Raw genomic sequence first — 144,179 nt, forward strand, 5'->3', positions numbered from 1 at the left:
CCCTATCCGAGCCACCACATTCATCGCGGTGACGGCCTACAACAACAGAGAGGTCACCAAACTCAAGATCAACAGCAATCCATACTCAAAGGGCTTCCGTTTCCCTATGAAAAGGTACTGTTTCTAATTTTATGTACTATTATGACTGCGCCCATGCGAAAAGGCAGCTTTGCACACTGGGAATTTTACAGAATTGTATATAAAAAACACATCTTAAAGATGGTTTTGTGATCTAACTAAAATTATGGCCGTTCGCAAATTTTTAGTCTACATTTTCTCCATTACTGACCATTAGTATAGTTAAGCTATTAAGTAGCAACGCAAAATGCTATTGCAACGAGGATATAGTGAGGTCGTGTTACGTTATTCGTGTTTTCTTCTTACCTATGAATTATAGACCACTATGAATGTATGATTATAGATTAAGTTTTAAGAATAAGTTTTACATGTCATTGCCTAAACATCCTCCAATAAATAGAATTGTTTAAAATCATAAGATATATTAAACTTCATAAGTCCTTTCATTTGGGTGTGTGAAACATTAGTAGTAGTAGAAGAAGTAGTCGTAGCAGTACGTGTATTAGCAGTACGTGTAGTAGTAGTACGTGTAGTAGCAGTACGTGTAGTAGCAGTACGTGTAGTAGTAGTACGTGTAGTAGTAGTACGTGTAGTAGTAGTACGTGTAGTAGCAGTACGTGTAGTAGTAGTACGTGTATTAGTAGTACGTGTATAAGCAGTACGTGTAGTAGTAGTACGTGTATTAGTAGTACGTGTAGTAGCAGTACGTGTAGTAGCAGTACGTGTATAAGTAGTACGTGTAGTAGCAGTACGTGTAGTAGCAGTACGTGTAGTAGCAGTACGTGTATTAGCAGTACGTGTAGTAGTAGTACGTGTGGTAGTAGTACGTGTAGTAGTAGTGTAGTACGTGTAGTAGTAGTACGTGTAGTAGTAGTGTAGTACGTGTAGTAGTAGTACGTGTAGTAGTAGTGTAGTACGTGTAGTAGTAGTACGTGTAGTAGTAGTGTAGTAAGTGTAGTAGTAGTACGTGTAGTAGTAGTGTAGTACGTGTAGTAGTAGTACGTGTAGTAGTAGTGTAGTAAGTGTAGTAGTAGTACGTGTAGTAGTAGTGTAGTACGTGTAGTAGTAGTACGTGTAGTAGTAGTGTAGTACGTGTAGTAGTAGTACGTGTAGTAGTAGTGTAGTACGTGTAGTAGTAGTACGTGTAGTAGTAGTGTAGTACGTGTAGTAGTAGTACGTGTAGTAGTAGTGTAGTACGTGTAGTAGTAGTACGTGTAGTAGTAGTGTAGTAAGTGTAGTAGTTGTACGTGTAGTACGTGAAGTATTAGCAGCCTCTTAACATTTTTTCATCATTTATTTACATTGCTTTCATATCAAAATCAGAACGAGAAACCAGTCCTTTGATAGACTAGCGACTACAAGTGATGAAGACACGGGCACAGTCCAGACCCTCAGGAGTCACATAGTCAGTTACCCAAAGACTGAAGACACGGGAACAGTCCAAACCCTCAGGAGTCCCATAGTCAGTTACCCAAAGACTGAAGTCACAGCTATTTCTGAGTAGGTTGCGAACTGTACTAACTTAGCTTTACTTGGAATTCATTATCATCTTTAACTTTGTTCTTTCACTGCATAAATTTGAATTACATGTATGTTTGTTTAAATCGGTATTTTAAATAGGCAATTTAATCGGTAAAGTTTATTTCTGTAAAATGAAAAAAAACCATGGAAATATTACATGATTATATGAAACGTATTTACGTATCTGTTCTGAAATGGATATCTTAATGCATTTATTTTTTTGTTAGAATAAGCACAAAAAACAGAAGTATTCATTATTTCTTCTTTCAGAGGGCGAGAGTCTTCGGCAAGTTTATCACGGAGTTGAGATGATACCTCCTTCATGCGTAAAAGTTCTAATGAGTGTTTTTATTTCCATTTGACTTCATTTTTAGGTTTCCATTAGATTTATCCATCCAAAAAAGTTGCATATATAGAAGTAAGTCAGGTATACTGTTCATAAATACAAGAAATTTGAAAATAAGTTTAAAATAAAGAGTTGTTCCTCTTTGCTCTAGCTAATGTATTAACATTTCTGGGTTTTGAGCATATATAATTTTCATGAATTATGTACCCTTTAGATAAGAGTTCCCCTCAAACAAAGGAAATGGTAGACAAAGCAACACAGACAGATTTAAGGATGATTGAATCCGGATTCTGGAATCAGCCAAGTGCGCGTAAGAAATCTCTCTCTCGAAGGAAATACATTCTCTCTCTCTCTCTCTCTCTCTCTCTCTCTCTCTCTCTCTCTCTCTGTAAGTAATTTGTTTTATGAACAAGAAATTACATTGTTAGGAAGTTTATAAATTTTTTATCAGTTGTAAGTTTTGTAATGATTGAATTTTCAGGTCCTTACGCCAACAGTCTTTCAGAGATGACCATGCAGCGTCATACCGCTTATCCCATTATCCACAGAAGTATCAACGAGCAAGGTCAATATAAAATTCAATTCTCTGTGATAGAGTTCTGTGTACATACAATGATATACTGCGCTAAACTGTAAAGACGCTTTACTGCATTACAATAGTCATGAATATAATATAATTATTGTATTAATTAAAATAAATACAAAGGTTATGGTACGTGTAATATATTGAATATTGTGGAATCTTTTTTAGCCGTGCTCTGCTGAAAGGAGAATCCTGGCTGTATGCAGGCAAATCGCAAATGTTATTATAAATAGCACAACTTCAAAAGTAAACAAAAATCCAAACAGCGTCAAAGTAAAAGCTTCCGCTATACTAAATAGTTACACAGAGCTACGTTTTGTCAAAAGTGTTGGCATTTTGTTTCGTTTTTTTAATTTCGAGAGATTTGTCTATCTTTTTTAGTTTTCTTATCAACTAGACTTTGACCCGTGCGTGCACGGGTTGACATTGCATATTTTGTCGGGCATTTACGAAATAGATACATCAAATTTGCACACCATGTTGTCATTCAGAACTCTCGGAATGAGTTAGAGTTATCTCCTGTATTTTCTTTCATGAAATTTTTAATGAAAATTTACACGTATTTGCATTATCGTTTTTGAGTTTATCCATGCAAATGTGATATTGTGGAAACATAAACTAAAGAGCCTCCCGTGATTTAGTGTGAATGTAATGAGCATGCGCAAGATTGTAAAATCCGAAAAATTCAGACGATTTCCGGATTTTTTAAAGGAATTTACGTTGATTATTAATTAGCGAAGCCTGATTGAGAAAAAATATAAACAAATTGGTAATCACCAAGTACCAATGATGTTAAAAATATATAAAACAAAAAAGGCAGTACACTTCCGATTTCTCGGTATTAAAGCCCAAAAATTCGAGTCTATTATTTTAATATAGTAGTATAGATAAGGTGTTTTAAAAACAAGACTTTGCATTTTGGACACATACAATGCACATGAATTTCCATGAACTACTTTGCTGCGCATTGAAGAAATGGGGATTGAATATTATATAATGCTTGTTGCAAAATTCAAGGCAGCAACTGTTGAACTTTTTTCTACTAGACGGACATATTTTTGTTTATAGCCGCTTACAAAATTTGGTCGCTCTCAGACGCTTTGCCAACATTAAAAGCATGAGAGAGAGAGAGAGAGAGAGAGAGAGAGAGAGAGAGATATTTGACTACACAATATGCATAAAGACACACCAAAAGAGCCCGGCTTTCAGTACTTTGATTATTTGGGGGGGGGGGGGGGGGGGGGGTCAATGTCAATGTTCGTGGGTAGCCAAAATTTTCCTGGTTCATGGTGACATTATTTTGTTGGTCATGAGCAAGTTCGGGATAGTTTTAATAAACACCTAAGCAAATACTTTATATACGTTCGTGGGTATGTAAATTACTGGGCTAGGGCTGCCTCGAAGATTGATCCCCCACAAACAAATAATGATGTTTTCAAAGAAGATATTAGAAGTAACCACTGATCGAAAAAAACTAATAAAAATGTAACAACGCGTACGCATTGTCTTTAACTCACAAATTTACATCTTTACATCAAGAAGCCCTTTTTTAAAAATTCCTGAATTGTTTTATCTTTCCATTTCATTTCAGACACATGTGATGTCAAACTTGCGGCAAAAAAATTTCGAGAAACGACATCGTCAAGTCCACAGGCATCTCTGATACGTATGTTGACTGAAATTGACAATCGTCATAAACATAATTTCATTTTGATTTCCTCGCGATGCCAATATTTTATGGAACGTCTATTTAGAAGAGATAAATATACGTTCTCTCTCTCTCTCTCTCTCTCTCTCTCTCTCTCTCTCTCTCTCTCTCTCTCTCCAAGCACCAAATCTCTTTTCTTTAATTTCTTTATCAGTCTGCATTAAACATTTATTCATATAAATATATATGAATATACATCACTTTAGCAAACAATTGTGAGAGATCACCCATATTCCTCAGCAATTCATCTGATCATTGCAAGGACCATCGTGGAGAAAGATTAATGGAGTACAACGCCAGAATAGAAAGTACGTCAAAATACAGAAACATTATCATGAAACTGTTGTTAAAAATGATGCAAGGGTAATCTTCAGAGTAGAATAGAATTTTGCAAAAATATCGGATTAAATGTATTTAAAATAGAAGCTTCCATTTTGCAGTAGTACTGTAAAAAGGAAGAAAAACTTCCTAGGTAGAGGGGTTTTCTATAAGAATTTTTGAACGGTTTGGTTTACTTTCTCTTTATTTCAACAGTGTGGAAACGAGACGGAAAAAGATCTCGTTATGAAAAACCTGACGTTATATGAAAAACAAAAATATAAATCTGAAACAGAAAAAAAACAGATTTAAAATGTATGTATTTTATTTAAGTGTTTCTCTCGGTCTGCTTGTGAAGCAATCAATTTCTTCTTTTGCTTCTGATCAAAACAACAAAAAAGCGACAGCAAATAAAACAAAATTAATTTCGAAGACATCTTTGCACCAAGTATTCAGATTGAAGAGAAATTATCATAAAACATGAATTAATACCATGTATCATCTTCGTGTAAATTGATTCAAAGTTAGACGCTTGAAAATCACCACCAACAACAAATATATTCTCATCTTTGAAAAGAACATTCAGGGGGTCGCATCATCAATTTTAAACACATGTGTAGGTAGAGGAACGTTGCTAGAGAGTCATTGGGTAGAACGAATCCGTAATTTTGACGTTTATTATGGGTTTTTTATATATTTGTATCAATCTGTTACCTTTGAAATTATTTAGATACCAGACCATATTTCATTTACTTTAAAAACAATTCCATTGCAGTCATTTCAAGCAAGGACACCATAAAAAAAGAAAAAAGAAACTCTAAAACTTGAGTGGATATTGTTGTTATAAATCCATGTCATTAAATTGTCTGAAGAAGCTAATGTATAAGATGAGTACTTGTTTTTGAGCTTCGAACTGTGAACTGTTTTATAATTATTACGTTTCCTTTAATGCTCATTTTTTTCATAATTATGATGTTGTAGTTTATTCAACCTCATTGGCGTGAAGTCAAAAGGTTACGAACATTTGAATGATTCACTTGTATCTTATATTTTTAGTTTATCTATTTCTAAAATCATGTTCAAAATCTTGTGAAAGCATTGTCTTTCTATGGTATTACTGTGAAGTGTATCTTTTGTTGTACATGTTGGATGTTTTATTCCATCTTTTCTGATTGTCTTAGAGAGATTTGTGTCAGTAGTCGGTGTCTGCATTTTTCATTCACCCTCTTATCTTGAATTAAAAAGGATATTTGATTTGTCCAAAACTGAGTTTAAATTTCCTTATGAAGTTAATAAGATTAAAAAAAAACTCAAAATCTTGAAAAAGAACAAGGAACATAAAGTTTGTAAAGTTTATTTGACCAAGTTGGCTTACATTTTTTTTTTGCTCAATTACAAGACTTCTTCTAAAGATTAAAAAGAATCAGTAATTGAGGATATTATGTTTTACAAAGATGTCTGACGAACTTTATGAATGCTATTTGTAAAAAAAAAAAAAGGAAATCGAGTAAGTACTTTACAAATTATCTAAAATGCTCACATTTCTCTGATATAGACTATAAAAATTAAGACTTTGAGTTCAAGTTCTCTGTAAAAAGTGTATGAAGAAAATCCTCCGCGAAACATTGACTAAGTAAGTATGAAATAAATGAATATTTTTTTACATGAAAATATTCAGTTTATACGAAGACTTGTAATTTATTTTAAACGGTGTTATTTATTTTTAACATGTTTGTTTCTATTGATTTTTATACAGTATGCGTGTACTAAGTAGTTAGCAACTTTTGTGTCAAAGTTTAACATTGTTAATTCTTACGAGCGATATGGCTCATGGGACTCTTGTTTCTATTTCTGTCATATTATGTCTTTTTGTAATATATTTTGACTATATATAATGTTTGGTTGAATTCTTTTAATAAAACTTCTACGGAATCAAAATAAACAATGTACGGACATACCTGTAAAACTTCAACATGTAACGTGTCATCTGATTGGTGTATTTAGTCACGTGTCAGGGTAAACAAAATTACTTATTAGGTTTGTTACTGACAGACTACAGATATATTTAAACAATAAAATGCTTTACTATGGTGATTCTTGCGGGATACATAACCCGCTATCATATGACCTGCGTTGGTGGGCTATGTAATTTTGTCTGCAATGATTGCTGCCTTCATAACCTGTAGGAATCAACAAAGAAATCAATTTATTTTTTTTATTTACATATTTCAATTAACTAGTTAATAAATTGGTCTGAAAAAAATAAAAAAAAAAATCTACATGCGTTAGACAGAAAACACAACCAAATCGGCTTTGATGGGAACTTGAGTCTGACATCATCATGATTATTTTGAGCAGTTCGTGATTTTTCTCATAACTTTATGAAGGTTTCGACCAACCGATAAACGGGGCGCGAGGAGGTCAGTTCCGTTAGTTTCTAAAGAGCTATGAATTACAATCAATTGCAATTTCTGTAAAAAAAAATAAATAGAAAGAATATTACAAAGTGGATGTAAAAATATGGAGTTTGTCTGTCTCATAGACAGCAAAACCGTCTGTGAGACTCGATTGATCAACCCGATATATTTCTGTAGTACGTCAGTAACAAACCTAATAAATGCTTTGTTTTTCCAAGGAAAATCACTTTTACCTGGATTTTTTTATGATCACCACTTCTTGTGAAATGAGTGTCTCACTTATATACTAGTATCGTTCAATTATAAATACAATCGAACTTTAATATATTTTACTCATTTAATCGAGCACATGGCTGCTTAAAGACCAGTTTTAAAGTAGTCCGAGTATCGCAATACGTCATGATACGGATTTTACAATATTGGTTCGACTTTTACAAAGCGTTTTAGATACCCGGTATTGATTTTGCTCTACATCGCTGTTGTAAACAATGGCAATAATAAGCAATTAGAACGGTAATATATGTATTCTATGAGAGATAGAAATGATTAATGTTGAGAAACTCGATTCTGTAAAAGTAAAATGAAAAACGAAGTTTCTGATTAACCAGGATCTCAGGTACATGTATGCTTTTATCTTCTTTGTTTTGATGCCCCCCCCCCCTCCCCGAATTTTTTGTTCTTGTACTAAACCGGTTTAAACTTAGAGACAGAAGCTATTTCGAATTTAATCAATCGTCAATTAATTAATGTTTAAATGATATCTAACATTGTTGACAAATCTAGGCAGAAAACTGTAGCAAAATGTGATTTTTACGGATTTTTTCGTCAGGGTCAACTTGGTTTAGAGCTTATGGCGTGAAAAGTAATCTGTCAACATATAATTTATTTTACCAAATCTTTTTTCTAAGATGTCAATCTATAGAATAAACACCATGAATTTAAGTTTGAGTCCATTAAATAGTAAAAATATTACCAAACGCGATACTAGCATAGCATTTTTTGTATTCTATTTTGATACATCAGGTCCATAAAGGGTACTTACTTACAAAAATTTGCGCAAAATTATTGATGAGATATGGCTTAAATTAATATGTATACTCTATTTTGTATGTTCAGTTCTAATTTTCCCAAAATTGGTAATTATTTTTAGGAAAAACGGACGTCTGGCAAATTTCAGAATTGTCAATAATTTTTGCAAGGGGGTACACCCGTCTGAGAGGTGATAACAAACAAACTAGCATGTAAACATGCATATTTTCTTTTATATATGTATTGCTAGAATGTATATTTATCATTTAAAGCTAAGCTTTTAATGATTGAGCCCATTTAGTGCCGAGTATAGGACTACCTTAACTAGTATAGATGATACGCAATATATATATTTGAAAAAATAAATTAAGCAAAGTTTAATTCTATTCTTCCCAATGATGAATAGGATTTAAGAATTGAATAATTGTTCATGTTTTTAAGAAATGGCGGAAAATGGACATTTGCATGACGAATTAGAAGCACAACTAAATAACGATATAGTCGACATTGCAAAAGTTGTTTCCCTTTGCGAGGTCAACCAAAGGGTCAACAGAAAAAAAGGAAAAAGTGAAAATCCAACACTTGCAACAAAGTATTTTGGCGTCCTGTGATTAAATCTCTTTGAAATAATTTATCCCTTTGATGTAATGTAAGGGTTGTCCTATTCTGTGACAATCAAATTACGCAATAATAACAGCTTTTCTATATGAAATGACAAATTTACAAACCTCTAAGCTACAAAGACTACTAAAAGAAATATATGAGTTTTCTTCAAACATGGCGGCCAAGGGAGATACATGTACTTTTGTAAAGTGTGGATTGGTCTATTGTAAAATTGCTAAACATCTGACAGTGTAACAAACATATTAAGCTGTCTATTTTGTTCAAATATTTATTTATATATTAAATGTTTATATGATATGATGAATTAAACTTGTAAAAATAGTGATCAGAAATTAGACCATATCAAATAAAGTTCTTTCACTGTATTGTAACAAATTTTTATGCATTATGCCTATGCATAATTTAAAAGAAAATATGACTGTTCAGAAATCCAAGTTCAAATATATCTTAACAAAATATTTATTTTTAAAGTATTGAAATAATTTACCAAGAATAAAGTGGTATTTATGTGAGCAGAGAGAAATACCCCTTTTAAAGTAATTAACAATGTACGATAAATATGTAATGAACCCATGTGTTTTATGTTCTTTACGTGCCACACGACGCGCAACTATTCACCATGAAATTTTCTACCAGTAGTCTTACGCCGACATTAAAGCAGCATTATAAGAGACCAATATCATGCAATTAACTAATCTTTAGAAAAAAATCATGAATTATTTGTTTATTTGCCTTTTGAATTACTCATATGCAACATATGCAACAAGAAATTAACAAATCCAATAAAAAATCAATAATGTACGTTAACTTTAAAGAATCACCTTGGAAATCCATTTGAAAAAAATGCGTGGTTAACCAGAATATACGATATTTAAAACATGATCTTAAAGCAGATTAATACCGTTATTTAAGTATAGAATTAGGTTTTTAGAAACGTTATTTAAGTAGTTATGAAAGTAGTTATAAAAAATTATAAAGTAGACGACTCATTCATTCTATCTTTATTTCCTCCTATTGGAGATTGCATGAAGAATAACATTTTAACACAAATTATAAATACAGCACATGAGTGAAAAAGTTAATAGAAGTACTAGTTATATTGAAAAAAGGAATATAATTTAATATGTACATTGCAATTGCTGGCGGGAACATATTACTCCCGATTTACTTGAATGGTAAGTTTATTGAGTAAACTTCAAGTGTCTGTAATACCATGCAGCCGCATCCCTTAGGAAACGGAAATTAAGGATGTGCAGGCTGCGCTCGTTGTGATATTATACGGTGACTTAGAGAAGTCTTGATCCTAGTGAGAATAGATAGAGGTCTTGTGGACAAAGGCCGCAAGGTTCAGCACTAAGTGAAATGTCAAGATCCTTAATCACAGTGTTCCACCAAGCGTCTCGGAGAGCAACGGTCGAGATGTGCTGAAACACATTGGGTAAGCAACTGCCACACACAGGTCAAAAAGGTCAAATTTTTTAAAACCGAACGCGTGCTGCCAAGCAGGGTACCATACGACAACATGAAAGGAATTTGATTGCAAAATGGTCTATATTGAATATGTTTATTTTTTATACATTACGGTTCATAATTATGGACTTATAATTTTTCTCATTCGACATTTGAACAATAAAATGTTTCCTTGGTGCCTTGATAGCCCATAAAAACCAATCAAACAAGCATTCTGAGAGTATTGCATAAGCAATACACGTCCCCTACCGGTTTGTATTATTCTATGAAAGCTCCCAAGCACATAACTATTTCAGAGCTATTGTAATTAAACGAGATGTCATGCTTTAATCAGAGATAAAAGAACAGAGGAAATGAAAACTATAAAGTTGATATAGATATTAAATACAAAATAGGTAAAATAATACTCTGAATTTCATCTCCTGTAATTTCGCCATGTCTATTCTGTATTCCAGGCACGTAGCATCGTTTTTGAAAGTGGGGGGCCAGACTCATCCAAAAAATCTTGACAAGCAAAAAAAAAAAAAAAAAAAAGGAAATTTAAAGTTTCCCAAAATCTTCAAAATCCTACTCCGTGGGGGGGGGGGGGGGGCTGGAGTAGCACATAACTTCAATTTCACTCCTCATTTCCTTATTTTCATATCCATTTTTTACTTACTCCCAAAAAAGTGGGGGGGGGGGGGGCCAACTCCATGATAATTCTATTTTTTATATGTAAATTTTAAAAAATTGGTTGCTGCGAGAAAAAGTGGGGGGCCTGCCCCCCCCCCCCCCCCCCCCTCTGATGCTACGTGCCTGCATTGTTATAATATAAATGATGTTTATATGTCAAAAATTAAACATAACGTCAAGCGGATTATTACGTTTTGCAACACCGGAATTTTTGCATCGTTATGACGTAGGCAAGTTATGTGATACGATATATAAATGAATTGGTTCAGCCAATTGAATGAGACATTAAAACCAGAATTTAACTTTTCTTGAACAAGTAAACTGAATAAAGGTTTGTTACAATATGTTACATAGAGGAGTTAATTATTTTATACCCTGATATCAGTTTTAGTTCTTGCAGTATACATTTAAGTAATGATAAAAAATATTTCTTTGGCTGAATGATAAAAACTTTCTCATTTCTAATCAAGTTTTTTGTTTCATTTAAAAATAATGTACTGGTTGTGGTCGTAATTTACATTTTAATTTTTTTTAAAAATATTTTCTTTTCTTTTTCATCGACAAGTCATGCCATATGTATCATACATTCACTTTAGTCAATCAGACAAAATTTAATTGATCTACCGATAGAATTAATGAATCATATCCAGCAGATGGCGTCTTGTCCGACCAGACAAGAATACGCCGCTATTATCAAGTAAATAACCTGTTGCTCTTTGCTTTCATGTGATAACTGTCATAAATGTACTTATTGACTGTCGTACTTTTCTTTCAGATAATTTATCAGTCACTTAGTACGAAATGCGTCATTAAAACGTGCTCAGTTGCTTATTTTAAAAAAGGAGATGTAACAATTAGCGTAACGTGTATTTTATTTTAAAATCTGCCCCTATCGACTTAGCTCAGTTGTCAGAGCACTAGACCTAACATAGACTTGTACAATATTCCCCTGTTTATATTTAAATTCGAAAATCTCTATCAACTGATGATTGAGGTAATGAATCTCTACATGTACATACCTTATACGATGTAAAAAAAAAAAAACCCGGGGTGAACGTAAAGTGTCCCAAGTTATGTTATGGACGTCGTATAACATTGGTAGAAATTAAATTTTTTACAATTGAAATCAGAAAATGGCCCATTGTTATAATATAAATGATGATGTTTATATGTCAAAAATTAAACATAACGTCAAGCGGATTATTACGTTTTGCAACACCGGAATTTTTGCATCGTTATGACGTAGGCAAGTTATGTGATACGATATATAAATGAATTAGTTCAGCCAATTGAATGAGACATTAAAACCAGAATTTAACTTTTCTTGAACAAGTAAATTGAATAAAGGTTTGTTACAATATGTTACATAGAGGAGTTAATTATTTTATACCCTGATATCAGTTTTAGTTCTTGCAGTATACATTTAAGTAATGATAGAAAATATTTCTTTGGCTGAATGATAAAAACTTTCTCATTTCTAATCAAGTTTTTTGTTTCATTTAAAAATAATGTACTGGTTGTGGTCGTAATTTACATTTTAATTTTTTTTAAAAATATTTTCTTTTCTTTTTCATCGACAAGTCATGCCATATGTATCATACATTCACTTTAGTCAATCAGACAAAATTTAATTGATCTACCGATAGAATTAATGAATCATATCCAGCAGATGGCGTCTTGTCCGACCAGACAAGAATACGCCGCTATTATCAAGTAAATAACCTGTTGCTCTTTGCTTTCATGTGATAACTGTCATAAATGTACTTATTGACTGTCGTATTTTTCTTTCAGATAATTTATCAGTCACTTAGTACGAAATGCGTCATGAAAACGTGCTCAGTTGCTTGTTTTAAAAAAGGAGATGTAACAATTAGCGTAACGTGTATTTTATTTTAAAATCTGCCCCTATCGACTAAGCTCAGTTGTCAGAGCACTAGACCTAACATAGACTTGTACAATATTCCCCTTGTTTCCGTTTCCATCATATGTTGTTAGCTTTCTTAATACATGTAAAAACTCAAGAACTTGTTGCAAAATTTCCAAAACTCTTCCTGCGAAGTGGTTCTATCTACCGTAACCAACACGAATAAAAAATGGTAAAATAATTTATAACAGGGAAGTCTTGCATCTTCATTCGATTTATTTATTACAATATCAACTTTGATATAAAATATGTTTATCTAATTCAACATATATGGAGTGGAACCATGAATTATTCTCATTGACTATTGCTAAATGCCTGCCTGAAGGACGATTAAGATCTCAAAAATATTTTTTATCTCGAAATAGCAAGAAATGATCTTATCGACCGATTGTTGCCCGATTTCTCTACCAAAAAGACTTAATCGCTGTCAGGAGTAGGTCGCACAGGTTGCGCAATACGGGCTATGGAATCCGAGAACAGTATCCCACCTCTATTGAGAGGCGTCGGAGGGAGCTATACCCCGCGATGCGGTATCATAGGAGCCGTGGCGACAATGTGAAGATGGTTCGAGATACGCTTTACGTCAACGGTCAGTGTTACGACCCCGAGACAGAGCCTACAGAGGATCCAACGTATTTTGGAAGTCACGTTGTGCCTGCGCCACCGATCGGCAATATGGACAAGGGTACACCTGAAGATCAACCCATGGAAGGCGAGGACCAGTTAATCGCGCAAGGTAGTACTGACGCGCCGACACCCACCCAGAGCTAGGGGGACGCTGAGGATAGACCACCGCTCCGAATCGTGTCATGGAACGTGAACAGAGGTCTGGAAAAGAAGTTAGGTGAACATGAGTTTTGTAAACTTCTTTCCTCGTATGACATTGTATTTTTATCAGAGTGTTGGGTAAACAGTGAGTCTACTTTAGACCTGTCTCATCTTACTCAAGGTTATGCGTCCTTTATGTACCCACGTACCAGAGGCAAAGGGGGTGGAATGGTAATTCTGGTAAGAGACGAACTACTAGCTCACTTTTCAGTTTGTAAATATGTTGGTGACAGTATGGTATGGGTAAAATTGTCAGGTATATATAAAAATGACGTTTATATTTGTTTTGTTTACATTGCACATGAAAACAGTGTATTCTATACTACTTATGATATTGACCTTTTTGACACGCTATTATGCGATATTGCGAAGTACAGTGATATGGGTGCTATCATATTAGCTGGAGATTTTAATAGTCGTGTGGGTGAATCAAAAGATTATGTTGAATATGATATTTTGGCTAACAATTTGTTAAATAACATGCCTGCTTTTTTGTCATATGATAAGGATTATACTTGTTCACGTAGATCGGAAGACAAACATGTCAATAATTTTGGTCGTAAATTACTCGAATTATGTCGAGCCTCTGGTCTTAGAATATGTAATGGCAGGGTTTCCGGGGACACGCGGGACAAATATACATTTTTTAACCATTTAGGTTCGAGTGTCATAGATTATGTTTTAGTTGGTAAGGATGATTTTGATGCCATCGAGAGTTTTACTGTTAAAGATTTTAATGAATGGTCAGACCACGCTCCAGTTGAAGTGTGTATTCATAATGTTAAAAACTACCAACGCTATGACAATCATAACATTTTCTGTAGTAATGTAACGGCAGGCAGTGTGTACAGATGGAATGAGGAAGCTTTTGAGTCCATAAAATCTATCTTACACAGTAAAGTGTCTGATTTTTACAGTCTTTTTGAAAAAATGGACTGTGGGATCCTTAGTATAGATCAGGTTGTAAATAATTTCACTAGTATATTAAACAGTGTTTTTATGCCTTTTTGTAGTGTATCCAACTTTTTAGGTGGTTCGTCTATTGACATTAAGTCTTCCAGTAGTAATAAGCCATGGTTCGATGACAAGTGTAAAGAACTCCGTAAAGTTTATAAAAGCTCCTTACGTATTTTTAATTGGGAAAGGTCTGTTCAAAATCGTATCACTTTATGTGAAAACAAACGTGTCTACAAAAAGCATGTACTTAGAACTAGAAATAGGTTTGTCAGACACGAAGGTAATAAACTCAACTATTTAAGAAAGCACAATCCAAAACAGTTTTACAAGATTTTCAAGAAAAGAAAAACAATTAAAAGCTCTTTAGATCTAGATGCTTTTTATCAATATTTTAAGAGTGTTTGTAATGTAGATGAAAATATTGTAGACATTGAAAGTCCATTTTTTGAGCAGAGGAGTACTGATACTGTTTTTAGTGAATTAGATAAAGCCATAGATGAGGAGGAATTACTTTCAGTACTAAAAAATTAAAATGTGGTAAAGCTGCCGGAACAGATCACCTGTTAAATGAATATTTTGTTAAATTTAAAGAGTTTTTTTTACCAGTTTTAGTTAGACTTTTTAATAAAATTTTGGATGCAGGTACTTTCCCAAGGAGCTGGTCTATAGGTGTAATAATTCCACTTCTTAAGAAAGGTAACACCAATGATGTTAACAATTACAGGGGAATAACTCTTGTTAGTAATCTGGCAAAAATATTTACCACAGTGTTGAACTATAGATTACTTCGCTGGTCTGACGACAATGGTATCATAAGCGATGCGCAGTTTGGGTTTAAGCCAGGTCATAGTACCACAGATGCCATTTTTGCACTTACTAGTTTAGTATCTTTATATTTGAAAAAGAAAAAGAAATTATATTGTTGTTTTGTTGATTACAGAAAAGCGTTTGATAGTGTGAATAGAAACAAGTTATTATACAAACTTGCTACAAATGGAGTCACGGGAAAGTTGTTAAGTATTATTAAGCATATCTATTGTGAGTTAAAATCATGTGTCAGATATAAGTCTGAACTGTCAAATTATTTTTCGTCAACAACTGGACTTATGCAAGGAGAGGCTTTGTCGCCTTTTCTTTTTTCATTATATATTAATGATTTTGAAATGGATCTTATTCGAAGTTGTTGTGAACCTGTTGACTTCAGAGACCTTTCGCTTTTTCTTTTAATGTATGCTGATGATACTGTGTTAATAGCTAATTCAAGGGAGAGTCTACAGGGTATGTTGAATCAATTGTATCAATTTAGTAATGATTGGAATATTGGTGTGAACACAGATAAAACAAAAATAGTTGTTTTTCGACATGCGGGTAGAATGTGTAAAAATGATTTTTGGACCTATGACCAAAAGCATGTTGAGGTTGTTAATTGTTTCAATTATTTAGGAATCAATTTGAATTTTAATGGGAATTTTAATGTTACACAGAAAACAATTGCAATGCAGGGTAGGAAATGTATGTTTGGTATTCTAAAAATATGTAATGAAACTTATTTAAATATTGAGACTAAATTAAGCATTTTTGACACCTATGTATCTAGCGTTCTTAACTATGGCTCCGAGATATGGGGTTTTCATTCTGGTGATGAAATAGAACGAGTTCACACAAATTTTTGTAAAAGAATTTTGAAAGTTAAAAAATGTACGTCAAACTTTATGGTTTATTCAGAGTTAGGTCGTCTACCTATGAGTATTATACGTAAATTGCGTATCATTAAGTATTGGTTGAAATTGATTAAAACAGAAAATTGTATATTACGCAATGTATATGAGGAAATGGTCTCACAGTTGATACCAAATACATGGTGTTTTAATGTCAGAGAATTATTAGTATCTCTGGGTATGCATGAAGTCTGGCTTTCACAAAATGTGGCTAACACTAATGTTTTCTTAAAAATTGTAAAGCAGAGGTTGTCCGATTTTTTTATTCAGGAAAGAGACGCATTTTTCGAGTCATCCTCTAAATGTTTATTGTACAAGTATCTGCCTGACACTTTTTCGTTACAATTTTATTTGAGTAAAAATATTCCGGAAAACCTTGTTGTCCTTTTAACAAAATATAGACTGTCATCGCATATGCTTTTGGTAGAGCAAGGCCGTTATAATGGAACTGTCAGATCGATGCGTATCTGTAAATATTGTAATTTAGGTGAAGTCGAGGATGAATTCCATTTCATACTTATCTGTCCATTTTATAAAAGTCTACGGGTATTGTATTTAAAAAAATATTACTGGTCTCGTCCTTCAATGTTTAAGTTAGTTCAACTCCTTGCCATTCATAATCGCAAACAATTGTGCCATCTCGCAATGTTTCTGCGTGAGGCAGGTAAAAAACGGGATGTCGGATAACTAGTACATCCAACTGATGTATTATTACTATCACTATTATTATTAATATTACTATTATTATCATTATTATCATTATTATAATCATTTGATTTATTGATTTATAGGGTCTCTCCTCCTATGAATGTACATGTATGAATAATATTTTTTTTAGAATATTGTTTAACGTCAATAGCGAACTGTTTGATTTTGATTGGATAGAGTGTAGCATTATATATCTATAATTATGTACATATGTTTCAACAGCTTATAATTCATTTGAATTTAGCCAATAAACAATACAATCATTTCGGAAAAAAGATCTCCCAATTACTAGAAAAAAAGAGAAGAAGAGAAAAGTTAATTATTTCGTAATAATTAGAATAGATCTCGTAATTACGAATAATCAAAATCGTAATTGCGAGAAAATATCTCATAATAAAGAGAACATATCTCCTTTTAATTAGAAGAAAATATTTCGTTATCACGTTTAAGTTATCTCATAATTACGACAAATTATCTCGCTATTACTAGAATAAAATTGATTTCGTCATTACGAAAACATATCTCGTAATTACGTGAAAAGTTCTAGTTAATAAGAGTAAGTTAAGTCGTAACTCTACAAGTATTCATGAAATGAATTATTATTGACATACCATTCGATATTTTTACCATATTATTGAATAAGGCTCGAACAAAGTTTGACTTTTAGCAAAACAGGGGATTTTGTTTTTTCACTGAAAATTTTTTGGTAGTACTGTAACATTCAAATTTAAGATTTCATTTGTTAGCCAACATAATTTTGCAAATTTTCTGTTGGTTCTATCCTACTTTTTTCATTTGGATAATCGAAAGGCACACGCTACAAAAATACTGAAAAATGCTTAAAAACAATAAAAGACACCAAAATTTTGATCATTTCTCATATAAGTTTAATGCCTACAAAGTAAAGTCAAAATACCTAGTTTAATGCTATAAATGTTTTAGTATTATCATAATTCAGTTTTCTGTTAAATTGAATCAAAAATAGGTAGGGATTTGGAAACTGATAGAGGAAATTCGAGCTGGAATATTTATAAATATTGTGAATGAAATCTTAATGCTTTGTATCTATTCAGTGACACTGACATGCATAAACTGTATTTCATTTTCAAAAGAGTTTAGCAATTAATATTATTTTCACAATTAAAAAAATTTCAATCATCGTGTAAAATTTTAAGGGATTATTCTGCAATTTTCAAAAGATATTCAATGGCCATTAACTCAAAAAGTAGGCCATTGACCTATTTTTTAAAAAAAAAGAATAGCACTACCAGGATATGTCTTTAACACATTATAGTCTGTCCCAAGATATTTATGCTGCACATTTGGACGATTTTTAATAAAAATACACTTACCTGTGAAAGAAGTGCAATTGAAATAGTTGAAAGGGATATTTTCCAAGATAATTTCATTGACACATTATCATCTTTCACTCGGAAAAATTCACAGGAACGAAAACAGATTCCTTACGGAGATTTATAATGGGGAATGTTTACATTTTTGTCCATTCGGAATACACTCGGAATACATCGCGCAATATTTCAACGTTATCATCCGGGCTTGCTGCAATACAAAATCTCCGTAGACATAACATTTTTTAGCATTGTATTGAAACCTGATAAGCTAACAGGGGCGTTTTGACTGAGAAATCTTGGAAATTTTTCATACTTTTGAATGAACATCGTTTGAATCCTGAGGTATTTATAAATATCAAACAATTAATCCAAACGTGAATCCAAAATATCTTGGGACAGAGTATAGATGGTTTTTCATTATGATCAGCGGATTTTTTTTTCATTCTGAGTAAACTGGCAGTACTTGCTTCTACGGGTGGTCTTCAGGCGGATTTCAATCTAAACACGCAAGTGCACCTTACGATTTTGGAAGGACGTACGCTTCCCTTAAGCACGCACAGTGGCTGTTGGACATGCACAACAATCACCACGGTTTCCTTGCGAGAGCTGAAAACGTACGCTGCACTTGCACTTCACTCAAGGAACCCGTAAGATGACCGTACGATTTGAATTGCACGAATGACGTAAGGAGATCTCACGTTCCTTGCGTTATACGCACGTTGACTGCAAGTCGCATGTGTTCACCATCAACATTTAAATTGAACGCACAGTAAACGTACGTCACACTTACGTCATGCATACACCAATTGTTCGTACATCAATTGTGATTATGAATATAATCCACATAAGGATAAGAGAATCAACAGTTTTACCATTCATCAAAATCAAATCAAAGTTTCTAGCTTTAAACCCATTTCTAAAAACAAAATCAAACAAACAAATACGTTCGTTTTGACTAAAAGATGGAAGGCAAAGAAGAACAGGACAAGATGTAACTGAATATTGAAGTACATGTAGATATTAGAAGTAGTAGAAGTACAGAAAATGCATTAGTGTTCCGGATTTCCGATGGCACGGATATTATGATATAAATTTTAGACCATCAAAGAGTTCAAAAACCACGCTTCTTCCATTTTATCCGGAAACTTTTTTATTAACATCAAAGTGAAAACCTGTCCGCTTAAACATTCAATATCCGGAAATCTGGTCTGATAGAAAGAGACTGTCGTATAGTACATTAGATTTCCATATCACTTCGGCCTGCAAGCGTGCTAAGATAGAACCATATACATTTTCGAAATAAGAAAAGAAAAATGATCTGTACGTGCAGAATGATATTTGTAACTTATTAAAAACCAACTACACAAAAACATTAACATATCCTACTGGAGGAAGTTGTTGTTTTCGTGAGTATGGTAGTTTGGTTTTAAACAGAATGCTTTCTCTATTTTGAAAATATTGATTATCATCTCATATGACCATTAAAACTTATTAAAAATGTCTTCATTATTGTATCATCAAAATAAGAATAGCTAGTCTAATTAAAAAAGAAGCAATTACAGAACAATAGTCTTCTTTCTTTCTACGTGTCAATATTTACTTGCTTATAATAGATAAATATAATAGATAGATAGATAAATAAAAAAAATAGCAAAAGTATCTTTAAAGAAATCTTTCATTTTTCTCCTTGCTTCAATTTCATTTGTATTTCTTTGGCAGGTATGTGTATTTTTGTTAACATTCGTCAAAAGTAACGGAAAAATTAACCTGCAACAGAGTACAGGCGAAGAAGAGAACTTTTTGAAAGGACCAAGTGTGTTTTTCATGTGTTTCGAATTTTTTGCTTAACTTTGACATTGCAAATCATCATAAAATAAACAGATTTTAATTTATTACTATTATATACATCTAGCAAGAGAGTCTGAAATGCATGCTCACTTGTTAAAGAAATAATGTTACACATCGTAAACCACGGCCAGTATGCACCGTCTTCTCCATCTGGCAATATATATGAGAAAGCAATGCGAACTCCGAACCGTGGCTTAACGAGGCCGGGTCTAATATGTTCTGCCCTAGATTTTTGAATGAATTTCTACTGTTTTCTAATTATTACTTTAAGTTAAAACAAAAAGACATTTACCATATCATTTGTTTAAGGGGTCATCTCAAAGTTTGTCAATTTATAACATAGGACCCTATGGGATTTTGCTTGAAATTTTTCAATTTTACACAAATTTTTACGATTTTTAAAAACTTCTGCTCTAGGGATTTCTTTTTCTGTTTAAACATATTTAAGTTATTGCTAAAAGGCATCAAATGGTCAAAAAAAAAACCTTTTACCTCCTGGTTTGTTCCAGGGGTCTTATCAAGGTTGTTTTTTATATACCCAATTTCCCAGGTTTGTCAGATAATGGCTATTTTTTATTTGACAAAGGCGGAAATGGTGATCTTTATAGTATTATTAAAACATTCAGACACATTTAATATAACATCACATATTAAGGGGCAATAATATCAAATACATGGTTACTGTCTTGAAATAAATGAATTAAGCTATATTTAGGCGGGTTAAGAAAACGTGACAGAGGGCTAGGCTTGCTGAACCCTCTTCACGTTTTCGACCCGAGGCCAAATATTGTAATAGCATTTATGTTTCTTCCACAATATAATATCAATTTTACGCATCAAACGAGCTATTTTCAACGAATTTCGCTAAATATATGCAGTTTAAACTATCACGCCATGGCGTCAACCAAGCAAAAAGATAACGTCGCAATACAAATGAAACGCTGCGTGAAAGCGTACGTACTCGATCTCTACTCGGCCTCGTTATGGTCAAGATCTAGTAAATGAAAGGTGCGTACAGGTTTTTGAAATTCAATATATAAATTATTTTAATGATGCTTCATAAAAATATCTTTTATTCATAGTGTGTACCGGGGCTTAAATTTTTGGTAAACAAATAAAAAAACATGTTGTAAACAACCATTTTCTATGAAATATGAAGGATAAAAGAAACAAATCTCGGAGTTTTGTTCATTTTTGACCAATGAAATATATCTAGAATGCCTACAGTCTCTCCAAAAACGGCATTAAACAAGCTCTTGACCCCCTCTTTAAAATGATGCCAAATTGAATACAGGTACCGGGATTACTTTTCCCATGATTAAATATAGAATGTCAAAATATTGTTTTATTTTCTACATATTTTTAAAGCTGTAAAGTACAGGAAAAGACTCATCAAATCAATAATGATATCATAATGGTTCTAGCACCAAAAAGACACTCTGGAATCATTTACTTAAGGAATGAATTCAATATTTATTAGTTTTATACGATATAAAATGGTTTGGGACAGTCTACGTTTTATAAACCGCGAAGCGGTTTATAAAAAATCGTAAACTGTTCCAAACCATTTTATATCGTATAAAACTAATAAATATTGAATTCATTCCTTATAATTTAATTTTTTTGCTATCATTTGTTGATAAAAAAACAGTCATTTGATCTATAAATTTACATCAAATTGTACAAAATTCAAACGTAAAGTCAGGCGGATTGATACGTTTTTGACGTTAGTCTTACTTTGACCTAGGCAACACTCTTTATACGATATAAAATAAATTTTTCAACCAATCAGAAAGCATGTTACAACCAGAATTAAATTATTTAAGAAATGAAGATAATAATTTTTCTATTGATCGACGTATCAAAATAAAAAAATGTGAAGTTTCATTGATCAAAAATGTAAATAATGTAAATGAAGCGGCGCGAATGAATACAAAACAACAACAGCAACACTATGCAAAATGAATGCGCCTTCAGCTGATGCAGAGCTATTGAGCTGAATTTAATGGATTAAACACAAATAGTGAGTTAAAATCTGAACCGGCTGAATTGAAAACGAAATACATGCGATAGCTTGTGATATTATTCAATTTGCAGAAAGAATCGTTAAAACTGGTTTTCATGCAAGAAGAGGCGATCGTGGACGAAAATAGTTGATAGGTCGACAAAAAAGAGTATGTATAAGCGACTCTTGTAAACGTTGTGGTAACTAGACAGTCAATGATGTACTTTGTTGACAGTGTTTCTTTTGGAAATTCCCGTTCTATAAATAGTGTTAAATCAGAACAGATGAGAAAAGTAGATCCGGCAAAAATTTTATTGATGCAGGTATCAAAGAAATTTTTCGACCATTCAGAAGCGCCGATATCTCATCAAACGAATAAATATTAAAGCTGCTTGGTCCGATTTTGTATCAAATTTTATGCACCCTTTTAAACGATGGTTATGCTTAGTATATGTATAAAAATAGGCATTGCAGTAGTTTTCCAGTCAATCAAGCCATATTTCAATGAAGAAAAATACGTACAAAATTTGCTAACAAAACAAACGACATAAAAGGGTACCGCGTTATTTCGCCTCATGTTAAATTTCACCCTTGACGACGAGCCGGGTATGGTTGTGTTACGACTTTGACATCGCTTTAAATAAAGGTCGAAATGATCAGACAAATTACAAATAAACATGTGTACGTTTTGTTCGCCAATATTTCTGAAGTCTGCTTTCTTTACAATCAATGCATAGCATGCGGGTTGGATAACCCAAATCATTCGGGGGACGAAACGAAGCGGTTTCCTTTTCTAAACATTCCCGTGATGCATTTTGGTTTGTTTTTTCGTTTGCCCAAAGAGAAATTATTTTTATTTACTTTGAATATTTCTAACTTTGAAAGGAGACTGATTCTGCTGGTGTAAATAGGAGAAAGTCCATAACTTTCTAAGATAAATGGCTTGTATGGAAAAAAATATGATACTGTATTAACAAAAAAATCGGACCAAGCAGCTTTAAGATTTGACTACTATTGCAACTACAACAATGGCTTGCAACAGGTCTTTTAATCTCCGCCTTCTCCCCAAATAGCGAGGGGCTCTTAAATTCACGATGTCGATCCATGTAATTTCACAGCTAGTTTTCAAAATAAAAATATTATATTCAATATGAGACCTAAATCACAGCTCTTGAAGGAATATAAACATTGCAGATAAAACAAAATGGAGAAAAATCTATCTATAGAAAATGTTGGAGGTTCATGGAAACAGCTTACTATTTGAATTATACAATTCGTAACGGTAGCTATATTTAGGGAACTAACTGTTTGTTTAATCTGCAAGCACCCCGCTCATTACATCCCCGTTTCAAGGAACTTTTAAAAATGAATGAATAAACTACCTTTTCAAAAATTTAACACAAATTTTCTCTTGTCCATGATGATATTTAGTAACAACTAAAATTCTTTCACAAATCTCTACTTACCCTAAAATACCGTAGAAGCGATTGCAGTTGAAATTCCTGGGTATATGAGCCTGTCTAAGGGAATCTAGCAGAATGCGAAATTTAACCTTCTCTGCTTTTACGCAAAGTCACCCAAGTGTAATGTCCAATAGACAAACTTAAAGTTCTTTTTGCACACAAAATGTAAACGCATCTACACTTGGCTAGAATATTATATAAATGACAGAAACCTGCTGGGCGATACTAATACTATGTCAAATATCGTTTACCAATCAAATTGAACGTGCGCTGTTTATCTCGAGATGAATTCATTTATATGGCGACGTGGATGTACAAACTGTTGGCGAAAAACAACAAATCACTTCAATACGCTTCCGATTAAGAATTAATTGGTAAAGACTCCATAACCTCAATTTGAGGCGTGGAAATATTTTTGGTGATTCATGCAGGTATGAAGGTAGCGAGCGTTGCAGAAAAATACGTATATAACCCGCGTTTGCGACAGGAATAGTGACGTCATAACAGTAGACGACTTGGGAATTCCCAAACGAAAATCGTTTCAAGCCACGGTCTGGAGGATTAGTATTATCTTGCAAACGCTAATAATCTTAATTTTAGGCGTGAAATTATCCCTGGTGATTCATGCGGGTATGAAGGTAGGGGGCGTTGAGGAAAAAATACGAATATAACCCGCGTTTGCGACAGGGATAGTGACGTCATAACAGCAGAACACAGGGAATTCCCAAACAAAAACCGTCTCACGCAACGGTTTGTAAAGGCACAATCACCTTAATTTGAGGCATGAAAATATTTTTTGTGATTCATTCGAGTATGAAGGTAGCGAAAGTTGCAGAAAAATGCGTATATAAGCCGCGTAAGTGACAGAGACAGTGACGTAATAACAGTAGAAAACTAGGGAATACTCAAATCAAGGTCAAGATCTAATCATTTAAAGCTGCTTGGTCCGATTTTTTTGTTAATACAGTATCATATTTTTTTCCATACAAGCCATTTATCTTAGAAAGTTATGGACTTTCTCCTATTTACACCAGCAGAATCAGTCTCCTTTCAAAGTTAGAAATATTCAAAGTAAATAAAAATAATTTCTCTTTGGGCAAACGAAAAAACAAACCAAAATGCATCACGGGAATGTTTAGAAAAGGAAACCGCTTCGTTTCGTCCCCCGAATGATTTGGGTTATCCAACCCGCATGCTATGCATTGATTGTAAAGAAAGCAGACTTCAGAAATATTGGCGAACAAAACGTACACATGTTTATTTGTAATTTGTCTGATCATTTCGACCTTTATTTAAAGCGATGTCAAAGTCGTAACACAACCATACCCGGCTCGTCGTCAAGGGTGAAATTTAACATGAGGCGAAATAACGCGGTACCCTTTTATGTCGTTTGTTTTGTTAGCAAATTTTGTACGTATTTTTCTTCATTGAAATATGGCTTGATTGACTGGAAAACTACTGCAATGCCTATTTTTATACATATACTAAGCATAACCATCGTTTAAAAGGGTGCATAAAATTTGATACAAAATCGGACCAAGCAGCTTTAAGCTTTTTAAAATTTACTCTTTGTTGATGAGAGATTATATTCGTACATGTACCACAAGCGAGCTTTTGAGAAGATTTTTAATCGATTTTATTATTCAAAATAAACTGACATTATGAGATATCTATGGATTTTTCAAACTTTATGCACGCCTATATTTGCAATGCTAATTTGTAACCCCCCCCCCCCCCCCCAATGAAGAGTCATGATGTTTTTAATATCTCTGTCGATAAGTCTTTCTGTTGTCAACTACTTTAATAATTGACTATAAAACTTGAACCTTAGGGAGCAAAGTTTTCTGTCTTGCAATATTATTTAACTAGAAGAACCTTTTCAAGAATTTAGAGGTAAAAGACACTGCGTCCACCTGTTTATTAATCCGTGATTTAATTGCTTTATAGCATTAAAACTCTAACGGAATTAGCATAATTCATCTTCAATATATGTATCGAATAAATTAGTATTTTCCTATATTGATAGGAAGTATGAATTCATGTTATTGTATTGAACTTTTATCTGTGCCTTTTATTCTTGTGTGTTAAGTCACAAATTTGCAATATTTTGGGGCATAGATATAAACAGACATCTTATATTGGAAATCCTTTTATAACACAATTTTATATATCTTTAAATACATAAGCGTATTAGAAGTACATGTACGCATGCTATTATTTATGAAATAAACCTTTCATTTCCGCATTGTCAGAAAACCACTGCCAGTCGCTCATTCTCTTATTACGTAATCAAGACTGACCATCGGTTTTCTACAACGTACCAGCAGAATCAGTCTCTTTTCAAAGTTGGAAATATTCAAAGTAAATAAAAATAATTTCTCTTTGGGCAAACGAAAAAACAAACCAAAATGCATCACGGGAATGTTTAGAAAAGGAAACCGCTTCGTTTCGTCCCCCGAATGATTGGGGTTATTCAACCCGCATGCTATGCATCGATTGTAACATTTATCAATTCATTTACATATTGTTTCGATTTGCTTGATTTTCTTGTCTGTTATTTAATTGATTGAATGTATTTGTCTGTGCGTGCACGTACATCCGTGTGCGTGTGCATACGTGCGTATTTCATCCCCCCCCCCCATCTTAAAAAAACCCTACATATTTGGAGGGTACATATACAGGTGTTTGAGGTTGCCAAAAATCACTATTTAAAATTTAAGATAGATTCCTCGAAATTATATATATAAAAAAGTACTAAATATGTCTCTAAAGGGAAAAAGCACCAGATAACCTTAAACTTTGATGGCAATTATCATGTTGGAGTAGGAGTGATAATGAATTTGTTCCATTTTTCTCAGCGAATTTTCCAGAACCTAATTTGAAATGCTTTGCTACATGGTCACTGAGGGAAAGATAGGAATCTCTATTGAAAAACTGAACACTATTTATAACAAAAGAATTGACCTAAAGGAGAGATCGATCCCTCGAAAAAAATCACTTTTGAAAATCAAAGTTTATTTGATATTTTTACCGTACATATTTCTATATATTTTCGTTTAAAACCTAGCATATTGCGCTTGTAATTCAAAAATTAGCCTTGAAAATTGGCTAAAATAATTTTTTTGCAGTAAAACGGTCTATTTCTGCATGAAGTTTGGCCTAGAAATCCATCAAGGCAGGCCTACCCCTAAAACAATTAAGATATTTTGATAAGATTTGATCAAAGATATAGGGGCACTCCTGTCCTGAGGTCAAAATTTGCAAAATAAACATACGAAAAACCACAGCCAGTCGCTCATTCTCTTATTACGTATTCAAGACTGACCATCGGTTTTCTACAACGTATTTCCAGGTTCTATTTATTAATTCATTTACATATTGTTTCGATTTGCTTGATTTTCTTGTCTGTTATTTAATTGAGTGAATGTATTTGTCTGTGCGCGCACGTACATCCGTGTGCGTGTGCATACGTGCGTATTTCATCCCCCCCCCCATCTTAAAAAAACCCTACATATTTGGAGGGTACATATACAGGTGTTTGAGGTTGCCAAAAATCACTATTTAAAATTTAAGATAGATTCCTCGAAATTATATATATGAAAAAGTACTAAATATGTCTCTAAAGGGAAAAAGCACCAGATAACCTTAAACTTTGATGGCAATTATCATGTTGGAGTAGGAGTGATAATGAATTTGTTGTTCTATTTTTCTGAGCGAATTTTCCAGAACCTAATTTGAAAAGCTTTGCTACATGGTCACTGAGGGTAAAGATAGGAATCTCTCTTGAAAAATGAACACTATTTATAACAAAAGAATTGACCTAAAGGAGAGATCGATCCCTCGAAAAAAATCATTTTTGAAAATCAAAGTTTATTTGATATTTTTACCGTACATATTTCTATATATTTTCGTTTAAAACCTAGCATATTGCGCTTGTAATTCAAAAATTAGCCTTGAAAATTGGCTAAAATATTTTGTTTGCAGTAAAACGGTCTATTTCTGCATGAAGTTTGGCCTAGAAATCCATCAAGGCAGGCCTACCCCTAAAACAATTAAGATATTTTGATAAAATTTGAATAAAGATATAGGGGGCACTCCTGTCCTGAGGTCAAAATTTGCAAAATAAACATACGAAAAACCACAGCCGGTCGCTCATTCTCTAATTACGTATTCAAGACTGACCATCGGTTTTCTACAACGTATTTCCAGGTTCTATTTATTAATTCATTTACATATTGTTTCGATTTGCTTGATTTTCTTGTCTGTTATTTAATTGAGTGAATGTATTTGTCTGTGCGCGCACGTACATGCGTGTGCGTGTGCGTGTGCATACGTGCGTATTTCATCCCCCCCCCCCCATCTTAAAAAAACCCTACATATTTGGAGGGTACATATACAGGTGTTTGAGGTTGCCAAATATCACTATTTAAAATTTAAGATAGATTCCTCGAAATTATATATATATAAAAGTACTAAATATGTCTCTAAAGGGAAAAAGCACCAGATAACCTTAAACTTTGATGGCAATTATCATGTTGGAGTAGGAGCGATAATGAATTTGTTGTTGTTCTATTTGTTAATTAATTTACATATTTTTTCGATTTGCTTGATTTTCTTGTCTGTTATTTAATTGAGTGAATGTATTTGTGTGCATTCGTGCGTATTTTCACCCCCCCCCTTTAAAATCCTACATTTTTGGAAGGTACATGTACAGGTGTTTGATTGCTAAAAATAATTATTTAAAATTTAAGATAGATTCCTCGAAATTATATATAAAAAAGTACTAATTATCTTACACTGAAAAGTCTCTAAACGGAAAAGCACCAGATAACCTTAAGCTTTGATGGCAATTATCTTATTTTATAGGAGTGATAATGAATTTGTTCCATTTTTCTAAGCGAATTTTCCAGAACCTAATTTGAAATGCTTTGCTACATGGTCAATGAGGGTAAAGATAGGAATCTCTCTCGAAAACTTGTCATGTTGTAAATTTTGTATTTACTGCCACCCGGTAAATTCAAAATTTACAACATGACAGAAGAGGCCGGACCAGATTGTTTATCAATTGATCTGTAATTTGAAAACTGGGTAAATTGGGGTTGTGCGCACGGTTAATCGTATTTCCAAAGCTTAAAAGAAATGGACAATTTTGTTTAATCTTGGTGCAGGCAATCGCAGAGAGTACCCTTTATCAACGACAAGAAAATTGTTTGTTTCACGTAAAAGCAAAGGGATAGAAAAATTGAAAATGTATCTTATGCAGGCCATTGTGTCTGCAAAACTGACACTCAAATTGAAACCTCATGGAAAGATTTTAAACGATTTGGATACAATAAGTCAGCAACATAATTCCATCTCAAACCTGGGAAGGACTAGTTCCACAATGACTCGAAGATGCAGACTTTGACGCAGGCCCTGCTGACTCGAGATCACCCCGGTATTCGACCTATTTCAATCTGTTAACATTACAAGTACATATAACTTTCAAGTTGGTGATGAGACCGGAAGTCTGCCTATCGCAGAAGTATGTTAGAAGACTGCAGTACAACAAAACTGTACATGTAACAGCAGAGATAACTGATGTCCTTATATTTTCAAATAAACAACCATGTGAACAACAACTTTTATCTAACACTTATTAAAGTTGATGTGGTTTATTTTTCATCTTCATTTGGCCGATGTTCAATATCTTACCATTTCATGCAGAATTTCTTAAAACAAAGATTTTGAGTTTTCAAGCAGATATTAAATATACCACACTTTAAATGAACCCGACATATCACATGGACAAATGTTTGCCATGGTATCCAAGGTTAGCTATAGAGATGTCATATTACTTGTAAGCAAAACGTCGCATGTCCTGAAATGAAGAACGAAAATGATCAATGTGAATAAATGTTATGTTGAATGGTGGTACAAGCGAACTATAGACGTTGAAATGATTCACAGGCTATGATTTAAAATGCCATATCCGGTTTTTTGTACGAATTTCATGAACCCATTCGGCAACACTAGTGGCGCAGGTTTTATATGTATTTTTTGTATTATCACAATCTAACCGAACCAATTTGATTTTAATTGTCAACGTCATTGGATGGATTGCGTCACGTGATTGACTTATAAATTTCTTTACACGGCGGGCGTCACAATTCATACGGCAACATGGCGGACGTAACGTTATTTGAGCTTATATTTTACACAACCGTACCTTTAATTTTTAAGCCCAAAAATATTTAGAGTGACCTCCTTTGCTTGTGACGTAATAAAACGATCCTATATACAATGGCATCCAGGTTTGCACAGACGACTGTCGAGAAAGGTACAAAATTAGAAAATAAGCCTTTTAATTTAATTGTTATATATTATCTTATATTGTTTACATATCAAACTTTAGGTCCTCGACAAAAACAAAACACTTACTAGGTTTGTTACTGACTGTTTACAGAAATTTGTGGTGTCGGTAAAGTCCATAGAAGGCTCGGCTCCACCACGCCTTCTATGTGTATTACTTTCCATTTCCTACGTATAACAAAGTGTTCTAATTAGTACGTACAAATATTATTTTTCAGACTTAATTTTCTATATGTTTGAATGTCAAAAGAAAGAAGTTGAAACATAGGCTTCTAAAGAAAGATTTTCGTTAATAAGCGACTCATTTTTAATCCTTTTTTATTTTGTCTATAAACACTGGCATTACTCAATTTTTTTTCTTTTCATTTGTTCCATACGCAGTTGTGTAGTTTCTAATACCGTCTCTTCAAAGGAATAGCATCTTTTACATTTCTACTTCACGTTGTTTTTTTAACTAGAAACAAGAATTCAGACTAATGGAGGAAAAAGAGGACACTTTTGCCGAGGAAACTGATCCCAGCGACAAAAAACCAAAGATTCCAGTATTTGGAAATAGAGTGTCAAGTGCGTCCGAAATGAATGGGTCTACAAATCGATCCTTTTCAAATACATCATTTCCCTTTTCGAACTCGTCATCGCCGACTGAGATGGATCCTCAGTCCAGTGATATGGAGATACAGATTTACTCCAACTCCAGCTCGTCTGGATATTCTGACAGCTTTACGTCGGAGAGCATGCAGATGAAGCTCAGAGAGGACGTGGTCGACGGCAAAGATAACTGTATACCGCTCACAAATGGACCAATCACCCTGTCTCTGATGGAGGCCAAACTCTGGTACAAATTTTTAGAAGTTGGGACTGAAATGATTATCAACAGAACAGGAAGGTAAAATATGGATGTTTTAACATTTTTGCAGATTTGAACAATTTTTGAAAACATTTGTTGTATTAATCGCTTGTCGAGTGTTAAAGGACAAACGTTTTGCGTCTGTTTGAAAACTGCTTTCCAATCTTGACCAAATTAGCTGTGTCAGTTTTGTAGAGATATAGTGGGGAATATAGTTCAAATAACCAAACAAAACCCACCACAAAGAGCATACATGGATGTCTATAATGTAAACACCTGGAAAATGGATCAATAATAATCTCCTTTTTGTGTTTAGTGCATAGTTATAATGAGCAAGAAAATTATGAAATTCAGATGATGGGGTTTATTGGTTCTATGTTAAGAGCAGGGTTCTATAATCATATAGTTCTATGGTTAGAGTTTGGTTCCGTTGTCATGTGGTCCTATGGTAAGAGTCGGGCTCTATAATTATCTGATTCCAAATTTATGTTTAGAGTCGGTCTGTGTTATCATGTGGTTCTATGGTTAGAACGGTGTTCTATTATCATATGATTCCATTTTTAGTTTGGTTTTCTATTATCATATGATTGTACGGTAAGAATCGGGCTCTGTTATCATGTTGCTATATAGCAAGAGTCGAGTTCTTTTAGCATATAGTTCTATGGTTAGAGTAGGTTTGTATTAAAGTACAGTTCTATGGTAAGTGTAAGATTCTATTAGCATGTGGTTCTATGGTTAGAGTCGGGATTTATTATCATATGATGAATGTTTATCAAGATCATGAAATACTTTTTTCTTTGCTATTGGGCTTGTAACTCGCAAACTGACGGTTAGGAAGAGCTAAATGTGTTTATTAATATATTGGAACATCGATTTTTGGTTTGCTAGCAAAATATATCGTTTCGTTTATTTATTTATTATGTATTTAGAGGCCATTATGTTATGGTTGGACTATTTAGTTAAAACGCTGCTGTGATGTCATTCCTTTGTTCCAGCAGTCTAAAATTTTACCTTTAACAGTCCGATATTATTGAGCTTCTTAATATTTATCTTCTTAATTAATGAGCTTCTTAATATCAGGCCGTTACCAGTGGTTACAGTACTGATATACCTCAAAATCGATAAATAAACAATGAAATTCAAAATCAAAGGCAATGCTTTAAGTTTGATATACCGGGTATGCCTCAAACACTTCTGTATGGAAAATAGCAAGCAGTACTCGGCCCTGTCGGGCCTCAAAACTATTACCTTTTATACCGAACTGTTCTTGGCATATGTATAAACTGAAAGGTATTTCTTGAATTAATATCCTATTTTGACTACATTCCAGATCTTTCCCCAAAGACATTATATATTCCTTTTCATGCATCATACATTCGAGCAGCATACAAAACAATATTTTACAAAGAACGAATTATGAACAACATTACAAATCATTGTTAATACATGATAAATTGTAGTTCAGCAACGTAAAAATAAAATATGTCAAAATCAAAGTTTTCTATCTCAAAACGTGACCTTCTCACTTTAGAGAGGAATTCTACTCCTACAAATATTATCAATACATTAGTAACCTTCGTTGTAAATATTGTCGTATGTCAATGACACCTTTTAATGTATGTTATCAAACGGGAAATAGTCATTTACACTCATTTACAGTCTAACGCCTAAACCCTGATAGCCTAACCATGTAGGTGTTAAATCGGTTACAAATAAAACAACTTGCATGTATAGCCTAGATCATTGGATACTCTCAATCATATACATCGTTTCCTGTTTTTGCAATACAATTCTTAAAACGTGGGCCGTCACAACAATTCAATGTTTCTTTTGTAATTTTCATTTTAAACTAGTTTATGTTTATTAAAAATACTCTACAGCTTATCTTGCGCCAATACCATAATATAACAACTTAATCATTATTATCACGTAATTTAAAGGAATTTTCTTGCAAGTTTAAAGTATGAAATTTACCAAAAATTACTCTTTGTAAAATTTAAGAATTCTCAATTTATTAAAAAATTTGATAATTTTAGACGGTCTTTTACAGTAGATTTTGATAACCAACCATTTAATTCAACAGCGCATGCTCATCAATTGTAAACAATGCAGTGTGGCTTTCAGCAAGAGGGTGAAAAAAAACCGCCAGGAATTCCGACAGATTTGGCAATAAAAGGAACAAAAGATGTGGAGACAATGCAAACTTTACATGTATATTCTGTAAGAGATAAAAAGGTTAATCGACTTTTGTCATCAATACATTATTATATTATAAGAATATTTTAACATCTAGATCCGCGAGTATTTCCATTTCCCATCTTTTTAGGTGCCTGATTTGAAATAACGTTTTGAGGTTGTACCAAATGTAGTTTCTTGACACTAAGAGTGAAGACGCTTTACTTGTCGTGCATGGTCCTGTGCATGAATTACTGTGACTTCAGTTTAGTTAAAAAAAATCCATAATTGTTATTCAGGTATAGTCTGTCGCAATTATATTACTTGATAAGATTTGGCCTCCAACTGACACCCACACTTCCGGTGTCTGAACTGACATATTTTGTGCTTATGGCACAAGTACAGGCAAAGTCAAGAGAAAGCGGATTCATTAACAAATCATTAACACTTCATGACATAACATAAAATGGTGTACCCTCCTCTCCAAACAAACATAGCAACTTCTACTTGTTAGAATCATACTTTATTTTCCAAAAAAAAAAATTATGTAACAAGGAATCGTTTTAACTCCAGGCTCTTAAATTACTATATAGATGGCCAAATAAGGACATATTGTCATTGGATAGTTATTTTAACACCGAACATTGATTTATTGAATCCCATAACAAAAATAATTAAGATATACAGAGATTATGTAAGATATTCTATCTTGTTTGTGAGGTAAATATTTTAAAGACTGTGCATAAACATGATTTGAAGTTTTTTATGAATTAGTGAAGTTAAAAGAAAGCCAAAACAAAACAACAAACTTAGCGACAATCTAAACTGATACCTTTAAAAACTTGAGATTTTTTTTTGCTGAAATATGCAAAGTAGCTAGGGGAAAGTACTCGGCTAACTTAACAGGTGACCTTGCTATGGCTCTTCTTTAAATTTAGCGTCAAAATACGTCGTTCGATTGGAACAGTATCGTCTTCTTCTTTAAAACATCTAGATTAATCGTGTCTTTTGTATTAGACTGCAGGGGCTCGAGTGATTATATTGTAAATATCCATTGATTCTTTAAAATTCTACTCAAGTATTGGGTATTAAGTAAGCAAACGGACTGTATCGTTGAAAGAAGCAAGGAATCCTCTACTTCATTTGCGGAATTTAAGGTCATATTGTCAAGGGTTATTCTTTTAAGTTTAGGCTGAATTGACCATTAAATAAATATGTAATTATTCTCCAAGAATTTTCTTTACCTAGGCATCAATCAGACAAAAATGGTCATAAAATAAAAATGTTATTTTTACATTTAGCTTGTTTAGCAAGGAAACAAAATGGAACGAAGAAACAAAAACAGCAAACGAAGAAACCAAACCAAAATCTGTTCATGTATCTTTACTGGGTTCAAGACTATCCAAAGAATATATTGATTCTGATATGAGTGACTATACATTAAATTGAAAGATTATTTGATACTCGACATATTCTTAACTTTTTCGTATTTTCTTACTAAACGGGTTGCAAGTTATTCGATTGGTAATTCTGTAATGAATGTACATCCCTAATATTTATATTGTCAACAAAACAGAACACCTTTTTGTTTGTCACTGACTTTATACGGAGATTTTTCGGCATTGCCTTGCCTTTTGTGAACTTTTCATCAAGTCTTTATATATGATAATGGCCCCTCTCATTTCTTAAGGTACGATCAAATGGAATAGATCAATGTTTACCAAACGTTTGTTTCAGGAGAATGTTCCCGTACGTGGAATTTTCACTAAGAGGTGTGGATCCTGTTGGATTATACGACGTTATCTTTGACATCATCCCAGCAAGCAATAAATGTTTCAAGTTTTTAAACAACAAATGGGTGCGCATTGGCAAAAAAGAACACGAATTCAAGACACAGCCTTTTAAACATCCCGATTCGCCAAGAACCGGTTCGGAGTGGATGACCAGAAAAATATCCTTTGAAAAAGTAAAGCTCTCAAACAGGCCTGGATCAAAATCGGGAATAGTAAGTACATTACAAATTCATTATCAATACACAAGTAATGATGAATCATTCTTTGACTTTTTACGGATATACATATGGGTCCTCATGTAATTATTCCTTATTCTTTTTGGTCATATTTTAAGATTGATGTACGATTTTAAATGATAACGTTTTTACATTATTGTCGATATGTATGGTAAATGAAAACCCAAATAAGTGTTGCTATACAATCCGCAATTTATTTAATAAGGTAAACACACATTTAAATTATTTTTGCAAAATCGACATGGTAAATGAGTTTATATACTTATATATTTATGTGGAAACCAGCTCCATCTTGCTTAATTTTTACACCTGTAAAACACTACAAGTCATGATTTGATGAATATTGTCATCTATTAATGACGAAGATAAACTACTAACTAAAAATAAACTACCTTAGCTACTAAGGATATCCCAGATAAGCATAAACATACTTATTAGGCACCTAATTTAAGACAGGCAGCCGGATCTCCCTAAAGACTAAGTAAGACATAATCATCGTTAATAAAATACACATTTAGAATGTGGGAGATCCCAAGGTAACATATATACAAACAAGTCTATAACAATGGCAGGGGAATCTCCCTGTCATATGAATAACCAAAACAACGTAAAAATTAAGGTGGCATATACAAAACATTTTGACACATAATACAATGTCAATTGGATTCCGCCACCCATTTCACTGATCATCTGGTCAATTTTGCCTTCCATATAACCTATTTATCCCTGTGTCTGAAATAAGTTGAATAACGAACTGACCACAGAATTCTATTCGCTATTTGAATAGTGAATAGCGAAAAGCGAATAGAACTCCAACTTCTGAATGCCAATATGCAATATGTATTTTTTATTTTTTCCATCAGTTTTCTCTCCACACCCAACAGAAGTACTTGGTGCGAATTTCCCTCGTAAAGCATGAGAAGGGGGGCGAAGTGTCGGTAGTGGAGTATCCCATCCAAGCTACTACATTCGTTGCCGTCACTGCCTACAACAACAGAGAGGTTGCGGACTTAAAAATAAACAGTAACCCATATTCCAAGGCTTTTAGATATCCTGTGAAAAGGTACAAACAGTTCCATGTCTGGACATTTGTGTAAAGTCATAACTGACTTAAAATGTTCATGTAAATGTTTAATGATTTGGTCGTCTTTTTAGAATGAAGATCCAATCATTCATACCTAATCAAGAAAGAACGCATGCCACCAAAAATGGTGCAAAAAAGAAATCCGTGATCGCCAATATTCAAAACTATCAAAAGGTTCTTCAACAGAAGTAAGTATCAAATCGCTGATTATGAATATTTGTATACAGAGAAATCTTATTGTAAACTTTATTACATTTCAAAAGTTCATGTCTGCTAAAAGACGGGTAACTTTTTACAAACTCCACACAAAGGATATTTAAAATGGTATCATTGAATGACATTTATACAGCAATTTACATGCAACTATCAAATCAAGTAACTTTATTGTAAAAACTGGACATGGCAAATCTCCGGTCAAGATACAATCATTTTTTAGGAGGAATAAATACGGTTTCTTGGAATCATTCATACCGACTTATGTATTGGTATAAGCGATAATGTAAAATTATATAAGATAACAGTAGGTTCAGGACACTTGCGCTGCGGGTCATAACGATGGCATCATTTCAATTCAGTAATTTATCTGTGTTAAAGAGTTAACGACATAAAATGAATATGACATGACTGGTCTTTCGTTCTCTTGCGGTACAGTAAGAATTAGAATTTGTTAGTGGTCGCGGTGCCAATTCGAAGTAAAATTATGAACGGGACTAAAGACTTACATGTAATTTTAACTGTATATTATTTGTTGTGAAAGTATTATAAAAAAGTAACTGAATATTATAGCTAAATTTCCTGTAAAGTTTCTTTATTTTTTATTTCAGTCTTCCAATTGACGTTTCCCCAATAAATAAAAAAGCAAAAACAAGTAAGTGTCTTCAATGAGAAAACTTTACCTGATGAATCTGTTACACATTACCCTGCACAGCAAAGCGCTGGTTCAGTTGTTCGATTTTGTCATTTACTGTATTTGAATGCCATTTAAAATGTATTAAAATCATTCAAAGAAATAGATTTATAATATTAATACCAGCTCCTGCAGCGTGATTCATTAATCAGAATAAAGTCTGTTTACTCAGGCTGGTCACATATTTACATAAAATGACCGTAGTAACCTAAATGTTTGTTATATTTAGATTTTAACTCTGTAGAATTTAAATTTCATTTGATGTTTAGATTTTTTCTATATTACATGCACCACTCAGTGTTGATTCAGTAATATCTTCAATATCCACATTCTATTGTTTTTTGCTTCCATTCCATTGCTTCTGTTTACAGGCTATGTCTCATCGGAAACGAAAAACGAAAAGGGCATTCAAACAGATATATCAATGGCGGATATTCAGTCGTGGTATAAATTTTTAGCAAGTAAGAACCCTTTATCAACTCATTTCCTTTTTTCAATCATTGCATTAATTTCATGTGTAATTTACATGATAAAAAATGAAATATGACTCAAAGAAATTCTCAAAAACATTTTTAATCTATGGTTGCCGTAAATACAAAAATATGCAAAGTGCATATGTAATTAAATAATAGGTCATTACTTTACAATGTTTGAAAATTATTAGGCCAAATTTTTCTTTCCATGTAAAAAAATTATACAACTAGGCGTTGAAATACTTAACCATGATGATAAATTATATTTTTGACCATTCACTTTTTTGTTTAAATACATGATTATATAATAGAGTATTATAAAACTTGTCATCAGGCAGTGGAGTTTAAAAATTTATTCATTTGTTAATGATTATTTTCAAAATGTAGATAATCAGTGACTATGCTTGCCCACCAAATATCAATACTAACATTCATATAGAATTCATCTGAAAACGTACATGTACCTTTCAATTTGTTTTAATAAATTCTTAATTTTCTTGCAATTTGTTGTAAATGTATAATAAAAACATCCTTTCTTCTTCCTTGCCAAGTAGTTTGATTAATTAAATCACTACTACACAAACTCCCAATAATAATTGATAATGCCCCATTACCCCCCACTCTCAAATCCGGCTCGAGAATATAATTGGCAACATCTGTAATTAAACTTAGAATCGATTAACATCCATACAGGGCTTTATTGCCGACAATTCTCTTACCAACAACTTATGTAACGAATTTGTTTACGTCATAGATTCATTAAACAAATATTCGTTTGTTTAAAGAATTTGTTTACGTCGTAGATTCATTTAAAAACAATATAGTAAACCACTTTATGTATATCCGCATAAAGTGATTGCATACAGAAGGGGAATTGTTGAAAATAATTGTCGTGAAATACATGTATACTGTAGTTTGTTATAAGAATTCCGTAAAGTATACAAGTTAAACTGTATTTACCTGCATTATTAATATTACATAAATCTTCTAGACATCATTGTACTTGTATTTACAGGTCCTCTTGCCATGAGCTTCTTTGAAATGAACGTTCCTTTACCCATCTTTCCACACGTGAACGGCAACATCTGTGAACAAGGTTTTTGCACTCTTTTGAGTTAATGGACAATGTCGGTTTGCTTCTTCATTTTTGCCTCCGTTTACTTTTTTTTGCAATCACTTGAAAACAAGTATTTTGAATTTGTCATAGAGAGTTGATAAGAAGAATCTTTAATATCACCGTACTTTGTAAACGAATTCCATGCATTTAAAGAAAGAATAAAGACATAATCAAACACTAATACCTTCTTTCATAACATAAATATTTCGCCAAGAACATATTTTCTTGTTAACTAACTCTACGACAAATTACAGTTATGATTGTTCCATGTCATATTTCAGAATACTGTGTCTTTTTTCTTTCATTTCGTTATGAGACAAGACTAAAGGGGAAATGGGAGGTATCTTCTTTAAGCGAAAATGCAGAGGTTCCAACTTTGTTTTCAATTTTTCGAATTCCATTGCATGGTTTTGATAATAAAATATAAGAATGTTGTGTACTTTTAATAAAACCTTGCCCATTCAGAATCCTACAATGGATACAATGGAAATAATGGCGCCTTTTTACGTCGGAGATTTCTTGTTCCCCCATCAGCAACCTCATCATGTATGTATCTTCTTGATTTGGACTCTGCTTGCGTAAGTATTCTGATGCCACTATTGAGCCGCCACTGTCTGAACCTGGTCATCATTTTTTATATTCTTAGCATCTGACAATCAGAACGACGAAGAGATGCAAAACAAAATCATTAAAAGGGACATTGCCAGGGAGGAACGAAAAATGCAACATGATGCCAGATTAGAAAGTAAAATATTGCAAAAACTATAGTCAAATAACAATTATTTAAATCGTCAGTTATCAATGTTTGTCATTGTTTTTCAGGCATGTGTTTTGCTGTTTCTCTTGAAAATTGTATCTTCGATATTTATGCATGTACATTTTGGCAATAAGATCGCGAAAGAACATAACAATACATACCGAATAAGCGGCGCTAGTTGTATCAGAAAACACTGTAAATATGTCAAAGGTTGCTGATGGGCTGTTAGAAGCAATAGGAGATGTTCATGTTAGGTATGTTAATGGTGTTTCATATATATTTAATAACACATGTGGTTATCATATTCATTTAGCATCGGATATAAAAGACGACGTTCAGAAACATATCGGCCGCGAACGTACGACAGAGGAGCGCTTGGAACAGTACAAATCAAGGATGGAAAGCAAGTCTAATCATCAGTTTTGTTTACTTATATGCATATGTAAATAAATGTATACAACACTATGCCGGATAATTATGCCAGTGCAAAGGGGGGGGGGGGTATTTTTGCATCCATTTAAAATGGACTTTAATCTAATATATTGTTTCATGAAAATCCATTTTTACCCGATAAGAGACCATAAATTGTTTTGAGTATATAGCCACTTTTGTTTTCAGAGTGTCTCACAGGTGGTATATTTAACTGTAGAAATTATTATCTGAAAGGAAAATAATTTTTGTCATACTTATCCGGCACAGTGTTATCTATGAAATAAAGCTGCATAGTCTGAACATTTAGGTTATATAGTGTCAAAGGAATTTTCAAACAAGCATGTTCTCTTAATAAGTAATAACCTTCACCAAAGTAGACAAGGATTCCGGAAATATTTCGATCATACTAATATTTTTATTAAATCAAAACATTTTTGGCAGCACAAGAAAAAACTACCTAGCGCATGTGCGATCGAAATAAAAAAAAATATGACACTACTTTTGACAAGACAACGCTTTTTTATGCTAATAAAGTGAAACAGAAAAGAAAATAATCACCTCAATAATTTGATTATTTTTCAATATCTTTAACTTTTTTATAAGGATATTTTTTCAACATATTTTTAAATCAGTGTATTGAATTTCAAATAGACATTGCTTATAAATACAAAACAAAACAGGTTATCTTCACAGTGTTCATGACGCGTTACTCTCCGGTTCATTCAATTTTAACAAACTACAAGGGGATACTATTATCTATGTTTCTGACAAAGCTGTTTATCTAACGTGTGGCAAATATTGTAAGAATTTCTTTTTGTTTCTCAATAATAATTGAAGATAGCCTCGCAATAAGCTTATATCCAGTCAGTATTACTATTAATTACCAACTTTTTGACTGACACAGAACACTGCAACAAGCATAGTGATCATAGTGGGGCCTTTTTACCAAGAAGGTTCCTCATACCCGCAGAGACTATATCATGTGAGTAAATTTCTCATTAGAATTGAAAGAAATATATACGTGGAATTGAGAAGGAAGTCTTGTTCACCTTCATCCTAAAAATCTTAAATGAAAAGTGTTTTCGTATTTGTGTTAACAGCATCAGATAATCAAAAGGAGGAGGAGATGCAGAACAAAAATAACAGCCGGGAACGGACAACGCGAGAGGAACGACTGGAGGAATACAACGCTAGGATTGAGAGTAAGACGACCTACATGTATAGCTAGAATTTTCAATATAAAAAATGTTACACTGCATAAAAGATTAATGTACCCCTTGTTTTTTTTTTTACCCCTCTACATTTTCAAACGTTTTCGCCCCATCTTGCATTTGCCCCATAGACAGATAGGAATGAAAACTCTTTCTAATTAACAGAGATTTTAAATACTTGTTTTGGATTTGCAAACTCTTAAATTGGCAACGATATTAAATTGGACGGAATTTAAACGATGACAAATATTTTTGTGTGCATTGTTATTTTTAAATAAGGCTATTTGACTTAGTGTTGTTTATGGAAGTTGTTTTTAGGTCCTACAAAGATTCAAAAGTTTTGGTAACTGACCGACATGATTGCTTTTTATAGCAAAAATATTACAAATGAATTTTTTTCTTTTTGAAGTGTGGAAAAGAGACAAAGATTAGCATACAGCTGAAACCACCCATGTTGTAATCAGCTGACTTTACTGATGAAGGAAGAGAGATCTCGACAAATGCGATTATTTAAAATTCAACGATTTTTGTTGTTGTTGTAAATGAAATTGATATTTATTGGTTATTTTACAAGGAATTTTTCTTGTCATTTTAGTGAAACATTTTTAGATATTTAAGATGTTTTTTTATACCCATTGATATGAACAAATAGAATAATGTCTCTTTTAATCAGATTTGATAAAAGAAAAGGGACATGTAAAATTCCGATATATTTTGGTTAAAAAGTTTAAAACAGAAAGACTGGCAACATGAAAACTTATTACATAAACGAGTATAAAGATGTAGCATTGAAGATTGACATTTTTTTCTACATGTGGTCGCAGGAAATGGACACTGATAAAATTGAAAGTTGTTTATGTAATATATGTTAATGTTATGTGATTTTTTAAAGAACAGAACAGAGACATGATTTGATTTTGATTATCAGTAGACACAAATTCGTAGCTTTAAATTTACAAAATCTACAGCATTTAAGGCAAGCTCAATGTATATATTTTATAGCATCATGAAAAGAAAAAATAGTTTTATATGCTATCATATTTAGCAATATCAAGTTATACGTGAGATAAGCCGTGCTCATCTATCTTCCTTGCACATATGCATGTTTTGAGTTAGGACAATTTGCTTTTACTACAATATTATGTCACGTGTCCTCTATTGTTGTATTTGTATGGCATTATTTTTTTTATTTTTTGCTAACAATTACTTGTGACTTTCCAAAAGTAGTAATTACATATTTCTTTTTAAAATAGTGTAAATAAAATTTCTGATAAGAATTGAAAGGTTATTGCACATTGATGTTATGGTTCTGTTTAAGCAGGTGGTTTTTAGTCTGTTCAATATTCAAAGAGCTCTTTGTGAAATTTCAGTGAAGCCTATTACTTTACTTTTAGATGCAATCGATTTTGCAATCTGGCTATTTATGTCTTTGATAAGATAGTATTAACATTGTTTGTCAGTGACAACCCAGTGAAAATGCTACTATTTAATTACTTTGATGACTATGATATCAGTGCCTTGGTGAAATCGCTTCCAGCTTTACTTTCATTTCATTATTTATTTTCATCATGAGTTACAGTGTCTATCATACAGATGTACGTAGTTTTATTCAGTGTTGTATTCTGTAATCTTTTACATTTTAGTATTTACTTCATACATGCATTTGCATTACAATTTAAAAAAAAAACAAAAGCAAAAAACATTTTTCGAGTTAATGGCAACTCATCTGCTTTATAAACACCTTTATTTGCAAATGCTTGACAAAGGAAATTCGAAAATTGTCTTTAAAAAAATTAACCACAGGTGAACAAGTTTTTGTGCTGTTACATTAAAAAACAAATAAAAATTCGATTTACCGTTAGAAATACTCACCGTTTATTCTTTTTTTCGGTCCCTGTCTTATAGGGCGGGATGGTTGTAGCTATTTTTAGCTAAATGTACCGAAACGTACAGAAAAGCTCTTTCTCAAGATAGAGTAAAATATTTGAATTTTCTTTACTAAATTATAGTCTGAAAAAAAAATATCATATGTTCAAGTTTAAGGCAGATCTGATGATCAGAACTTTTAACTTTACCGCTCGTGTACTTGTACAAATTTCCCCCACTTGTAAATAACAATTTTTTGTTTAAAACTTTTTTAAGGCGTTTGATATAGTACATGAATTGCCTTTAACTTATTTTTAACTATTAAATATCGATGTTGTGTGTTACACTGATATGAGCCCTTTTTTAGCTCACCTGAGCTGAAAGCTCAAGTGAGCTATTCTGATCACATTTTGTCCGTCGTCCGTCCGTCCGTCCGTCTGTCCGTCCGTCTGTCCGTCTGTCCGTCTGTAAACTTTTTACATTTTGAACTTCTTCTCTAAAACCGCTTATCCAATTTCAACCAAATTTGGCACAAAGCATCCTTATGGGAGGGCGAATATAAATTGCAGAAATAAAAGTCCGATCTGTATTCAAAGCGGAGAAAACCTTGAAACTGTAGAAAAAGGGGGGTGCATTTTTAAAAATCTTCTTCTCAAGAACTACCGAGTTAATCTTAACGTAGTTTAGCATAAATCATCCTTAGGGAAAGGAAAATATAAATTGCAAAAATTATAGGCGATTTCTGTTCCAAATTTGAGATAATTGCGAAAATACTTATAAAGAATGGCTCGTTATTCCATATGCCGTAGACTGGCAATTCATTGCGATAGACTGGTCTTATGACAGGCATCGCCAGTCTACCGCATCTCGAAAACGAGGTTCTTTGTTTGAAGCTGGCAGTTTGTTGTGCAACAGTTCACGTGCGAAAATAATCTATGAAACATGGAAATAACATTGGTGCCGATTATTGTGAAGTAAATTGAGGTTAAATATTTCAAAGCGTTGTCATTTTCACTTGTGATGTTGGTTTTAGCTTGTTTTCATTTTTTCGTTTCATTTTGCTTTTTAACTTGGGAAACAATCGCCTTGTATTTGGAACATAGACTTCGGTAAATGTTTACCTGCGAAAATGATAAAATCTGATGCATTAACAACGTACTAAAGTGCATTTCCCTCTGTTTTTATTGTTTATTAATTAATTTTCTAATTGTTCCAACAAGGATCAAACACGTGTGTTGGTGTTAGCTTGTTCGGATTTTCGTTTCGTTTCATTATTTACGCTTTTAAACCTGGAAACTATCGTCTACAGGTATTTCGTGATTTTTACGTATCAATTCAAACAGAGACTTCGGTAAATCAAACAGTTAACTGTTTACCTGCGCAAATTAAGCAAAATCTGATGTAGGGGTACTGAAATACAATTCCTTCTATCGGTAATTCGGCATTTTCTTTTGCGTAATGGTAGATTAATGCAATAGATTTTGTTGAGATGCTCGACATTTTCTCGAGTTTATTCAGTTTAAATAGAGTTTGATATCGCTGACGGAAATATGTAGGTATATACATGTATATATATATATGATTCATTTCGATAAAATAAATTGTGTTCTTTATTTGTTATAGTGCATGTTTCTTGTGTTTAATTGTTTACAATTTCTATTTACTAACCATATTTGAGTGTTAAGCTTCGAATTATAAGCAAGATACAAAGATTTGCTCACAATTCTATGTTTGTACACAGATCTTAAAAACTAAAGATGAAAAAAGTAAAATAATTGTCAATATTTATTAAGAAAATGTTCAAAGTCTGTTCTTCCAGAAACCAACTTTAACAACTTATTGTATTGTAAACTTAATCTTTTTAGCTCACCTGAGGGTGGGGCCACAATGGGGGGGGGGGTCGAAGTTTTACATAGGAATATATACAGTATATCTTTAAAAATCTTCTTCTCAGAAACTAATCAGTCAGGAAAGCTGACACTTGTGTGGATGCATCCTCAGGTAGTGTAGATTCAAAGTTGTGAAATTCATGATCCCTGGGGGTAGGGTGGGGCCACAATGGGGTGGTCGAAGTTTTACATAGGAATATATAGAGTAAATCTTTAAAAATCTTCTTCTCAGAAACTAATCAGCCAGAAAAGCTGAAACTTGTGTGGAAGCATCCTCAGGTAGTGTAGATTCAAAGTTGTGAAAATAATAACCCCTGGGGTTAGTGTGGGGCCACAATGGGGGATCGAAGTTTAACATATGATTATATAGAGTAAATCTTTAAAAATCTTCTTCTCAGAAACTAATTAGCCAGGAAAGCTGGCACTTGTGTGGAAGCATCCTCAAGTAGTGTAGATTCAAATTTGTGAAAATCATGACCCCTGGGGACAGGTTTGGGCCACAATGAGAGGTCGATGTTTTACATAGGAATAAACAGAGTAAATATTTAAAAATCTTCTTCTCAAAAACTAATCAGCCAGGAAAGCTGAAACTTGTGTGAAAGCATCCTCAGGTTGTGTAAATTCAAGGTTGTGAAAATCATGATCCTCAGGGGTAGGGTGGGGCCACAATGGGGGGTCAAAGTTTAACAAAGGAATATATAGGGTAAATCTTTAAAAATCTTCTCAGAAACTAATCAGCCAGATGATTCTTTATAATTATTAAGACTTTGGCCCCAGGACAATTCTTTGGCCTCACGAGAAGGTTCAGAGTTTGATGTACGTTAATATCCGATATATAAACTATTGTTAAGGATCTTTTTGAGAACTGCAATACTCAACATATGATATGACTATAAAATCATCCTGTCAGAAAGGGGACTAATGATTATAAACATAAGAATATCCAGGGGAAAATGGATTTTATTTATACAGGATCTACATGTATTATTGTACATTGTCCAGATAGTTTGTATTATGACTCCATTAAGCTGATTTTATCATACCTATTGTTCCTCAGGTGAGCGATGTGGCCCATGGGCCTCTTGTTTATCAAAGTGTGTGTTGATCAAATGTTACAAAGTCACATTAGAAAAGCGATTATATGACATTGTAAAAAATTGAATGTTTTTAAAATATGATATCTTTTGTACAGACACGTATGTCAAATTTCCAGAATGTTTTTATTCTTCGCATTTTGTGTCCTCATTGATTGAATTCATATCAGTTTGTCCCATCTGATTTACACAGCTTTCTATTGTATCTTTCTATTGTTAGGAAAGCTTTGCCAAAACTACTCGATGTGATATAGATATAACTCCCCGTCGTTGTCATTGTCATTGATGTGAAACAAGAATCAAAAACATGTGACGCAAGCACAAAAGGTGGCTTAAATAAGAGATTGATTCGAGACATGTGGGTGTTTTTTAAGATGTTTTAGTTATGTATATGAAGCTTTCAGACCCGTTTTAAAACTTATTTTGTCTAAAATGGGTTCCATTAGAGTCTTCATTTTGCTAACTTTGTTTATCGAAACTGGAAGCGTTCCGCTGGGATTTGGATCACAAGTGGGAACCAAGTTGAGGAATTGTACTTATAAAGGCATTGAGTATCCACAAGGATCTTTCAAAACGCATGACTGCAAGGAATGTGTTTGTGCAGGGGATGGGGAGATGGAATGCACTGAGACTAATTGCTTTGACTACCCATGCGTCGACAAAGTCCGCCGACCAGGGGAATGCTGTCCAATTTGTCCCAACGGTAAGCGACCACTGCTCCAATATATCTTAAATCTGCCTGTCATTGTTTTCCCTTTTGATATCTTACATTTGTAATATGCAAAATATTACTAAATGGTATACGTTTGATATACATGCATGTACAATTTGTACACACACACACACACACACACACACACACACACACACACACACACACACACATATATATATATATATATATATATATATATATATATATATATATATATATATATATATATATATATATATTCAAAAAAGAAAATGAACAGTTCCAAAGTTTCTATTCACTAGAATAGAAAATAGAAACTTTGGAACTGTTCATTTTCTTTTTCTTTTTTGATTATTCATACTGTGTGCTATCACCTTTCACTCATTTTGGATTATATATATATATATATATATATATATATATATATATATATATATATATATATATATATATATATATAAGAGTTATATCATTCAGATGATAAAATGGCATGCATTGAGATGATGATAAAACTTAAATCTTGTTTGTTAAGCATTTACTAATGATATTTTTGTAATACTGTTTTTTTAACAGGCCAGAACTGCAAAGCCCCCGATGGCACTCTTGTTCGATACGAAGAGGAATACGCGATGTCAGAGAACGTTGTGTGTGTGTGCAACAAAGACCAATGGGCAGAGCTAGAAGCGTCGTGTAAATCCAGAAAATGAAAGTGAAATGATACATCATAATGATGTAGAGATGTTATTGGACTTCATGTAATAAAGTTCTTTGTCACGGATGTGCATTTTCTCATTAATTTTTTTCCGTTAAATCCTATTGCATATATTTTGCAGTTCGGGGAGAGTTTATCCTGCAGTATTCACGACAACAAGACTTTATTTCTACTTTACTAACATCACAGATCGTTCATTGGTCGATTCTCCTATAGAGAGCCGAACTATTGGAAATTAAGAATGGTGTTCCGTGTAACCCCAAAGGGTTTTTTTTTACTAACATCACAGGTCGTTCATTGGTTGATTCACCTATAGAGAGACGAACTATTGGTCATTAAGAATGCCGTTCCGTGTAACCCCAAAGGTTTGTTAGAATGAGTATCAGTCACAGCTACCGATCTGATATGCAGACGACATATGATTATTTTGCTGGATATGAACTACGCTTCTCTTCTTTATAAAAATATCTTTGGAACAGATAACTTTAAAATTTAAAGATGATATAATACCATTATTAATATTCTTTTATATTTTAAATATGAAGAGAACGCAGAGCAAGTGTGCTTGGGGGTTCTTTAAACAGCCACATTTAGGCATTATAGAAGACGTAATATTGATAGTGCTTTAAAACCTTGTACAATTTTGACTTATACTTTAATGATCAGTGCGAATTATTATTTCTGATCTGATAATTTACTAAATAATGTTGCTGTGGACATTATTTACCCATATATCCCAAAACGTCATCAGTAAATTATCAGATCAAAAGTACACGGTTTTAAAATAATGTAAATGTCATCTAAAAACGATCTGGGTTGTCTCGAACTGCTTATTTCAAAGAGCTCAAGGCGGCTCTTTTCAGGACCTCCCTAAAACATTTCCATGTCTGTTTTTTACTTAAAATAAATAACGCGTGGTAGAAATAATCGTATTAAATTACTCATAATATTTAAGGAATATGTTTCAACGATATCTTATTGAGAAAGGTGTATCAGATATCCAGAATCAATAATATGTTGTCGGCATATTGCTAACAAAACCGTTGGCATTAAACGGAACAGCCGTAAAATAACAATACATTGTCTCTCTGCAGGAGAAAAGATCAGTGGAAAATCCGAGCTGCTAGTAAAATAAAAAAAAAACTCTTGTTATCCTGAATGTTGTATTAAATAACCTCCTCGGTCTCAAATTTTGTTTGAAATATGATAGTAACATTATCTAGCCGATGCTTTTATATTTCAAAGAACATTTTGAGACCAAGGGGGTTATTTTGCAACATTCATGAATACTCGTACTTTATTTCTTGACTAATGTACGTGGTGTTGCTTTGATCTCGTAGATAACTGTAGTAACAATGTACTAGTAGTTATAAGACGACGATTAAACTGAACTGAACTTTATTTATTTTACAACGATTGATAAACAAGTTCTACAACTTATATTAATATCTCTCCTTGGCACGGATGTTAGCGCGAGGGGGTCATTGGTGTGGGAAAAAAAAGCCGGAGTACCCGACGAATACTTTATATGATATCTGATAATGCTTGGCGTTTCTGAATAAACAATATAAGCCTACCTGCATCATTATAGTTGGCAATCCGGATTTTGATACATCCCAAAGTTTGCAATTATACTAGAAATTTCAAACTATTAAGTGTGATTTTTTTCCCCTGAAAATACATTTACAGGCATGCAATACTAGTAGCTCATTTAAAACCTACGAAATATATTTCAAATATGCATGATAATATAAAATCAAGCCGCAAAGTGACTCTGCATTGACAATTATAAGGATGTAATGATTTCACCATATTAAAACGCAAAGACTCCAAATGATTTTCCGAAAAAAAGAGTTAACACTGATATTAAACATTCGTTCTTTATTGTATTAGAGCTACATAAAATTATATCTATACATGTATGTTTAGATAAAAAATAACCATCGTTGAATCTTAACCAATTATCAGATTATCGGTAGTTCCGCAGGCATTGCATGTTCTCTGGCATATGAACTCTGCTTTTACTGGATCACTGCATATGTTGATTGTTTTCACCAGATGCTCACAGTTGTCCTCGGCGTCTACACAGCCTGATGCTGCTGGTACATTAGTGGACGGGGCGGTATAGGGAGAGTGCGAAGTCCCTGTGGTCGTCATCGTTGTTGGAGTCGACGTCGTCATTGTTTGAGTTGAAGCTGTTGGATGACCAGGATTGTGCTTTGTCGTTTGGTGGTCTGTCACGTGATTTTGTGATCCGGAGGACCCGCTACACATACGGCAGGTTGATGCACACAGAAGCTGTGCTGAGGCCGGCATGGAACAAATGTCAATGTCGGTAACAAGCACATGACAGTTCAACTGCTCATCCCGGCAGTTCGGGTCTGGTCCCTTACAATAAAACAAAAGGAGTTAAACAATTTGTAGGAATTTTTAAAAATCGAAAAGTATAACGCCCACTTTTGTAGAGTTGAAAAAACATTTAATGTACAGTGATAATCAGTTGTGCCTTTTTTTACATAACGCCACGTACCAACAAACTAATTGTTGAGGAAGATATAGGCATTGTGCTTGTTAATGGCGGTACAGAACTGATCGATGACGTCATGGTCGAAGTTGTGGATTTGGTAGCAGTTACTGATACTACAAAAAGTATCAGTAAATCACCCTTATTAGTTTATAGTGTTCTCCCGAATGCTTCTTTTTTTTAATTTTTGATGTATTCTAGTTTTATTAAGTACCAGTTGAAGTACAGTTCTCCTCGTCTGATCCGTCATTACAATCTAATTCCCCGTCACAGCGCCATCTGTGTGGGACGCATGCACCGCTGCTGCATTGATATGAACCACCGCTACAAGTTGTTGGATGATCTGTAACTATTCAGACTTATAGCAGTCGATTAAGGTATAGTTCTAAAATTCTATTAACTTTTAAACCTATATAAATTGAGGGGGGGGGGTCGTCACACTACTTTCAATCGATGGCAATGTTACAGCTATATTTATAGGGAGTAAAGAGAGTTCATCTTTTAAAGATAACATCATAATACATGTATTGCTTTTATTTGTATATTCTATTTCATAGCCTTTGACTATTTTACCATTTAATTTTTTAAAAATGCAAACACAAACGCATTTATAATTTTATCCAGGCATGCTCCTCCAAAGTTGTCAATGCTCATAGAAATTACCCATGCATAAATCTTATTGATATTAATTAAAGTATGCCGATAATAAAGTAAAATATAATTTTCTGTTCGAGTACTCTCAGTACTTTGATGATTTTCCTTATTGGCTTCTACTTTATACGGGCTTAGTGGCTGCTGTTAGTGGCTGCTAGCTTCAGCCTGGTATCAAAAAGGCCACATACCGCAATTTTGTTCGTCCATATCGTTTTTGCAGTCTACTTCTCCATCACAGACCCAGTTAACGGGGATGCAGGCCCCGTCTCCACAGGCGTATTTGTCATGCTGACAGGTGTGGTTGGCCGTGGGAAGGCTCAACACACCTGAAATACCAGTCTAACTTTAAATCTCTATTTTGGAGAAATAAGTTACAGAATGCTAAAGGGTTTCAAGATTACCTAAGTAAATTGGGTGCAACTACATGTACCAAACTCGTAATACGATCTACCAAGAAGTAATAATCAACGTATTGAATGTACTGTTAGCCTATAAATGCGAAGTTTTCTAGTATTCGTTAAAATGTCAATGAAAAACGATTTTAATTAACTTCTTAAAACAAATTTTCAACAATCTTGATGTGAAAATATTTCTTTTAATAAGAGAAACGTTAATTTTTTCAAAAGGTTCTTTGGTCAGATTATGGAGAATAAAAACCTAGATAAAGAAAACGGCAGTTATGTATACCATATTGTACCTGAACATTAAGTTGGAAAAGATTATTTCGAAGAAATATAATTTCAAGGCACATCGTACTTGTCAATATTTCTAAAGTTTTTGAAAAACTGTTAAAAGTAAATACCGTTCACACTTTGAAATTAAAGAAGTGAAAGCGCCAAAGAACTTATTTATAATAAGTTTCGAACAACAGTAGACAAACAATATTGTCATGTTGTGTAGAGTTGTTTTAAAAGCAGGGGAAAGACAGAAGAGTAAGTTCATCATCACATTAATTACCAGTATTCCGCAATACGTCTTCTTAAACCAATGAAATTTTAAATTATTATTATTAAGAAATTAATTTCAACCGGTCGGATAATGAAACTTAAGGTGGGAAATTGTCATTTTATAGTACATGTACATATGTTATTTTCAAACACAGAACAGTTTGATGAATGATTACCAATCTAGTATATGATAAGAATTAAATCAATTAACTTAAAGAATGCAAGTGATTGATCTATTCCAAAAAAAGTATAAGAAGGGAACTAAGAAAAGGAAAAGTAAGCATGGTAATATTCCCACTTCTTTAAGGTTATCAAATAGCTTGTGCCATTACCACTGAGCCTTTTCAATCATATTAAAATGGTTTATTTAGTTGATATACCAGTATGAAACTTGGCCAGGATTTACGAAATTCTTTTATTTTTCTAAAGCATAAAATTTTGGGGATACATTATAATTACAAAAAGATATTTTTGATTTATAGTGCGTCATCACTCCAAATTTTTTCATGATTAAATTTGATTTGTTTTCTTTTAGACCTAAATAAAATTATGACAAAATAAAGAGCATGCACAGATTCCTTTTATGGAAGTTCTATACAAATTAAATTAATTGAAGATTTCGACACGCGAACACCAGTTGGAATCGTATTGTTACCTGATATTGAACCTAATTTTAAAGGGTTCGGATCGATGTGATCGATGTTAAAGACACATCGTTCGGAAAGCGTTTTTTTTTTAATTCTTATTTTCAGTATCTTATCCATCATGATATAGGAATTTTATCCAACTTATATTCCTCTATCTTTTTAACATATTATCCAGACATATTTTTATTGTTGAAAATCATTAGCTTATTGATAATTCAAAGGAAGCGAAAGTAAATTATGTAGAGGGTATATCATACATGTATGTTTATTTATTTCAGAATAAAATATTTAAAGAATAAAGTGAATTTGGACAATATTTGCTCATCAATTATATGGTAATTATTTTACCATATAACCAGTGGTTTATATTTCATATACACAATATCCAGTTTTGGGATTTCCTTAAATTTGTGATACATTGGTGGCATTGAATTAAATTTACACAATTAAATGCACAAAACAAAGAGGAAAACTAAGAGCAATTTCTCCATGCGCGGATCCAGAATTTTTTCCAGGTGTGAATTTGATAAGTTTGAACTATTTGTTACTATGATTTAAGTATAGTGTCTAAATTCCTGTTCCATTTGCTTATTTGTATGGAATACTAGTATGTAGTACATGTATGTATGTATTGTATAAACATGAATCTTGGTGGGCTGTAAAGCCTAAAGTGAATAAAGAATGAATGAATTTTCCGGACCCCCGACCCCTTTTCCCTAGATCCGTGCATTTACTTATAAAAGCAATATTCTTTATCATGCAATTTATAAGCCGTATTAGGGACAGGATTTGTATAGGCATTGTCTAATGTCCAGTCCTTTTATGTATCTATTTGCATAATAAAAGACGTTTATTTGTTAAAACAAGTGTTTAAGTCTGAGTGCTCTTTTATATTTAGTTTGAAAACCGTTGCCACCTTTACCGTATACATGTACTTAAACCGAGTCTTTCGTCGTCCTCCAGCACACAAAGCTAACATCATTTCATCATATATAATATACATGTATGTAGCGAACATAAAATCACTGCCATCTGTCATTTACCATGAAAGGCAGTTCGATTTTTTTTTTACATAATAACCATACGCCTATGATGCATCAATGAAATAGGATTGTGAAGCATAATTATATAAGGGTCAATATTTACTTAAATATTTCGCATAAAAGGTATTGTTGTGGGTTTATTTGTTGCCTAGTCTGATAGTTTGATGGAGGATAGTTAATAGAACACAGTACAAAAATGTGCGTTGATTCTTTGGATTGAAATTCAAAGTTGACAGACATCCATGGACATTGGGATTTACCTTTAGTCGAATAAAAGACAAAATAAATAAGTAAAAATTCTCATTGCTTAGTCCAAAAGAAATTAAAATAAAATTTCCCCTCATATAAAACTCACATGCCAGTAGATTAATGAAGACCATATACATGGATATTCCCCCTGCCATATCGAAGATCCCTTATCATTCCAAGATACCATAGCAAGTTCTGTCATTATTTAAGACCATTTATTCACACCTAGATATTGCAATCTACAAATAGCTCAATCTACACTCACGTGCCAAACTTATGTCATTTTTTTCATTTCCCCTATACATTTCACTGAAAACAAAAAAATTTCTGACGGTGTTTTTTTTTGTTAGATTTAAAAGAGATTTATATTGATCTAGCCAGATTTGATTTGACATACATTAAAATAGTTTTTTACAACGCCATTTGATATTTTACATATTTTAAACACAACACTAAGATATTTTAGGTGCTTTACAATACACGTATATCCTTTGCAATATGCAAGCCAAAAAATCTTCCTTCCTTTGGATTGTTAATGTCAAATCTAATTAACAGAAGGTTAGGAAATATTTAAATACTATAAAAAAAATACTAGAAAAATTCTGAATTTATTTGATCTTTTCGAAATCGACCAAGAGGTCGAGGTTACAGTGCACTTGTAAGCAATCTTTTTTAAAAGGGTGGTTTTCAATGAAATATATAGTGAAAAGAAAATAATCAACATACTTTTGGCAAGTAAGTAGGTCAGTGTGTTTGCTTCCAATGTGGCAAATAGGTTTTAAAGCCCTTTTAGATTTATTACCCCTATCCCTTCCACCATTTTATCACATTGCCATTTATTTAACGATTATACAATGTATATAGAAGAATCCTTTTTGAAAATACCGGATTTAATCAATTAATATTTCAGATTACCCTCCACAGGTTGTCAAATACTTATAAATAGCATGCTTTTACACGCAGACAATGTTTATTGTTTTGAAAATAAACATAACTATATCATATATTATGATTTCAGAAAAATTTATTCATTTTAAAAAATTCTTGTTTATGTAAAAAAATTAGCATTCCAAATTTCAAATAATAGGAAAGTGTAACGAAACATTCATTAACTTACATGAGCATTAAAATTTAAATTACTCTCTCTCTCTCCAGAGTTACGCCCCCTTTTCCAAGCTCTTCAATGTGTATGAAAACAAAATCGCATGTTGCGTTTTCATATCGTTGTCTTGATCGGAAATCTTACTAGTCATATACTAGGCACGGTAAAGGATTTTTTTAAATTAAAAAAATCCGATTTTTTGTTACAAATAGTGTTAATATCATCTTTCTCAAGCTATTTGTAACTTATTTGAGCTTCATATCTCGTAAAGTAAAAAAGTTACAGCGTTTGGTAAGACCACCCCCCTGCCAATTTACACTGTTGGATAAGTAGAAAAATGTCCATGGGGTATTGGATTATTAAAACCCCAGAAAAAGTTTTTCTGAAACAAATTATTCATTAAACACCATGTAAGACTTGAGAAATATGCATTAAATATCATGTGCAATTAATTAAATGTATGATGTTCAGTGCTCATCTGATAAATCTGAGCTATACCGGTAATTAAAATGGTAATATTAACTTGTTATTACCAAGTCAACTGAAAAATAGGAAACTTCAAGACAATTAATACAATTTTTAATTAAGGAATGTTATATAATACATTTTTTGGTACACATATTTTCAACTTCATGTCCTCTGCGTCTGATCCGATTCTGTTGAAATCTGAAATGAAAAAAGGTTCAATAATATTACCAAGTGCATATCATTTTCAAAATGCTAGAATGAATAAGCTAATTATTTACAGTTGAGAATCTAAAGATATTTTTCTATAAAATTTTTAAGAAGTGAGCATATAAATTCAAAAGCATGTAATAGTGTGCATATACAATATAAAATTTCAGCAATATAAAATGAAATTATGATTAATCTTAAATTGATGTAGACCAATCAATCTGAGGGCAAGCAGTCAATGTTACAGGTAAAAATGGATACAAATTTTACAGTTTTACTCAAATTATATCTTCTTCAGGGCATTAGATTGTTAAATATGATAGTTTAAGAAAAACTAGGCATATGTTAAGTGTTAAAATAAATGCAAAATTAGTGTAATTGTGTAGTTAGTATTTTGGTGCGATGTTCAAGACAAATTCAATCTGTGTACGTGTATTTGGTGCACCTCTGAAACAAATTGTCTGTGCTAAATTGTGCATTTCCCAGAGTGTTTCAACTTGTGTATTAGCTCCAGCAATTAAATTTTTTTTCTTCCTCACCTCCGGAACAATTCTCAAATTCCCTTCTTTATAATCATCTTTTAACTTGTATGTGTAAATAGCCACTGGGTTAGACTGATCATTTAAGTCACAATCATATACAACATTATAAAAGTCAGGAAAACCTTTTACAACACTAATAACCCTTCCAGGCCATTCTCCTTCATTGAACTTGTGAATTATTTTTTTTCCAACAAATAGAGGATTCTTATGATTTGTCCTTTCCTCCAATGGTCCTTCTGCAGCATCCTGAATTAACTTTTTTAGGTTTTCTGTAAGTTTTTCCAATGAATAGGCTTTATTTTTTTCACTCATTTGAAATAATTTTTTGTCATTGACACTTTGTTTCAAAACTTTTTGTCTGAACCTTAATTGTGCTAATATTGCTTTCTTTTTTTCAGCCAGACCTTTTAACTCATCCAATATTTTGTCAACATCTTCTGTATTTTGCCATAAGCCATAGTAAAGGACATCATTGGTGTACTTTGACTTTTTTTTCAGCAAATTCCTCTGTTTATTCTCCAGTGCTACTTGTTTTTCTCTCAACTTAACTTTTCTGTTGTTCTCTATTTCTCTCAGTCTTTCAATGTACTTTTCCCTTATTTTTCTACCATCCTTTATACTATCCTTTATTACTGATTCTCTTTCATTATCTGGAAGGTACTCTAACCACTGCGACGTCTTATTGAAAACAAACATAAGGAAAGCCTCATTAGTTATTGTGGTAGAATTTGGTCGATAGTGTAGAAAGAAATCAAGAATACCAAAAACTCTCTCTGGAATTTTATTGTGGGGGATCACAGACTGAGTTTGTTGTTGAAGGTTTGCAGATGCATCATAGAATCTACCACCAGGAAGTTGTTCTTTCATGGCCTTTTGCAGCAATTTGTGCAGTCCTTTAAATATTAACTGAGCACATGCACAGGCTATGCCATCAATGTTTTCATCTGGTTGAATGAGCATATCATAAACCTTATCTCTTTCCATAATTTCAGCACAAAATGGATGGTCTTCCCCAGAAATGAAAGCTGTTGCATCTTGGCTCATTTTGTCAAAATATAATAATAAAGTGTGGTAATCTTGATTTAGATCTAATACATGTTTGTTACTCTCTATGAGTCTCCACAATGGACCTGTAACAATTTTTGCCAAAATTCCAAGAACTTTGCAACAGGCAATCACGTATGGCTTTTTAACAAGGGACAAAGTTAATTTCTGTAGCCTATTGGATGCTCCATGAACTTTTTCGAAAAAATGCCTGATATTTTTGTGATGAAAAAATGCAATTTGACCCATGAGGAATATTATATTAAACCTATTCCCTCTAAAATCAACAAAGTGTAAATTCTCATCCTTAGATTTGCAGTAAGTGTGAAATGCACCATAGCAACCATTTTTTTCATCACCTCCTCTCGAAAAACACTTACTACAAAAACGAAGAAATGAAATGGTATGAGGATCAGATGAATATATTGGAATATCAGAAGAATCTTCATCCTCTGATTCATCATCTAGTTCACATTTTTCATGCTCTTGTAATTTTTCAAAAGCTAAAAGAATGGGTGAGATACATTCTGCAAAATTGACAAGCAAGTGGAGTCCACAAAAGAAATTGTTCAATTTTACTGCAATTTTTTGTTCATCCTCTGTTAATTCATTCCAAGTGGGAATAAATTTAGGCAATATTTGACTTCTGTAGTCTTCAAGTAATGCACAAAAAGCAATATTTGTCTGTGCCCTATCTGACATGAAATTCTTTATATTAACTAAAATGTCTTGTCCACTGGAAATGTGATTACTTTTATATGTTTGGCACATATCTGTGATATCATTAAGTATTTCTAGGAATGTATCCATGGTTGTTCTGGCTGCTTTGTCAACCATTTCTCTTAGTCCCAAAAAATACACTGTTTGGCTCTCATCACTAACTAAAAACGTTTGATATATCTTCCCAAATTTTCTTGTCTCATCGCCGTAGAGACAAGTGTTTTGGGGGATACCAAGTACTGTTGTCAGTTGCCTGTGACCTACAGCAATTTTTTCTAAAACAATGTTATCAACAGTTTTTCTAGACGGTACAGAATTTGGTTTTTTCCCAACAAGTTTCAATACTTCTTCAATGACTGGCCCTACATTTTGAGAAGACACATTATAACTTGTTAAGTTCATGATACACTGTCTAGTACTTACATTGTATGTGTTTGATTGTGGGTCTAACAACTCTGTTTCTATGTTGTCTTGCAAAAGTGAATGTAAATAATCTCGATCAGTCCTAAGATCTTTTATTTCTGCTCTTAACTCGTCTAACTTGTCATTATCAATACAATGAATTTTGTTAGACATATCTGCAATTGTTTCATTGGCTTTAACTAGTTTGTTGTTTATGTCCACATTTTGGTCTTTTAAAGCATTAATTTCCCTTAAACAATCAGACACTTTATTTCTTTCTTTACAAATGATATTTTCCAGTTTCTTTATTTTTGAGTTACACAATTTGAACTTTGATGCCCTTGAAAGTTTTCTTTGCAACAAGACATTTTTGTATCGTAATGCCTCTTTCCTTTTTGAGATTTCATTCAGTTTCCCATTCAAGTGATTTATTTCAGCAGATAGTGTTTTGATTTTTGAGGATTTCTTGTTGGTTTCAGTTTTTGATTTTTTCCCCTGTTGACTTAATTCAAAAGAATGTGATCTTTTCAATTGAAGTATTTCTTTATTGTGTATTCTCTCACTTTTGGCAAATTCATTGGCTTGGTCAACCCTGATTTTTGTTATTTCTTCAGTTGTTTGTTTCTTTACTTCATTAAGGTCTAAAGCTAGTTTTTCACACGTTTCTTTATAAACTGAGTGTTCAAATTTTTTAAATTTTCCTTCTGGAGGAGCTGCTGTATGTATTGGAACTGTGAAACTTTCATTCTCAAATTGCTCTTTAGCATTTCCTCTTTTGCTTTTAAGCTTTGATTTATATCTGTGTAGCTTTGATTTTAGAGCAGGAATGTTAATAAGCTCACAATCAGTGTTGGTGTGCAAGGAAAATGCATCTGTCAAAAAATTTGAAGTGTTTTTGAACAGACTTTGGTCAAAAATTTCAATTGCAGTCTTTACATTTATTGTGTTAAGGTTTTCCATTGAGGGTTATTGGCAGTAATTGCTACAGATAGTCAGGTAAACCACAAGCTTTTTTCAGTTTTTTCATCATTGAACGATAGACAGTGATGTTCATGAACTCTTCAGCAAGCAAATCTTTCAAAACATTGCCAATTTTTTTGTCTATGTATTGTTTCAATTCATGTACGAGTAGTCTTTTTAAATGTTTCTGATTATGTTCAATTATGTACATTTGTAAATGGTCCTTAATTATAAGAATTTTGTTGGGCAAATCATCGCTTAAAAACGTATGAATTGCTGAAATCCCCTCGCTACATATTTCACAGGAAAAAGAGTCTATTAAATTGACTGCTTTTTCTAAAATAGCTTGTGGAAGACTTACTTCATCTTCTTCTGCTCCTGAACTTTTATAATCCAGATAATCCATATGAAACATTCAATCTAATAAAAACAAAATAGAAATATAACTATTGAAGCTTCTTGAAATAGTTAGAGACAATTGTGAAAAATTTTGCCTCTGATATAGTGTCAAATCATAAAATTTAAATTTCAAACTACTAATTAAAATCCCCAATTAAGAAACTGGAAGATATCTTTTATTCATAAATCTTATCATATATATATACTGGTTGCAGTTTGAGGGGGGGGGGGGGGGGGGGTAATAATTTTCCATTTTCATTGGACCAATGTAAACATCAAGGTGATTTTTTTAATTCTATTAATTTTCAAGAAATTGCATGCAAGCAAAGATTTTTATGTTTAAATATTTACAGGTAATTTTTCAATCATAAAGACTTCAAAGTAACACAACTGGTCAGTGGTGTTCCTTTTGAATCCACTGATTTAATAAAACTCTGTATTCCATTCAATTTTATGTCTGCAAAGGAAAATTGTGAAGCATTAATATTTTAAAATTTATTTTAAAATTAAAACCAAAAAAAAAACACCAGAAACTATAAAGAAATTGCCCTAAGTGAAACTTGTATACAATGACGAGCATTTATTGTTACGTCACAATATACATACTGCCACATTTTCCCGCACTTTATTTTTTAAAAAAAGTACGGGAAAATGTCGTGAACCATTTACGCCACATAACCTTCAAGAACTTTTTTTCAAAATTTCTGAAACATAAGTTTAATTTATTCCTTAAAACACAAGCAAATGAATGCCACAATCTTTACTTTAGACAACATAATTACGATATAATTATTCTTAAGAGCGTCTTGCTATGAACATGTACATGTTCATGTTGGATCCGCCTTCCATTGATCATGATTTGATAAATTAAAATTCAATTAGGCCTATGCATAATAACAATCGTTCGAAGCATTAAAAAAATGTCCTCTTTAATTTATTTATGATAGGAAAATTACTTAAGTAATGAATATATAATTTAATTTTTACCTGAGAGTGTTCTTATGTTGATCCGGCCATATCAAAAAAGCATGTGGTGGAATTCGAAAGCGAGGCTTTGTTAGCTCCGTTTGAAATCAAGGGCAGGCAATCCATTCTATTTCGATATAGAGGTGGTCTTTAAATGATATTTTTTTCTGTGCACGAAGGTAAATCAGTATTTACTTTTTAAAAAGGGCACTATTTATATTTTTTTCAAAATATAGTGTCTGTTTAAATAGCGTATACCGGATATATAAGTTTCTGACACAAATTTTAGCTTTTGGTTAAACGACATTCTTAAGTTACAAAGTTTAAAAATGCTTTAATTAAAAATACGCAAGCTGTAATGCTTTTTCTTAATTTACCGCTTTATTAAAAAGCAGTCCGTCCAGTATTGGCTGTGAAATTCGCCGTTGTACGTGACCTACTTTCACTTTGTCCGCCATAGAAAAATACGAAAATATTGAGACACTTTCATCATAACAAAACAGAGTTATTCGCCCTTTGCTTTACCGTGCCTACATATACTCTATTATCAATTTTGTGCCATCTCCGAAAGATTTATTGAATGTGTATAAACATTGATAAAGGATCTTTATTTTAGTGTATTTACAGGTTTGTATTAATATTGATTTGTTTGTTTTAATGTAAACTTTGAGGAAATTCGAACACAACGCATTCGATACGTAATCATTGTTTGTTTACCTCAGATAGTCCCATTATCTCCATGAGCTAAAGCACTGCAATGGACCAAGAAACGGCGCAGATTCTTTTCCACGAAGGGGCAACTATGGTGTGCCTTGATGTCCCTGAAGGCACGGAATTTGGGTTTGATTACTCTTCTTGGACGGCTGGACCCCTGTTTAAGGGAGTAAAAATGATCCCCCCAGGAATCCACTTTGTATATTACAGGTGCATATTGTAAACTTATGATACAAGATTTTTCATTTGATATAGAGACATACTTTTGAAAATAGTGAACTTAATTTCAAAAAATCTAATCAAAGTTTTATAGATACATATTTTTTTTAGGCCTTTATGACAAACATGATATATATATATATATATATATATATATATATATATATATATATATATATATATATATATAAAAAGTTCTCTTTTTGAAATTCTTTTTTTTTTCCTTTTGCCAGTGCTAGAAACAAACAAGCAGACGAAGTTGGACCAAGAACTGGAACATTTATTAATTTTGAACAAAAAAGTGTGGTGGTTCGCAAGTGGAATCCAATTGCAGAAGGTATTACACATGTTAATAAATGTACCTGTACAGATATATTATAGTCTGTCCCAAGATATTTATGCAGCCCATTTGGACAATTTTTAACAAGTGTAAAGCTGTCAATGTGACAGCAAACCAGGTTTTCTTTTACCGGTATGTGAACTGTATCCATAATCCATTTCAACCCGTATCCAGTGAAATGGAGTACCCTATATGCAACATTTTGCCTAAAAATGAATATGTTCAAAAGCTAGTATTTTTACATAAATAATCAGAAATCAAAATCCTAGCAATATGCACACCTGTGATATATGTACAAATAATCTGCAAAAGAACAACTTCCTATCTTGAAAACTGTAGGAGGAGTTATCGGTACAATGAGGGTACCCTATATGCAATATTTTGCCAAAAAATGACTAAGTTCAAAAGCTGGTATTTTTTCGATAAATTAATATATGTACAATTGATCTGCAAAAGAACAACTTCCTATCTTGAAAACTGTAGGAGGAGTTATCCGTACAATGAGGGTACCCTTTTGGCAGCCGCCCCCCATTTTCACCATTTTAATAACCGGATTTTTTCGTTGGAAAACCTGGTTAATAAAAATACTCTTACCTATGAAAGAAAAGCAATTGAAGTAGATGAAAGGGAAAATATCCAAGATATCTTCTTTGATATGTTATCATTTTTCCCCTCAAAAAAGTTTGCAGAAACAAAAACAGGTTTTTACAGAGATTTATAAAGGGAAATGTTTACATCTTTTCTTGTCAAACCACTCATCAAGATTGAAACAAGTAGTTTTGAATATAAGTTTGCGCTAGTATTAGTTAGCAACTACAACTTAAAAGGGGCATGGTCACGATTTTGGTAAAAAATTATTGCTGTGTTTACTCCTTCAAAATTAGAACTGACAGAAGATGGTATCAGTGCAGATGATGTCCAACGTATACAGGACAATCTTAAGGATCTGGACAGATTTCTTGGGCCATACCCTTATGAAGGGTAAGTAATATTATATTCTTCATGTCGGAGGTGGTTTTGTTTTTAAAGATATGAAAACAAAAATAATTTCAAAGAGGTCATCATTAATTACTATCGAAAGTGTGTTGGTTTGATTGTTTTATCATTTTTGCCATTTGGCAGTACAAATATATACAAATGTACCGGTATAAACATTTTTTTTTAAATTTTTTTTTAATTTTAGGTACAAAAAATGGGTATCCCTGAGCAACTTCATTACTCCAGAGTTGTTGGACAAGCTGCAGCCTCAAAGTAAAAGAATATGCTCTGTCACAGACTTTGTTTCTGAGGTCAGCAACACACAAAGTCGAAAATTGAGAAAAACTTCTGGTAGCACAAAGACTTCAGAAGACCAGGATGAAACCAATGTGTCCAAGGAGAAGGACTTGCAAGATAACAAAGAAGAAAATGCCGAGCCAACTTCTCTTAAAGATGCCGAATCCAGATTGCCATATATGAAAGTGAGAGAAGAGAGTAAAATTCAGTTTAGTAAAATACCCAAGCAGAAATACCCTCCTGGATGTTCCCCAGCAGAAATGACTAAATACAGCATTGACTCGAGCTATGCTTTAGAGAGCATACTTTGTTCAAATTACAAGGAAAATGAATCAAAGATTCTGGGAGAAATCCAGTTTGCCTTCATATGCTTTCTGATTGGCCAGGTGCTGGATGCTTTTGAACAATGGAAAAATCTTGTGCATGTCATGTGTACTAGTGAGGAAGCCCTACAGAATCACGCTTCTTTGTTCTTGAACTTCATAAGTGTAATTCATTACCATATTCAAGAAACACCAGAGGATTTTTTCGTAGACATCTTATCAGCAAACAATTTTCTTACATCAACCCTTCAAGAATTTTTTTCTAATCTAGAAAATATGTCATCGGACAGTGATCTAAAGAAAAGAGGACTTAAATTTAGAGACTACTTAACACAAAAATTCAAATGGGATTTTACATCAGAGCCTGATGACTATGCCCCAACTGTTGTAGATTTAGAATGAATTGCTTACACAGTACATGTACATATGATATGCAAACAATAGAATAGATGAGGTACATGCACAGTAGTTTTCAAATCACTTTTTGCTGTACCAGATTAAAATTTAAAGATGGACAAATCTAAGTACCATAAGTCCTGAAAAGTTACTTATCCACTATTTCATTGTGTTATATGTACTGTTAACATAATTAACATCAATAGCTGGCTGGTTATGCACACTTCACATATTAGGGTTCAATTTCATGATTTTTACTATTGTAGGCACCAATGGACATAAATGTTCTCAAACTTAAGTATTACTATATCTTCATGTGATAAATGCTGCCAGAAAGTGTATTTGGACACCGAAGTTTTTTTTAGTGGGATATTGACATGATTGAGATATACGTGTGCCAAAATATGAATACCACTAAACTAAATATGTTTAAAGTATTTTCTAATTACATTTCCTTAATTCACTTATCCTGCTTCATACAATTAAAGGGTTGATCATTAAATTCATATCTATTAACATCTCTATTAACCTATCTAAATGGATTGGGCTGATAATCATTCAGCGTATTCGTGACCAAATTGTCCTTTGTATATGTCCCTGTGTACAAGCAGAACAACTAAAGCATGAGGACTGTACTTATAAAATGAGAAAAAATTAAAAACATTTTTTCCCATTGTGTTTTTTTCCCCATTGTGTGTTTATGGTTTCTTGGAAAACAATACATGTACATCACAAATAACAAAAACACCAGGTGTTTTTCTTAAGTTTTTAATTGGACCTGACTGGTCTTGATGTCATAATGGAACAAATAACAATGAAGAAACAATACATACATACTCTCGCATACAACTAAATTAATAACAAAGTCTCCAATAAAAAAAAAATCTGTTGAAATTGTACATGTATGTTATATCCCCCCACTCTCTGCGGAGTGTACCCATCAGATGGTTTAAGTACAGCATGCACTTTAAACACACAGCTATCACAGTATGCATGTCTGACCAAACTTTCAAAATTGCAATTAAAATGTCATTGCAGAATATATTACAAAAAAAGAAAACCTTCAGGAGCCACAATCTCCCTGATAATTCGACTGCATGCTAGTTACCCGGCACCCCTAGTTACCTTCATGGAAGGTTTGAGTCTACAAAACAGAGCTACATTGGGGATTGATAATAATTAGACATGCATGAGACAAAAATCATAATCATATGACATGTTGCCACTTAAACTATTTTGATTTGCTTTATTTTGTAAAAAAAATTAGACCAGGAAATATTGAGAACTACCTTAATTTTAAACCTCTATAAAAAATTGGACTGCTCTAAGAGCATGGCGATATGGTGATTACATGTAGCATTTGCTATTAATATAGCTTTGTCACAGTGAAAAATAGTCCGTAACACCGACAGTTTACCTGAATTTAAACTTAAACATCCTTTTTTGGTTTTTGCTATTCCTAGTTTTTCTTCTGTTTACAGAAGTAATGTTTCAATATCATTTTTGCCACACATTATGGACATCATCTCACTGATTTAAAAGCTACCCGTTTTCAACACTGAATTTTGTACGTAGAGGTATGTAGAGCAATACATCAAATGGAAATGAAAGGACAGATGCTTATTTATTGAAAATTGTGATCTTTTTAGGATTACGTGCATTTCTTTGCAAAGAAACTTTCAACCTATTGTGAACCGGGACTGTTGCTTTAATGAATACTTTAAAATGACGATTACCTGTTACTAGACTTCCACACTACACATATTGCAGTAAATCTTGCATTATTCTTGAAAAAGGTAATATCGCAATATACATGTAAGTACAATTATCATACCTCATGCCACTTCATACATTCATAAACATTGTAATTATGACCAAAAACGTACACTGAAATCAGATAAAAAAAATGAAATCTTAGAACTCGAATGGGAAAGGGGGTGCATGGTATATCAAGAGGCAGCCTTTATCCTATATTAATAGTTTCAGATCCCAACCATCCTAAAATGCCTGTTATTATTTCATGTGTTATCACTAAAAATAGATCTAACCATTTGGAATAAACCTGAGTCATGATTCTCTTAACTAGAAATAATTGAGTTAGAAATTAATTAACTTGTTTGATCTCTGCAAACGTGATTTAATCATGATTTTGGACCAATTGCTAATATGGGTACAATCAAATTTTATTGATGGTAAAAAAAGTAAAATGTAATCCAAATAGCTACAATTCAATGCACAGGAAGGGAGACAGTTTGAAAATAAACTATATACTGCTAGTAAACTGTTGTGGGAAAAAGCAATTAATCTATGAAAAAGTAAATATACCATGTATTATAGTTGATAATAAAACAATGAATAGCAGGTTCACAGTGATTGAGAGATTCAGTGTCCAGGCCAAGAAATATGAAGTGGTCAATATTTGCATTGTTATATTTACAAAAAACTTTGTCGGATGGCAAGAACTATGTATTATGTACATGCATCAAAATATGGTGTCTTAAAAAAATTCTTGAAATCATTACCCCTTTTCAATTAATACTCTTGTTAATTAAATTCCCATGATTTAACTCACATCATGTTGAAATAAATGTTTATATATTGGTACATTCAGATTGGTACAACCCTTCTAAATTCAAATATCATTGCACACAAAACAAGATGGCCAGACTCTATAAATAACTGGAATATGGGAAGACAGGAAATGAACTTGATAAATGATGAATTGACCAATCACTATGCATCGCTGTGCACTGTAAAAGGCAAAAAAAAAAAAAATCTTGAAAATAACCAACTTGGCCAATATATCCTGTACATTTTATAAACTTTTTCATTGAGAGAAAAAAAAAATTGGTTTGCTAATGGGGTCAACCCTGTAATACACAAGCAACCAAATTTAACTAAGTCAGCCAATCGCTGGTCCTTGGGACCTACTAGTAACAAAAAATATATAGATAGATATACATACCCACAAAATGCTTTGTATGTACAGTATTAAATAATCTGCATGCACAATAGACACAAAATAAATAATTCTTTATAAGTATACATGTAGAGTGCAAATTTAAGACAAGCCAAGACATAAAATAATTTGTCGGTATCACAGTACCTGAATTATTTAATTTTCACAACAAGATCAACTTGTTAAGGTTTCATGAGACTATAAGCTGCCCCTAGTTAACCAATCAACGGCTGCTTCTTCATTAGATTAACAAGCCTCGGATTTTTCCTTTTTGCTGTGACAATCGAATGGAATACTTTATATTGACATGCCCGATGAGACGTTAATTTGGAAAATATATTCTACTCTGTATTTCTCTTCTTTGTATTAATACTAGGATAATTTCATAACTTATATAAATTTTAAAAATTTAGAAAATTGACAATTATAGACCAATCGTTAGCTTGAATAGGTACAAATTGGGACAAACTTGGCTTCTCCTGTTACAGTATTATTAAGCCATAAAGAAAGGCCAAAAAAAAAATCAAGTATTCCTGTATATCTTGGCTTTGATTAAAAATGCTGATAAATATCCTATAAAACACCCTTTTAATACTTCTTGTAAATGTACACATAAACTTTAAGTTTGCCAGAATACATATTACATATTTGAAAATAGCTTATCATCACATTCATAAACATACAATGTACTTGGTAAATCTAAGGAAGTTAACTTCCATTCATAGGTACATGATATTGTATAAATTAAGTTATATGCACAAATATTCAAGCAATACATTTTGGTAATTTTAAAAAAAAAAATTCAAAACAGAAGTCAAGAGCCTATAATAGTCTCCAAGGTAAACATGGTAAAGGGAGATAATTACATATGTACTTCACAGACGACGTCTGTACACGCCTGTCACATGAATGGAGCACCAAAGCAAGTCCGTATATTAACATACTGTCTGCAGGAAGTAAAATTCATAGAACTGAGCACTTGTAAGCCTGATATAAAATAACCCAAGCATAAACCCTCAATGCCTGACAAATGTTTCCAGAATTTCCTCAGCCATGGTCATGTTATTTCTCGCCACTCTCAGAGCATCCACCACTCGTAAACGGTCATAGCCCTTGGCAACGAGATGGTCCACCTGAACTTCATCTATACTGTTTTCCTTATTGTTATCATTTGTCTCTCGTAAACGATTCCGAACAGGAAGTTGTATATCTTTGTTGTCATCATGAGTAGGATCAGATAGTTTTCTAAGCGAGAAAGAAAATGAGTCAGCTCAAAGTTCTAAGAAAAACTTAAACAAGAATACAGTGATTAGACCAATTACATATTCAATACAACATAATTAATATAAGATGTAACAGTAACAGCTTGCAGTTTTCATGTTGAATATATAATTAATTCTCAATTTATTTCTTACTTAAATATGATCATATGAACATTGAAACACACATTAAGTGCTTCTAGCAATCATGCATAACGTGAACTACATGTACATGTAGCTTTCAAACGTATTTTCCTTCTAACAATAGCTAACTAGCATTATACAATTTTCCTGATCAGCTTGCAGCATATAGTGTTTATAATTCATTTTTTTTTAAAAAGACTGTCCCACTGACGCAAGAATAAAATAACCCCTGAAAATGCCCCAGTCTTGTGATCCCATTTTCTTATACATATTTATCACTAGTTTTTGATAAATCAAGTGAAAATTAATTCACGTCTCTCAAATATGAATTAATTCTTGCTATCAAATTTCACAAACAATTGATTATGTTGCCTAACTCTTGGTCAGACAGCCTGTTACTGAACAAATAATTCAATGTGACATTATTTGCCATTATCATGTACTGGTAATTAAAAGCTTGGTTACATAAAAGTGGTTACATAATTCATTTTTTCATCAAATTTCTAAATAACTTTAGATTTTGGTGTTTTTTTTACACATTAAAACACACACAGGTACATGTACATATAAAAATACAAGTACATTAGAGATAATCGGAAATTTTCACTTTGTTTTTAAGGGGTATGGTCACGATTTTGGTCAAATTCTATTTTTCTGTTTTTATTATTAACAATGAATAAGGAATGCATTTCTAATGTTCATTTGAAATTTGAGAGTCAGTAGTAGAGTTATAAGCAAAACACAGTGCTTAAAATTCTTTTTCATGTAAACAAGGCTCGTGCCCTGTTTTTGTTTACATAGGTTCAATAAACATGTATCAGTGTTAAGTTGTCTTGGCTATCTTCTTATTCATTTTCCATAAATAAACAGTTCCTAACGATTAACAAATTCATTTTAGGTCTAAATTTGAGATGTTCACGTCAATATTCAAAATGTAAACAAAAGCTTTGTTTTCATAACAAAGAATTGTAAGCTCTTTAACTCGCTTATAACTCAACGAATGACACTCAGATTTTGGTTACCTATTAAAAATTCCTTACTGAAGCATTGCAAACATTAAAATCGGAAAAATAATTTTTGACCGAAATCGTGACCATGCCCCTTTAAATATACAGTGCACCATGCATAAACTTAGCCTACCAATACATTTAGCAAAATTACAGTACTGATTCTTAATTTTATCCACTATAACTGCAAATTGTTTTACTACCAGTAAATGGAATTAAAGTTATACATGGATTTTAGATTCACCTGGTTTAACTTTTCTAACACTATTTTCTACAAATATCAATATAACCTTGTAGATAAATTTGAAGAAAATCATGGACTTCATGTTTGTTTATAAAGATACAAAAGTGGACTGTTGTCTTTTTTAACAGCTAGTTTGTGAGTTTTGATAAATGATTGGACAGGAACATCAACAATAGTGTATAACCAAAACTAAAAGACAAATGAGGTATAAAAAAATAACAATACACAACTTTTGACAGGGTTGTCTCTAAAAATTAAAGTAGAAGGGGGTCTAGGGGTCTAGCTTATAGCTAGATTGTGTTTAAAATGCAATATTATAATATAGCCAGGTAATTACGTCACTGAAGGTGGGAAAATTTCCCGCCCCTGGGTCTTAGAGACAACCCTGTTCCAATTTTAATTCTTTGTACTCAACAAACTTTACCTGACCTTTGTTACGTAATATGATATACTAGTAGTGTATACGGGGTTATAGTTGCTTTGTGTTTTGTTTGCTCTTCTATACTTTTTGCCTTGTCTTGAATTTGCCCAGACACAGAATTTTAATAATCAGGCACATGCAGTTTTTCAAAAATTGTTTTGAATTCACACTGTCTTAAATTTGACTGCTAGCAATGAGGACAAGTGGGGCAAAAACAAACGGGGCTATTATTTTCTTGTATGCATTAACTTAATGATTTATCAACTAGGTCACTTTTTATCCGGTTTATGAAATAAGTAATTTATATATGCTGTACTTACTTTTCTCCTGGTTGTTTCCTTGGTGCTGGCAAGGGGGGTAGGTCGTAGTCTGTGGGTGTGCGCCTCAGAGGGGGCTTACTGTTACCTGTGACAGAGAAAAGTGTCCCTGTAAATGCAAATATGTCGGCATATTATATAATTAAGCAAAAGCAATGCAATTCTGGAAGCTCCACACATACATGTAACAAGTAATGATGCTGTGAAAGTATATATACATGTACATCCTACATGAATTTTGATTTTGCCATGTAATGCTGCATGATTAAATAGCTAGGATAAGCATGCAAGCTTTTTCACAAGAATATCATTCTGTACCTGTGCTAACAAATAATTATAAAAAGCATTTTATGTACCTAACACTACATTTACATATCTTACATTTTTTGTGGAAATAGATAGAAATTTCACCTATTAAATATTCAGTGATGAAAACAAGGAAAATCTGCATTAATAAAGCTTAAGAAATTAGCTTATTAAGAGAATTTCTTGATTAAAAAAGCATAGATGCTTGAAGTAGCAAGCACATAAAATCAGGGCAAAGCTGTCTGTCATATCTGAAATGCTATAATGTGCCACTTCCTTTAAGCTCATATCTGATATAATCTAGCTGGTATAATCATTATTTTTGAGAGTATATAGTATTGAATCCAAAATGAAACAAAAACTGTCAAATTAATGGAAATGTAGTTAACAGCACCCTTTAGCCAATTTAAAATGCAATATGGGCATGATAAAAGGTGGTCATTGAATGTGTCCAAGCTTCAATAGATGCACTGTGACACTAACCCCTGATATTTAGATTTAAAATGTTAATGGGCATACAGAAATTAAGAGAAAAGCCTACCTCCTTTGTGATTAGCTGATTCTGCCTCCTTGTGATCATTAGAAAGATTGTTGCATTCAAAAGAATTTACGGATGCAGAAGGTTCAGAGCCAACCGTAGAAATATTTGATGGAACATCATACCGAAGTTCAGCATAGGAAATTCCTAGAGTGAAAGATCACAGGAACATAGCATCAGAAGATAGCAAGACCATTGAAAGCTAGTTAGGAGTAAGAACTTCAAACTCTTCCACATGCTATTAGAATGTCAATTCAATCAAAAACAATGATCTTGTAGTCCCGCAAACAAGAAGAAAAAAAGAATTGTTTTCAACAGTATCTGCTGTGAGCATTAATTGTATGAAATGTTAGATTACCAAATCAGGTTGTGAATTAAGTTAAAATGAAAACCCCCAAATTAAGGAATAAAAGAATGGAAAATTTTGTGATTAGAAATTCCAAGCTTATTAGCTAATCTTTATGTTTGTACATGTACAACTGTACTGTATTTTTCAATAATCTCTCTGCAATTCTGTTTCATGTATACTCAAGTAAAGCGGTATTATACATAAAGTAAATGTAATTTATACATGTAATACGAATATATATCAAAATATATACTTTTTGCTAACAGCAGGTATCAAATGATTTAAATTCCAATGGCACATACATGTATATGTAACGAGAGGGTACATGTATATTGACAGGAAGTAAAAACAATATACAGTGTAGTTTTTTATTTGGTACAATAACCTTGACATACTGTATTCTGTAAAAGTAGAATACTGGTAGTATTAAAATACTGTGTTTAATTTCACTATGCTATACAAAAAATTCCTGTGGCAATATATATATATCAATATGTTGATACATTTAAACAGCTATACTAGTACATGTATTTTAAACTACTGGTATACCTTATACAGAATTTAATGTCTGGATTTTTACATGCATATTTTACATTTCCTACAAAAAGTTTGATTTTTGCTATAGCAAGATAACTTTTCACAGTATCATAAATACTAATACATGTATTTATCATTTTCAGAAATCAGGGATTTTTGCTTTTGTTGATCTATAAAAACTGTACTCTTGAGTCTACTTTAAAGAAATTCTGAAATAACTAGCACATTACAATTAAACTACAGTAAAACACGCTTATAACGAAGTGCCAAGGCACGCGAATTTACTTCGTTGTAAGAGTAATTCGTTATATCCGTCAAGTTTTAAAACATGTAATAAAGTTTCAAAGAATAAAAATCACTTTGCTGTAAGCGTCATTTCATTATAAGCGTGTTTGCTATAACCATGTTTTACTGTATTGACCAATCATTCATAAGGAGGTTTAGCTTTTATTACAACTTATAATCATAACTACTACACACATCAGACATCAGACATTGCAGATACGTAAGTACAGTTGTATAAAATCATAATTGTGTTAACTTTATTCAGGTGTCCATAATGTTTTGTTGTATGTATTGCACAAAGAAAAAAAAAAAAAGTTTTACATATTAATTCCTGCTTATCTAACCATGAGTCACATGTTGAACTCACGCAAGTAATGATACATGTATCCGAGTGGCACCTGGATAACTTGCTTATATCACTGCATGGCTGCCTTTAAGCTGATACATGTACTGGTATTTAAGATTTGATTAAATCAAGACAAGGACATTGTATTAACCTCATTCTTGTACTCTTTTACTTTAATCAATATGGTGATACATGTACAAGTACATGTACATCTTTCAAAGACCTAGTTAACTTTTTTTTATAATGCCAATTAATATATAAGATCTAGGTCACAGTTAATTTTGAAATTTAATTTTATATAATAATTAATCATCAAACAAAAACATGATGTTTATTTTTTTTGTGCAAATAATTAAACTAATTGAATTTAACATCCATTTATACTGCATAAAAATAAATGATTACTGTGAATTGTACAACAGTTTGTATAGAGGCAGCAGTGCAGCACGTACGTGGGTGCAAGTTTGGTGGTACATGTATATACAGGGGAGGGAATGGTAAGCGCAGCTAGTGAATAATAATACAACGCACTAAGTATATATTGTATCATACACTAAAGCCATTCAGTGCAAGGAAGGGAGACAACACCTCTTGACTGCCAATTAAAGTGTGTATCCATCAAATCAATGCATATTTGCAAGTGTTTTTTTTTTTTTAATTTTTATCGAATTACATTTGAGATAAAATTCTCCTATCATTTCAATTCAAAGATGAAATGAAACTTTACTAAACAGCATTTTACCTGTGTGATTTCGAGCTGAAATTATGAACAAATAGACCATACCATCACAATATGTTCATGGATTTGAAATGTTTTCGTTTTGCAGTCCATTCAAAATACAGCAAATGGCATACTATATTAAGGCATGGTAAAACAACTTGAGATATCAAAAATGATATGATATGTATAAAATTATGGGGTGAGTATTTTCATCTCATGACACATATAATCTCAACCAGTCTAATCATGGAGAATAATAAATTGATTAAAAATTGTAAATTTCAATTAATTTTAAGTTGAAAAATAAAGCCACACATGGGAGCATAACAGGGGGTTAATAGGGAAATATGTAAATTTGAAATTCATTTTTAAAAAATAAATTCAATACACTGTACCATAAATATTTTTTCAAAAATATACGTAAGCCATAATAATTGTGTGTGTAAATACTGGAAATATATGTACCCGGTAAAAAAAATATATACCGGTTTGATAAAAAAGTATTACAAGAAGGTTTTAATATGTCATTTTCAAATTTATTGAAAAGAAGATATGATTATAAGGATAACAAAATATAATTGATATGAAGTTGGATTATGAATATAAATTAATGAATGAAAAAAAAAAAGCATCTTCGGGCGTATACTGACCTACTCCATCAACAACGTCTGTACAAATGGCTTTTGACACAGGTTGCGGAATTTGGGAGGGGTCAACCGGCGGAGTGGGTGGTAGCTGTCTGCGACTAAGTAAAAGAGAAAACTGCATTATAGTATAATACATGTAAGGTGTCATATGTAAAACGCCAATCACTGTATCCCTGACAATGGCTTCATTGATAAATATAAGATATTGGCCTATTTTCAGCCATTTTACTATGTGAATTTAATAAGTTTGAATTATTTGAAGGTTGTCATGAATAATTGTTAGATACTTTAATTTACAGTAAAAAAAAAATATCAGGACCTTATATCTAAACTGGTTGTATGGAATCTTTGTCTTGTTTCATTACAAAGTTAAAAAGAAGTTTCATGCTTTGGAGATTTTAAAATAATGAGCATCAAACTTTTATAATTATTTCATATAATATACAACTATCTGAAAAATAATTGCAAGAATACACATGAAGTTTGCTTCTCACAATTTTACCCTGATAAAAATACTTAACGTTGACATAATAGGAGTCTAAGTTACATACAATACAGCTGTCTTCAATCAAATCTGTGGACAGGAAGATGTATTGCATATGTTTTACGTATGCATTTACTCTAAATCTGAAACACGTACATACCAATTAAGGAATCAATGTAAAATTTCTTAAAGAGTTATGGGGTATATTGAGTCACATTTTCTTTCGAAATATACAATAAAAATATCAGTCGGTAACTTTACACTCTTTTTTCATTCATGATCTTGATGTCTAACAGAGCAGAGCAATGAATTAAGGATGTTGTTTACTCAGGGTTTGAGTTCTCAAATCCGGATTGTTCAAAAGTTCAATTTTATGAGTAAATTTTGTTTTAAATACAAAAAGTGTTTATGAAATGAATCATTATTGACATAACTATCAATATTTTTACTAAATTATGAAAATAGGCTCTGACAAAGTTTGACTTTTAGCAAAACAGAGAAAATTCGGGCAAATTTTTCAGATTTTTCCACTGAAATATTTTTGGTAGTACTATGATATTTAAAGTTAAGATTTTATTTGTTAGTCAACATAATTTTGCATATTTTCTGTTGGTTTTATCTTGCTTTTTCCTTTAGATAATCATATGGCACAAACTACAAAAATATTGAAAAATGATAAAAGACACCATATCTCAAAATTAATTTTGATCATTGACCTCATATAAATTTTATGCCAGCAGAGAAAGGTCAATATAATTAGCTTAATACATGTACTATAAATGTTTTAGCATTATCCTCATTCAGTTTTTTGCTATATTGAATCAAAAATGGGTAGTAATTTGAAAACTGATAGAGGAAATTCGGACTAGAATATCTATAAAAATTGTATGAATGAAATGAATGAAAACTTTATGAAAACTTTATGCTTTGTATCCATTTAATGTCACTACCATTCATAAACTGTATTTCATTTGTTAAAGAGTTAAGCAATTTTTAATATTTTCACAATTAAGAAAATCTCAATCATAGTGTAAAATTTTTATAGATTTTTCTTAAATTTTCAAAAAATATTCAATGGCCATTAACTCAAAAAGTAGGTCATTGACCTACTTTTTTGAAAGTGAAGAATAACACTACCAGGTAAGGTCTATAACACACAATAGTTGGTTTTTCATTATCATCAGTGGAATTTTTTTTCATTCTAAGTAAACGTCATCCTTAAAGCATCATATTTTCAGGTCATATGATATTATTCTATTTGGATATATAGTTTCAACTGAAAATATATACTTTGACTTTATTAATAAATGTCCAATTGCATTTTGCATGCTATTAAAGGAAAAAACTCCAAAAATAACCTGGTAATTAATGCACCCTAAATTTCTGGACATGAACCGGTTTAAATGCACATGAAGAAATAATACTGTAAACTTTTCATGTTGGGCGTACACGATATTTGGTGGAAATTAGATTTTGGACAAGTTTGCGTAGATATGAATTAGCGTATTCCTGAACATGACTACCGGTATTCTTCTACATATATTTATGACATTTAGCAATTTACTTGATATAGGGGAATTAAGCCGCATTCCATCAAAAGCGCTAAATAGAATACAAAGCCAAATGTAGTCTATGAAAGAAAATTCTCTTAAACTGAGGAATATCGCATCTGTCCTTAACTACTGATCATGTTTGATCTAATTAATTTTTTTAAATGAATTTCTAATATGGTCAAATATTGCAAAATTAAAAAATTTTCAAGCAATGATATGATGTACTGATGTCCACATTGACATCTCAAGGTGTCTAAAAATGTTCACAACCAGAAACATTAGGACACGTCAGAAGCACTCTGTGTCCATTTTATTTTTCAATGACTTCATAACCCACACGGAAACAATTACAAAAAAATATACTGTTTTAAATATCCATCAGCACCACTGATTTGTTGTCTGTAGAGTTCAAACAAATCATCATCTTAGAAACTGACTGGAAAGTCTTACACAAGATAAGGGTTGATCACACGTTATAATTACAGTAGGCATGCAGTAGACTAGTGTGGGTAGTTTGTTGTCAACAGTTTTCTCATGAGACATAAAACGTGCTTATGATTTTACCATTGCTCATGATAGTTTGCAAAATCTGTGATAAATAATAAAACCAATTTTTAATTAATATGGGGAAATTCAGCCAATATATATCTTATTAAAATGAATGTTTGTACAATATGCATATCTATTACCTAATTTTTTTTATTGAAAATCAATAGTTTTGAACTGGGTAACAATGCGTAGTGTTATAAAGTCTGCTAAGTCCCTTAACAGTGTCCATATAAGGCAATGGTGATCACATATCTTTTGAATGAAAACAATGACTTCATGACTTTCAAGAAAAGTCCTTGATAACCTCTTCTACCTGTAACTGTTTATCATGCAAAATAACTTGAGCTGTTTTTATCCACAGTATATCTATTAGCCAGAGTTATCAAAAACATGTCCCCTCTCAAAAATCAATATCCAAAATATACTCTTGTTTAACAATTATCCACACTATCATATACATTTCTGCAGGTTCATATAATTATCAAAAGAACTTTCTCTAATTCTTCCTTATTTGCAATGTTTACCTGGATAATGTGGGGAATGATGCTCTTACCTGGGTGGTGTGGGGGTTGATACTCTCAGATTAGTGGTTTGGGGATGATTCTCTCAAATTTGTGGTTTGGGGGACGGCGTTTTTACCTGGGTGGTTTGGGGGATGATGTTCTTACCTGGGTGGTTTGTGGGATGATGCTCTCAGAGACTCGGATTGGTGGTTTTGGGGGATGGCGTTTTTACCTCGTGGTTTGGGGGATGATGTTCTTACCTGGGTGGTTTGTGGGATGATGCTCTCGGATTGGTGGTTTGGGGGATGATGTTCTCGGATTGGTGGTTTGGGGGATGATGTTCTTAACTGGGTGGTTTGGGGGATGATGTTCTTACCTGGGTGGTTTGTGGGATGATGCTCTCGGATTGGTGGTTTGGGGGATGATGTTCTTAACTGGGTGGTTTGGGGGATGATGTTCTTACCTGGGTGGTTTGTGGGATGATGCTCTCGGAGACTCGGATTGGTGGTTTTGGGGGATGATGTTCTTACCTGGGTGGTTTGGGGGATGATGTTGGTGAGACACTGGGGGATGGCACTGGAGAGGATCTTCTAGGAGGGACTGGTGGAGGTAAATCTCTTTTTGGAATTGTGGGAGAATCTCTTGACTGAAATAAAAGATGTGCTCAAATTAACTACATACGCATGGATAAAATGAACTCATTTTACTTGCATCTGAATCAGAATCAATTTTGCTTTATTAAGAACTTTTGATGAATGTCTTACATAAAATATACAATAAACTTAAAATAAATTCATTTTATATGTCACAGAGACTTCATATTCAAATGCCAGCTACATGTTGTTATTAGTTTAGTGCAATGGATAATTGAACAAGTCATAAAAAATCTGAAATATGTGTATACTTGGAACTAACTACCGGTACATATAAAATGAAAAGATCTCTAAATCATATCCCATTTAATGTCGATCTCATCAAAAATGAGAAATTGCAGGCTTACTGCAACTACATTTAAAAGAAAATAAATTCATGAGAAACATTCCATATATATCTGGTAGGTATAAGATTAGAATGACCAGTAAATGTAATTCAACTAAAAAAATGAATATTGCAAATTCCTTGCCAATCTCTCTCCTTAAAAAAACAAAAGAGGTCTTAATTCGTTTTTAACTCACGTTATATATGTTTATCGGTATATGAATAAGTTGTACATCATTATATCTTTACTAAGCTATAATGTCATCTGAAGACCTGTACCTTTTGTAACTATTCCTCAAACAAAAGGTCCAATGGACCACAATTCTAACCTGAGAAAAAATGACCATGCACCTATGAATTTATCTTATATTAAAAAAAACTTGTGCAAGTCAGCCAACTTCTTCATAATATATCAATCTAATAAAAAAAACAAGATATCTGTGAGCCAATGCTCACTAGTGATACCCCCGCTCTGATGTGAATATGCAAAATAAGCAAAGTCGACATTCAACAGAAAGCTGGCATCCAATTGGTACAGAAATATATCCCCAATTGGTACAGAAATATATCCCGCAATATGGCATGCCTAAACAAATAGTGTGTTAAAATTTCAAGCATCTGCAATAAACAGTTGCTGAGAATTCTTTGACAAAAATTTGTTTGAAAATTTTGGCTAAAATAAACAAAGTACTCATTTAACAGGAAGTTGACATCTGATTGGTACAAAAATATATCCCACGATATGGCATCCCTTAACAAACACTGTGTAAAAATTTCAAGCATCTGCGATAAATAGCTGCTGAGAAATCTTTGACGAAAATTTGTTTGAAAATTTTGGTTAAAAAATAAACAAAGTCGTCATTTAACAGGAAGTTGGCGTCCGATTGGTACAAAAATATATCCCACGATATGGCATGCCTCAACAAACACTGTGTTAAAATTTCAAGCATCTGCGATTAATAGTTGCTGAGATAAATGCGACAGAAATTTTTGTTACGGATGGACAGACAGACAGACAGACACACAAGGGTAAAACAGTATACCCCCTCTCCTTCGGAGCGGGGGTATAATAACATCATAACAGCCTATTTAAACTATCTTGCTCATATCTGCTATTTAAAGGGGTTGTTCCTATTTATTTGAACATATTTGAGCCCCTTCACTCAGCAAATTGTTTTAATAAAGTTTGCTCAGAGCTAAATGATAAAAGGTCCAAAGATGCCAGGTCTAATCCGTCAGAAAAACCCACTTATGGCAGTAAATGTAAATATAACACCTGTAAAAAATGATGATTTTGTTTTTACAGTGTCATGCAGATATTTTAAAGAAAGGTTTTTAATTGTCATTCACCAATAACTTTTAACTCTTGGACCACCACAAGAATAAATGCTGATACTATCTCAAAGTTCTGATCAATATTGAAATTCATTGTTAACTAAACCTTGTCACCAAGTGTTTAAATACTTGTACTAAGTATAAAGACTCATTCTTGTATGACATTCAAGCTTTGTACTGAAACAGACAAGAAAGAGGAAACCAATACTTGGGTCATCAAGTTAGACTTCGTAGATCATTGACAGAGGTTTGAAAATATTTTTCTAAATCTGAATTAAACAACACATGGTTAGGGATTCATGCAGTCAATGTCTTATAGAGCAGCTCTAGAATTAGGTCGTGTTATTAAGTATAATAGTAATTTTTTCTTCTCCACGTACAATTAAATACATCAAGACTTGAGAAAACATGGACAAATAGTTAGAAAATGTGTGTGAGGCACATCAGCAAAGTACTGTATTAGTAAGCAAAACTTGTAAGTTATGCCACAGAGAGTGAAAAAGAGTTGAGTTTGGTGGAATAAATGCGAGACAGCACATGATGATGACATGGACAACACTACACCCCAGTACTGTACATAACTTACATGATTCAGACATTGATTAAGAACTACCTGGGCATGCAGGTTATTAGAGATCCACTGATGATCTTTGTCAAGTTCACCATGCTAAGGAAAAAAAATACGGAGAGAACCGCTTAGAGAGGCATTTGAAAATTTGTAAAAAAACCTGGTGAGCAAGTCGTCCAAATGTCAGAATTTACTTTTATATTTAGTTAACTTAATTATCTCAAATTTGATTAATCTGGGACAACAGACTGTTTCAGAATTAGGCATTTTAAACACCAGATTGAACTTGATGTACATGTAAAAGATTAATCTTAATTTTTATTCAGGATAAAATTACATTTCTGCACCCAATGGTTGAAAATAAAAACTCATTAAAGTTCATGTATCAAAATTATGTTTTAAAGTAGAGTACTTATTCAACAACAAAAATTAGGATAGTGATTCATCATAAACTCTTCAATGTCACACTTTATTAAATATACTCCAGCTATCACACTAATATTTAACAACAATTTTTTTCAAAAACATAGGTAATCACAGATTACAATGCTCACCGAGACGAGGCATCACCTTTATGAGACCACCTTTATTATATTATATGAAAATCAAACTCTATGATCTTGGATATTCATGGATACTGTTTTGACACAATATCATATATCATCTGTTAAAAATTGTATGATAATCATATGTTCATTTCATTTGATATTATAAGATACAATGTTTATCAATACAATAATATAAAATACAATATTGCATCCTATCATACTAACAATATATATCATATAATACAATAAAATACTGTAATAAATAATGATGAGATATGATATTGTAAAACATGATATGACATTGTATTGTGTTTTACATTATTGCATTTGATCACATTATACACTATCATAATACATAATATATGATAAAATATAGAATTATATGATACAATATCATATCACAAAATACATCACAATATTGTATATCATGATATCATAAAGTATATTATAGTAAGATATTGTACTGTATGATACTGTATCATATTTGATACATAATATGATATTGTATCATATGATACAATATAATTTGATACAACATTGTATCATATCATATGATACAATATCATGTGAAAAAGTAAAATTCTATATAATATAATATCATATAATACATATTGTATCATATGATACAATATTATATATTACAATATAATATAATACATTTAATGGGATATAATAATATATTATATTAACCAATTTCATTTATACAATATCGTATGATACGATATTATATAAAATACAATATCGTATCACATAATATAATATTATATATTGCAATATCATATGTAACAGTGTCATGTGATCAAACAATATATCAATGATACAATATCATATTATACAACATTGTATCATCATATACAAAACTATTCATAACAATATCATGAAACAATATCATATCATAAAATGTTAAAATAATTGATACATGATCATAACGTATCATATAACTTTATACAATATAACATCTGATATAATATTGTATCATTTTAAACAATAGTGTTTCATATCATACATACTATATCACAGGAATCATGTTTATCATTTAACAGCAAACACATCTATCAAGCAGGTTTGAGTGAGGTAGGAGATATTTTTAGCATCCTTGATAATGAAGATCAGGCTTTGCATCTGAAGCTACCTCTTCAAATCATTTATATTATAGTTAAATCAACTATACAAGCTATTATCTATAAAACATGTGACCTGTTCCAAAAAACTAAACCTCATCAAGCATCCGAAACCTAATGCTCAGATTCAGCATTCAAGCCTGTCAGGTGCATCAGTATCATAAGACACATCATCCATGCAAGTTTAGTGAAGTTAGGACCAGTAATAAGTAAGATTTCATCATCAGAGGGCAGCTGTTTCAAAAACTTTAACCAGGTCTTTAAACACTAACCTCCTGCAGCATCTGAAACCTATGGCTCAGATTCAGAATTCAATCCTGTCTGGTGCATCAGTATCATAAGACACACATTAATGCAAGTTTGGTGCTATCAAAGGGCACCTGCACCAAAAAATTTAACCTGCTCCAAAAACCTTAACCTCCTCCAGCATCTGAAATTCAGGATTCAGATTCAGCATCCAACTTTTTCAAGTCCATTAGTAGGTCCAGATGCATCATCCTTGCAAGTTTAGTGAAGATAGGACAAGTAATTACTTAGATACAGGACCTGCAACAAAAACTTTAACCAGGTCCGGACGCCGGGGGGTATAGCATAAGCTCCCCCTGACTTCATCTCGGTGAGCTAAAAAAAGGGTCTGAACTCTGAAAGGGTTTTAAAGGTCAATATTTGTTTGAAGATAAATGACATTGTGAATACCGATTACTAGAAGACAATAAGCGTTGACAATTGCAACAGAGAGCAAAAAAAAGTATATGGAGTTTTGTTACATATAATGTAATATACTGGTAAATGTGGTTTCCTATCAAAATATATTGCTCTCATAATATAGAAATCTACCCCCCAAAAAACTTAACAATATCTTAAGACTAGCAAGTAACCGTTTCGTCCCAAGAGATGCTATAACAAATTCTGAGCCTTACATCAGAATCTTCCTGATCCTCGTTGATAGAGTGGACAGCAGTGGGCGTGCTGTTATGGGCTTTGAACGAGTCTGATCTCGAGGTCAGCTGGGCACTAAATGGGTCCACTACCACTGAGTCTGTCCCTTTGATTTCTGCTCGACAAAATGGACATCCTTGACCATCTGAGTCCTATTTCCAAAAAAAATTGTGAAAATTAAAAATTAAATAATAAAAAGGTAATGGATTTCTTAACTAGAATAATAATAACTTAATAAAATATGTTCAAACCAACAATTGCATTAAACTACATATCAATAATTCATAAATTCTTCTTTATTTAAAACACAACTTTCATAGAAAATTGGACAGCAATACTAATACATGGGTGAAAAATGAAGGCAAGGTTCAACAATTTGTGTTCACAGTCCTATTGGTGAATGTTGAATTTATGTTTCATTACAATAAATACAAATATTCTAAGAAAATGAACAAGAGGCCAATTGGCCTTAATGGTCACCTGAGTAGCATATATCCCATACACAAACTTGTCATGGAGTCTCATATATGCATCTAATTAATTAGGTTTCATACTGGAGTGGAAAAATTATAAATTTGTAATGAAGACCACATTTCAAAAAGAACTGTGAAATCTATAATTTTGGTGAAAAACTAAAAGATCTGGTCTACAAAGTCATGAATTCAGTTTTCCTTTCAGGTGTGTGGGAGTAAAGAAGATAATTTTTTAACATTATATGTATTAACATCTATACATCCATTTTGGCCCTGCCCTAGAGTCAAAACCCATCCTTGAGGGATCGACCTGAAAATTAAAATCTAGAGGACTTCCTGGTAAACATAATTATTCGTCAGTTTTTTTATACAGATGTGTGAGAATAGAGAAGAAGATTTTTAAACATTATATGCATTAACACTATATTGCCCCCCCCCCCCATGTCCTGAACCCCTTACCCAGGGGCCATGAATTTCACAATTTAGGTAAAGGAGATTGTGGATATCATAACCATATATTCAGTTTTTTGCCCACATGTGTGGGAGTAGAGAAGAAGATTTTTTAAGATTTAAAACATTTTTACTATATGGCCATATTGGCCCTACCCTAGAGCCTGAACCCCTGACCCAGGGGTCATGAATTTCTCAATTTTAGTAGAGGCCCTCATGGACATCATAACCATGTATTCAGTTTTTTGCTCACATGTGTGGGAGTAGAGAAGAAGATTTTTTCAGATTTAAAACATTTTTACTATATGGCCATATTGGCCCCACCCTAGAGCCTGAACACCTAACAAAGGGGTCATGAATTTCACAATTTTGGTAGAGGGATTCATGGACATCATAACCATGCATTTAGTTTTTAACAAATATTTATGGGAGTAGAGAAGACGATTTTCTAAGATTTAAAACATTTTTACTATTTGGCCATATTGGCCCCACCCTAGAGCCTGAACCCCTGACCCAGGGGTCATGAATTTCACAATTTTGATAGAGGGCCTCATGGACATCATTATCATGCATTTAGTTTTTAACAAAATATATATGGGAGTAGAGAAGATTTTTAAGATTTAATACATTTTTACTATATGGCCATATTGGCCCCACCCTAGAGCCTGAACCCCTGACCAAGGGGTCATGAATTTCACAATTTAGGTTGAGGGCTTCATGGACATCATTATCATGCATTTAGTTTTTAACAAATATGTATGATAGTAGAGAAGAAGATTTTCTAAGATTTAATACATTTTTACTATATGGCCATATTTGCCCTACCCTAGAGCCTGAACCCCTGACCCAGGGGTCATGAATTTCTCAATTTTAGTAGAGGCCCTCATGGACATCATAACCATGTATTCAGTTTGTTTGCTCACTTGTGTGGGAGTAGAGAAGAAGATTTTTTCAGATTTAAAACATTTTTACTAAATGGCCATATTGGCCCCACCCTAGAGCCTGAACACATAACAAAGGGGTCATGAATTTCACAATTTTGGTAGAGGGATTCATGGACATCATTATCATGCATTTAGTTTTTAAAAAATATATATGGTAGTAGAGAAGAAGATTTTCTAAGATTTAATACATTTTTACTATATGGCCATATTGGCCCCACCCTAGAGCCAGAACCCCTGATCCAGGGGCCATAAATTTCACAATTTTGGTAGAGGGCTTCATGGACATCATAACCATGCAACCAGTTTTTTCCTCACATGTGTGGGAGTAGAGAAGAAGATTTTTGCAAATTTGGCTTTTTTTTTGCATATTTGGCCCCGCCCATGGCACCCCAGGGGTGGTAGAGCCATGAATTTCACAATTTAGATTTTTCTCACCATAGAGATGCTTCACACCAAAAATGGTAAAGATTGACCTGGTAATTTCCAAGAAGAAGTTAAAAATGTAAAATTGTTAACGCACAACGACGGACGAAGACCAATTGCAAGAGGTCACTCAGGTGACCTAAAAATATTCATTATATTTTGACTGCTGTACATGCATATAGTGACCATGGTTACATGTCATGAAAGAGCAAATATAAATGTACATATTGGGCTCTTTTATATAATTAAAGTGATAAGGAACAAAGAAACATAAATGAAAAAAAATTCTATTGTGTTAGTGACAGCAGTAAATAAGATTATTAATACTCATCAACATACAAAGGGAGGTAACTCATTTAGAGTTTAAATTGTTCAAATCTTTCACACACTATGGATTATGGGTCTTTGAAGTTGGCAGCAAACTATGACAAATTTGTGTGGAAAATAAGGAAAATTAATCAACTTTATAGTTAATGTAACAATAAGATGTAAGACTCTTCCAATAAAATCTGTATGTCTGAGACACGTTTTCTTTTTCAATAACCATGACAGAAAGAGAAGTACATACAAGTACAGATATTTCTGACAGAAAACCACAGGACTAGCTAAGATCAAATTTATTTTCAAATTAGAACATACTAGCATGCATCATCCTTCACCACATATCAGATTATCAAATAGCTGTAGAGCTGTACCTCCATGGGTAATTCCCATTCATACAAAAAACTATATTTTTATTGTCCACAAAAAGTTGCACATGGTTTTAGACTTATTAAACTAATTTAGGAATTTATTCTTTTAATACTTTCATACCGAAAAATTGTTGAGATATTTTCTACTGATTCACCACTTTACTTGTTTTAAACATTTTCCTAAACACCCTAACTGACCTCAGAGAGTGAAGTACGTTAAATTCACATCGAGATCGAGAGTCGCCATTTTTACCGGTAAACAAAGATTACCACTTCACCTTCTGGGACTAGTGAGGGTGTTAAAAGATATAAGATGCAGGTAAAGATATGACATCTTAAGTAAAATGTGTCAAGAATTTGATATTGATAGTAGAATTTTACAAAATATTTTCCTAAATTAGGTTAATAAGTACAAAACCATGCGCAACTTTTTGTGTACAATAATTATACAGTTTTTTGTATGGATGGACAACAGCTCATTTACCCAATTTTTGCGAGATTATCATCAAGGAGTAAATTGAGTTGCAGAATTTATCTAATTCTAGCATAAATAGAAAGAAAAAAAAATAGTCATTTACTAATCTAGAACTTTCTTCTCCACTGAATTTAAAATAAATAAACTTATTTTATTTTTCAAGAGTTACTTTGTGATAAAAAAAAAAAAAAATACAATTAAGTGCCAATTTTTAAAAAATCAGAGATACAGATTTTAGTCCTGTTTGATACTGCATTATTTTTTGAACTACAATTTCTGAATTCTATAAATGAAAGTCCTTTAAAAGTCAAAATGAAAAAATGAATAATTTATTAATCTCCAGACAGAAATTTAAAATCAATAATTTTTTTTGTCTGAAAATTCAGTGCAGAAATACGATACTACACAGAACAGGAACTTGTTGAAGCAGTATCAGGCAGTGTAGGAAGAACTCACATCATCGGCGATGTCATCCTCAAACATGTGACGAGAACATCGCTTTCTCTTGGGTTCCACATGTTTGACTCTTTCGTGGTGTTCGTTGAAAGGATCTACAACAACTTGCTCGGTGCCTTTGATTTCACAGCGACAGAATGGACATCCTTGTCCATCTGAGTCCTGAAGTTTGAGAATGAAAATAAATGTGTGCTTCAAGCATAAAAATATTAAGCTTAATGGAGGGCTGTTAGGTTGGGGGTTAAACATTGGTAACTACAATCACTTATCATGTATTTGGAATATGCATATGCATTTGAATTCTATTTATGGCAGTGTGAATTTATTCACAGTTTAACGTGAAAATGCAGTCAGTAAAATGGTTGAATCACAATACTGTATTGTGTAATCTTAAAAAAGACACTTGAGTGACATTCGATGCCGCGTACGGTAATACAGCCAGTATATCCTGACAGTGTGCCAAAAGGAAGTTTCCACTTTGTATGTAATCAGTTTTTTTTAGTTAAAAACTAGGTCAGACTCATTTTTACAGAGACCTGGTAGCATCAGTTAGCATCATCACGTAACTAAATATGTGTATAAATATATATAATAGCTAAACTCATTATTTTTTGGCAAAGTTTATATACATGTTGACTTCATGCAATTTGCATTTTCATATCACAAAATGCTATTAACTAATTTTTTTAATAAGGTAATGAAAGTAAAAAATGAGCTAATAATATTCTGCAGTTTCAGTGGCCTACATATCATCTATAAATAATGACCTAATGAACAATATTTCCCTTCAAGTAAAAGGCCAAACCCAATTATGACTCTTGTTTAATGGCTGCTTAAATTGACTTAATAATTATTGTTACTGAGTGGCCTTTACTTACTGGTATTCATGCAACCACAATAACTGCACATTTCATTTAGTATGTTATTAGAAAAAGTTCGAAAAAATATAGATATTTTTCAAAATTTCTCTTTAAATAATTTGATACACTTTTATTAAATGAAAACAGAAAACTTTTAATTTACTTTGAATTCATAAAGTTTAAAATCAAATGCTAATTCTGCATCTGCCTCCAGAAAATCTCAATGCAATTGATACATGTATCTGAAAGGTAATTACAGTATTTCTTTGAAGATATCAATAATTCCTTGTCTATGTATATGTACAGTTAATATGTTCAATGGCTACATATGTCTTGTCACTCCTGACAGCTGAGTTTTCTGATGCCTGGCAAAAGGTATCAACAGGTATAGCAAAGATTCTGTCTACCTGTTATACTACTGAGATAGTCTACTTAGAGATTAACCACTGTAAATTCGAACATTTATTTCCTCATAGGATAAGACCATGTTTAAACAGTGCTGGACATTATCTCTAATAAATAAAACAGTAGGTTTTGCTATTTTGTACATTACACATCCTCACTAAAAAGTCCAATCAAAAACCTTTTATCTAAAAGATATACCGGGGTACCATTAAGAAACTAAAAAACTACTTGTCCCAATTTAATTTGTACCAGTTGCCCTTTAGTCAGTGGACAATTTTGAAAAAGGGTTAATTCGAAAAGATTCTGGTAAGTTAAACTTGTTAACACCAAAATGTATTTGGCTATTTTTCTTTTAAAAGTTTACCGGTAACTGGGCATAAATACAAAGCGTAAATAATCTCATATATACCCCTAACTGTATAAAACCAATTCATCCAAGCCTTCAATTTTTGAAAAAAAATTCTAGCCATTTTTGCAAACAGTTTTCCTATCATATGCATGCTACATCCTTCCTTCTAAATTTAACAGGATGTGTCTTAAGGACGTTGTTTACTCTGGGTTTGAGTTTTCAAATTTGGATTAAAGTTTCAAGTTCAATGTCATGAATAAAATTTGTTCTTAAACCAGAAAGTATTATTGAAATGAATTATTATTGATATAACATTCGATATTTTTACTATATTATGGAATTGGGCTCAAATAATATTGGACTTTAATCAAAATAGATGAAATTTGGACTAAATTTTTCAAATTTGGTTTTTTAATTAAATATTTTTGACAGTACTATAATATTAAAAGTTAAGATTTTATTTGTTAGTTAACATAATTTTGCATGCTTTCTGTTGGTTTTATCATACTTTTTCATTTATATATATAACACACAATAAATGGTTTATCATTCTCATCAGTGGAATTTTTTTTCATTGTGAGTAAACTTAATCCTTAAAAATTTATTCAGAATAAAAAGGATATAAAGTTTTGTGACAGAAGATCTACTTCGTAGACATCTTTACTAAAAGGTCTTTAAAGAAACCAATACAAAAAACTTTTTGATAAAAAAAACTATTAAGCAGCATACTCTTAAATGAGAACTTTGCCATAATATGTATTAAAAGAAACCTCAACCAGACTATTTGTTTCCTTCCAAAGCCTGATACATGTATAAAAATCACCACTAAACTCTCAAACGTGTGACGCCGCAAAATGCATTACCTGCCACTGTGTTAAGCATGGTGTGCAGAGGAGATGACCGCAGGGTTCTATTCGAATATCCTTGTCATTTTCAGCACAGATTTTGCAAAGCTGGAAAGTGGACCCCATTTCGCAATACAACTCGTACTGCTCCTGAGTAACTTTAATGTGATCCTCTTCACAATCCTGGACAAGGAAACTCAGGTCAGGGTTAATGGAGCGTCCATCTGGATACTTGAAGCTGCAATATTATAAATGGCAGAATAATGTATTTGTTATACTCAAGATGAAGAAAAATGCTTTAGAGGCCTCTAAATACTTTATCCTGTATGGGATTTTACAATTAAAGTGTGAAAAATCATTTTAATTTTCATACCCAGTTTAAGGACTTGGATCATACCCGGTATTCATATGTTGCACAAAGGGAAAGAACTCTGGACTACATTAGGCCAAAAAAAATTAATGATTTGTTTCTCAGGCACCGCCGCATCAGTAAAATCATAGCCGCATCAAACTTTTTTATCGTTATTTTTCCGGATTTTTTATATCTTATCATTATCGGTTTTTTCTATTATGGAATCTATGTAAACAAACGCTTAGAATAAATGCTTGTCTCTGTCAGTGAAAAACGTTATTTTATCTGAAACATCTACCCAGTGACCAACTTAGGGGGCTACCTGGGCTAAATACAACTTTATGTAAATATAATTACTCGCTTTGTGGTCGGTAACTTCGCCAGAATTTTCTCAGAAAGAGAGGTTGAAGTTGCCCTGTATTCTGAGTTCACGATCGTGAAAGTTAACTCCAAATGCAATAAAATGATAATCATCTAATTCAAAAGACATTTTCATAGCCTAAGTTAACCCCTGTTGCGATTAATAACTACCGACTGCCTTATCTTCAGAGGTTATAAAAATACGGTTGATGCAACCACATACTGTGCACTGAAAATTACAACCGATGTTTATAACTTTAGGTGCTGATATTACAATTAGTTGGTAATTAATTAAAATAATTTAATTAATAACTCTGCCAAGTTAGTGCTAAAATAATCATGAAACCGTTTGTCTACAATTATCTTTAACTAAAAAATTCTGTGCAACATGCAAATATATGACGGTTGTAATTGGGTCAAAGGGTTGGACTAATACCTCCAAAATACACTTAAACACATAAACTGATTTTATTTGTCATTTACCCAACACAATAAAATTATTACGAAACATTTCAGCTACAAAATGTATGAATACACATATAGTAAATTAAATTTAAAAAATTGGATAAGATTTTAAAATTTTTAGAAGTTGTTTTATTTTTAATTGACTTGCTTCTAATCAAATTCAAATTAAGGTTGAATTTGTGTATAAATGTATTATCATTAGCATTATGCCATTGTTAAAGAATGGAAGTCTACCTGATTTCTCCCTATTTTTTTGTGAGGGAGAATTTCAGAAGTGAAATCTCCCTAAACTAAGTTTGCTCTGGGATGGTCCCTGTTAACACAACCACTGAAATTTCTTTGTTATCTTCAGAAATTGAAGCCTCTGTGATATTGCATAGAAGCAGGAATAAAGGTCACTCATATTGTTTGAGAATTTTATGTGACTTATTTACTTTTCCTTGATTTCTGTCCTCAAGGCACTGAAGATTGATAAGAAAACACCCCCAAATGAATGCTTTATTTGATAAATTTTTATATGGCAAATTTAACTAGTAAAATGCCATAAGAAGTCCCCCATTTCAGTTTAGACTCCTGTTATTACTGTGGAGGGGAAAGATGGGCCGCAAAATGGAGCAGGGGCATAAACCATTTGTCTTTTTTGTTCATATGCAAAAACTCAACCTTATAAAAGGAAACATAACAGTTTAAACTAAAAAGAACAAATTTAATAAAACAAATGTTTAAACTTTGCCAATGTATGAGCTTGATGAATATCTGCTGATGAGTACACAAATAAATCATATAATATGGGTTACCATCATTGTAAATTTTGTCAAAAAAAAAAAAAAAAAAAAAAACCTGCCTGCCTCATCAAAATTTCAAAATTTTGGCCCGAGAAACTAATGATTAATTTTTTTTGGCCTTAAGAATGCATTTTTGAAATTCTGCAAAATGTGTGACAACCTCTAAAAATGGGTCTATTTGTCCAGAAAAGATGGGAAATTTACAATTTGTACAATTAATTTTCTTTCTATCAGAGCTGTAAGTTTAGCAATTTTATCTTAAGTAATTTTGAGGACTTGGATAATTTTAAAAGTTTTGCAAAAAGGGAAACAACTCTACATTGAGAATGAATTTATAAAATTGTAAAAATTGTGACAACCTAAGATAATGGTCAATCTGTTCTAGAAAAAGGGGAGATAACTTACAATCCTTCCCTCTGGCCGTCCAGCAGAGCCTGACAGAGAGACTTGTTCTGAGGAATGGTCTGTAAGATTTGGCCCTCTACTGTCACATAGCCAATGGCCCACTGCCCTAGTCTTGTGCAGCTCAGTCGAAAGACGTAACTGTATCAAAACGACAGTACAAAGGTTTATACATGTACACATGTACTTCCATAAAATGAATCAGAAAGCTATAATATTGTTGTATCTTTTATATCTATGATGAAACTATAAATATATGTATGGTAGTTTCAAAGCATCAGAGCTAACAAGTATTAACATAGTGTCATGTTTGTATAGTAGTGTTCGTTTATTCATCATTTCTTATAAAAATAACATTCCATGAAACATTTGTCAAATATCTATTTAAAATATTCTGTGTTCTATAACCTCTTTTATAAAATGTTGACAATGCACACTATTATATAGCACAGACTGGGACCATGCAACTTTGGTCGTGTACATATATATCATCTGAAAAAAGAGTTTCCTCTTCCTCTTTGTTAAAAGAGCTTATACAATATTAGGCTTCATTCTACAATGAACTTCATTCCAGGACAGAGAGTAATGGATGCATACCTTCCTGGCTTGGTGACATATTTCTGAAGTCTAGCTTTGACTTCATCATATGTTAAAAATGCTACGTAACCAGGGTGGGTAACTGCCAATACATTCCAGTTCCGTAGTAAATTGACCCACGGCTGGAAAAGTCTGAAAAAAAATAAAAAACCAACAGTAAAATTTATGCTGAAATGTATAATCTGTAAGGTTTTATTAGGCAGGCAATAATGTCAAATTATTATTTCAAAGTATAATTACTGTCTAATTATGAGTCAACTACCTTTTTAATGACCAACCTTACAAATTTATCGAGAGAGAGGAAGAAATTCAGAGTTTCCTGCTCTTAAAATTAATGACGTAATCATCTAAATGGAACTTAAAATCTCATTTAAAAATGATCTGTTATGCATCATGTTTAAGTTGAAAAGGAAACTTATGCAGTACAAAAAAAAAGTCTTTATCAATAATTTCCATGTAGCTCTTGAACAATTAATATTTTAAATCATCATATTTGTCAATAAATGCCATATTTTAAAGTCTAAGTGAATGCACTATTCTCAGTCATACCTTGTTCATAAATCGAACACAAAGACCTAGATATAGTCATTTAGAACCATTTTAACAAGAGCTTGGACTTTGGGTAGTTGGTGTCAAACTGCAATGTGACTAGGCCTGTCTTTTTCATTGTAGGCCACTCAGCCATTCCTCTTTGAAATCAAGATTTGTCTGGCTTTTGAGCTAAGACTACTCAATCGGTGTATATTTCACTTGAAGCCAGCATCATTTTTAACTTGTTTTGACGCAAGAAATAGATAGTTACGTCCTACTGAAAGTCCAAGGCCTTGTTAAAATGGTTCTAATACAACTGGGATCAATGGTGGATCTAATCAATATAAAAATCTTATACCATAATTTCATTGTAGCTCTTACGCAATTAATAATCAGACATTAATTGACAAATATGCCATGATCTATAGTCTAATTCTTTAATTGAATGCATTAGTTTTCTTCATACCTTGTGAATACATCGAAGTCAAAGACCGAGATATAGTCATTGCAGGTCAGATCAATGGTGGATTTCAATGCCATAGCCTCCAGTGGAGAACTTATTGGGTGCGCCTCGTGCAGGGTCTGTCGGAACATCTTCCATGATACAATGGTCCTAAAAATGAGAACAAAGACATGAAACTAAGGGTACACAGGAGGGACAACAATGGGACGGTACATCAAGACCTGGCCCTGTTTGTCTCTATAGTTTAATCAACCAACAAATGCAACACTGGTCTTGTTTGCTTGACAGCATTTATGACTTTTCTTAGTTGTTAGTATACAGATATTCAATTTTTCTGTCAACTAAGGCAAACAGTGTGATCTCTCTAACAAGATGTACCTGTAATCCTGTATGTATACTTTTCTTGGTTTTTAGATGGGTGATGGTGACCAGAAGAAGTGGTAGAGTTTTCAGACAAAACAAATATTAAATGTCTAATTCTTCAGATATTTGATTTATTAAGAATTAAAATTTTATATATCTCTTTCATTGATAAATACAATCATGCTGCATAATTCTAAATCAAAATTTATGTTTAAATGGCCTTTTTATAATCTTTTCGATATACCGTGGTACATGATATATAGTTTATCACGATAATCTGCATGAATGTTCATAAATTCTCTGCAAAATTCTAGGGCTTGATTATAGATAAAGACATGCAAGAAAATTAAAGATTACTGATGCAGTGATCTGAAATTTTATCAGAATTTTGAGCAACCCTGTAAATGCCCACACATTTTTAACACAGGAAGTTGATTAATGTAGATAAATAGATACCGAATATCTTTTTCTATATCTCAATTCTGTCATGGAAATGAAAATCAGGAACTTTCTACATTTGTCACTCATTAAAATCAATTCCAATACATTACTATATTCTTCCAACTGAAAAAAAAAAACCCTACAGTAGGAAATATCAATCAGCTTTGCAGAATGTAAACAAAAAAATAAATCAATGTAAATAAAAATGCATATTAACCAAAAAAAAATTCTTGGAAGAGTTTCTGAATGAGATGAATGGTGGGAAGATGTTCAGCATCTACACCAAGGTTATGTAAGTATAATCAGACGGACTTGATGCAGAGCCTGCTATACTTTTGATTGGTTCAAAGAAAGAAGTGCTCAGTGTGGCAGTGGCGGCAACCCGGGCCACTCCCTGTGAATCCGCTGAGTAATTCATCATTAAGCAGGAATTATGTGTGTTGTCTCGGGCTCTTGGGCCTCAGCATCAGAAAAACCAATGAATTATTAAGTGTGTGTACACAATGTAGAGGAAAAAGCTTAATGAGAACCAAACCCAGCTTTTATCGACAGACATCTCTTTTTAACTCTTAATTCATATAGGTACACTTTATAATCCTTTTATACTTTCAAGGTTCTTGCAGACATGACTCAATCATGAATTTGCTGAAGAAGGAAAGGTTTATTATTTCATTTACTCTATATATTCAAATTTATGAAGATATTTTTTGCCCAACATTTTTTTTATTTAACTGCAACTATATATTTAATTTCATAGTATGATAATGCCTGGGTAACTTTAGAGTCTCTGAGGTAATTCTTTGGAGGTGACTAAGATTTACGGCCAATTCTTGTAGGGGAATTTATTATATATATATATATATATATCAACCAAAATAAGTAGTGGTAATTTATGGACCTGTATTCTTCTATCACATCACAAGCAGACTTTCTACCTCATTGACATTTAAGAAAACAAAACTGTGTTATCAAGTACTGTGTGTGTACGTTCTCCTTTTTTCTACCATTGTAAGAGCCTATATCCTGATTCCTCCACTTGATTGTGTCTACAAATGGCCGAGCAATTATTATTACACTTCTTTCTCTCTCTTTTTTTTTTTTTACTTCTAGACCATGCTTGAAAAGATATCAATTATAATAGAATCAATAAAAACAAGTGATTTGACACATCAAATCCTTTGAAAGACCAGGAAGATATTGAAAAACTAGTACATGCAAATTTAAACGTAGAGCTTGGGCTAACATTTCATATAAAATAAAGTATATCTGTTAAAATAGAATTAGACTTTTTAAAAAATAATATACACTCTAACCTATAGAAACATTTTAGAGGTGAATATGTGCCAGTATATACTTATGTATAAGTCATTTAGATGTAACTCAGAGAGAAACAAGTCTAGACATCAACACATCTCCAAACTGAGCTTCCTTGTATGATATCAGTGATTTTGTTTACAACAATACACTTCTGTACATGTATTCAATATACATACACAATTACTTACTTTACTGTCCCACATCCACAAAAAGTGGACACTGTAATAATGGTTAACAAATCTACACACTAATATTTAAAGATCTGATGCAAAATAACTGGTACAGATAGGTCTCTGCATGACAATTTCTCTGCTATTGTTGTGCATATAAGTAATTATAATTATGTACTTAGTTACTGGTGAAAAGCAAACTATACATAACATTGTGTACTTTTCTTATAAGATTCTTTAAAATATGTATACATACTAAACAGATATCTTCATTATTATTTTAAATATTCTCAAATTTTGAAACTGTATACTTCGCATCATAAAAACAACGAGGGTGATTCAAAGAAGTTCTGAACCAGTACTTGATAATCAAGTTTCAGTATCAGTATAAAAAATTAAAATAGTTGGTACTGAGTCATCGGCTAATTAACAAATTCTGTGAATTCAGTTAGCTCAGCAAGTGTATATATGTGCATAAAACATGCACATGTTTATTGAAAAATGATTTTTCAATAAACAGTTTTGTTTAAAATATTTAAAAGAAATTTGTGAGCATGCTAACATTTTCTGGGTGAATGGATTCCAAATATTGAATTTGATGTCATGATCTAAGACGCGACATCTAGAAGAAATTTTGATAAAAGGTTCATGAAGTAAAATGAAAATAAAAATGAAGAGAATGTTACACACTCAATTTTTTTATTTTTTTTGAGTAAATCTATCCAATGGTCAAACTTTAATAAATATATAATTTACAATGTTACTTTTACACTGAATAGAAGGCCATTCCATGTAACATGTTTTGATACAGTTTACTAGATAGACCCATAAGAGGGCACTTTTAACCAACAAGGAATCATTCAGAAAAGAAGAAGTCTTTAGCAGATAACATGTATAAATTTTTCAAAATCAAATATTTTTTTTATACATTCTATCAAGCTAATCGAGGTAAAACTAAGTAATATTTAATTTCATTTCCTTGCAAAAATAGAAAATTAGATCTGAATTTAAATACCCTGGTACCAGTAGGTTATTGCAGAATGAGATAAATATATATTTTAGATACATAAAGTTGGTGGATTCAGATAGTTGCCCAGGAGTTCCTCCTCAAGTCACCCAGTGTGTCATGAGATTAGATAGAGGCCCTCTGTACATGTAAAACAGAACAACAACTTATCCTTTACCACAATGACACAATTGTTTTAGCTCTTATCAATCCCTTATGGTCCTCAACCTGACTCCAAAGTGTACAGGGATGTACCTTTGTGTGCAATGCCAGAGTAGTGTCAAAATAATACTTAATAAACCATTGTCCCTGTATACTAGTTGGTAGTATATTGTATCTGTGTACTGTATAGTTATATAATATACTGTGTGTGTTAAATGTGAAGTATTTTATTTTGCAAATGTAGCTACAAAGCCTGATACAGAGATTCACCTACCTTAAAGTGATTGTTATTGCTAGGAGGCTAGCTAGACAACTGTAGCTCTACAGGAAAATTGATAGACCACAGAACTACAGTTTTATGCATGCTAAACATCTTAATGTTACAGTGCTCTTTGCACATGGCTAATTTTACCACTGATGTAAATTGATCTGCCTCTGAAATTCTTTTTAAAAACCCTTACTAGCCCAATTAAGTGATATGCAGTTTGTTTACAGGTAAAAATGGTGACTGGATCAAAATCAAACACTCTTAATTTTCTAAAGTTGGTGAGAATGTTTTACGAGAAAGCACAAGGCAAGAGAAGGTACAAATTCAGCAGTAAATTGTCTAAAGAATACTTTGGTATCAAATAATATTTCCACTGAATGTGTTAAGAAACTTGGCTAATATGAGTCTAAAACTAATGCCCTTTTCAGTAAAACATAAATTGCAGGCTCTGAATGGAACTGTACATCTACATTACAATCTGTCAACCTTTTTCTCATAGAGCTACAGTTTTGCAACTACAAGTGAGCATGTATAATGTGTCAACACCTCTGTGCATTCATATTTTAACAGTTACTAGTCTCCTTAAGGTTTTGAGGATCTCATGTCAATGCCTATAACCATGATAACATCTAATGAATTCTCAACACTAACTACTTCCTTAAAATGACCACTCTCTATATGGTTTACCAAGCCTAAGATTAAAAGAAATAACCATTTACAGCTCCATCTGTAAAGGGGTGGGAAAATAATGACGGACCAGTCTGGAATTCAAACCCAGGCCCCCTGAATCTTTGGTCAGGTGCTCTACCAACTGAGCTATATGGCACTGCACCATTAATCGAACTGGTCTGACTGTCACTATCATTTGCTCCCTGAGAGAATAAACCCAGCCTTACCGATCTCCAAATGATTTTCGCCACCACTCTGCTGCATCACTCTTTGTTATGCGAAAATTGTCCCCTGCAAATTGTCCATTTGGATATATTGCCTTAAGCTCTGCTAGCATGTGAGAAAACACCAATGATAGTTTGGTTAAATTTCGTCTGTAATGTGAATTTTCATCAAACATTTTCTCTTTCCCTTCCTTGAAAAGTTTTATTGTGGCTTTGCACTTGTTCATGAGATTTTCTATAAACACTCGGAAGTAGTCATTTTCATTCAAAGTATTTAGTTTATCGTCGTGTTTATTGTAAATTAATCGAAGATGTTGGTAAGTATCTGGTAATAAATCCAAAATGAAAGGAGGACTGTTTCTCAGATTCATTCTTGGATGTTGACACAATTTCACTACTCTGTCCATCAATTTCCATGATTTTTCGATCGTCTTTTTATCAACAACAAGTTTGGGTGTGGCGAGTACTCCCTGAAGAATTGATCCGATCATACCCCCAAAATTCTTACTCGGGGCGTTACGATTCCGATCTTTGGGTCCCATCGCCATTTTGCTGGGGCAGCTTCCTGGTTCAATACCTCATTCTCACATTTTATGTTCCTAGTTTCCGTTGTACGGTCATGTGGTAATGGGGTAAATAAAGAGCTGATAAGAACTGAAAATAGAACAAACATATATATCTATAACACTTATCACTTAAGATGCATTATTTGAATATTTTTACGTATATTTTATTTGATAAAGGAAATAGAAATATTTTACGACACCTTACATTTCAATTTACGACAACACGTCAAAAACATGGCGGACGGAATTGATGACACTAGCTGGTAAAGTGGTTAACTGTGGTTTTTCATCGTTTTCTTCGATCAAACCCCCAATATATCACACAATATCTCTTCAATGCAGTCTTTGTAAAATTTGAAACAACCTAATTATTTTTTCACGCATAGCTTTAAGCTTATTGGTCATGCAAATTTTGACAGGTCTGTTTGATCATGTGACCAGTTACATTTTTTCCAATAAACTTTATAAATAGGTGTTATAAATGAATCAATTAATTTAATCGGGATTTATTTGATATTTGTCAGTCAATTAAATACGATTCCATTCTTGATATACATATATGCTTCCTGTACAACCGATGGATATAGGCCAACTGATTCTTTAGATATGCAAGGGACCAATAAGTCTTGGTTCAGATTCGGCCCAACTAATGAACTTGATATTCTGACTTCACTAAATCTTTGGGCAGTTCTTTATAAATCATGCTCAGAAATTCTGTCCCATCTTTGGTTGTTTGTTTCTCTAAAAATTGTTATATTTGTGTGTCTCCTCCCAATATTTACTTTTATTGTGAAGTGAGAATTCCGGCATAGAAAGGTGTTTAAATTTACTTTAATACAATTTTATCATGAAGTAACATATCAAAAGAAAAGCAACAGTAAAAAATCCAGAAAATAAAAAAATCAGAGTCAATTTCTGTGGTCTTTAAAGGGGCATGATCACGATTTTGGTCTAAAATTACTTGTCCGATTTTAATGTTTACGATGCTTCAGTAAGGCATTTTTAAAATTTAGATTTAAAGAAAATAAACATTGATTTTTACATACTCTCGGAAATGGCCGGTCAAAAACGGGTCTCGGGGTTTTAAGAACTCTGTCGTAAATATGATCAGATCAGGGTTATTAAGTACAAATAACAATTCTAGAATAATTTCAAGATAGGTTTTATAACGATATATCTGGTAAAATCATGGATATAATATATAAGTATAAAGTTATAAACGTCCCAGGTATTTTAAAGAATTGCCAATATACTTTACATATACCATTATTTCAAATTTGCTTTTTTGAATATATGGGGCACACACTCAATTAAAAAAAAACAGTATCAAACACATTTATTTTGAACATTTGAACATTAATTACTTTTCGATAAAGTCAAATGCTTGTTTCTTTAAACATTGATTGATGGACTATACACATGAATTAGGTATAATAAACGCCTGATTTTACACAGTCTCATTTATTTTTTGGTTTCATCTGATAATATTCGAGTAGTTAATTATACAGAAATCAATTTACCAGTCAAGAGGTGTGAACCTCCCCCTTTGTTCACCAGACCCATGTACCATGTATATACATACCCCAGATACACATGTGTCTGGAGCAGTAGCTTCATTAGTTTACCCGTTACCTGTGTTTCGGATCATTGCGTGTTGAGTGCAATTATGTTATCAAAAAATGAATAATAAACATCTCTGTCCATGCAAGTGTATTGAAATCATCGGTAAAAAGGCAACGAGAATAGCAAATTTTAAAATCCTTACAAAGAAATATGACTCTAACAAAATACATACAGAAACGACATATAATAAAATTTAACGAGCTGATTAATACATGTACTTATATGATGTAGGATAATTAAAACATTGTCAAGATTTATTTTAAAAAAAAATCAATTATCTGCTCTTCTGAAAACAAACCTTGACTGCTTCACACCACCTTCCAAAAATTTCACAAAATTGTTCGATAATCTCACAGGACGTAGGTTCAAAATACCAGTAAAAAATCTTTTTCAAGCTGATTTGTCTATCTTTTTATTCATTTTAAGCACAAATAAACAGTTCCTAATGTTTCACTCATTCGTTTTAGGTCTGTATCTGGAATTTGTACTTCAGTATTCAAAATGTTATAAACAAACAAATTAAAGCTTTGTTTACATAGCAAAGAATTGTTAACTCTGTAACTGACTTATAACTCAACAGATGATACTCAAATTTTGGTTGCCTATTAAAAGATTTTTAGTCGTTTCGGCCTTTCCCACGTTTAACCCTCGATATGTTCGGACCCTAGTAGCTACGGCCCTTAGTAGTTACGTCCTTAGCTGTTTCAGCCTATGTTTTATTATATATGTTTTATTATAGAGATATTACCTTATTTTCGGACGTTTTATATATTATAAACAATGTGGGACATGTAAACGAAAACAGGGCGCAAGCCTTGTTTACATGATAAAGAATTCTGAGCCTTGTATCTTGCTTATAACTTTATCCTTGACTCTCAAATTTCACATGATCATTAGAAATACATTCCTAAAGTAAAGCATTGTATAAAATAATAAAAACAGTAAAATTGAATTTGACTAAAATCCTGACCATGCCCCTTTAAGAAAGGGATTTAATAGATAATTAAAACTTCATTGGAGTTATTGTTTTGCACATTTTATTCAGCTTACTTGTAATAAGCAGCCCTAATTATTTCATGAATAATTTCTCAAATAACTGTTTGGATAATAAAATATCTGTGAAAAGGTAAAGCGAGACATCACAGGCAATACGTCCCATGCTTCTTTTAGATCACCCTTTAATGTTAATAGTACCTAAAGGGAACATAGTTAGATACACTTTTAGCTCAAATTTTAAAAATCTTATTTTCCATAATTAGTGGTAATGTCTAGTAAGATGACCTTGGACATTTCAATTGTGTTACCAAAATTTCTATGCCAGAAGTCAAGTTACAAGCAAGATACAAAGCTTGTAATTCTCTTTTATGTTAACTTATTTTTGTTTACAAATAATAAGTACAGCTATTACCATGCCTTAAACAAAATAACTTAATTGTGACAAACAAGATAAAGTCTTCATGTTCATAAAACTTTATGCTGGTAAACAAGAATAAGCAAGATTGGAATGAAACTTTTACCAATGTAACACATATGTAAATACAAAGAAGACTCAAACATTTGTGTCCAATCAAACAAACAATTCTGAACTCTGTTTCACACATGTAACTTCTTGTCTAATGACAGTCATGTTTTGCTGAAGCATTGGAAATGCCAATGTTAAACATTCTATAATTAAAAATAAAAGGAAAAAATATTTTAAATTTTTTTGAGCTCATGTCTTGTCTATGTCCCTTAAAAAATTGGCTATGTTGATAAGTATTGTATGCTGAATTATTTCTTATTGTTTATAGGGTAACAGACCTTGAAACAGCACTAGTTGAAAGCTGTGATTTTGGAACTATAAGAAATATCTGCAAATGTCGGACTGTTCCTGATCATCTTAGAGCAGAGGTTTGGCAGGTAATGAATATTTATTAGTTTATTGACTGTAATGTGGCTTGAGACAGTGTGAAAAATTGTGCAATTTGTTTAAGTATCTTTCTTTAAAACCTTGTGACATTTTAGAAATATTTCAGGAGACGGCCTTCTTTGTGATATGTTTGTTGCAAATTACATTGCCATGATTAAATACAGTAAAACACGCTTATAAAGAAGTGCCAGGGACAGGCAATTTTGCTTCATTATAAGCGTAATTCATTATATCTGTCAAGTATAAAAGTTAAAACGTAATTAATTCACAAGGAATGAAAATCACTTTGCTGTAAACGTCAATTTATTATAAGCGTGTTCACGATAACTGTGTTTGACTGTATTTTGATATCATAGACTTCATTGGTACAAACACAAATAACCTAAGCCTGGAAGTTATAGTACATTTTTACAACTATCGATACGTAGAAAAATTTTTTTAGGTTTAAGACTTAATGGTGGGTCAAATCAAACCTAAAGTTGGTCATTCTTTTCTATAACATACAATATTATATTGGTCATTTCAGATCTGCCTTAATGTCCAAAATAAAGGGGATGCTCTCAGTGCATTTGATGGACTGTATGATCTGGATGAACAAGGAATTATCAGAGAAGATTGCAGAGCTCTAGTTGGTATGGTCATTATAGGACAGTTACTTTTTTAACTTTATTATCAAACAAAAAAACCAAAGATACCAAAAATTTCAAACCGGCGTAGTAATTATATTGAGGAACATGTCAGATTTTACTAAATTTATACAAGATAATTAGCACCTTCCCATCTTTGCTTGCCAAGGATTTTCAGTCCACTCCACTCCACTCCCCATAAACATGGACTGAAAACTCTTAGCTAGCAAAGATGGCACATTCCAGATTAAAGAAAATTGATAGAATGAAATAGTTACAGTATTTTTTTCTTTATTTGTTACAGACAAGCTGGGCAATGAAGAGGAAGACAAGGTGTCGATTGTCAGTGATCTAGAATCTATTGTGACATTTTTTTCAAAATCCAGAAATGAAAAATATTCATCAGAGAATGGATGGCTTGAAGTCATACAGCCACTGTTAGCTCTTAAATTAACAAGAGCCCAGATTTACAACTGCTTTTATTCCATAGTGAACAAGTTCATTCCTAGGTAAATATGAAGGTTTTGAATAATATTTCAAGGATAAATGTTACATGATTCTATGCTGTGCCCAAAGTTAATGTTTCCGCCACTTTTTTTTTTTTTTTTTCAATTTTTACAAAACTACCTGTGAAAGATGTACAATTGAAACCAATGAACGAGAAAAAATCCAAGATTCCTTCATTGACACCTCTGGCTCATCTACATTTTCACCTAGAGAAATTCACACAAATGAAAACAAATTTTTTCCAGAAATTTATGATGGGAAATGTTGACAATTTTTCTCCACTCAGAAGTCACTTGGAATACTTCACAGTTTTTTCAACGATATTGTCCGGGTACTTTTATGTCTGTTGCATAGCAAAATCCCTATAGACTTTTAATTCAAAGGGAAGATGGAGAGATGTAGTAAAATAACATCTCTTTTTAGTATAAAATTGCATCTAGACAACCAGGTATATGATACAAACACAATTTGAATATGGCTCCTTTTTAGGGTAAACAATTACATGTAAAGCCAACGTTTTTTGCATACCAGTAGTCTTTCAATTTTAATTATAACAGCACTAGAGATTTAAAAATGTGATCTATGCAAAATAAGAGCAAAGATACTTTGCATAGATTTTTATGCCTCCAACATATAATTGCCTGGGGCATCATTTCCATTATTTGTGTTCATGATGTCGGCAACAGTTGCACACATTCAACTCAAATTTGATATATGGATATGTCATAGTAATATGCCGGTCAAGTTTAAATTGGGTCTAGCTCTGATGATTTTTGACAGAGTTATGCCCCTTGAACTTAGAAAAAAAGAAGAATTTTCCAGTTTTCCTGTACATATGTACTACCTTTTGAACTATTTATAAAGTTGAAATTACATATGCAGATATAACTGTATTTTACAAGAAAATACTGGTCAAGTTCAAATTTTGTACAAGTCTGATGATTTTTAGTAGAATTATGCCCTTTGAACAAAAAAAAAAAGCAAACAACTGTGCAAATAAATGTTATACTAAATATGACATTTGACAATTTTGCTGCCTGTGGTGATATTCATGGCCTTACGACAAATCTAGTTTTAAGGAAGATCAAAGATTGATTTTATTTTGACAGAGATTGTGTGAAGGGAGGAAAACCTTTCCACCTGTTTCGATTGCTTCTACAGTACCATGACCCCGAGCTGAGCTCTTTCCTGGACACAAAAAGGATACTACCCGACCTCTACTGTCACTCCTGGGTAACTAGTGCATGTTACATGTTATTGTGCATGTAACATGATATTGTGAAATGTTATTTCTCCATTGCATAGTGTTTAGCCTAAGGCAATGATTTTGCTAGACTAAGTGCTTGTGTTGTCAGAAAAATTATTTAATATATGTATAGTGGTCACAAACTTTGGTTTTTCTATGTCATGATTTCCTTGATTCTTTTATTAATTAGTTGATTTACAAAGAAGAACACACTGTTACAAAATAAAGAAGTAAAAATCAATATGATAAAGAACTTTAAAGGGGCATGGTCACGATTTTGATCAAATTTTATTTTTAGGGTCTTCCGTCTTCAGCGGAAGACCCTACTATTATTCTATTGTTTCTTTTTCACTTTTCTTATTATTCTTTTTATTCTTTTTTTGTCTTACAAATTTTGTGCAGGCGATTTCTCGAAGATGGCTCATTCGATTTTCTTCAAATTTTGAGGGTTGATGTGTCAGTATCTGAAGTTTGTACCGCCGTTTCAATTTTTTGATAAACACTTCCGGTCGGAAGTTATCGTCCGTTTACGATTTTTAAAAGTAAATTTTGTCGGCTAGAGATCCAAAAAACGAATAGAGATATAGGGCTGAAATTTTCAGTGAAGATAGACATCCACTTAACCTGTTGCAACATGGTCATAAAATCGTCCGCCGTCACTTCCGGTCGTCACCGGAAGGAAAGATAAAAAATCGGTTTTTTCAACTTTTTGCTTTATATATATTTTTCTAACGGGTTGATAGAGACTCTTTTACTGATTAAGAATATGTAAAAAAATTTAAAATCGATTGATGCGTTCCCGAGATATTAAGCATCAAATTCCTGAAGCGAGAGTCCGATTAGCTCAGTCGTTACAGTGGTGGACATGTGCCCAGGCGACCTGGGTTCAAGCCCTGGGTGCCGAATTTTTTGTTTCCTAATTTTTTTGGCGTTAATTAACAATTTAGTCTTAAAAGTGAAGGATTTTATCTCATTTACTCAAAAATCGGACGGAAGACCCACTCGTTGCTTGCAACGAGAACGATCTAGTTCTGTTTTTATTATTTACAATGCTTTATAATGATCAAATGAAATTTGGGTGCCAGTCGACGAGTTTTAAGCAAGATACAGGGCTCACAATTCTTTGTCATGTAAACAAGGCTCGTGCCCTGTTTTTGTTTACATAGGTTCAATATACTGGTAAAAAATCTTTTTCAAGCTGATTTATCTATCTTCTTATTCATTTTAAGCATAAATAAACAGTTCCTTACAATAAACAAATTCATTTTAGGTCTAAGACTGGAATTTTCACTTCAACATTCAAAATGTAAACAAAAGCTTTGTTTACATAGCGGAGAATTATAAGCTCTGCAACTCGCTTATAACTTAACAAACGACACTCAACTTTTGGTTGCCTATTGAAAATGCCTAACTGAAGCATTGTAAACATTCAAATCGAAAAAATAATTTTTTACCAAAATCGTGACCGTGCCCCTTTAAACTAGATTCAATATACACAGTATAATATAGGTTATAGATATGAAAATTCATATACATGTACAAATCATTGCCTAACATTTCAAAAGCAGATTGAGCATTTATACATGTAGTTTCATGTATTTCATTAGTGCTGAGAAAGAGAAAATATATTTTTCATATTATTAATTTTTATTTAAATTGCTTTGTAGTTCAGAAGTTTGTTTTCTGCACCATGCGACCTACAAGTTATACAAGTGATGTGGGATGTGTACTTTCAACATGGGGACCAGTTTCTAACTTTTTTCATGGCTCTTGTCATTTTGGTAAATGCAAGGTTGGTACTCAGAATCTGGTGAACCTTTTTTGTAGCAGAACAAGTTTGTCTAGGTCTCCAAAAAAAAAATAAAAATATAATTTTTCATTTATTCATTCTGTTATATTGGTATCACTATCTTTTTCAGAGATCAGATATTGACTGGAGAATTGGAGTCCAAACAATCAATTGCAGGTAACAGAAGACTGAATTCAACAATACCATTACCTGTATGAATAAAACTTAACCTACATGATATATGTAGTATAATATTTTCCCCTTTCATACAGAAATGCTGGCATCCTTTCCATCAGGACTGGAGGCTGAAGACATTGAGGACTTCTGTGCTTTAGCACAATACTACGCTTCTAAAACCCCACAGTCGTTTAGAAGGGTAAAGATTGCTACAATGAATGAATTATTTTTCTGAGTTTTTAATCATGGATTTATTTTGTGTATGAAACAGTTTTCCTACTTAAAGTTATGTTTAGAAATATTAAGCAGACCACAATATACAGTATATTATAAAATAATATGTGTAATATGGCATGCCAAATTTGAAAAAATTAGCTAAACATAAGTTTCACAGTGTATGGACTGTAAACCATAGTTAATGATGTTAATCTATATTTCATATCAGTAGACCATTGTTACCAGTAATCTGTTTCAGAAGAGTATACTATTATTGACACTGAAAACAATACTTTGCAATTGCAAAACATACTTGTAGTTTATCTGATATACTAGTATATGGTTTCACCATTTGTAAACTACAGTTAACAATTCAAAACTGTAATTAACATTATGCCTGATATACATGATTAAATTAAGATTAACAGCTCCTAACTATAGTTAAGGAATGAGACTATAGTTTACAGGTGTTTGTCTATATTTATCAGCAAAATCTATCATAAATGTTTATTTACAGACAGATAAACATACATGTAGATTAGCATTCATAAACTATAGTTTCCAACATTAAATATGGTGTTACTGGTGAAAACTAGAGAGAACAAATCATTAACTACGTGGTTTACATAGTTAATGCTTTGTAAACTGTAGTTTACTGTTGATAAACATACATGTAGTTAATCAACTGTTAAACTATGTTTAGCTCATTTTTGTGAATTGGACATGCCATAGTTTTCTCAGTTTGATTTATTCTCAAGATACATGTAGATCATTTTCACATGCATTCTATATAATATTTAGCTCATTTGTGGATGTTGATAAAATGAGTAACCTGTACAGATAATGGATTTTGTTTTGCAGGATTACCAGAGTCCATTATTTGGTAATAATTTGATACCTGGAAAAGAAGAGGATCTACAAGTTTCACAGGCATTGTGTTTACCTGTGTCTGTGGCAGAACTTCTCCAAAACAACAACCTCGCAGGGGTAAGTACATGTTTTATCTTAAAAACTATTTGTTTACATGAATTTCTAGTTTCTGAAATGATTAGTTACCGGTACATGACAGCTCAGAATTATGCTTCTTGAAATTCAAACAATAGGTGAAAAGTAATTAAAATTTTGATATTTATAATTTTTTAAAATTTTTTATGTATGTTGTGGAGGTGTTACCTCCCAAAGAAGTACTGGTAATTCAATAAAAATAAAATGAGTTATTTTTGGTTCAGGGTGATGGTGTTCGGTATTTCGTGGTGGACTGTCGTCCCGCTGACCAGTACAACAGTGGACATTTGTCCACCGCATTTCATCTGGATGCTAACCTTGTAAGTGATTTGTTTATTTTTTAATGACTTGCAGATTGGTTTTCTATATTTTGAAAATTGATTTCTTTGTCAGAGGAAGAAGATTGCAACCTTTTGTAAACGTGTCATGAAAATGAATTTCTTAAAAAAATGTTATAATTTGAATTAGAATTAATTCTTACTGAATTTGATTTCTTATCTTGTTTGATTTATACGATTAGATGATTTATACAATTAGATGATTTATACAATTAGATGCTGCAAAACCCAAAGGAGTTCAGCACTGCAGTACAGGCATTACTTGCTGCCAAGCAACAGTCCATCTCTTCAGGTCAGTGCCTAAATAGATATAGAGAGGGGACATATTGTAAATGCCCCCCTTCTTATGACTTTGTTTAAGGAAACTTCACTGGGGTACAGGACAATATTTTAAGAGATATTTCATCAATAAATTCTAATAGTTTTGCAGCTTTATGCCTACCAATTAGCAATTTTTATTTAAGGAATCATTCTTTGAGTTTTATGAGGTGATAATTTCTGTCGGGAATTGATCTAATCCAACAAAGCCTGAGAGGCTTTATTATAGATTTGATCACACCAAGACCGAAATTATCACCTCATAATATTCAAAGAATGATTCCTTATTACTTATATTTATATAAATTTCAGCAGTTGTGCGATTCAAATTAGAATATTTAGTATGCAAACCCTGCTTGCGCCCCAACAATATGTCTTTTAAATCAATTGGACTACATAGTACAAAATCAGTTCATAGTGTTATCACAGATAAAGACACTGGAAAATGTAAATATTCAACATGAAATTCAATTTGTATATGCAAGGGTAAAGAACCACTGGTTGTAATGATACTAGTATATAGTTTTTTCTCCAACACAATGTGTTTCTAATCCCTTCCCCAATGCTCAGGAATAGAAAACACTTAACTTAAGGAAAAAATCACATATCATCTCAAGTCATAGGGCTTCTATACTTAAGCAACAGAATCAAAGTATAACATCTTGAAATAGTAATATTGATAGAATAGAGGTGTATAGTTCTGATATTTCTGCTTTATTTGGTGGTTGACCTTGGACTTTCGTTACTTCAGGCTCCGCTGCAGGAGGAGAACACCTGTGTTTTATCGGCAGTGGGAGGGAGGAGGAGGACCAGTATGTTCATATGGTTATAGCCAACTTCCTGCAGAAACACTACCAGTATGTCAGCTTTGCAAAGGGAGGCTATCAAAGTATGCACAGCAACAATATGTCAAGTATACAAAAAAGGTGTAAATCCTACACAGTCATGTACAGTATGCGAATTTAACACCAGATGAGTCAGTGTTTTGATCAATGATTGAGGAGTATATTCAAGGAGTATATTGTTAACTTCCTGTCTGACCATCTGTCATTCTGTTCACAACCTTTAAACTTCCTTATACATGTAACTTATAAAGGAAGGAATTTTGATTCTTTATTTTTGGTGAAGTTTTATACATGTATGTGAATGAGAGCTAAGATATTTTTCACTCAAGTCTACTTTTTGCCCATTTTTATCAGGGGAAAAATATTAAAAAGTTTGTCGTTCAACATATGCCTGGCCATCTTAGCCCTTAAAGAGTAATAAGCAAGCATTTAAACAAATCAACAGAGCCTTTAAGCATTAAGTTTGTCAGTGTTGCTTTAAATAAAATTTTCTAAAAAAAAATCTGAATACTGTTTGCTCAGAACATTGAAATCTTTGGCAAGGCTGACAACTTTTATTAGCTGTCAGCCCTGGATATCCAGCAAGTTTTCTGACAAGTTTCAAACACTTTACTATGGTGCATGTGAATTGGTATGGGTATATACTACAGAAGATGAAGAATTTTCCCTATCGTTTAACCATGAGATTAAGTTTATAAATGTATGACTATATTTACTTTTAGATTAAAGTTGATTTCCATCTTCTACTTTGTATGTGCAAATTCTCTCAAAAGTTTGCATATTTAAAAATTTGCACAATGTGAAAAATTTGCATGATTTTTTGACTAGAGTAGATTTATCTGTATTTTTATTGCTGCAAGGTACTTTGTACATTAATTGTACTAAAGCTGGTGAAATGTTTTGCTTGTTCAAGTATGTTTTCACATTAATGATACAGAGAGATAGAGAGTGAATTTTGAAATGCAGTACATGTAGATGTACATGCAGCACTTTATGAATCTTTGTAAACTGTACACACAATGTTTGTAAACTGTATACACACACTCTCACCACTCTCACATGAAATTCCCTTATCATAAACTTGAAATTCAGCATTACAAGCACAACATTTCTGTTTTCAGGTTTACATGAACTGCTAAAAGATAGACTCTCTGAAGGCTTATCCAGTCACAATCCCAAACATTGCATAGTCTGTAACCCCGATGCATCACACAGCTCTAGTGATTTGGAGAATGGCGAGGATTTTCATAGATCAGGAAAGGTAAAAAATTACAGCCAAACTCCTTAGCTCCTCATTGATAACCTTCATGTCTTCAAAGCATATGGTGTAAGTTAGAATGTGATGTCATTAAGAATGCAACTCCTGATAAAATAAAAATTAATAAAGTTTTACTTGATAAAAATGTGAAACCTTATATAAATATACCAATACATGTAATGATATTAGAGGTCTAGCAGAGTCTTGAGCTTAGAGTGTCACACAAATTTCTCAATTTGCAGGAGGAAGAAAATGGGGAATCATTTTTTGGAAAATTAACCTCTACTGTCAAAAGCAAGTCAGCTGTGATGAAGCAAAAGCTAACAGATTATATAAAGAATGAACACCAAACACAAGAAAGGTGAGTCTTTTAATGTCACCATCAAGCAGGTAAGAAAGGTAACTCCAAAGCACTTGTCTGATTTTATTAAGTTCCCACAGAATATGAAAATGATTGTACATGTAGCAAGATATACCGGGTACACGTATCTGTTTGATAATATATGATCTTCAAAATTCAAAATCAGTATTGTTGAAATGCATTGAATGTCTGATGAGTCCATATAGAATGGAAATGTCTTTTCACACTTATAAGATACATATTTGGACAGAACTTGTACATGTAGTTCATGTTTTGTTTTGTGATTGTTCTCAGCAGGCATGTCAGCAATACAGATCGTGTGGGCAAAAGATATAGAAACATGGCAAATGTTTTCTCTATTGGAGATGATGATGATGGTAAAATTTTTACACTACAGTCATTGAAATACCAAAAGAGGAAACAATTTACAATAGAACAAATCTGACATTGGCTGCTTCTTTGTGTTTTGTAGGTGATGAGGTAGGTGAGAACTCTTCAGATGATGACAGAAAGGAGGTTGTAAATGTAGAAGTCTGGCTGAAGAAACCGGACATCAAGTACTCCTGTAGATGTCAAGAGGTCATAGGGAATGGATATATGTTTCCAAGGTCAGTCATCCTGACTCATTAAGTCATATTGCTAAAGGTTAAGTGAATCACAGTAAAACATTTAATTTAGCTGCAACCAATTGTGGAAGAACATTAAAAATATTACCATGACAGATATCAGCAATTAACCAGTACCTTTTGTTGTAATGGTACAAAGCTAGAACTACTTATAATTCTAGATTATTTTTATGCCCTCGCCATGAAATGGTCAGGGCATATAGTGTGACCCTGTTCTGTCATTCTGTCCTTCTGTCATTCTGTCATCTTTCACTTTTTGATCATTATCTAAACAACTGTTGCACACATTCAACTGAAATTTTATATATGGATGTATTTTATGAATATACAGATTGAGTTTGAACATGATTTTTGACAGAGTTATGTCTCTTGAACTGAAAAGAAAATGAGTAATTTTGAGGGATTTATAACTTATTCTGCAATCAATGAAATGTTATACATGTACTAAATTTGGCATTTGAAATTTGGTCGCGTGTGAGGCCATTTGTGGTGTTACGACACATCAAGCATCAATTTGAAATAGGTTGTTTTTTCATTTTCGACAAATTTTTATCTATTAAAAAGTATTTCGAATATAGTTATCACAGGTTGTTAAATCTCGTTTGATGTTTAACAATAATATTTTTAATCTGGATGCTTTTTTTGCAGTCATTTACTGGTAACAGATACTCATTTATATGTGCTCCGAGAAATTCCAAACAGAAAGAACATGGCCCACATTCAAGCACGCCGAGCTCTAGGAAGTGTCGTGAAAATAACATCGAAAAGGAAACACCCAGACTTTGTGACTTTTAAATATGGTTCGGTTGATGGAGAGGAAATCCAGGTGACAGACATTGACAGATTCTTGCTCCCACAGGCAGCAGAGGCAACTAAAATCATTAAACAACAGATTATCAAAGTGTTGGATGCATTAGACAGCTGATTGGTCAATTACTGAAGTGTGGTTTTTTTTCTAAACTGAATTCTAAGAATGTGTGAAATTATCTACATGTACTTGTAAATGTCCATAGAACAAATTATGATAAGTCTTACAATATGGTAAAGTAGCAAACAGCTTTTCCAAATGAAGAATATGACAGTGTTTTAAATATCTAATATAAATCTATATTCCTACATGTAATACATGTACATTTCATTCATGCAAGCATAATTGTATCATGTTTCACAATATTATGAATGTTTTTAAAAAAGTAAAGTATGTAGAGTTTACAATGCTATAAAATATCATCATACAGTGTATTGCCTTTGTTTCTGTAATGCAGTCCCCTTGACTGTGTGCTGCATAAGTTATTTTTAACATTGCATATCAGACTTCTTTGTTAATTTTGTATAGAGGTATAAGTATGTATTATTATATTTACTTGTATTTTATTTATTTCTTATTGTTTATTTTTTAAGATTAAACTTGTTTTCTTTTTTCCTTTATTTGTATCAGTTTCTTATAGTTATGATATATTATCAATACTCTTTCTTTTTTTCTTTTTTTGATTCTCTATAAGATTCTGTTGCATTTCTGTCCAAAATATGACCCAAAGTTTAAAAAAGTAATGCAGATATATTCCAAATAATATTCCCCTTTCTTCTGCACATTCAGAGCATTCTGAGTCACCAAACACATGTCTAGAAATGCTTTTTTGTGTTTCTAAATAAATTGTCATTGGACCAAGGGCATGATGCAATACACGGTGAGCAAAATACAATAGAGATACAAAGAAAGTGTAATTTTCCTGCTTGGATTTAATATACACCCACCTTGGCTTATTATTTTGTTATTATTTGTATTTACTCAGTGGCCTACTTGTACATACAAAAGTTATGTCATCCTCAATGATTGTAATAGGACTACTACTATGCGTATATGTAGCTAAAAATGGATTTTGTGACTCATTTGTTTTAAGCAGAAATGTGGTCTGCTGTGTTTTGAAAGCTGTTCTTGTTTATTCATATTTGTAAAGTTACTGCAATGCAATAGTGCATTATCTGTCAAATCTACTTGATTTTGATCAATTAAAATATCTTTAAATGAAGAAATTCGAAAATTTTGTAGTTATTATGATTGCCCTTCAATAATTTCTATTTTAAGTAAACTAGTAATTATGCACTTAGGCACCAGATGACATTATAAAAAATAGTTTTGGCATTATTATAATTAGGATTCCAAATAAGACAAACAGGTTGACATGATAAACAGGTTTGTGGGTTTCAAATTTTTTTTTTTCAGTTGATTTTTAAGAATTATCTGACAATATCAAAAAACTGTGATGTGTTTACCGACTTTTTGTTCTATTTCTGCGTTTCGAGGAATTCCGAGTTTCAGTGTTGGTTGTTTTGTCCTGTTTTTTTTAATGTTTAATCTGTGTACACTTGTTTTATTTTGAACAGAAACACCACACACAAAGTCACTCAGTAACCTATTTAATTATAAAATTTAGATGATATATGAAAAATTCAAGATGTCATCTTACTTTGAGACATGTTTAAGACAACAAAATGATCTCTTGAAATTGAGTTGGTTGTGCATAAAAAATTGAATACTTTTCAATGGTATTTCATGTATGTTACTATGACAATTAACCACTATTACAAAGATATTAATCCTCTACATTTTGTATAATTATCTTCTTGAGAAAAAACCCCAGCTTATATGTTCATTTATATTAGCGTTGCTAAAAGTGCTTTCTCTGTTATAAATATTCCACAGTAATAGAATCATAAAAAACCTTGAATTTACTGTATTTGTGACTTTTATAATGATAATGGTTTAGTATCTGTAGACAAAATCTCCAATTTATACCGTAGTGATAGATCATTCCATGATTTAACATGGCTGAACATGATTTGCTTGATGCTTCCATTAATGTGACAAACACTGTATCAGATTTAGATGGAGGCAATCATTGTCTGTTTGTTTCAGCTGGCCATTGTTTGCATTGTTCATTGCTTGCCTTTATTACATAATGTTGTTGTTAGTGAAGTGTTCTTCTTACGTGATAAAATTAAATCTGAATTGGTTTTTAAATTCTACATTTGTATGTACAAAAATGGGTGCATGCAAATTTATGTTAATACAACAGTTGTATGTTATAAACCAATAAAGTATTGCATTAAAATATATAGAATGAAATTTATTTTGCATTATTTACCAGCAAGCATTAATTGAAATTTGATACCAGAAGTAAAACAGAATTTGTTACGGGATCAATGCTCCGTTAATCTTTGAATACAGCTCAACATTTTAGAAACTGATCACCGGTTGACAGGGGTCTGTGAACTCATCTGTCGGACCGTGCATCCAATGGACCATTTTCAAAGGAACTTTGCACGAGACATTTTTAGGTTGAAGAGAAGGTTTATTTTAGAATCGAAAAAAAAGAACCAGGTGCGACGGTCCAAACGGGGATACAGGTAGATACAATGTACGTTACCTCCAGTGATTGCAACCTCTATATCCCAATTCAACCATTAGATAATGCATCTTATTTTCTTAATAAACAAAAACAAAAATCTACTGTCAGTGACAGAAGTATATGTTGACAGTGACAAAAGCATGGGTGTGGACAGTTGTTGGTAGTGACAGAAACATGGGTGTTGGCAGTGACAGTGACAAAACATAGGTGTTGACATTGACAGGTATTAGCAGTAAATAACTAGTACATCCATGTATGACAACAATACGCTGACTAATCGATGGCATAGCGTCGTCGGTCGAGACATTGAACTGTTTGATGCACGGCAGTGTAATAGTAAGCAGTGAAACAACGAAATCTTTGACAGTGATACAGTTGACTTTGAGGGTAGAAACGTTTGACAGTGACAGTAGTACCTTTGATTTCAGTGACAGAAGGATGGTTTAAGTAAGAGATAAACAATTTGCTCCTTAACTTGAAAGCATGCAATCATCAGCGATGACACCGATTTTGCTATTTTATCCAGTTTTAGGGCATTGAACACTTGAAATGTCATTGACTCGAAATCTGATTTACAACGCCATTAAATTCCACATGGAACAATATTTACCAATCTACTTCATTTCCGATTCAATACAACTTTGAAATGGATTGATGCATGTATTTCTGGACAAGAGTAGGGCGTCCTTCCGATTTGCATCGATTTTGTGTCTCTTTGCTATTACATAAAGCTATGTTTAGTCTGATAGATCAGATGTAGCGATTCATAAACAAACCCAGCACTAAGAAGAGAACTCTCTAATGGGACGTCAATTCCACAGGATAACTACAAAAAGGGGGAAGAGAATACGTTATACACTGTATATACATGTATATATATTTTTTTAGATTGTGTCAAAACCATGTGGTCACTTCGGTAATTCAGTACGAACCACTTCCGTAAAACCCCTGTCACACCAGAGCTGCGTCCTCACGGCGATCCCGCTGCGTCCTTAAATAATGTAAAATAAAAATAGAGTCTCCTACAGCGCCGTAAGAACGCAACGGCATCTTCGTCCGTCGCGGTAGGATCGCCTTGAACACTGAAGAACGCCATGCAAAGGCGCGTACTTTGAACATGCACAAAGTACGCGCCGTTGCTCGGCGTTCTGATAAACACGCCGTAGAAGCGTAGTGAGATCCCCGTGACAACGCTGTAAGATCTCCAACAGCGCCACGACAGCTCTGTCGGCGCGCTCAAAGAACGCAGCTAATCGCAGTGTAGACGCAGTGATAAGTCAATTGCGCTTGCACGGAGACCTCACGGAGTCCTTTGGGATCCCACTGCGTCTCTATCGCGCTCTCGCTGCGCTCTCACTGCGCATCCACAGCGTTTGAACAAGTTGTTTTCCATTTGGCTGCGTTAACACACCGACCCCAAAGAGCTGTTGCTGCGTTCATCGCGCTCTCGTGACGTTTCTTCTGCGTTTATACCGTGCTCCCACAGGGTTTCTACTGCGTTGTTATCAAGACCACGAAAACTCGAAAAATGGCTGTTGTACAATAGCAAGCGATGTAATAATTATCAAACTGGATGTAGATGACTATGTAAAAAGAAGAATTTGCTAATATTCCAAGACCTATCAATGGACGTAGATGGAATTCATGCCATTTGGTTCTGATGTTTTCAGATCTTGTCTATGTTTTCTAACAACTAATAACGGATCTTTCTTGTAGACCTGACTACTAAGAGTTTAATCCTAGTCTTTCACAAATTGTTTAGAAGTAACTATGTTTCAATTACAATGGACCTTTTCATAAAATCAAAACAATTTTTTAATCATTTGTTTACTAGTTGTAAATTCTTGTTTGTTTCCCATACAATTGTACAAATTAATATTAACCTACCAAGAAGTAAAGAACGTCTTGTGCACGCAGTCAGCGCGCAGAGCACGCCGTAGACGCGCGGTAAAATCTCCTAGCACGCCATGAGCGCGCGGAGGAGACTCAGCGAGAGCGCAGTTAATCGCCAAGTAGAACTCCGTGGGAACGCAGTTACACGCCGTGAGAGCTCCGTAAGAACGTCTCGGTCGCCGTCAGGACGCCGTGACAACTCCACTTGTAAAATTTTCAAATAAAACTGTACATTTTTTCTAAATTTTCCTTGCGATCCTACGGCGATTCCATGAATTTTACAACGCCGTGAACACGCCGCGGGGACGCGGTTGGTGTGACAGGGCCTTATGTATAAATCAAGTGTGTTATGTAGTACAGATATCTAAAAAGTACGTACTTAGTACTTTTTTGTTTTTAATAATAAATTGCATTCTTTGGTGGTTCATGCGGGTATCAAAGTAGCTAGCCTTTCTCAAATTAATATAAACCTGCTCAAACTGAAGAAATTAGAAATATAAAGCACAGAGGAATTCCCCTTGTTGGAGTTCCAATTCGATCCGCCCCGCCCGAGCTTGAATTCACAACCTTTGGAACCCACTAGCGCTAACCACTCCGCCATCTAGGCAAGACAATCCAAAAAAAAATTTGTCAGACATCACGCCGTGACGCCATCACGCTAACACAACTTCACATAAAATGCTGTTGCGCTAACACAACTTTGCACAATACGCCGCCGCGCTAGCACATCTTGCGATGTTGGGATTTGCAAAGTTGAGTAAAGCGCGACATGCATCGTATTGTGTGACAGCGCGATGGAGTGTAAATTTGTGTTAGCGTGACGGCGTGTTGTATGATGGGACTCATAATGCGCTTTTGGGATTTTGCAATGTCCCTATCCAGATACCATAGAAATACTCTTTGCATCTGAAATGATTTCTCCGGAATATATATATGCGATGTTCACCGGCCTCCACTAACCTTGTTTTGGATTTTAAAAAAATTGCTGGAATCATTTTTTGAAATTTTACAGTCATCATTATTTATCTTTTTTTTTATACGTCAAAGGGAAACGTAGGAAGATTACGATACTTGATGAATTGTACTAGTATTTGATTTTAATGGTAAGTCTGAGAAATTCAATTGAAATTTCAGATAGATGTGATTGGACTTTGGCAGGTATTACGTTAATGTTTTGGGAAGATATTTTCTCCTCACGAAATTCCTGTTATTCGGGAAACGGCGTAATTGGATGTCAGGTTCCACAAGTTGACAAATGCATTTGGCTCAACAGCGAAGTTCTTTTTTTAATCCGATCTCCATGTGATCCAAACGTTCTGAATATTTAATGATGTTTTATCGTTAACCTTAAAGTAGAATCGTACATTTTTAGTACTAGGTTTGGAAGACTTCAAAGGGATTTGTACTATCCCAGAATTCCGCTTGAACACTCCTGACAATCATACGAAAAATACACATTATATCTACAACGAGAGAGAGAGAGAGAGAGAGAGAGAGAGAGAGAGAGAGAGAGAGAGAGTGCTAAAGTTGGTGAGGCATACCATACCTGGCCGAACCATCCATATGTCATACTATACTTTACTATACTATACTATACTATACTATACTATACTATACTATACTATACTATACTATACTATACCATACCATACTAACGAGTCTATACTATTCTATACTATACTGTACCGTAACGTAACATACCATTCCATACCATACTTCACTATACTAGTGAGTCTACATTATACTGTACTGTATAGTTTTGTTCTGTACTGACAATCTAAGTACAGTAATAGCGTATTTAATACGTTACGCATCAATCATCCGTTTTTGCAACGAACACTCGATGATACTGTAGATTCCATATCCAACGCGGAGAATTTACATTTTTCAAATGTTAAATATCTTAAAATCTCGCATTTAATTTTTGGACAAACGTAAACTAAATGAACCATGATTAGATAAAAATCGACGTTCGCAATTTCATATTCTCGCGATTTGATAAAGATAAAAACCCGGTTGAATCGTAAAATAAGGAATCTGCGGTCATTTTCTAAGATATCTAAGATACGTCAAATATGAAAAAAATAATGTAGTATAAATCACGAGAGACATTACAGTGGTAGCTTACTTTCGTACCCCCCCCCCCCCCCCCCTCGCGTAACCTGTGATTCATGAGATTCTTTTTCTTTCCACTCCATTCTTCAGATATCGTTATAACTTTGACTGCCAAACGTATCAATTAACCTAGAAAAAAAACCCTTCAAGTGTCCAACCCTCCCGAGAAATCCCAATTTTGCCAAATCTTGATTCATTTCGACAGACACTTTGGTGCGATGATGGTTTTTCCGTCATTTCATTCTCACACCCCCGCATTGTTTCCTGATAAAACGCAATCTGGGTGCCTTCTGACAGTGGGAAGAAAATTAAAGCAATGAAAATAAAACATCTCGGCTGTCAATCCCAGTTTGGGAGGAGAGATTCGTCATGTCGACGAATCTAGGAAGGCGTTTATTAGATCTCTGTTCAAGGCCAAAACTATTGTTTTCACAATTTTGTAAACAAATTTGCGGTTAAGTCATCATGCAAATGACAAAGGCTTCAAAGAGTTGAATTTTTCCTTCAATTTACCGACTTTCTCGCTTACAACTGAACCTGTTTTTATTTTAAATCTGGAATGGTATTTTGTTCCAATATGTACACCACCACCAGATTTCCCAGGTGTATGAAGAAGTATCCCACCTATTGCATTATCGTTAAAAATGTCCCCCACCTGGTCTTTCAGACAATGTTGTGATTATTTAGACGTATCCCATTGCAGTAGTTTAATCATGTTGACTGGGTGACTGCGGTCGTTCTTAACGACAAACTAGTGTCTTAACTATAAAATACAGATATGTCCAGCATGTTTTTTAATTGTGAAAATTATCGGCCTCAAATTGAAAAAATTATGTTGGGGAGAGCGAACATATACATGTACTATTATTAAATGCGCATATGCATCGTTTTTAAATAAGCTTGGTTAACCAAATGGATGCAGAGTTAAATATAAATGAAAATAAAATTTTCTCCACTTTTTTTTTTATCAGCGTGATTACCAAATGGATGCAAAATTGACGGATATTTTCTCTGTTTTGTATTTATTATTCATTACTCTTTCATCCCAGTAAATAAAACTTCCCCTGAAAATATACTACGAGCAATAGAATGGTTTATTTTTTTCTAGTGCGTTATGTTCTTGAAATACATCTTTGCGAGATTGAAGCCATATGCAATATACATGGAATTGTAGGTCAGACCCTGTTGGGGAAATTGAATAGTTCTTTGCCCAGGCGTTGGCGTTAGAGCTTGCGGGGCTTGCCGGTTTAACGAAGAATATTGACCCGGGTTCAAAATTGACCTGGGGTCATTTTCAACGTTAAATTTTGATCTGTGGGTGCTTTTTCACCTTTGGAAATTTAAACCAAAAGCCATCAAATTTATACCCGGAGTCATTTTTTAACAGCTTGATTGCACCCGTAGAAAAATGATCATGTTAAAAACTTATCCCATTTACAAAGTTTTGAACTGTCTTTGAACTGGAACTTGCTTTACGCAATTTAAATGAATATGCTTCAAACTTTCAGACACTTTTTAGTGGGTGTGTTAGGGGGTATTGGACATTTCCGAAGCACTAGATATAAAATTTCATGAACAAAAATCTACAGGGAGGGACTGCACCTACATTGTAATACCTATACCTTTACGCATTAATCATCTACTCAAAGCAATAAGAGCTTAAATTTTATTGTAATATTGTGGCATATGTAAAATGAAACATTACATTGTAACACTGAAATATTCAGCGAGAAAAATTTTAGTGATAAAATTGCTGTCAAATTTTTATTGAAAAACTATTTAAAGATTTAAATTGAAGCAAAATTACATAATTATCATCCTGCACAACAGTACGGTTGATATATATTTCACTAAGCAGAATTTTTATTTCTAGAAAAATGAACGTTTTTTTTTCAATCTTACATATTTATAGAAACATGCAAAACTATCACATTAGCACATTTACACAACAAAATAATTACATATACTGAAAAATTCCGGTTTTAAGGATGGATATTGATACTTACGTGTACATTTGCCACTGTGTTGTACAGTAATTACTTAGTATGCATGAAAATGTACGTGCATCATGCCTTAAACCACTAATGTATCCGAAAAATAGACGTAATAAAATTACGAATTTCAGGAAAATGAATTTTTAAACATGATTGCTGTCAAACTTTTTTTTCTTTAGTAAATTCAATACTGTTAGCCTTTTGTCATACCGCAAAGTTTACTGGGTGGGTGTAAATATGCCGTATTGTAAATTTTGCTGTAAATTTATTTGGATGATGTAAATAAAGTATAAAAAAAAAATACTATTTAGATATACTGTCATGTTGTAAATTTTAAATTTACCGGGTGGCAGTAAATAAGTTGTCATGTTGTAAATATTGTATTTTACTGTCACCCGTTAAATTCGAAATTTACAACATGACAATACTTAGTAGGTGTAAGAACAAAATTCACATTCATGTATACTGTAAATTTTGTATTTTCATCCCCCCCAAAAAATTTATAATATGACAATTTCAATTTATTGGGTAAATACAAAATTATATGATATAACCTAATGTAAATTTTGTATTTACACCCCTTCAGCAAATTTATGAAAAATGGTATTTCTGGACAAAACAATACATTTATCTCGTGTAATCATGTAAACCAACAAAAATTACTATAGTATTTAAGACATATTTTCAAAAATGAATATCACAAAACATAGCGACTACACACTTAAAGTTCAGTATATTTAAAAAAAAAAACCTTTATGTTCATAAATGAAGGGTAAATCAGATAATTCGAGATCTAATTATGAAAACGTTTGACGTTTTCGAGAGTGTTAAAACATATTAATCTCAAGAATAAACATTAATAAACTGTATTTTTTTTTATTGAAAAATCAAAAATATAAATATCAATTCTTTTATACATGTATGTGTTTATTTGTTGTTGAGTTTAGAACCGGTTCGATGATCAAAATTTCACGGCGTGGATCAATTTTCAACGGACTGGGGTCTTTATTCAACACCTCTGGTCTCAGAATTCAATTTTGAAAAATGACCCCTGGGTCAATTTTCAACCCCGGTCAAATTCTTCGTTTCATCGGCGCTTCGCGCAGGCGAGCTGCGCCCTCTGTAAACAATGATAAGTGTTCAATGACCGTATAACACCCCGAAGCCCTACAGGTTCATTAATAATCTAAGGCATCAATTTCTCGCGAATTTAGTAGAGATGTTTTAAGAATACATAAATTCGTTGACAATATTCTTATGAGGTGCAAGTTCTTTATTTCCGTAAAACAATGGTTTTGTATGTTTTTAAAATAACGATGAGTACATACATCATAGACTGACAAAAGATAGTATATTAATTATAGTAGGTACATACTCGTATTCATATTGACATAATAACTACACACTTTATGTAGTTTTTAAATATTAAGGTCTAAGTTTATTTACAAAATACAGATACATGTATTTCCCTTTGCTTATTTCCTTTGCGTTTGTACTACAAAACAATTAATTGAATTAGTTTGAATACACTTGGTCTACGGGAGTAGTATATTCATATGTATAAACTTATGTCTTAAATTAGAAAAAATGGACACGTTTAATAGTACAAAATGATAATCATCTTCAATCTAATTACAAATGCACTGAGGTTAGACTCGGGTAATTGCGTGTAAGTTACCGAAAGGGGAAGCATGGTTGTTTGGGTAACTACGTACTATCAAGTCGTGGTTATTTATTGTCGTGTCAGGTTGCATTTTAAAAGAAATAATAAATGAATTTTTCTTAATTGCATACTTCGTCTGCCGAGACAGCATTACAACATTCCTAGCTTTATTTATAACTGCGTGAATACGCTACCATCCATTCATAACATTCTTACGCACAATACTACTTGTTGGAGTAGTCAAACTTAATGAAAAAAAATACAACAACATTTTTTTAAATATCTGGGCTAATTGAAAATGGCAACCTTTGCCCCATTTAACAATGAAATAAAGTTATCTAAAAGCTTTACCAAACTTAAAAAAAGCAAACACATTACAAATATAAACAAAGCCAACAAAAACCGGATGCCTATTATTTGTGGCACTGTAACACAGATCAAAAAATACATAAATAAAAATAAAATACCACCTCCTTTAAAAAACAAAACAAAAAACTATGACAAGAAAGTAAAAGTATGTGTTAAGTAAAAAATATGTTTATTAACCTAAAATGACCCCCATCCCTTTGATTGACGCGAGGAAACGTTTTTAAGCCGACCAAAAATCAAGTGGACATAAAATTGGTTTAAATTGAAAACAAAAATATTTTTAACCCCACTCCACACAAAAATAAATGGGAAATGCCCCAGAAATATTTTAAAAAATGAAGTGATTCAGTAGAAACAAACATGGTCAAAAACTCACAAGATGACAAGATGTAATCTTGATTTTAAAAATTAAAAAAAAAAACCCTCTTTATTTTTTCCTTATCAAGGCCTTCAATAACATATTCATTTGCGTCACAGCTGCATCAATAACAAAATCTGATATTCTGTGTGATCTTTTTTAATATCTATTCAATTATTGTCTTCTTTCCTGTAGAAAAAATTGTTGCGATATGGAAAATCAGGTGATGTTCTAACACAATCCGAAGAACCACTGACTCTTTGTTTTCATACGTTGCAAACTTGCTATATATATGCAAAGTCAAATACTACTAGGTATGTTTTACAGTGGGGCATGCAAGTAATTGTACAGTTTGTTTTATGATTTATTTAACGTTATGTATTTGTATTTGCATTTGAAGATTTCAAACATCAGAACAAATAGAAAGAGGTTTTTTTTTTTATATCATCATAAAAGAAATGCCAACAATGTCTTTTCTTGAAAGTTCCATGACAAAAACATGGCTGACGAATTGATATCAAGGATTGGTGTCGAGAAAATATGAACATTGATTAATTTACACGGTAAAAGTCTTGAAATATTTCAGATAGGCTTTCTTAACATCATCAAAATCATGCCGAATCAAAACAAAACAAGTTTGAGGTATCCCACTCCTTTGTTTACCCACACAAATGACATTAAATGATGTTGATTTTTCGATATAAATACTATTATTTCAATCAATGTAATGATTAAATACCCACGATATCCGAATACCTAGTGACCAAACTTGGAATGAAACCGGTTTTTTTTCATTTTTTCACAAGAATATAAGACTCATCTCAGCGATCACAGTTATCTTTCCTAACAGATGAACAAGAACCTTGAAGTAATCGATGTTATTATTTGATTGAATTATGTCGAGGTCATTAAAAGTGTAAGAAACCATTAATTATATATATTTATATGATTCAGAGTCAACATTTATAAAAAAAAAAACATTCTCTTCCACAATTTCCATTTTGTTGATCATTTATTAAGGTCTTCCGTTTCCAACGGAAGACCTTCTTGTTATTCTTCGGTTTCTTTTTCCCTATTATTAAGGTCTTCCGTTTCCAACGGAAGACCTTATAGTTTTCGTACGATTTCTTATTAAGGTCTTCCGTCTTCAGCGGAAGACCTTACTGTTTTTCTACGCGTTCTCATTCTTCTATATTATTATTTTTCTTCTTGGTAGTCACCCTTAATTTCTCAGCCATTTCTCAATCGATTTTCATGATTTTTACATGGATGATGTCTTAGGTGAATATCTCTTTGCATCGTACTTCCTGTCTGAAAATTCACTTCCGCTTCTGAATTATCTCCCTTTTTCATGTATTTTGGAACATGATATTGTTCACGCATCTCCTCAAAAACTGTTAAAGTTAGGGACTTGAAATTTATATGCAAGTTAGAGTGGTTATGGTAGATGTGCTTGCTTGTTTTAGATTTGACCAGAAGTCATCATCCTTGAAGCTCGCCCGGAACTGAAAATGTTGATGTTAAATTTTTTTGACAATTTTTACGAAATTTGAGATTTGATCACGAATATCTTTCTTCTAATCAATATTTTGCTAACACATGTAGAGCATCAAAAATTAATCCATAAAAGATCTTTCAACTGACACCAAGCAAAAGGGGCTGACCCCTCATATTAGGGGCCAAGAGGGGTCTAAAGTCTTTTATCTATATCTCTTTAAGGAAAAATATTTTGTAATGTATTATAGAAGCAAAAATGTTTATCTTCCAGATATCTACCTATATTTGTTACCAGTTTTCTGATATGTTATATAATTTGGATTTTAAAAGGGCTAGAAGTCCAATATTTTGATCATTTATTTCTTTATTATTAATTTATTTTCTTACAAATTTTGTGCATGCAAGATCTCGAAAACTACTCAATTGATTTTTATGAAACTTGTCGATCTAAAAGATGACGATGTGAACCGTATTGCAAATTTTTTTTATTGATGACGTCACTTCAGGTTTTGAGATATAGTCGTTTTGTCGATTTTCAGAGAGGTATTTTGTCGGCAGTACTCCTTTTAAACTATAGCAGATATACGCTTGAAATTTTCAGTGATGGTAGACGGAATATTGAATGTGCATGAAGGTTTAAAATCATTTCGATCGCTAAAAAAATGCCGAAGCTCGCCTGGACCCAAAAATTGAGATTAAACAAATATCATTATTTTTTCTGGTTTTCTTTGTTTATCTCTTTTCTGAATAATATTTTGTTAAAACATATAATGTTAATTTTTTTTTATATGTATAAGACCTTTTATTTGATATCAAGACAAAGGGGCTGGCCCCTCAAATTAGGGGACCAAAGGGCTCTCAAGTCTTTCATCTATAGCCCCTTTACTGAGATATATTTTGTGAAAGATTATGTAAAAATTTTGTGCAGAGATGATCTCAGAAACTATCAAAGATATGACGTTGAAACTTTCAGGATATATAGAATATAGCTTGAAGTTAGGCCCTATTTAGTTTTATGTCAGTGGCTGTATTCCTTGGAGCTGACTGAGACACGGAATTTTGGGTACGATTTTTCATTCAAAATTTTCATACATTTTGATCTGTATCTTTTTATCAGTTGTTATTTTGTTAAGACATATATAACAAAAGTATTAGACAATAAAAAGTTCTTTCCAACAAAATCAAGAAAAAGGGGCTGGCCCCTTTTATTAGGGGCCAAGACACTAAAAAACTTTATCATTAATAACTTTAAAACGATACAGATTTTGTAATCCATTATAGAAGCAAAGTTGTTGATCGTAACAATATCTATAAGAAAAAATTATTGCCATGCCCGTTTATTACGTAATTAGGGATTTTTAGGTGCCAAAGTACTGAAACTTTGACGCAATATATCTAGAGAAGGAGACATATTTTGTTAAGCATTATAGAAGAGAAAATGTTGGTATTGATGATTTTAATCAATTCCACTTATCAAAACACCAATGTATGTCCCCATTAGGGATCTAGAGGGCTGGCCCCTAAAATATTCAAACATTTGTATCTCAAAATTGATCAACAATTCTAGATAGGTGTAAGAACAAAAAATGTTAGTATTCGTGAGAACATTCAAATGAACTCAAGAAAAAGGGGCTGGCCCCTTTATTTAGGGGCCAAGACTCTTGTACACTCTATTACACATAACTTAAAAACGATACAGATTTGGTAATGCATTATAGAAACAAAGTTGTTGATCGTAACAATATATATCAGAAAAAATCATTGAGACGCCCATTTATTACGTAATTAAGGATTTTTAGGGGCCAAAATACTTAAACTTTGACACAATATATCTAGAGAAGGAGACATATTTTGTTAAGCATTGTTGAAGAGAAAATGTTTGTATTGATGATTCTAATCAATTCCACTAATCAAAACACCAATGTTTGTCCCCAGTAGGGATCTAGAGGGCTTGTCCCTAAAATGTTCAATCATTCGTATTTAAAAATGAACAGCAATTTTAGATAAGTATAACAACAAAAAATGTTAGTATTCGTGAGACCTTTAGAATGAACTCAAGAAAAAGGGACTGGCCCCTTTATTTAGGGGCCAAGACTCTCGTAAACTCTATAACATATAACTTAAAAACGATAAAGATTTTGTAATGCATTATAGAAGCAAAGTTGTTGATCGTTACAATATCTATCAGCAAAAAATCATTGTCACGCCCATTTATTACGTAATTAGGGATTTTTAGGGGCCAAAATACTTAAACTTTGACGCAATATATCTAGAGAAGGAGACATATTTTGTTAAGCAATGTAGAAGAGAAAATATCTGTATTAATAATTTTAAGGGATTCCACTAATCAAAACACCATTGTCTGTCCCTATTAAGGATCTTAAGGGCTGGCCCTTAAAATATTCAATCATTTGTATCTAAAAAATTAACAAGAATTCTAGATAAGTGTAAGAACAAAAATGTCAATATTTGTGATACCCCTTTATTTAGGGACCAGGACTCTCGTAAACTCTATTACAGATAAATTAAAAACGATACAGATTTTGTAATGCATTATAGAAACAAAGTTGTTGATAGTAACAATATCAGTCTTTATAAAACTCATTTCCTAACCCATTGATGGCGTAATTGGGGATTTTAGGGGACTAAAATCTTTAATGTGCTGTATGTGAAAAAGCAAAACTCTTTGTTAAGCATTTTAAAGGATTTTGACACCGGTATACATTATCTGAAAGGGAGTCATTGGTTGAGAGGAATTTTGAAATTTCATTGACATTTTAATCGTATCGTTTAAAAATTGAACGGAAGACCTACTCGTTACTCGTAACGAGATCGTATCTAGTTAAGGTCTTCCGTTTCCAACGGAAGACCTTATTGTTTTCGTACTGTTTCTTATTATTATTATTATTATTTTTTTCCAAATTTTGTGCACGCGATTTCTCGCAAACCATTCAACCGATTTCAATCATTTTTTCACAGATGATGGAACGTGACTTGAATTTTATATGTTTTTAAAATTTTTGACGTTGTCACTTCCGGTACCGATTTACGGCCGATTTTGTAATTTTTACGACCTATTTTGTGCAGAGATGATCTCAGAAACTTTCAGAGATATGAGTTTGAAACTTTCAGGATATGTAGAGGATAGCTTGAAGTTAGGCCCTATTAAATTTAATGCCAGTGGCTGTATTCTTTGGAGCTCACTGAGGCACGAAATTTGGGTACGAATTTTCATTCAAAATTTCCATACGTTTTGATCTGTATCTTTTTATCAGTTGATATTTTGTTAAGACATATATAACAAAAGTATTAGATAATGAAAAGTTCTTTCCACCAAAATCAAGAAAAAGGGGCTGGCCCCTTTATTTAGGGGCTAAGACACTCGTAAACTCTATTACAAATAACTTAAAAACGATAAAGATGTTGTAATGCATATTAGAAGCAAAGTTGTTGATCGTACCAATATCTATTAGAAAAAACCATTGCCACGCCCATTTATTACGTAATTAGGGATTTTTAGGGGCCAAAGTACTTAAACTTTAACGCAATATAACTAAAGAAGTAGACATATTTTGTAAGACATCATAGAAGAAAAAATGTTTGAATTAATGATTTAAATTGATTCCCTTTATCAAAACACGAATTTCTGTCCCCATTAAGGATCAAGAGGGCTGGCCCCTAAAATATTCAATCATTTGTATCTCAAAAATGATCAACAATTTTAGATTGGTGTAAGAACTAAAAATGTTGGTATTCTTAAGACCTTTTCAAAGAAATCAAGAAAAAGGGGCTGGCCCCTTAAATAAGGGACCAACGCACTCATAAACTCTATTACAAATAACTTAAAAACGATAAAGAATTTGAAATGCATTATAGAAACAAAGTTGTTGATCGTTCCAATATTTATTAGAAAAAATCATTGCCACGCCCATTTATTATGTAATTAGGGATTTTTAAGGGCCAAAGTACTTAAACTTTGACGCAATATGTCTAGAGAAGGAAACATATTTTGTTAGGCATTGTAGAAGAGAAAATGTTTGCATTGATGATTCAAATCGATTCCACTAACCAATACACTAATGTTTGTCCCCATGAAGGATCTAGAGGGCTGGCCCCTAAAATATTCAATCATTTGTATCTAAAACATGAACAACAATTTTAGATAAGTGTAAGAGCAAAAAATGTAAGTATTCTTGAGAACTTTTGAATAAACTTAAAAAATAGGGGCTGGCCCCTTATATTAGGGGCCAAGACTCTCGTAAACTCTATTACATATAACTTAAAAACGATAAGGATTTTGTAATGCACTATAGATGAAAAGATGTTGATCGTAACAATATCAGTTTGTAAAACACATTGCCAAACCATTTGATGACATAATTAGAGATTTTAAAGAACCAAAATCTTAAATCTTTAATGTGCTGTAGGTGAAAAAGCAAAACACTTTGTTAAACATTGTAAAGGATATTGACAATCGTATCCATTATCTGAAAGAAAGGGGTTGAGGGTGAATTTTGAAATTTCATTAATATTTTAATCGTATCGTTTAACAAATTGAACGGAAGACCTACTCGTTACTCGTAACGAGATCGTATCTAGTTATTATTATTATTTTTTTTCTCCAAATTTTGTGCACGCGATTTCTCAAAAACTATTCAGCCGATTTCAGTCATTTTTTTAGAGATGATGAGTCATGATCTGAATTTTATATGTTTTTAAAATTTTTGTTGTCATCACTTCCGGTACCGATTTATCGACCATTTTGTAGTTTTTTACGACCTATTTTGTGCAGAGCTGATCTCAGAAACTATCAGAGATATGACTATGAAATTTTCAGGATAGGTAGTCTATAGTCTGAAGTTGTGTACTATTATTTTGTTTTACGCCAGTGGCGCCATTTCTTGGAGCTCTCCTGGGCACGAAAATTGGGTACGAATTTTTATCCAAAATTTTTATACGTTTTGATCTGTATCTTTTTATCAGTTGGTATTTTGTTAAGACATATATAACAAAAGTGGTAGAAAATCAAACGTTCTTTTCAACAAAATCAAGAAAGAGGGGCTGGCCCCTGAAATTAGGGGCCAAGACACTCGTAAACTCTATTAGAAATAACTTAAAAATGATAAAGATTTTGTAATGCATTATAGAAGCAAAGTTGTTGATCGTTACAATATGTATCAGAAAAAAATCATTGCCACGCCCATTTATGACGTAATTAGGGTTTTTTATGGGCCAGAGTACTTAAACTTTGTCACGATATATCTAGAGAAGGAGACATATTTTCTTAAGTATTGTAGAAGAGAAAATGTCTGTCTTAATAATAATAATCAATTCCACTAATCAAAACACCAATCTCTGTCCCCATTAAGGATCTATAGGGCTGGCCCCTAAAATATTCAGTCATTTGTATCTCAAAAATGAAAAACAATTTTAGATAGGTGTTAGAACAAAAAATGTTATTATTCGTGAGACCTTGCGATTGAACTCAAGAAAAAGGGGCTGCCCCCTTAAATTAGGGGCCAAGAAACTCGTAAACTCTATCACAGATAACGAAAAAACGATAAAGATTTTGTAATGCATTATAGAAGCAAAGTTGTTGATCGTTACAATATCTATCAGAAAAAATCATTGCCACGTCCATTTATTACGTAATTAGGGATTTTTAGGGGCCAAAGTGCTAAAGCTTTGACGCAATATATCTAGAGAAGAAGACATATTTTGTTAAGCATTGTAGAAGAGAAAATATCTGTATTGATGATTCTAATCGATTCCATTAATCAAAACACCAATGTCTGTCCCCATTAAGGATCTAGAGGGCTGGCCCCTAAAATATTCTATCATTTGTAATTATAAAATGAACAACAATTCTAGATAAGTGTAAGAACAAAAAATGTTATAATTCGTGAGACCTTTCGAATGAACTCAAGAAAAAGGGGCTGGCCCCTTTATTTAGGGGCCAAGACTGTCGTAAACTCTATTACAGATAACTTAAAAACGATACAGATTTTGTAATGCATTGTAGGAACAAAGTTATTGATCGTAACAATATCAGTTTGTAGAACTCATTTCCAAACCCATTGATGACGTAATTAGGGATTTTAGGGGACAAAAATCTTACATCTTTAATGTTCTGTATGAGAAAAAGCAAAACTTTTTGTTAAGCATTTTAAAGGATAATGACAATCGTTTACATTTTCTGAAAGGGAGTGGTTGAGGGGAATTCTGAAATTTCATTGATATTTTAATGCTATCGTTTAAAAATTGAACGGAAGACCTACTCGTTACTCGTAACGAGATCGTATCTAGTTATTAAGGTCTTCCGTTTCCAGCGGAAGACCTTATTGTTTTCGTACTGTTTCTTATTATTATTATTTTTTTTTTCCAAATTTTGTGCACGAGATTTCTCGAAATCTATTCGACCGATCTCAACCATTTTTTCACAGATGGTTGGGCGTGATCTAAACTTCATACATTTTTCTTAATTTTTTCGTAGTCACTTCCGGTACCGAATTGTCGGCCATTTTGTAATTTTTGACGACCCATTTTGTGCAGCTATAAACTCGCAAACCATAAGAGATATGAATATGAAATTTTCAGGATAGGTAGACTATAGTTTGAAGTTGTGCAGCATGTAGTTGTTTAATGCCTGTTGCGCCATTTCTTGGAGCTCGCCTGGGCACGAAAATTGGGTACGAATTTTCATTCAAAATTTTCACACGTTTTGATTTATATCTTTTTATCAGTTGATATTTTGTTTAGACATATATAACAAAAGTGGTAGAGAATCAAAAGTTCTTTCCAACAAAATCAATAAAAAGGGGCTGGCCCCTTTATTAAGGGGCCAAGGCACTCTTAAACTCTATTACAAATAACTTAAAAACGATAAAGATTTTGTAATGCAATATAGAAGCAAAGTTGTTCACTGTACCAATATCTATTAGAAAAAATCATTGCCACGCCCATTTATTACGTAATAAGGGATTTTTAAGGGCCAAAGATCTTTAACTTTGACGCAATATAACTAGAGAAATAGAAATATTTTGTTAGACATCATAGAATAGAAATTTTTTAAATTAATGATTTAAATCGATTCCACTTATCAAAACACGAATTTCTGTCCCCATTAAGGATCTAGAGGGCTGGCCCCTAAAATATTCAAACATTTGTATCTCAAAAATGATCAACAATTTTAAATAGGTGTAAGCACAAAAATTGGTAGTATTCTTAAGACCTTTTCAAAGAAATCAAGAAAAAGGGACTGGCCCCTTAAATTAGGGGCCAGGGCACTCTTAAACTCTATTACAAATACTTTAAAAACGATAAAGATTTTGTAATGCAATGTAGAAGCAAAGTTGTTGATCGTACCAATATCTATTAGAAAAAAAATAGCCACGTCCATTTATTACGTAATTAGGGATTTTTAAGGGCCAAAGAACTTATACTTTGACGCAATATAACTAGAGAAGTAGAAATATTTTGTAAGACATCATAGAAGAGAAAATGTTTGAATTAATTATTTAAATCGATTCCAAATATCAAAACACGAATGTCTGTCCCCATTAAGGATCTATAGGGCTGGCCCCTAAAATATTCAATCATTTGTGTCTCAAAATGATCAACAATTTGAGATGGGTGTAAGAACAATAAATGTTAGTATTCTTAAGACCTTTTCAAAGAAATCAAGAAAAAGGGGCTGACCCCTAAATAAGGGGCCAAGACACTCGTAAACTCTATTACCAATAACTTAAAAACAATAAAGATTTTGTAATGCATTATAGAAGCAAAGTTGTTGATCGTAACAATATAAGTTTGTAAAACTCATAGCCACACCCATTGATGACGTAATAAGGATTTTTTAGGGGATTAAAACATTAAATCTTTAATGTGCTGTATGTGAAAGTGAGTGGAAATTCTGAAATTTCATTGATATTTTAATGGTATCGTTTGAAAAATTGAACGGAAGACCTCCTCGTTACTCGTAACGAGATCGTATCTAGTTATTATTATTATTATTTTTTTCCACAAATTTTGTGCACGAGATTTCTCGAAAACTATTCGACCGATTTCGACCATTTTTTCAGAGAAGATGAGTCTTGATGTAAACTTTATACGTTTTTGAGATTTTTCCTGTCGGCACTTCCGGTACCGATTTATCGGCCATTTTGTACATTTTTACGACCTATTTTGTGCAGAGCTGATCTCAGAAACTATCAGAGATATGACTATGAAATTTTCAGGATGGGTAGTCTATAGTCTGAAGTTGTGCACTATTATTTTGTTTTACGCCAGTGGCGCCATTTTTTGGAGCTCGCCTAGGCACGAAAATTGGGTACGAATTTTCATTCAAATTCTTCATACGTTTTCATCTGTATCTTTTTATCAGTTGATATTTTGTTAAGACATATATAACAAAAATAGTAGATAATTAAACGTTCTTTCCAACAAAATCAAGAAAAAGGGGCTGGCCCCTTAAATTAGGGGCCAAGACACTCGTAAACTCTATTGCAAATAGCTTAAAAACGATCAAAATTTTGTAATGCAATATAGAAGCAAAGTTGTTGATTGTAGCAATATTTATCAGGTAAAATCATTTTCACACCCATTTTAACGTAATTAGGAATTTTAAGGGGCCAAAGTACTTAAACTTTGATGCAATATATCTAGAGAAGGAGACATATTTTGTTAGGCAATGTAGAAAAGAAAATGTTTGCATTGATGATTCTAATCAATTCCACTAATCAAAACTCCAAAGTCTGTCCCCATTAAGGATCTATAGGGCTGGCCCCATAAATATTCAATCATTTGTATCTCAAAAATGAACAACAATTTTAGATGGGTGTAAGAACAAAAAATGTTAGTATTCGTGAGAACTTTCGATTGAACTCAAGAAAAAGGGGCTGGCCCCTTAAATGAGGAGCCAAGACACTCGTAAACTATATTACAGATAACTTGAAAACAAGCAAGATTTCAAACATCTTTGGTACTTAGCCTTTTTTTACAAAATTGATACCAGCGAGATTTTAGTCACTGTAAGTGATTGAGACACAAACTTTTATAAATGATAGACAATCGATTGAAGATATTTTTAACGGGTTTTCTTTTGTCAACCGTCACTTCCGGTACTCACCAGAAGAGTTCAAACAATTCATTTTTTTCACAAGTTTAACTGATTATCTTTGGTGTTTCATCTGCTATGATTAACAGTAGTGTACACTAAACATATGTATAAAAAACCCTAGCTTTTATTTTCATAAACCTCTTTTGTTCGTCCGTTTTCGGTCTCGAGACAAAAAACCTAGATTCACCAAGATCGCAGATTTGGCAGAGAATATCGATATTTCATCGTATCATATGAAAACAAAATCGGACGGAAGACCTACTCGTTACTCGTAACGAGATCTAGTTATTATTATTTTTTTTCTTCCTTTTTTTGTGCACGCGATTTCTCAGAAACGGCTCGGCCGATTTCAATCAAATTTTAGGATGTGATAGATAGTGGTCTGAACTTGATTGGAAATTTTTTGTATTGATGACGTCACATCCGTTTTTGAGATATTGAGATTTTTCTAATTTTTATAGGGGTATTTTGTCTTCTGTTGTTCTCCTAAACGATAAGAGATATTAAGCTCAAATTTTTACGGTAGGTAAAGGAAAGATTGAAGTTTTGCATGATTGTTGTTTTGTATGTTTAACACTACTGGCGCCAAAGCTCGCTATGGCTCAAAAATTGACATTAAAAAAGCGTCGTGAATTTTTGTGCTTTTCTCTCTTTATCTCTTTTCTGGAAAATATTTTGTTAAAACATGTAATGTAAAAAAAGTTTATATTTACAAAACCTTTCTGCTGATATCAAGAAAAAGGGGCTGGCCCCTCAAATAAGGAACCTAGAGGGCTCTAAAGTCTCTTACCCATAACTCTTTACTGAGGGATATTTTGTAATAAATTATAGAAGCAAATATGTTTATCTTACAGATATGAAGCCAAGCAGTATAACAATTTTCTCATATGTTACGTAATTAGGGATTTTTAGGGGTCAGAAGTCCAAAACTTTGACCACCTATATCTCAAAACGGAAAAATATTTTGAAATGCAGTATAAAAGAAAAGATGCTCAAAATGATGTACTTAACACCATGCAACCTAAAAAATTTGGTTCAGCGGCCCCAATAAGGAGATAAGGGACCGGCCCCTAAAACATTCTTTCTCAGATATCTCAAGAATGGTAACGAATTTCTGAACACTTGTTGAACAAAATGTCTTTATATTTAAATGACCTTTCATTTGATACCAAGAAAAAGGGGCTGGCCCCTAATATTAGGGACCTATAGGGCTCTAAAGTCTTTTTACTATAGTTCTTTACCTAGGGATATTTTGTAATAAAATATAGAAGCAAATATGTTTATCTTACAGATATGAAGCCAAGCAGTATAACGATTTTCTCATATGTTACGTAAATAGGGATTTTTAGGGGTCAGAAGTCCAAAACTTTGACCACCTATATCTCAAAACGGAAAAATATTTTGAAATGCAGTATAAAAGAAAAGATGCTCAAAATGATGTCCTTAACAACATGCAGCCTAAAAAATTTGGTTCAGCGGCCCCAATAAGGAGATAAGGGACCGGCCCCTAAAATATTCTTTCTGAGATATCTCAAGAATGGTAACGGATTTCTGAACACTTGTTGAACAAAATGTCTTTATAATCAAATGACCTTTCATTTGATACCATGAAAAAGGGGCTGGCCCCTAATATTAGGGACCTAGAGGGGTTTAAAGTCTTTTTCCTATAGTTCTTTACCGAGGGGTATTTCGTAATAGATTATAGAAGCAAATATGTTTATCTAACAGTTGTGTAGCCTAACATTATAATGATTTTTCTCATGTGTTACGTAATTAAGGATTTTTAGGGGTCAAAAGTCCAAAAATGTAATAACCTATATCTCAAAAAGAAAAAATATTTTGAAATGCAGTATAAAAGAAAAGATGCTCAAAATAATGTACCTAATAACATGCAACCTTACAATTTTTGTTCAGCGGCCCCAATAAGGAGATAAGGTCCGGCCCCTAAAATATTCTTTCTGAGATATATCAAGAACGGTGACGAATTTCTAAACACTTGTTGAACAAAACTCTTACACCTGAAACAAAATAGTATCAGGCACTTAAAATGAAGATCCTCTTTTCCTGTTTTAAATCATGTATAGCTGTTAAATAGCAAAATCAAGATCGAACATAAATCTCAATTTCTAAAATCAGACGGAAGACCTCCTCGTTGCTCGCAACGAGATCGTGTCTAGTTTCATATATTGTTGTGAACCATTCAATGTAGCGTAAGCAACAAAAGTAAATTGGAACCCCTTCCTAGAATCATAGAAGAAATACAATTTGAGAGTAATATCCTACGTGATTATAAAAAAAAAAACATAAAGTACTAGTAACCAGTAAAAAATTATCAGAGGTAATAATATTGAAAATAATGGCAAATGACGAGTTTTACCTTGAAACCATTCGCCATGTGTTTTATATGAAAAGGACAATTTGAAATACATCAACTTGCATTCCATATTGCTCAGATTGTTTCTGAATACGATTAACCAAAAAAGTTCAATCAATAGATTATTCAAGAAGATTGTCATATCCTTGGGGAGATTTGAGACATCTTTTCAACTGGTGTTTTTTCTCTCCTTGAAATGAAAGCATGTGGTAGGCAGTCAAGTTCCAACACCTTTTGATGAAAACAAGTTAATTTAATTTTGATCCTTCTTTTATTTGATTTGATATAACATAAAAAAGAAGATATCAAGCCATTCATATGCTTAAAGATAATCAAAAAATCAAAACAATTCTTTCAAGATAAAACAGATATGGAAAATATATTGGGGAAAAAAATTGCTACATACACTTTATCATAGAAACAATCGAGGGATGAGACTGGTAAAATGATAAAAAAAAAAAATCTTTGGGTTAAGAAATGAATAACTGTAGAGCCGAGATTTATTAAAAATCTCATCAATCAAATGTACGAGCTAACACTTTACTTTATTATTCATGCTGACAGTTTTATTTTCACTCATTTAGTTTGTTACAAATTATCAGCTCTTATTAGTATCCCTTCTTAGAAATTCTATTTCAGGTGGCCAAATCACTCATTGTCAAACGAGTTTTTAAAACATTTTTCCGGAATAATATTGGAAGTCTTATTTTCTTTTTTCAAAAAGGAAGCTTTTAAGTATACTATACATATAATTTTATAATTTTTTTTTTCAATGTATATCTTTTGTTGAAACACAGTAAGAAATATTTTCGAATCTTTCTTTATTCTTTATGATAAGAGAGCTAAAAAGGAATAGGTTTTATTGAAACAAATAAGAAAAATTTAGAAAAAAAAACCACGATATCATTTGAGAACCGAAAAAAAATTACTGCCCGAAAACATGTTGACCCTTACATTCTTTGGCTCTGTGAAGCGTCCTGATTTGCTCGAAGCCAGAGAAAAAAAAATCAAAATAAATTCAGATAGGCATGATATCAGTATGTAATACATAGACTTAAAATCTGTCAACCATAACCGATGCAATGATAAAGGCAAAATGTGCTTACCGGTGAAATTTGATAGGTACACACTTGAAAGGTTAAAAATTGCTTCATTTGATTTTTTGTTTACCTTTGTTTGAATTCAGATAAATTTTATTCCCATTTTAGATAAGCACAACCAATCAAAAAGTAATATAAGAAAATCTAAATCCAAAATCTCTTGGTTTTTTTTATATATAAAAGGTCTACGGCCCTTATAATATCAACATTCGCTGAATTCGTTGACTGGAAGTTTGGAGTCTTATCCGGAAATATACTGTCACGTACATGTTTATACATTTATAAGCTTTTAAATGAATGCATGTGATTTCGATACAATATGTTTTCATATGTTTTGCATTCACAATGGATGTGTTTTTCGTGATATTTAATATATTTCAATCTTTAGAAATGCTTACAATATAAATGAAATACATTGTACATATAATTAGAAAAAAAGCATGTGTCACCGACGCGTGTGTTTTCATTTACCCTTTGCACTAACGTTAACAGGTACTAGTACTCGGGTCAAGGAATGACCATTGGTGGTTCATTAAATCTCTGCTGGATGACAAGAGAAGGCCATCGAGGCGCGGGTCACGTGTGTAAGATGGATCGTCATCTGTAAAGATGACACATTTTTTGATACAGATGACGGCCATAGCTGTCATTTTCTAAATAGGTGGAATACTTTCAAAATATTTATGGAATATTTGTCCTGAAGGTTACACTGTAACGGTTTAAAGGACCTCGTGTTTGGTTTCAAGAACGGACGACAATTTACTACATAAGAACTATTTATATTTAATAATGACATCCGTTCAACTGGATTGTTATAAACCTATTCCTTTACGATCTATGTTAAATCAGTTTTTAAATATATTTTATTTCTAGTTCATTTTTTTATCAATTATAATGATTACACGATCAAAGTTATCTATTAATCATTGGTTTTCTGTAAATTCTCTGAAACAAATTTTACTTTAAGATTATAAACGAGCTGTAAATTTCTAATTTAATTAAGACAAATGAATCCGGCTCCATGTGAAAGAATATCATTGTTGCATCATGCAATCACTCTTACAGACAAACGCCACACAAATAAATTAAAGCCAAATTAATTTATCAATGTTTATTGGAATTATTCATGGAAGCAAAAAGAAACAATGTTTGAAAAAATATATATTTATAGATAATATGAAAACATGACTCGGAAAATTTGAGCACATATAGAATGTCTTACAATAAAACCACAACCTCAGAAGCGAGATACTAGTAATAAATATATACATGTACAAATACAGGTGATAAATAGAATGTAGGCAAACGGCCTATTCGTAAGAAATAAATTAGTGTAGTTGTGAAAACAATGAGGGTACGGCCGGTGGAAAACATTTTTCATCGTCTAATTCAGGCGATATGTCAAAATATATAACAACATTACATGGCGTCACAAGGAACTGACCAAACTAAATAACAAAAACCTAGAAGGTATATAATGACCAAAAACCTGCATCTAGTCATTTGGAATGACAAAAGTCAATGCTACAATTTCTATATAAAAAAGATGTCAAATATAAAAAAAAAAAAACAGCATTGCGACAAAAACCCACCAACTATATCATTCGCAATAAGGCAAAATATGTAAAACAAAATAGGGTTAATACAGATACATATTTACCAACGATTAGTTTGATATGTCGATGTTTTTCTAAAGTCATCAAGACAGTCAACATTCGCTTCATGCAAGCGTGTGTTCCGCTCTGTTCTAAAAGGAAAAGGCTGGACAACCGCGAACGTCGTTTCCGGAGAACAGAAAATAGACTCCCTTACATTGTCCTGCGAAGCAGTCTTCAGATTTGCGAAGAAATACAAAAAAGAATAGCTTGAACGACGCAGCGAGGACATGGTGACAAGGATCACGTGACAAGAACAACAGACGTTGACATCACCAACAAAAATGAACACAACCAAAACCAATTGGGGATGGTTCGGTGGTCCAGGGCGTTATGGGTAATGGTTCCGAATCGCAATTGTCAGTTCTGCAATAATTACAAAAAGTATGAGAGAATGTGAGAACAATTTAGAAATCAGCTTGATAATGTGGAAAAATTGTAAGATTCTTGTATTTACCTTCTTTCGTGAGTGCGCCGTCGCCATTTACATCACCCCATTCAATGTATCGTCTGCTTATTTGGTCAGCCATGTAATCGTCGTATTCAAAAACACTTTTGTAAAAATCACTAATGTCTTGGTGGGTAACAATACGCGCATTTCTAGCAGTACTGTCAAAGATATACTCTGCTAGAATGTGGGCATGAGCATCGGATTCAGAGTTCCTCTGAAAATAATGAGAAAGGTCAAACTCTTTAAAAATATTATTATTAATATAAATAAGTACATATATATCAAATACATTCATTGCACTTATTGTTCATTTAAAATGTTCGACATTCGACACTAGATTGACGCATAGAAATTCTAAACTATTATAAACCAGTGATAGACTAGAAGAAAATAAAATCAAATTAAATCATCAGTTGTAAAAGATAACAGTAAAAATTTTAGTTTTGAAATGAAATTGCAAAAGTTCTAAACCCGGGATTTTATTGAATATTAATGTCAACGTAAACATATTAAGAAATTTGCTTTGCTTTTATTTAATGATGAAAATCAACAACGACTTTTGCGCAGTTCTTAACCAGAGAAAATCAATCCCTAAGTAATGAGTTTAAACCTGAAGTCTGCCAATTTCAAATTGACTCAAATCTACAATTTCATAACTTTTTTAAAATTTATAACTATGCTTTATTTCAGTTCAACAACAATACCCATCTACAAAAGCCAGATATCCAGGGTATTAGGATAGTTGGCATCATTATAATAATAACGAAAATAACAGAACAAAAGTAATTTATAACAGGTTTGTCAAACGCTTTACCGTATTTTTAAACAAATTCATGTTTGAAAATTCTAGCATGATATCCAAATCCCATCATGATACATGTTTCATATACAATTTCATAACTTAAATTGGCAAACAAAAGTGTCATAGTCTTCCAAAACACATGGATACTGCATAAAATTGCTTTTGTATTTCTTAATATCATAAGAGATTACCAGTATATAAATTATAAAAAACAGAGACCATAAATATTTGGAATTCAACAGACCTATAATCAAACAATCTTGAAAGACAAGAACAAATATAAAACATACCTTTTGATGTGTGGCATTTCGTTTAAATATGTTATGCAATGGTAACGACACAACACAGCATAAAGAGTAGAAGAGAATCGCCGTTCCAATAGTCCCCTTCATGTTTTTTTCTTCAAAGTCCTTTATCTCGAAGAAAGTATATCTCACTCAGTTGAACAAGTTACTGTAAATGACAAAATATCAAGTGCGACACTTCAGTAATGAGTAAGTGTCTGTCCATGGAAATATCTTTTACATCAATACTCTCACAGTTTTTCAAATACTAAAGCTATTTCATGGAATGAACCATTTATATACTTTTGTTATTAAATTGATTGATCGCTATAACGGCTTGGAATGAAGGACGGCCTTTTGGGGGCTGGGCTGGAGATGTTGCCAGTGATGATCTTTGGATTACAATGCCGACCGAACCCCATCCCACGCGGATATTCTCAGACAATGGCTTCTACTACAAATAGCTGTGATACCAATGCAAGATGCAGCATTCTAGTTCAACCAACTTAAGTGACTTTTCTTTCACAATAGTGTCAGAATTACTGTTAACAGGTTTCGCACCCAAACGCCTTTCATTGACTGGGTTCAATAAAAGGATATTCATTCAGATATGTTCTGGGTTGTTATGAATGAAGGCCATAACGTTATTAAGTCAAACTTTGACCGGTCTCCCGCTAGACGAATGATGTTTGTGTTTTTATTCCTCTGCAAAAGAAAGTTCAGTTGCACTTAAAGCACCGGTAGGTTTATTTTTCAGCGATGTAATGGTCCGAAAAAAAATATTTGTTTGTAGAACCCCTGGACATATTCGCATTCATTATCAGCAACAAAATAATTCAGTTATCATGTGGACGCATTTTTCTCCCATCACTCCCGACAAGATTATCTATCATAGACTTGTGGGGAATGGATTGTTTGTTTACACCTAATTGTCCAATCGGAGAAGCCAAGAGGTTAACCTCTCAGAATTCTGGATGCCAACAGTTTGGTACTGAGGTCATCGTTGAGAAATGCTCATCGACTGTTTACATGTAGGAATTTGAAAGTTCAAGGAGAAAATGCTACCATTAAAAACGAAAGAAAATGATGTATTAAAAAAAGTAATTGGAAAGTAAATTGGGCTTAGGGTAAAGTTCTAGCATCTTTATTATTCTCGAATATTCAATTTAAGATACAGATTTTAATAAGATGGTTTATGTGTAATTAATTTAAGTCATTAATTTAAATCAAATTAAGAAATATCACTTTGAATTTATCTGAAGAACAAATATATCCAAATTTTCTCTAAAGAAATTTTGGAGTCGTACATGAGAATTGCTTTCGTTTTGGCAAGTTAATTTATCATAAAGAGAGGTAACTCTGATAACTTCCCCAATGAAAAAGAAAAGTGAAAATAATTTTAAAAAAAATAAAAATAAATCATGCTGAAAAACGAAATACACATCAAAATGAGAATACTAATATATAGTTGCCTCTTGACTTAATTCACACTGATTAACACATTGTACTTGTCAAACTCGCTGCATTGGCTTTAGGCATAGGGCGGCAAAGGGTAGTCATGGGAGCACCTCAAAAGGAGACTTTAGAGCGGAGGCCTGCAACAATAGTTGTAGGAGAACCAAAAGAAGATTTATTAAAGCGTAGGTCCCCAACTTGTTGTTAAAGAAATACAATAGGAAGGGGTCTAAATTCGGATATTTGCGACGTGTAGCTATAGGAAGTTAAGAACGGAGGCCTGCGACAAGAAGCTGTTAGGAAACTATAGGAAGGAATCGAAAAGATATATAGTATAACGTAGTATTCCGCGTCATGTTGTTAAAGGGATAACTCAAAAAGGAGATCTTAAACAGAAGACTATGATTTGTCAATGAAGGAATACAACAGGAAGAGGTATTCAAACAGAATTCTTAGACATAGTTATAAAAATACCACGGGAGGTCTGAGTGCAGAAGTCTGCAAAGTTTAGTTGTACTTAAAGAAGAGGAAAAGAAGATGTGTCTGAGCAGATGTCCGCATGGTGCAACATCATAAAAGAAAGTCTATGAGCGAAGGACAACGATGCGCAATTATAGAAATACATGTAACGCAAGACTGCCTAGAACCGGGTATATTAATGACAATACCACAAGAGAAGATCTTTCAGTGAAGTTACGCAAAGGGTAGTCATAAAAGTCATACCGGATATCCGATTATTTTCGTTTTTTTGCGATCACTTTCACATTGGGAAAAGTACACTAAGCTCACTTATTTTAATAAAAAAAAAGTTGGTTATCTTGTGAAAATATGCCTTCTCATAGAGTTTTTGTAAGATAGTGAACGAATAAATGGTGTAGGAAAATGGTTGAGATAAAAGAGTAAAAAGCATTTATGAGTTGACAATAGAAAAATCTGTCAACATTACAGAATCCTTCATGATGTAATCGTAGTGTTTTTACATCAGTTTTCTTCCCAAAACAAAATATTCCAACTTTTAATAAAAATATCATTTTTTGATAAACCCACAAATTATAATAAATAAATGAATGAATAAAAAATTAAATAAATAAAACATGTTCGTACCTATTGCCTTCATGTTGTAATTATAATATTGCATATTAAAGACCTCAAGCCACGTTCAAGATAATAGGTTGATCATTTACATATGTTTGTCACTACAGGCATTACACACTTTAGAAATGAGTAATAAAAATAGACTGTACTAATTAGGAAATTTTTTTGCACAAATGCTAAATATTTTTTTATGTTATTATGACTATTTATAGAAAAGGCCGGTTAAGTCAGTACCTATGTAAATAATATATCCTCTACTTTTGATAACTAATTTTGTATATATTTTATACAGAATAATGTAATCTTAAGCCGTGTTACAAATGGTCAGTGAATTTAATTTTACTCCAAATATGATTTATATACTTTGGAATATGTAGTTAACTTACGGGGTTTTCTTAATTTGATAAGTAAAATTTTTTTTCATCTAACAGAGCCTGCAATTTATTTCCGCTTATTTAAAAAATAGGAGTTCAAAACTACGTTCTAGTCATTAAAATTGTGAATTTCAATTTCTACTGCAAAACATAAAGTTTATTTCGCGCCAAAAGTACCATTTAATAGAGAAGTAAGCAGAAAATAAATTCGAGTTGAGTGAAATACAAAAAGAAGCAATTTTGCAATTTTATGGAAAAATTAAGTACTGTACATAGTTCATGCAGATCTAAGTATTATAAGAAAACGCAAATGAATACAATGATTTTATGTTCACCAATAGATCACAATAAAATATTTTACAAGAAAAATGCATATTGCGTCTTTAGAGTACATACTTATGTTTTTATTATTAAAACGAGTAAAAAAATCAAAATGGCAAAAAATATCTATCACTCTATTTTACAATGTATCTTTTTAGTTAAGAATCTTAAAAACATTTACTCAAGGTCTAGTTTTATGTGTAGATACTATAACTGTGTGATAAATATAAGTTCACCATAACATATAAAGTGCAAATACTCTCAGTTGATGTGAACAACCTATAGTTCAAAAATTTTTAAAATAACTTTAGATGCAAAAACCTAGCGTTTGCTTTATCTGTAATTGTCAGTCAAGTGTCAAAAGGAACAATTAATCTTATATTTAACATGACAAGGTATGAATACTATAAACCAAAATATTTGATAGGAGTCGTGTATTTTTTAAAATGATAACACAAAACAGTTTTCAATAAGATTTGTTTTTCATTTTTAGTAAAGATATCAAAACATTTCAATAATTTATTATAACTTAAATTAAGATATTTGCGTGGTTTAATTATGCATAAAAAATGAACTAAAACAGAGGACTTTAAAAGAAAATTAATAAAGCATCGTTCTTTGTAAAATTCTAGTAACAAAAAAAACCCACAACATTTTTTGCAAAATACCATAGGAAATAGCATCTTAATAAAGAAAATATATAACAGAAAGCTGTACGAAATACCTTAAATATTCTATGAAATTTATAGTATTTACCTTTGGTACAAGACACGTGCTGCTCAGATGCAGTTGTCAACTTACTGTCTACACTCAAGCTTGAACTTGTCTATTTACAGTGTTTGTCAGAGAAACTTCGTGTGAGTGTGATGTATTTGTATACAAATGTACGACTTGCAGACCAATCGCGCACTAAGACCGTTTGTCATAATGTCACGTGATATTTCATCGACATCATATTTCACGATATAGCCATGATGATGAAATGGACAAGCGTCAAGTATGCGAGCTTAAAGAAGACAAGTGATGAGAACTACAGATATATAGAATCATATAGTTGTAAAACATGCATTGTCTCTTACCGTGTTGTGGTTTTTAATAACCATCTTGCTATAAAGAAATAAGTACAGTCATTTATCTTTTCTTCAATGATGCGAAACTCAACAAATTTACGCGGAATATCTATTTAAAACCATTTGTATTCCTCCTTACACTGGTAATACAATTTTCATATAATGAAAATCTAGCTTTGATTTTTGATAATTAAACAATGAAATGCTTGAATATAATTTATGCATGTATACAGGAACCAGTGTATACTGTATAATTTAAAAAGCTGTTTAAGTTAAAACCCCGGCCCTTTTTGACCGATCAAGATACCATCATAGCTTGTTTGTTTCCATCAATTCCATAACGTTATTATAAAATTGTTTGTCCTTGTTTCGGTTGTTAAAGTGATATCTTCGACCTGTTAAGGAATTAAAAATTAAC

General features: G+C 32.6%; 9 protein-coding genes across 24 annotated transcripts in view; 5 read left to right on the top strand and 4 right to left on the bottom strand.

The window, feature by feature from the left end:
• The window catches only part of LOC105327950 (putative T-box protein 7), a 10,201-nt gene extending 3,583 nt beyond the window's left edge, over positions 1 to 6,618 (top strand). Inside the window, exons 4-11 of one of the 2 annotated variants that reach the window (XM_066075175.1) lie at positions 1 to 114; positions 1,402 to 1,578; positions 1,974 to 2,017; positions 2,160 to 2,255; positions 2,427 to 2,510; positions 4,120 to 4,194; positions 4,443 to 4,544; positions 4,771 to 6,618. The exon at positions 1 to 114 is cut by the window's left edge and continues 86 nt beyond it. In XM_066075175.1, the coding sequence (XP_065931247.1) occupies positions 1 to 114; positions 1,402 to 1,578; positions 1,974 to 2,017; positions 2,160 to 2,255; positions 2,427 to 2,510; positions 4,120 to 4,194; positions 4,443 to 4,544; positions 4,771 to 4,823 (745 nt within the window). In that variant the 3' untranslated portion in view covers positions 4,824 to 6,618. The remainder of the gene's footprint in view (positions 115 to 1,401; positions 1,579 to 1,973; positions 2,018 to 2,159; positions 2,256 to 2,426; positions 2,511 to 4,119; positions 4,195 to 4,442; positions 4,545 to 4,770) is intronic. The other variant, XM_034448116.2, reaches the window with a different exon arrangement.
• Positions 6,619 to 30,359: 23,741 nt separating this feature from the next.
• LOC105328962 (T-box transcription factor TBX20) lies at positions 30,360 to 42,817 on the top strand. 2 transcript variants are annotated; one of them, XM_066075172.1, is made up of 13 exons: positions 30,360 to 30,806; positions 34,680 to 34,947; positions 35,835 to 36,034; positions 36,127 to 36,243; positions 36,880 to 36,923; positions 37,334 to 37,423; positions 38,451 to 38,531; positions 39,018 to 39,098; positions 39,199 to 39,297; positions 39,623 to 39,712; positions 40,646 to 40,723; positions 40,842 to 40,943; positions 41,362 to 42,817. In XM_066075172.1, the coding sequence occupies exons 1-13, from the start codon at positions 30,397 to 30,399 to the stop codon at positions 41,382 to 41,384; spliced, it is 1,683 nt and encodes a 560-aa protein (XP_065931244.1). In that variant the 5' UTR covers positions 30,360 to 30,396; the 3' UTR covers positions 41,385 to 42,817. The 2 variants fall into 2 exon arrangements, with proteins under 2 accessions (XP_065931244.1, XP_065931246.1); XM_066075174.1 differs by lacking the exons at positions 39,018 to 39,098; positions 39,199 to 39,297.
• A 3,416-nt stretch (positions 42,818 to 46,233) lies between these two features.
• LOC136273032 (brorin-like) lies at positions 46,234 to 47,202 on the top strand. Its single transcript, XM_066076749.1, has 2 exons — positions 46,234 to 46,504; positions 47,069 to 47,202. Exons 1-2 carry the CDS (start codon positions 46,234 to 46,236, stop codon positions 47,200 to 47,202), a joined length of 405 nt encoding a protein of 134 aa, XP_065932821.1.
• A 1,873-nt stretch (positions 47,203 to 49,075) lies between these two features.
• LOC105328958 (very low-density lipoprotein receptor) lies at positions 49,076 to 60,929 on the bottom strand. Of its 3 annotated transcripts, none has more exons than XM_066075181.1 (5): positions 60,799 to 60,929; positions 50,574 to 50,711; positions 49,946 to 50,080; positions 49,738 to 49,847; positions 49,076 to 49,595 (listed from the first exon to the last, which is right to left on the bottom strand). In XM_066075181.1, exons 2-5 carry the CDS (start codon positions 50,590 to 50,592, stop codon positions 49,161 to 49,163), a joined length of 699 nt encoding a protein of 232 aa, XP_065931253.1. In that variant the 5' UTR covers positions 50,593 to 50,711; positions 60,799 to 60,929; the 3' UTR covers positions 49,076 to 49,160. The 3 variants fall into 3 exon arrangements, with proteins under 3 accessions (XP_065931253.1, XP_034304013.2, XP_034304012.2); XM_034448122.2 differs by lacking the exon at positions 60,799 to 60,929 and adding an exon at positions 53,378 to 53,504 and having other exon boundaries at positions 49,946 to 50,074; XM_034448121.2 differs by lacking the exon at positions 60,799 to 60,929 and adding an exon at positions 53,378 to 53,504.
• LOC136273038 (uncharacterized) lies at positions 55,004 to 58,418 on the bottom strand. The gene is made up of 2 exons (XM_066076794.1): positions 55,588 to 58,418; positions 55,004 to 55,039 (listed from the first exon to the last, which is right to left on the bottom strand). The coding sequence occupies exons 1-2, from the start codon at positions 57,928 to 57,930 to the stop codon at positions 55,004 to 55,006; spliced, it is 2,379 nt and encodes a 792-aa protein (XP_065932866.1). The 5' UTR covers positions 57,931 to 58,418.
• On the top strand, positions 60,839 to 64,408 carry LOC105327918 (protein AAR2 homolog). Its single transcript, XM_066075179.1, has 4 exons — positions 60,839 to 61,005; positions 61,248 to 61,351; positions 62,239 to 62,335; positions 62,538 to 64,408. The coding sequence occupies exons 1-4, from the start codon at positions 60,839 to 60,841 to the stop codon at positions 63,352 to 63,354; spliced, it is 1,185 nt and encodes a 394-aa protein (XP_065931251.1). The 3' UTR covers positions 63,355 to 64,408.
• Positions 64,409 to 64,604: 196 nt separating this feature from the next.
• Positions 64,605 to 97,588, bottom strand: LOC105327949 (E3 ubiquitin-protein ligase CBL-B). 10 transcript variants are annotated; one of them, XM_034448123.2, is made up of 14 exons: positions 96,957 to 97,588; positions 92,337 to 92,483; positions 91,340 to 91,471; positions 90,746 to 90,883; positions 88,397 to 88,616; positions 85,920 to 86,081; positions 81,988 to 82,158; positions 79,417 to 79,497; positions 77,048 to 77,163; positions 73,432 to 73,526; positions 72,803 to 72,817; positions 70,547 to 70,690; positions 69,703 to 69,808; positions 64,605 to 67,552 (listed from the first exon to the last, which is right to left on the bottom strand). In XM_034448123.2, exons 1-14 carry the CDS (start codon positions 97,499 to 97,501, stop codon positions 67,324 to 67,326), a joined length of 2,301 nt encoding a protein of 766 aa, XP_034304014.1. In that variant the 5' UTR covers positions 97,502 to 97,588; the 3' UTR covers positions 64,605 to 67,323. The 10 variants fall into 10 exon arrangements, with proteins under 10 accessions (XP_034304014.1, XP_034304017.1, XP_034304016.1 ...); XM_034448126.2 differs by having other exon boundaries at positions 79,444 to 79,497; positions 96,957 to 97,578; XM_034448125.2 differs by having other exon boundaries at positions 69,703 to 69,787; positions 96,957 to 97,578.
• A 68-nt stretch (positions 97,589 to 97,656) lies between these two features.
• Positions 97,657 to 112,984, top strand: LOC105342257 (TBC1 domain family member 23). Of its 2 annotated transcripts, none has more exons than XM_011449148.4 (17): positions 97,657 to 97,782; positions 100,933 to 101,041; positions 101,578 to 101,683; positions 101,982 to 102,186; positions 103,294 to 103,417; positions 105,098 to 105,222; positions 105,350 to 105,396; positions 105,492 to 105,595; positions 106,474 to 106,599; positions 106,842 to 106,937; positions 107,172 to 107,247; positions 108,025 to 108,162; positions 109,240 to 109,379; positions 109,619 to 109,737; positions 110,032 to 110,114; positions 110,210 to 110,345; positions 111,012 to 112,984. In XM_011449148.4, the coding sequence occupies exons 1-17, from the start codon at positions 97,754 to 97,756 to the stop codon at positions 111,286 to 111,288; spliced, it is 2,040 nt and encodes a 679-aa protein (XP_011447450.3). In that variant the 5' UTR covers positions 97,657 to 97,753; the 3' UTR covers positions 111,289 to 112,984. The 2 variants fall into 2 exon arrangements, with proteins under 2 accessions (XP_011447450.3, XP_011447451.3); XM_011449149.4 differs by having other exon boundaries at positions 110,035 to 110,114.
• Positions 112,985 to 137,824: 24,840 nt separating this feature from the next.
• On the bottom strand, positions 137,825 to 143,588 carry LOC105342256 (uncharacterized). Of its 2 annotated transcripts, XM_011449147.4 has the most exons (4): positions 143,448 to 143,588; positions 139,453 to 139,615; positions 138,367 to 138,574; positions 138,030 to 138,275 (listed from the first exon to the last, which is right to left on the bottom strand). In XM_011449147.4, exons 2-4 carry the CDS (start codon positions 139,552 to 139,554, stop codon positions 138,241 to 138,243), a joined length of 345 nt encoding a protein of 114 aa, XP_011447449.2. In that variant the 5' UTR covers positions 139,555 to 139,615; positions 143,448 to 143,588; the 3' UTR covers positions 138,030 to 138,240. The 2 variants fall into 2 exon arrangements, with proteins under 2 accessions (XP_019928521.2, XP_011447449.2); XM_020072962.3 differs by lacking the exon at positions 143,448 to 143,588 and having other exon boundaries at positions 137,825 to 138,275; positions 139,453 to 139,716.
• Between the last annotated feature and the right edge of the window lie 591 nt (positions 143,589 to 144,179).

The sequence above is a fragment of the Magallana gigas genome, chromosome 2 (assembly GCF_963853765.1).
Source record: "Magallana gigas chromosome 2, xbMagGiga1.1, whole genome shotgun sequence".
Classification (NCBI taxonomy): Eukaryota; Metazoa; Mollusca; class Bivalvia; order Ostreida; family Ostreidae; genus Magallana; species Magallana gigas.

Bases quoted from the DNA above. Each gene is read 5' to 3' on its own strand.
- LOC105342256 (XM_020072962.3), bottom strand. From the start codon at position 139,554: ATGAAGGGGACTATTGGAACGGCGATTCTCTTCTACTCTTTATGCTGT. The intron at 138,575-139,452 runs GTATGTTTTATA...CATTATTTTCAG, and splicing joins GAAATGCCACACATCAAAAG to AGGAACTCTGAATCCGATGC. The intron at 138,276-138,366 runs GTAAATACAAGA...TAATTATTGCAG, and splicing joins CGGCGCACTCACGAAAGAAG to AACTGACAATTGCGATTCGG.
- LOC105327918 (XM_066075179.1), top strand. From the start codon at position 60,839: ATGGACCAAGAAACGGCGCAGATTCTTTTCCACGAAGGGGCAACTATG. The intron at 61,006-61,247 runs GTGCATATTGTA...TCCTTTTGCCAG, and splicing joins ATCCACTTTGTATATTACAG to TGCTAGAAACAAACAAGCAG. The intron at 61,352-62,238 runs GTATTACACATG...CTTCAAAATTAG, and splicing joins GTGGAATCCAATTGCAGAAG to AACTGACAGAAGATGGTATC.
- LOC136273032 (XM_066076749.1), top strand. From the start codon at position 46,234: ATGGGTTCCATTAGAGTCTTCATTTTGCTAACTTTGTTTATCGAAACT. The intron at 46,505-47,068 runs GTAAGCGACCAC...TTTTTTTAACAG, and splicing joins CTGTCCAATTTGTCCCAACG to GCCAGAACTGCAAAGCCCCC.
- LOC136273038 (XM_066076794.1), bottom strand. From the start codon at position 57,930: ATGTCTAACAAAATTCATTGTATTGATAATGACAAGTTAGACGAGTTA. The intron at 55,040-55,587 runs GTGAGGAAGAAA...TTTTCATTTCAG, and splicing joins ATTTGAGAATTGTTCCGGAG to ATTTCAACAGAATCGGATCA.
- LOC105328962 (XM_066075172.1), top strand. From the start codon at position 30,397: ATGGAGGAAAAAGAGGACACTTTTGCCGAGGAAACTGATCCCAGCGAC. The intron at 30,807-34,679 runs GTAAAATATGGA...CGTTTGTTTCAG, and splicing joins ATTATCAACAGAACAGGAAG to GAGAATGTTCCCGTACGTGG. The intron at 39,713-40,645 runs GCAAGTCTAATC...TGACTGACACAG, and splicing joins GTACAAATCAAGGATGGAAA to AACACTGCAACAAGCATAGT.
- LOC105328958 (XM_034448121.2), bottom strand. From the start codon at position 53,426: ATGGCAGGGGGAATATCCATGTATATGGTCTTCATTAATCTACTGGCA. The intron at 50,081-50,573 runs GTATGTGGCCTT...AAGTCTGAATAG, and splicing joins TATGGACGAACAAAATTGCG to TTACAGATCATCCAACAACT. The intron at 49,596-49,737 runs GTACGTGGCGTT...TTTTATTGTAAG, and splicing joins CCTCAACAATTAGTTTGTTG to GGACCAGACCCGAACTGCCG.
- LOC105327949 (XM_034448123.2), bottom strand. From the start codon at position 97,501: ATGGCGATGGGACCCAAAGATCGGAATCGTAACGCCCCGAGTAAGAAT. The intron at 86,082-88,396 runs GTAATGCATTTT...CTCAAACTTCAG, and splicing joins CATGCTTAACACAGTGGCAG to GACTCAGATGGACAAGGATG. The intron at 73,527-77,047 runs GTAAGAACATCA...TCTTTTACTTAG, and splicing joins TCATCCCCCAAACCACCCAG to TCGCAGACAGCTACCACCCA.
- LOC105342257 (XM_011449148.4), top strand. From the start codon at position 97,754: ATGGCGGACGGAATTGATGACACTAGCTG. The intron at 101,684-101,981 runs GTATGGTCATTA...TATTTGTTACAG, and splicing joins AGATTGCAGAGCTCTAGTTG to ACAAGCTGGGCAATGAAGAG. The intron at 107,248-108,024 runs GTCAGTGCCTAA...TCGTTACTTCAG, and splicing joins GCAACAGTCCATCTCTTCAG to GCTCCGCTGCAGGAGGAGAA.